This window comes from Schistocerca piceifrons, unplaced genomic scaffold, assembly GCF_021461385.2.
Source record: "Schistocerca piceifrons isolate TAMUIC-IGC-003096 unplaced genomic scaffold, iqSchPice1.1 HiC_scaffold_2341, whole genome shotgun sequence".
Lineage (NCBI taxonomy): Eukaryota > Metazoa > Arthropoda > Insecta > Orthoptera > Acrididae > Schistocerca > Schistocerca piceifrons.
In genome coordinates, this window is record NW_025728275.1 from 4,372,693 (window position 1) to 4,516,871 (window position 144,179).

Consider the following 144,179-nt stretch of genomic DNA (forward strand, 5'->3'; position numbering starts at 1 on the left):
ACCGCTCTACACTATTGCGGCTCTACCAGGCGTTAATCCAGTCCCATCTGGATTATGGGAGCCTGGCTTATGGCTCAGCATCCCCATCTGCGTTACGGGTGCTGGACCCGATTCTCCACAGCGGGATACGCCTTGCCACTGGTGCTTTCCGCACCAGCCCTGTGGACAGCGTACTAGTGGAGGCAGGTGTATCTCCACTGCGGTTCCGACGCCAACGTTTGCTGGCCGCTTATGCTGCCCATGTTCTAAGCTCGCCCGGGCATCCAAACTATCGTCTCCTGTTCCCGCGGTCGGTCGTCCGTATGCCAGAACGTCGGCCCCGGTCTGGTTGTACAATAGCGGTCCGCGTCAAGGAGCTTCTCTCTGGGCTCCAGGGTTTCACTGTTCCACCTCCTTTCCGGGCTACTTTGCATACACCCCCATGGTGTGTTCGTCGCCCTAGCCTTCGGCTCGACTTGGCACAGGGCCCTAAGGACTCAGTCCCTCAAGAGGCCTTCCGCCGCCGCTTTTATTCCATCCTGGCCACGTATCAGGGCTCTGGTGTTGTTTACACTGACGGTTCGATGGTTGCTGGTCGTGTCGGATATGCGCTCACTCTAGGGGACCTTTCCGAACAACGTTCCTTGCCGGATGGCTGCAGCGTTTACACTGCTGAACTGGTCGCCATCTTTCGTGCCCTAGAGTATATCCGCTCCTGCTCAGGTGAGTCCTTCGTTATCTGTAGCGATTCCCTGAGCGGTTTACGAGCTCTCGACCAGTGTTTCCCTCGTTCTCGTTTGGTGATGGCTATCCACGAGTCTCTGCATACTCTCGCCTGTTGCGGCCGCTCTGTGGTCTTTGTGTGGACCCCCGGTCATGTCGGTATCCCGGGTAACGAACATGTTGACCGCCTGGCGAAAGAGGCCACCCGTCAGCCATCTCTGGACGTTGGCCTCCCAGAGACTGATTTGCGGGCAGTCTTCCGCCGCAAAATCTTGGCGCTATGGGACGATGAATGGCGCGAACTGCCAATGCGCAATAAACTCCGTGCTGTCAAGGAGACGACGGCCGTGTGGGGGTCATCCCTGCGAGCCACTCGCAGGGACTCAGTAGTTCTTTGCCGGCTCCGCATTGGCCACTCCCGGCTGACACACAGTTATTTACTGCGCCGGGAGGACCCTCCTCTATGTCGCTGTGGGGCAGCTTTGACAGTGGCCCACATTTTGCTGGCCTGCCCCCTTTTAGCAGTGGTCAGGCAGACATTTGCGCTGCCTGCTACGCTCCCTGCCCTTTTAACACACGACTCCACTATGGCTGACTTAGTTTTACGTTTTATTCGGGCAGGGGGATTTTATCATTTACTCTGAGTGTTTCTGTTTTATTTTATTGTTTTGTGTTGACTCTGGCCTTTGGCCTATGATTTTCCACTGGTTTTTTAATGTGTTTCTAAGTGGTTGGCTTTTCCTTATTTATTTCTATGGTCGGCCAACCACCGTCACACTCTGTGTGGTTTTAGTTCGTTTTGTCTTGTCCATGTCTCCGTTTCTCTTGTTCTGTATCGTCTGTGATCTCTTCTGTTCCTTGTTTTTATTCTCTGTGGGTGTTCTTTGTGTTTGGAACAAGGGACCGATGACCGTAGCAGTCTGGTCCCTTTAATCCCCCAAACCAACCAATCTCAGATATATATTGTTGTGCTATCCGCTAGAAATGATACCCATGATTTGGAATCAGCTCTTTCCATTGAAGCACGTACATATGTTGGATCCTATTGACAATTCCTTTAATCATTACAACCACTACTCAGTCAGATTTCTGGCACTCCCATATCTCGAAATGAGTCACCATTCCTAAACCTACCTGCTTCAGTAAAATTCCAACACATCTCGCAACTGCTCCCATTTCTACAGCCTAGCGCATGTGATCGTTCCAGTTTAAGTCAGAACTGAGCAGAAGTCGGAGAAAGACATACCCACAAGCTTCTGCAACCCGTGTAGAAACATAACGACCTGAGTTAGTGGAACAGACTGTGTTTTGACCATTCGGTGGAAATGTGTGCAATGTGGTACATCTCCGAACTAGATACAGATACTACACACCGAAGCAGATCCGTGTCGATTCAAATGTACCAGCCCAACATGCTATCATCGTTATTCTCTACCCACAAACAGAGAAAAATTAAGAACTATAGAAGCTCCACTAACTTCATCCGATATAGAACTGATCTACTCACCTTTGCTCGTGCAATGACGCAAGGCTGTGGTGGGGCTCCAGCGTGGGGAGGGAGATTTCACAATGCTCCCCAGAATAGCGCAGCATGCAGCCTTCCAAGCATTCCTAACGGTATACACCGTCCCTCACCGAATAAAGACACTGCAGAGTCTACTTTAAAGTTTCATCACCTATACTCTAGGTGAATGATCGAATCCCACAGATTATACTAAGTCGCAAAAGACGCTCCCTCTGGTCATGTTTAGTTGTTTTAAACACTGTTTTCCAACACGCTTTTGTACATTGCCAAACATTTTGTTTTTCCGCCACGGCTTCGAAGCCTTTACAGAAAACTAGACATTGCACAGTGTAAATCATGTTGTTACAGCAGATACCATAACATGCCACACATCGGCTGATTTTAAATAAAAGACAGTTACAACATGAGGACTTAGGAAGAGAGTGTTTCCAGTGTGTAGAGTCTCCAAACTACAGTCAAAAGGTGATTCTCGAGCTCTACATTTAGATTCGTCTCTCACACTGACGGAATAGCTGATACCTCTACATTCCATTTCGACTGATTCCTCATATTGCAGACATGTACGTGATCACTGTTTCGGTTCTATCCACCCCAGATGGTATAGCCCAGCTGGCAAAACTCTCTCTCCATCTCAAACAAGCGATGTCAGTCAATCATTATGTGGTAACCAATAGTGTACCAGTGGAAAGATGGGATGGAAAAGACAACATCGATGTACTCTAATAATAAGCATCATAGTTGATAGTGTGAACAATTTTAGCAATTTCAACACCAATTTCAACACCAACCAATGATCCGACAGCACATTTCCCAATTTCAGTATCATAGCTAAAGCACCCTTTCTCCAGATTATGAGTATCACAGCAAATGTAGACAGATGACTGTGCAATACGTCCATTCAATGTTAATTCTCTAGCACATACATCATCAAAGTATATCAGAAAATGCTCTACATATTTCTAACACCCTGAGGATAGTGCACAATTTATGGTGATGTCACAGAGCATTCTCGTTGTGTTAGGGTAAAATCAGATTGTGAAAGACCCTCTCGCACTGTCGTTGACCAGCCCACCCTGCAGCACTTCTACTGATTTAATCTGCATCCTACCAGAAATAGGTCGCTACATTCCACATCTCAAGAATGAATGGAGCGTACCAAGTCCTCGCCAGGCCAAGTGCACAATATTTCTGGAGATGCACCCATGTCAAGGAGCTTAGCACTCCTTATCGATGTATAGTAACAGATTTCCAGAGGTCACGTTGTAATACTACACAGTTAAGAAGAACAAGAAACGAATGATTTTGATGCGCGATGGAGATCCAGATGGATGGAGTTCGATGCATTTTTACCTAAATAAACCAAGCTATCAACTCTAAAGCCAGTCGCAGTGGCCATAAGGTTCTAAGAGCTCCAGCCTGGAACCGTGCAGCTGCTGCGGTCGCAGGTTCGAATCCTGCCAGGGGCATGGATGTGTATTTCCTTAGGTTAGTTATGTTTAAGTAGTTCTAAGTTCTAGGGGACTGATGACCTCAGATATTAAGTCTTGTAGTGCTTAGAGCCATTTTTATCAACTCTAAACTAATGTGCTAGAGTCTAGTATCAGTTCCTGGAAGGTATCGGTAAGAGAGAACATAAACACATACACTCCTAAGGCTACAACGTTCTGCATTTAAAGTGGGCTATAATAACATTATAGCTTTAGCTATGATACTGAAATTGGGAAATGTGCTGTCAGATCATTGGTTGGTGTTGTAATTGCTGTAAAATTGCTAAAATTACTCACACTATCAACTGTGATGCTTATTATTAGAGTACCTCGCCTGCTTCTCCAGCCTATCAGTAGTATGGAATGTAGTGCTGTTAATACTCCAATGTAAGAAATATATTTCAAGCGGATGACATACATCTTTCTTCCCGGTTTCACTATAATAAACTACCACAATAGACATACAATATAATGCAGCCTCGATGGAAAAAATTGACTGCCTCCCTGATTCCCTTCATTTTGATGTTGACTTTTCTCAGATAATTCTTTTTTCCACATACTTGTTCCCATGTACAAATTGTTCTGTGCGAACCAGAAGAAACCCAAGTACTTCCTCAATTACCCCGCATTTCGGATTATATTCGGTAAATTTATACCTATTCGCTCGTTATTTTTCGCAATTCTATCGATTTTATGTCAGATCTATCCAAGCGATTATGACATAACCTCACAACTGCCAACACCTAGCCCAAATGCACTGATTGGGAGGCGTAGTAAAGCACTGTACTAGACTATGTACAGTCACCTCCACATTCAGAGTGGGTTTGCTCTGTTTTCTGTATGTCTGTGTAGATTCATGCCTCACAGACGGCCCCCAGGACCCAGCTTCCCCCTCTCCCCCCAAGGTTGTGGACCGAACTTCGAACATAGAATACGTGTCCAGACATAACACATGTTTGGTCCCTGTGAACTCTATCACAGATGTGATATGTGGTGGATCCGCCTCCGAACATAGGTGTGGATGTATATAGTCTGTGACAGATCCACACCCAAACGCAAACTTGGATGTGGAATATTGTGGATCTGCACCAAGACACCACTTCGTACATTCTGCGTGGCGACTCCACCCTCGAACCCTATCCCGTGCGACGCAAATTGTGGATCCGCATCTCAACATTGCTCTGGATATAATGTGTGGCAGATCCGCATTCAAACGCTAACTCGGGTCTACTTAGGGTCCTGGGAGCCTTTTGCGAGGCATGCATATACACAGACATACAGAAAACAGAGCAAACACTCTCCGAATGTGGAGGTGACTGGATACATTCGAGTACAGTGCTATATTACGCCTCCTTATCACTCTAAAAAAAATGTTCAAATGTGTGTGAAATCTTATGAGACTTAACTGCTAAGGTCATCAGTCCCTAAGATTACACACTACTTAACCTAAATTATCCTAAGGACAAACACACACCCATGCCCAAGGGAGCACTCGAATCTCCGCAACAGGTGGGGAGTAGGGTGACGCCTGCCTTGTTCCACCACACACACACACACACACACACACACACACACACACACACACACACACACACGCTGGATGATTTTGAATAAGACAGTCACAACAAAAGAAAACTGAAAGAGTTTTGCAGCATTGTGGATCCTTTCCAAACTGCTGTCCAAACGTGATTGACAGCCTCTACATTTAGTCATCTGGCACAGTGACAGAATAGATGATGGCTCAAAGTTCCATTTCGAATGATTCCTCATATTGCAGTCATTTGCGCGATCACTGAGCCTTACCCAGACGCAGTGGTTAGACACTGGACTCGCATTCGGGAGGACGACGGTTCAATCCCGCGTCCGGCCATCCTGATTTAGGTTTTCCGTGATTTCCCTAAATCAGTCCAGGCAAATGCCGGGATGGTTCCTCTGAAAGAGCACGGCCGACTTCCTTCCCCATCCTTCCCTAATCCGATGAGACCGATGACCACGCAGTCTGGTCTCCTTCCCCAAACCAACCAACCTTACCCAGAAGATGTTCCCCTCTACCAAGACGCTTACTCCATCTCAATCAAGTGATGTTAGTCAATCATTATGTGGTAATCAACAGTGTACCAGTAGACAGATTGGATGGAAGAGACACCGCCGATGTACTGTAATAGTAAGCACCACAGTTGATAGTACAAACAATTTTAGCAATTGAATAAAGTCAAAACCGACCAATGCTGCAAAATCATGCTTCCCAGTTTCACTATCATCGCTAAAGCACCCCTCCTCTACTTTGCGAGTACCATTGCGAATGTAGTATGGGTGATCAAAAAGTCAGTATAAATTTGAAAACTTAATAAACCACGGAATAATGTAGATAGGTAAAAATTGACACACATGCTTGGAATGACATGGGGTTTTATTAGAACCACCCCATATTGCTAGTTACGTGAAAGATCTCTAGCGCGCGTTGTTTGGTGGTGATCGTGTACTCAGCCGCCACCTACGTCATGCTTGGCCTCCCAGGTCCCCAGACCTCAGTCTGTGCGATTATTGGCTTTAGGGTTAAATGAAGTCGCTAGTGTATCGTGATCGACCGACATCTCTAGGGATGCTGAAAGACAACATCCGACGCCAATGCCTCGCCATAACTCCGGACATGCTTTACAGTGCTGTTCACAACATTATTCCTCGACTACAGCTATTGTTGAGGAATGATGGTGGCATATTGAGCATTTCCTGTAAAGAATATCATCTTTGCTTTGTCTTACTTTGTTATGCTAATTATTGCTATTCTGATCAGATGAAGCGCCATCTGTCGGATATTTTTTTAACTTTTGTATTTTTTTGGTTCTAATAAAACCCATGTAACTCCAAGCATGTGTGCCAACTTGTACCTCTCTATTTACATTATTCCGTGATTTATTCAGTTTTCAAATTTATACTGACTTTTTGATCACCCTGTAGGTGACTGTGGAGTACTTCCAGTCATTGTTAATTCTTGAATATATATATAATCAAAGTACACCAGACAGTGGTTTACATGTTTCTAGCACCTCGAGAATAGTGCGTAATTTACGATATTTTTCTGTGCGGATGGGAGTCACAGGAAATTCTCGCATTCTTGCGATAGAGAATGAAAAACCCCCTCGCACCGTCTTTGACCAACCCGCCCTGCAGCACCGTCACCGATTTAATCTGCAGCTGAGCAGAAGTAGGCCGTTGCGTTCTGCGTCTTGTGAATGTATGGAGCTTGCCGGGTCCGTAACTGGTGTTCCGCACTCGTCCAAGTGCACAAGATTTCTGCAGATGCTCGCATGTCGCGGACGTTAGCACTCCTTGTCGGTGTAGAGTAGTAGATTTGAAAGTGTTCTGATGTAATAGCAGACTGTTAAGAAGAACTAGAAGAAGGTGGCTTGTATGCACGAAAGATCTCCAGACGGATGTAGTTCAAAGAATTTTTATATAACTCAATTACGTTATCAATTCTGTTGTTCTAATGTTTGGAATCAGTACCAGGAAGGTACTGATAAGAGAGAACACGAACAAACGCACTCCTGAGGCATCATAGTTCTGCACTTAAAACAAGCTATAATGTTTGGTTGCTGCAGTTTCCGACTTATTAGTCGCATGGAAGGTAACGCTGTTATCATTCCAATGCAAGAAATTTATTTCCAGCCCATGACATATATGCTTCGTAAGACACTGCAAAATGAAAAAACTACTTCCTTAAAATATCGATTCCGTGTGATACATGCACAACGTAGCTTTCCAGAGATGTATAGCGTCCATTGTTCACATCCGATCACAGTTCAGAAATTATACTGTGCTCGTATCAGTCCTTTACGAAATGATTGTTAGTAACGGAGAATAGCTCTTACAAGGAAACATAATCGCATAGCAGCGGCTTCTGACATTTGAAATTACACGTCATGCAGCCACTAGCTCTGGAAACAGGATATCCGTCAAGCAGATGTATACGGAAAGATTGCAGAACCTCACAAATACCTGTCTCTAACTTAGTGTCACTACAGTTACGAAGCCGAAGTCTCGATTTTATGCCCAAGATGCGACAGGGGAATGGAGTACGTCAGAGAAATCGTAGTTCGTGTAGAGGTATGTGTCGAAACGGGATGATCACGTTTCATCCCACATGAGATGGAAGTGCTGTGATGACCGAGAGGTTCCATATTAACGATTGCAAGTAGACAGTGCTGTAAGTCACACACAGAACACGTGGTTGCATATTAGTCGAACGCACGCTGCATCACACGACTGATGCATCCTGTTAGAAAAACGAAAAAACGGTCAGATGACCTGCGGCACCATCTCCCTCCATCTCTAGAATGCATCATCAGTCGGCCATTAAATCGTACCTCGTTACAGCTCCATCTCTTCCGATCACTCCATCCAGTCTCTGACATCTTTTAATGCCTCTTTAACTGTCTCTTATTTAAAATCATCCAGTTTGTGAGTGTGTGTGTGTGTGTGTGTGTGTGTGTGTGTGTGTGTGTGTGTGTGTGTGTGTGTGTGTGAGTTTTGCTGTGGGAGTAGCAACATGATTTACGCCGTGTGATGTCTAGTTTTCTGTAAGATGCAATGGATCAGAAAGTGTTAATGTCAGTTTGGAGCGTGACACAGACTTTGAAGTCGTAGTGCAAAAAACAATATGTCTGATGACCAGTAGTTCAGTGTAATGCTCCTTCAGTTCACGCCTTCTGCAGGTATAATCTGCCTCAGACTCTTTAAGGAACTTATGTACTGGTCCTTGTGTTTTATTATTGTATTATTTATTACAATACCTGGTAATGTCTACATTAAAGGTTTTGTGTGTCCAGTCAATAGTTTCGATCGCCTTCTGGAATCAATCTAGCAGTGTAGTGTTCAGTGGATGTTAAGGGTTGTGTTACAAAGTTTACCATCATCTTATTTCACCCATTTGGTGATCAGTTGCTTGTTTTCTTTAATTAACCTCTGGTATTTTGTTTGCTGTTTTACAACAGGTTTAAAAATTTTTTATATTATTGCCGTTCCTGGCGTGTAAGGCCTTCAGCCGCGATTGTGATCACTTGCGTTAAAATTCTAATTTGGTAATTTGTATTTACGCAGTAAGCCTTTAAAACCTTATTTACTGCCATTCCTGGCGTCTGATGCCTTCTGGTGTGTTTGTGGCGACTTTCCTTTAATATTTCAATACCTGAAATTCGTAAGTTGCAGCGAGTTTTAAACAATTCTCAAATTATTGCCATTTCTGGCGTGTAAAGCTTTCTGCCCAGATCATAGTGGCTTGCTTTTAAAACATTACTTGCTGTATCTGTATTTGATGGTGATTTGCTAAATTGTAACTCACTGAAAACAGTATTATTTACATAGTTGTTTATTCGTTCATTAGTAACGTGTGGGATTATTATTTATTGTTGAGTCTGGAATTACCGGTTTAAAATAAATTGTGTATAACTGTGAAAGGCAACAACTAGCGACTGATCACGACCCCGTCCACAATCGTGACCGAATCCTGCCTTCCCCTGACTACCAGGTTTCAAGTACAGCTTTGTACACCACCATACCTTTTGTTTTTTCCACCATGACTCTGAAGTGTGTATCAGGTTCTAAACTGACATTAACGTGTTTCGATCCAGTGGCTCTCACAGAAAACTGGGCAGCATACGGTGTAAATCGCATGCTGCTGCGTCCACAACGCACACACTGCATGACTGAAATGAAAGAAAGTCACAACATTAGGAATCTGGAAGAGTTTTGTGGCACTGTGGAGCGTTTCCAAACACCAGCCTGAATGTGAATGATGACCTCTGCATTTAAACTCATGTTTCACAGTGACGGGGTGGCAGATGACTCAGTGTTCCATTTCGACTGCTTACTCATATTGTGGTCATGTACACAACCACTACTCCGGTGCTGGCCTTCCCCGGGAGGTGCTGCCCCTTCACCGAGACTCTTTCCTCATCTCAAACAAGTGTTGTCAGTCAATCATTATGTGGTAATCGACAGTGCACCAGTGGACGGATGGGATGCAAAAGACACCGTCGATGTACTGTAATAAGCGTCACAGTTGAAAGTTTGATCAGTTTATTCCATTTTACTAGTTTTTTTCCGTAATTTTAACGCCGACCAATGACACAGCAGCATGCTTTCCAGTTTCTGTATCATCGCTAAACGGCCCCTCCACTACTTTGTGCTTAGCACTGCGAATGTAGATAGATGACTGTGCAGTACGTCCATTAACTGTTAATTCTCTAATGTACACACTAAAGTATGCCATTCAGCCATTTACATATTTCTAGCACTTACAGCATAGGGCATAACTCACGATTACGATTGCCCCTCTTTCCCCAGGCAGATGGGAGTACAGAGCACTCTTGCATTCCTAGGAAGAAGTTAGAGATTGAAAGATCCCCTCGTATTGTCTTTGAGCAAGTCTCGCTGCAACACTGTCGCTGATTTAATTTCCAGCTGACCAGAAGTAGACCGCTACGTTTCACGTCTCGTGAAGGAACAGAGTCCGTAATGATGTTCAGCGAACACTATTCCGAATAAAATTTACTCGTGGCACCCTTTCATGTGCACAAGATCACTCCAGATGAGCGCATGTGTAGTAGGTTAGCACTCCCTACCGGTGAACAGTAGATACGGGAGTGTTGTGGTGATATAACAGATGGTTATGAATAAGAAGCGTGTGGTTTATGCAAGATCGGACTCCAGACGAACGTACTTTGAAGCATTACACGTAAATCAACTGCGCTATAGATTCAGAAATATTGTTCTAGTGTCTGAGCTCAGTACCAAGACGAGACTGGTAAGAGGGAAATTATTGTGGAACATAAACACATGCATCCCTAAGGCTACACGGTTCTGCACTGAAAACACGCTACAACGCTAGGGCGGTACAGCTTCCGACCTATTAGCCGAGCAGAATGCAACGCTCTTAATATTGCAATGTAAGAAGTATATCCCCAGTGCATGGGATACATTCTCCATGCAGTTTTCTCTACAATAAACTATGTCGACGATCTGTAAAGGGATAAAACGACTACCTTGCACACCAAAGAAAACAGCGATTCTTTGTAACACAAACCCTACATATGTGTCGAGAGGTGTATGACACGTACTGTTTACGAAGCTTACGTTCGGTTACGGTTCGAAAAATGATCCTCCACAGCCGACAGACAGCGGCAACCTACGAGGTAATAAACACTAACGCCCGTTGTCAGAGGAGATGTAAGTGCCTTACCACAGTTACCACCGCCACTGGTAAGCTTCCTCTTGCACACAGACTTCATGGTCCGATGTTAGGTTGTATTGCTCATTTGCGGGGTAATATTGCCGTTTGGCCTTGACGTCACGTCTCTAGATGGCCTTGACGTCACGTCTCTAGATGGCCTTGACGTCACGTCTCTAGATGGCCTTGACGTCACGTCTCTAGAATGTCGCCTCTCTTCACTATTAAAATGTGTATATGTAGCATCAATTTAATCTCCTCCTACAGAACACGCAGTCTTATTGATTTTACACAGGATTCTTTTCACGGTATTTGTCTCTAATTTTATGTATTCGCTGTCAATTTCCGAAACTTTATAACCGTGACGGTATAAATTCACGTCGAAATGTGACATTCCAACTATCATTTCATACATCACCGCTTCCAATTCTGACGTCAAATAATAATAGGTATGGATTGTTTAACGAAATTTCTCGTCAAAAACATAACACAGATGTTTATGCACGCAAACTAATGAGCTTTGTCGATCTTTTTTTTATTTCAAGTAGTTTTAAACTGTGTGGAGCAAACTGTTCAAACACCTATACTAACAATTTAATTAACATTTCCTGTGGCACGTCTTCTGAAGCAACATTTGTGACATGTTCAACATGAGATATTCTGCACTAGATTTAATAACTCCTGAAGCAGTTCGTGAAAATGGGCCAGGAAGGCCGAGGCAGCTTAGATCCCACGGAGGAATGAAATATCACATCCTAGTTCCTATGTCATCTGGAAAGAAAAACTGCAGCTCTGTCTCTCTCTTTGTGTGCACCGATATTTTTTTAAACTCTATTTCGAGTCAGCCTGCTACTGTTTTTGTGAGATCGTCAGTTTGTGTGTGTGATAGCAGATACCGCATCTGCCTTGTATCCCCTGCATCACGATCATGTGATCGAGATTTGATTGTTTATTAACTTGAGCAGATTTCTGTATAGATTGCCTGTCAGGTATTCGCCCTGGAAGGGCGTGCGCAGGTACTGGTAGACTGCGTCACGCGTGCAGACCACGTGAGGTGGCTGTGGACGCCGGCAGGAGGTGCGCTCAGAACCACTGCACGCCGCCGCCGCCGCCGCCGCCGCCGCCGCTTCGCAGGCTGTCGCCAGTGTTGAGCGGCCAGGCAGCCGACGCGACGCGGGCCCCGGGGTGAGCGGCTGGGGCAGCGTGCGGGGACGCGATGTGCGAGAAACTTCTTCAGATGTGTTTCAGCGATCTGTGACGGTGTAATTACGCGTTTTCCTCACACGATCGGAATGCAAAAAGCGACGGAATTATTTAAATATTAAAATGTTCAAATGTGTGTGAATTCCTAAGGGACCGAACTACTCAGGACATCGACCCCTAGACTTACACACTGATCAAACTAACTTACGCGAAGAACAACACATGCCCGAGGGAGTACTCGAACCTCCGACGGGAGTTTAAATATTCTACACACACTGCAATCGATTTCCTGACAAACTGTACTCATACACCACCTTGTATCCCGTAAATTTCTTTAAATAAACAATATTCCACATGCTGTCTAAATTGCTTACACAATATTTCATACACTGCAATAGATCCATCAATATTTACAGGAGGAGGACGGAGGCAAGGAAAATTGAAGGATATCGATTTAAGTAATTAATTAGTCAATCAAATTGGTTCAGTGGTATGGGAATCTATTTGAATAACCTGAAGCAGTTCGTGAATACCGAAAGTGACTCAACTGAACTATTTATCGCCAATTTTTCAATCAATTTAATTGGACTGTATGTTAACCGGGGACCTAGAAACGACGGAGAGGCTCCGTCCCCGCCGCAGCCGCAGTGGTCCACAACCCCACGACGACTACCGCAGTCCACTTCACCCCTCCGCCGCCCTACACCGAACCCAGGGTTACTGTGCGGTTCGGTCCCCCGTGGACGCCCCAGGGAACGTCTCACACTAGACGAGTGTAACCCCTATGTTTGCGTGGTAGAGTAATGGTGGTGTACGCGTACGTGGAGAACTTGATTGCACAGCAATCGCCGACATAGTGCAGCTGAGGCGGAATAAGGGGAACCAGACCGCATTCGCCAAGGCAGATGGAAAACCGCCTAAAAACCATCCGCGGACTGGCCGGTTCACCGGACCTCGACACAAATCCGCCGGGCGGATTGGTACCGGGGACCAGGCGATCCTTCCCGCCCGGAATGCCGTGCGTTTGACCGCACGGCCAACGGGGCAGGCATCAATTTAATTAATTAGTTAATTAAAATGAAGGGCAAGTATGTCGATGGTGGAATGTAATTCGTGGAAAGAAACCCAGCGCCACTTCTGATATCAAATTATGTTCCATGCGAAGAAGCAGATACGGGCAGTGTGATCACTTCTACATCTGCATGGCTACTCTGCAAGTCACACTTATGTGCCTGGCAGACAGCTCATTCAAACGACGTTCACATTCACTCTCTGTCACTCCCCTCTTGAACAGCTCCCACGGAAAGATATAGCGGTCCGGTTTTTCCTCGCGGATAAGGCATATAGAACAATTTAACAAGGTTTCCTGTCCCTACTACACTCATTAATCATTTCAATCTCCGAGATAAGTTGCAGTCACCAGCTAATACTAATTTCAGAACGCAGTTGCACAGGAGTAAATTAATAGTAAATTTACTTTCACCAGCTGTTGTGTAATAGATCCCTTGATATGGTGGTAATCACACCCACGTGACTTTTTTAGGTGAGCATTTTTACTAGGTGAGCATCAGTGATTTATTTCATGATAGTAAGCTTTCATTCAGCCTGACTCATTGTTTTATCCTGCTCATTAGAGATTTCATCATTGCATACCGAATGTCTAAGAATGAAATTCTGCATTTATATACAAGGCGTCTACATACTGAAACAAGCGATTGTCCTTTCAAATCTCAATTTCGGGGTCACAGGCAGAACAATAGTTACACAATATAAATCTGTGAAGACTGCCTTTGCTAGTTGTCCTCTGTACAAACACGTTATCGTTGTGTTTGGGTAGTAATATTCTGCGCTAATGCCTGATGTAAATAACTACGAAAATCTTTCTTAGTGGATAAAATAGAGCTCATAACAATATATGAACTCATTGAACCTGATCAACATTAAGAAAAAAAAGCATCAGGATACGGTGATATACGAAAGAGTATGCGTGATAAGCTAAAGAATAACATTAAAATTGACTTAATTGGCAATGGAACAGCATCTTCCAAGGAAACCCAAAAGAAATCACTCCAAGTGTTACTGGTTAAAGATCTTTCAGAGAGATTCGTAAGAGTTATGCAATGCACGACACAACACGATTGTATCAAAATCATTCGGGGTTGATGGAAATTGAAATAATACAGAGATTTAGATGACGATACTCCATACCAGCAACCACGTTTAATTTATGTGGCACGAAGAAACTGCACGTATTTCTTGTCAACACACTTTAAAATCTATTACACATCTATAGACTCCATGTTATTTGGAAGTGACCGAAGAGTTTTAGCTGGTACGCAATGAAGTCTACAACGTGAGCTGCATCTGTTACCGAAAGCGGAGCCTTATTGTAACGCCACAGTCGTGTAACTGCAGGAATGGCTACCACTTCACAGATGTCAGAAAACGGCAGTATCGCGATGCAAGAATGGTCACAGGGATTATCCGTAAGTCATCGACCAGGGAAAAGGATAAAGAGCTATTTGCGATACTACTAAATACAGTTTTGACCAGTGACAGAATGTTATTGGCATCTTGTCACGTCACCTCTCGTAGTACACTTAGAATTTAAATGCTCTATGCCGTTGTTCGACTTCACATTTTTGCTGAAGTTGAAATAAATCGTTTTGTCTGCGCAATGTGTTAGGAACAATAGTGTTCTGTGGTCAAAATAAAAATTTGTACCGCTGTGCAGCTTTCTTCGCTGTACTCGATTCGTCTTTTCTGTCTCGTACTAATAATCTACGACTGAAGACCGTATTTGTAACTGATATTGTCATCCACTTCTTAATATAAATCCTGTAATGAAAACTCCACCTTTCATCAACAGCCCAAAAGATTGCCAGACATTTGTTGTCGCGTTGAATACGTAGCCTGACGCACAGTCGCCTTCCTAATTACATCGCTGGTCGATATACGAGTAGACATACAGTATCTCAGCTCCCACTTTATGCCATTAAACGTCTGTCACACTTTGAGAACAATGCAATACACTATATATATACACCGTCAAATATTTAGTAAGCAGGTCACACAAATTAAAGCAACAAAGATTTTTAACTGTGTGACGAGATACCAAGAAGTGCTGCAATGTACAAAACGGACTTAAAAGTTTATCATATGAATTCCAGTTACCAATTAGGTGACCGGAACTTGCATCTGCATCCGAAAACAAACCTTTACTTTACCAATAGTAGCTTTCTATGCACATAGTCAAAGAGAAGCATCTACGTTGTGACGACTGCAAATACCGGGTGTCCATTGATCGTGACTGGGCCAAATATTTCACGAAATAAGCGTCAAACGAAAAAACTACGAAGAACGAAACTAATCTAGCTTGAAGGAGAAAAACAGATGGCGCTATGGTTGGCCCGCTAGATAGCGCTGCCATAGGTCAAACGGATATCAACTGCGCTTTTTAAAATAGGAACCCCCATTTTTATTACATATTCCTGTAATACGAAAAGAAATATGAATGTTTTAGTTGGACCACTTTTTCGCTTTGTGATAGATGGCACTGTAATAGCCACAAACGTATAAGTGCGTGGTATTACGTAATATTCAGCCAGCGCGGACGGTATTTGCTTCGTGATACGTTACCCGTGTTAAAATGGACCGTTTACCAATTGCGGAAAAGGTCTATATCGGGTTGATGTATGGCTATTGTGATCAAAATGCCCAACGGGCGTGTACTATGTGTACTGCTCGGTATCCTGGACGACATCATCCAAGTGTCCGGACCGTTCGCCGGATAGTTACGTTATTTAAGGAAACATGTGTTCAGCCACATGTGAAATGTCAACCACGACCTGCAACAAATGTTGATGCCCAAATAGGTGTTTTAGCTGTTGTCGCGGCTAATCTGCGCATCAGTAGCAGACAAACTGCGCGAGAATCGGGAATCTCAAAAACATCGGTTTTAAGAATGCTACATCAACATCGATTACACCCGTACCATATTACTGTGCACCAGGAATTGCATGGCGACGACTTTGAACGTCGTGTTCAGCTCTGTCACTAGGCACAAGAGAAATTACAGGACGAAGACAGATTTTTTGCTCGCCTTCTATTTAGCGACGAAGCGTCATTCACCAACAGCGGTAACGTAAACCGGCATAATATGCACTATTGGGCAACAAAAATCTACGATGGATGCGACAAGTGGAACATCAGCGACCTTGGCATGTTAATGTATGGTGCGGCGTTATGGGAGGAAGGATAATTGGCCACCATTATATCGATGGCATTCTAAATGGTGCAAATGTATGCTGATTTCCTTCGTAATGTTCTACCGATGTTAGTACAAGATGTTTCACTGCATGACAGAATGCCGATGTACTTCCAACATGATGGACGTCCGGCACATAGCTCGCCTGCGGTTGAAACGCTATTGAATAGCATATTTCATGACAGGTGGATTGGTCGTCGAAGCACCATACCATGTCCCGCACGTTCACCGGATCTGACGTCCCCGGATTTCTTTCTGTGGGGAAAGTTGAAGGATATTTGCTATCGTGATCTACCGACAACGCCTGACAACATGCGTCAGCGCATTGTCAATGCATGTGCGAACATTACGGAAGGCGAAGTACTCGCTGTCGAGGGGAATGTCGTTACACGTATTGCCAAATGCATTGAGGTTGACGGACATAATTTTGAGCATTTATTGCATTAATTTGGTGTTTACAGGTAATCACACTGTAACAACATGCGTTCTCAGAATTGATAGGTTCACAAAGGTACGTGTATCACATTTGATCAACAGAAATAAAATGTTCATACATACCTACGATCTGTATTTTAATTTAAACAACCTACCTGTTACCAACTATTTATCTACAATTGTGAGCTATATGTTTGTGACTATTACAGCGCCATTTATCACAAAGCGAAAAAAGTGGTCCAACTAAAACATTCATATTTCTTTACGTACTACACGAATATGTAATAATAATGGGGTTCCTATTTAAAAAAAAACGCAGTTTATATCCGTTTTACCTATGGCAGCGCCATCTAGGGGGCCGACCATAGCGCCATCTGGTTCCCCCCTTCAAGCTAGAAAAGTTCCGTTCTTTGTAGTTTTTTCGTTTGTCGCTTATTTCGTGAGATATTGGCCCAGGTCACGATCAATGGACCACCCTGCATATAACTCGTGTTGTAAGAAGAATAACAGGGTGACACCAAGCCTCTTGGGTCGTACCTGTTGTTGTTGTTGTTGTTGTAGTTGTTGTTGTTGTAGTTGTAGTTGTAGTTGTAGTCTTCAGTCCTGAGACTGGTTTGATGCAGCTCTCCATGCTACTCTATCCTGTGAAAGCTTCATCATCTCCCAGTACTAACTGCAAACATCCTTCTGAATCTGCTTAGTGTATTCATCTCTTGGTCTCCCTCTACGATTTTTACCCTCCACACTGCCCTGCAATGCTAAATTTGTGATCCCCTGATGCCTCAGAACATGTCCTACCAACCGATCCCTTCTTCTAGTCAAGTTGTGCCACAAACTCCTCTTCTCCCCAATTCTATTCAAACCTCCTCATTAGTTATGTGATCTACCCATCTAATCTTCAGAATTCTTCTGTAGCACCACATTTCGAAAGCTTCTATTCTCTTCTTGTCCAAACTATTTATCGTGCATGTTTCACTTCCATACATGGCTACATTCCATACAAAAGCTTTCAGAAATGACTTCCTGACACTTAAATCTATACTCGATGTTAACAAATTTCTCTTCTTCAGAAACGATTTCCTTGCCATTGCCAGTCTACATTTTATATCCTCTCTATTTCGACCATCATCAGTTAATTTTCTCCCCAAATAGCAAAACTCCTTTACCACTTTAAGTGTCTCATTTCCTAATCTAATTCCCGCAGCATCACCCGACTTAATTCGACTACATTCCCTTATCCTCGTTTTGCTTTTGTTGATGTTCATCTTTCACCCTCCTTTCAAGACACCTATTAGCACTGATGTGTCCCGCGCCCCAAAAGGTGGAGCTAAGACTTCCTGAAAAACTCACAAGCCCGAAAAGAGTTTTTAAGAGCGGCTCTCGTGCTGTGAGATAAGCTCTATCACTTCAGTGAGCAATATCGACAGCTTCTTCTCGGTGTCAGTGAGCGCACGATTTCGCACCGCCGCTGTTACAGCCTCTGCTGAAATCGCAGTATTGCTAATCAACGACACACTTCCCTTCCACCGACTGTGCATTGTTGCGAACTTTCCTAGGGATCGTCACCGCAGAAAAATTGTCCTAAGTTATACAGACCACACCGGAAGCTTTTATTACTGGTGACGTTATGCAGGAGTTTTGTATTCACGCCTGTTTATAAATGTATAACAGATAAGAAACCAGACTTCATTATGCACGAGGTGCTGATGACATCGGTCCTTAAATTACACGCTATAGACCGATCTGCATCATTAAAGGGAACGTGTTTCTGCATTAAAACTAGTTACAAGTGAACAAAGAAATTAACTAACCGAGTATTTCAAATATTTAAATACCGACAACATTTACCCTCGCATAGAACAGAGGGACAATAGTTAGTAGAAATTGTTGCGGCTGTAAAAAGATCGATTCCCGAAGCATACGCCAACTACCACCGTCATACCTTAGCAAAAGATCTTATCGAGAAACCGAGAAAAATCTGTTCATAAGTAAACTCGCTAAGCAGGTCTAACGCTTCTATCCAGTCACTCGTTGACCAGTTTGGTGGGGCTATAGAAGATAGCATAAGGAAAACCCGAGTTTTAAAATTCGCATCTAGGATATCGTCCAGGCAGGAGATTCGTACAAACATACCGCTGTTTGACCGTCTTGTAGTACGTACTAATGCGCATCCGCGGCGTGGCAAAGTATCTGGAAGAGTTGAAAGCAAATAAGTTGCCAAGTCCGGACGGATTGCCAGTCCGGTTGCACAGAGTACTCTACGGTAATGATTCCTTACTTAGCCTGCATTTATCGCGAATCTCTCGCCCAGCGAAGGAAAACAGAGCATGTTTTTCCCGTATATGAGAAGGGTAAAAGAACGGTCCTGCCAAATTACAGATCAATATTCTACCATCGGTTTTCTGCACAATTCTTGACATATTCTAAGTTCGAATATAATAAATTTGCTTGAGATGGAAAAGCATGTGTCCACGAATCAGTACGATTTTAAAGTGCTTCGCTCCTGCGAAACTCAGCGTGTCGTCTTCTCACGTGACATCCTGCGAACAATGGACGAAGGGCAACAGGCGGATTCGATGTTCCTAGCTTTCCGAAAAGCGTTCAACACGCTGCCCCGCTGCAGACTGTTAACGAAGGTACGAGCATACGGAATACGTTCCCAGAGACGTGAGTGGCTCGAAGCCTTATAGTGACAGAATCTATTACGTAGTTCTCTGGCAGCGGGCGTTCATCAGAGACGGGGATATCATCCGGAGTGTGGTAGGACCGCCGTCACTTTCTGTCTACTTAAACGATCTGGCGGACTGGATGGGCAGCAATCTGTAGCTGTTTGCTCATGACAATGTGGTGTACAGGTACGTGTCGTGGTTGAGTGACTGTGAGTCGACGCAAGATGACAGACAGAATTTCCGTTATGTGTGATGATGGCAGCTAGCTCTACATGTAAAGAAATAGAAGTTAATACAGATAAGTAGGAGAAACGAACCCGTAATGTTCGAATACAGCTCTAGTGGTGTGCTGCTTGACAGTCACGTCGATTAAAAACCTAACCATAACGTTGCAAAGCGATATGAAATCGAACGAGCGTGTAAGGATGGCATGGCCGACTTCAGTTTATTTGGAGAATTTTAGGAAAGGGTCGTTCGTCTGTAAAGGAGGGCGTATATATGGCTAGTTCAAATGGCTATGAGCACTATGGGACTTAATATCTGCGATCATCAGTCCCCTAGAACTTAGAACTACCTAAATCTAACTAACCTAAGGACATCACACACATCCATGCCCGGGGCAGGATTCGAACCTGCGACCGTAGTGGTCGCGTGGTTCCAGACTGAAGCACCTAGCACCGCTCGGCCACAGTGGCCGGCATGGCACTAGTCTGACTCATTCTTGAGTACTGCTAGCGTGCTTGGTATTGTCACCAGGTGGGACTGAAGGAAGACATCAAAGCAATTCAGAGGCGGGCTGCTGGGTTTGTTATCAGTGGGTTCAAACAACGCGTAAGTGCACTATGTGATCAAAAGCATCCGCACACCTCCAAAAACATACGTTTTTCGTATTAGGTGCATTGCGCTGCCACGTACTGCTAAGTACTCCATATCAGCGACCTCAGTAGTCATTAGACATCGTGAGAGAGCAGAATGGGGCGCTCCGCAGAACTGACGTACTTCGAACGTGGTTAGGTGATTGCGTGTCACTTATGTCATGCCTCTGTACACGAGATTTCTACCCTCCTAAAAATCCCTTCGTCCACTATTCCCGAGGTGATAGTGAACTGGAAACGTGAAAGGACACGTACAGCACAAAATCGTACAGGCCGATCTTGTTTGTTGACTGACAGTCCGCCGACGGTTGAAGAGGGTCGTAATGTGTAATACGCAGACATCTATCCAGACCATCACACAGGAATTCCAAACTGCATCAGGATCCACTGCAAGTACTATGACAATTAGGCGGGAGGTGAGAAATCTTGGATTTCATGGTCGAGCGGCTGCTCGTAAGCCACACATCACGCCAGTAAATGCCAAGCGACGGGTCGCTTGGTGTAAGGAGCGTAAACAATGGACGACTGAACAGTAGAAAAACGTTGTGTGGAGTGACGAGGAGGAGGAGGATATTAGTGTTTAACGTCCCGTCGACAACGAGGTCATTAGAGAGGGAGCACAAGCTCGGGTGAGGGAAGGATGGGGAAGGAAATCGGCCGTGCCCTTTCAAAGGAACCATCCCGGCATTTGCCTGAAGCGATTTAGGGAAATCACGGAAAACCTAAGTCAGGATGGCCGGAGACGGGATTGAACCGTCGTCCTCCCGAATGCGAGTCCAGTGTGCTAACCACTGCGCCACCTCGCTCGGTATAATCGTGGAGTGACGAATCACGTTACACAATGTGGCGATCCGATGACAGGGTGTGGGTATGGCGAATGCCCGGCGAGCGTCTTCTGCAAGCGTGTGTAGTGTGAACAGTAAAATTTGGAGACGGTGGTGTTATGGTGTGGTCGTGTTTTTCTGGGGCAGGGGGGGGGGGGGGCGCCTTGCAGACCTTTTTGTCCTACATTGATGTTTTAAGCACCTTCTTGCTTCCCACTGTTGAAGAGCAATTCGGCTATAGGGATTGCATCTTTCAAAACGATGGAGCACCTGCTCATAATGCACGGCATGTCGTGGAGTGGTCACACGACAGTAACATCCCTGTAGCCAGCTGCTGTGGCCGAACGGTTATAGGCGCTACAATCTACAACCACTCGACCGCTACAGTCGCAGGTTCGAATACTGCCTGGAGCATGGATATGTGTGACGCCCCTAGGTTGGTTAGGTTTAAGTAGTTCCAAGTTCTAGGGGACTAATGACCTCAGACATTACGTCCCATAGTGCTCAGAGCCATTTGAACCATCCCTATAATGGACTGGCCTGCACAGAGTCCTGACCTGAATCCTAGAGAACACCTTTGGGATATTTTGGAACGCATACTTCGTGCCATGCCTCATCGACCAATATCAATACCTCTCCTCAGTGCAGCACTCCGTCAAAAATGGGCTGCCATTCCCCAAGAAATCTTCCAACACCTGATTGAACGTATGCCTGCGAGAGTGGAAGCTCTCGTTTAGGCTAAGGGTGGGCCAACACCATATTGAATTCCAGCATTACCGATGGAGGGCGCCACGAACTTGTAAGTCATTTTCAGCCATGTGTCCGCATTCTTTAGATCACATAGTGTGTTACGAGAATGATTCGTGGACTCAAATGGGAATCGCTGGAGGCAAGATGGCATTCTTTCTTTCAAGGAACAGTATCGAGAAGGTTTAGAGAAGCGGCATCTGAAGCTGACTGTAGAACGATTCTTCTGCCGCCAACATACATTTCGCGTAAGGGTCACAAAAGTAAGAGAAATGACTGATCGTACAGAGACATTTAGACTATCATATTTCGCTCGCTATGTCTGCTAGTAGAACAGGACAGGAAATTAGTAGTGGTACAAGGCATCTCCCGCCACCCACTGTATGGTGGATTACGGAGTATCTATGTAGATGTAGGTGTTGATGTAGTATCTACGGGTGCGACGATGGAAGTGTGGTTATCCACAGCTATATATATATATATATATATATATATATATATATATATATATATATATATATATATACAATTTTTTTTCTTTACAAAAGCTATCCCAGAGAGAAAAGTCATAACTGAATACTGTTGCACTGGGGGATAGTGACCACAAAGGAATATCACGTGACAAGGAACGCTGGACAGAAGCAAAGCTAACATTGCATCGACAGTGAGCAACTGTTATAAGACCTCACATGCATTCAGGTCACGTGATTCGTTTCTCGGGGGACGCTGTTGCACACAAGCGATTGCATGCCTCCATGACTACCGCAATGTGTAAAATGGCGACGGAGATCTACAACTTGATTTTCTGAGACACTTATTCTGTAGTCGTTCACACCACGTAGGCATTGCAGGGTAACGTTACGAAACGAAGCTAAACACGATGAACATAATTAAGAAGTCTATTAATGGTTAGGAGTTGAAAGCCATGCCACTAATATTAGAATAGGAAATTTATCTATGCAAGTGCCGTCTCGTGGTGATATAGTGTTTGTCAAATTTGTACAAGAAAAACATTAGTTAGATACACTGAAGAGCCAAAGAAACTGGTTCACCTGCCTAATATCGTGTAGAGCCCCAGCGGGCGCGCAGAAATGCCGCAACACGACGTGGTATGGACTCGACTAATGTCTGAACTATTGCCGGAGGTAACTGGCACAATGTAGGGCTATCCATAAATCAGTATGAGTACGAGGCGGAGGAGATCTCTTCTGTTACGGGGTAGAGTTAAGCGCCGGCAAGCCAGTAGGGAACGACAAAGAAGAGACAGCTGTGAGAAGAGATAGCAGTTAGAAGAGGTCAGCTAGTAGCACACTGTCAGACCACTCTCCAGGACGACAACGCGACAGCAGCGGCCCCTATGCGAAGAGGACATAAGCGCCGCGCCCGACTGCTAGCGGCCCAGTTGAAGAGTAGCTTCAAGATTAGCGACTTCTATTGCTGCATCGACACTAGTTACTTTGTTTGTACGATCTATATAACACGGACTTGGGAACTGTTTATACTGAAGAACATTTCTTATTTTGCACGTCGCCCTTTTCTTGCGACACGTCTATGTAATTGACAAAGTTTGTATTGTAATCTTTTCTTTTTGTAATAAAACTCGTTAATATGATTTGTTTGAACGTTGTCTGGAGATCCGAGAAAGCAGGTTTGCTAGACACACCATATTTGACGACTAAAAAGAGCTAAACTCAGTCCGAACAGGCCACGAAGGCCCAACGGTATCGCCCGGCCGCTTTGCCATCCTCGGACAACAGGCGTCGCTCGATGCAGATATGGAGGGGCATGTGGTCAGCACACTGGTCTCCCGGCCGTATGTCAGTTGATGAGACCAGAGCCGCTACGTCTCAATCAAGTACTACTCCTCAGTTTGCCTCACAAGGGCTGAGTGCATCCCACTCACTCTGTCACCCATCCAAGTGTTAGCCCAGCCTGACAGCGCTTAACTTCGGTGATCTGTCTCCCCTGCGGGTCTGGGGGTTAGAATAGGCCCTAGGTATTCCTTCCTGTCGTACGAGGCGACTAAAAGGAGTTTCACATATTTCGGCCTTTATGTGACGGTCCCCTGTATGGTCTGACTTCCATTCTTCAAAATTTTCCCGAAGAGAAAGCCAACTGGGGAAGGGCGCCTTACAAGGTGCATTGTGTCCAATGTGCATTGAGATCTTTAGCCCACTTTCTCGTCGTCGAATTGCAGTCCTGCCCATTCTCCATCTCTTGGGCGAGGACACCTTCCTGTGTGCGTTTTCCACCAGGCACTATGCAGTGCCGATTTCTGGGTCGACGATGACCATGATATCCCGCACAGTAGCCAGTCCATTGTGTTGGGGCCACTATGTACCCTGTTGTCTGCGCCGTTAAATCCCCATGTATGACAAGGGATAGATGCCCTTCCTCCTGGAGCATCAGGACTCCCGGCAATGGCCATCCTGCCAGGTGGCCCTTTCTGTGGCTGGGTGGCGCCTGTGGGGAGGGCCCCTGGGCAGAATGGGTGGCATCAGGGCAGATGACATGCGAAGAAGCATAGTCCATCATCTCTTGCTGGTGGTGAAACACCAGCGGTCTCTAAGTGATCACGATCTCAATTCAATGCACAGAAGTACAACCCCAAATCGTTCCCCTCCCTGGCCACACCATGGGAGGAACGTCAGGCTAAGGACGGCAGCGGATCTTATTCACTGCGGTACCTTGTATGTTCGAGAGCTGATGGGGAATCTTTCATGACTAAGCTTGTCCAAAATGAGATCTGGGTCAGTCTCGATCAAAACAGCATCCTCCGCCCGGTCACGGGAGTTACACGCTTGTGACAAGCTGGGGGATATTCCTGTAACCATCACGCCCCATAAGAGCTTAAATATGGTCCAGGGTATTATGTTTCATAGAGACCTTCTTTTGAAGTGCGACGATGAGCAGCATGTCAGTTTAGAGTGGCGAGGTGTACATTCCACCCACTGTGTCCACTGGGGTCCGAAGGATAATCGGGTTGCCACCGGTGCCTTCATCTTGGCCTTTGAGGGCTATACATTGCCCGAGAAGGCCAAGGTGATGGTGTACCAGTGTGATGTAAAGCGATACATCCCTCCACCGATGCGGTGCTTTAAGTGCTGGAAGTTCGGCCACACATCTTCGCGCTGTACTTCCAGAGTCGCATGCCGAGATTGCGGACGCCCATCCCTTCCCAATACTCCATGTGTCATCTGTGGAGAGCACCATTCACCTTACTCGCCTGACTGCAGGATTCTCCAGAAAGGAAGGAAAAACATGGAGTACAAGACCCGGGAGAGACTGACCTACACTGAGGCTAAGAGAAAATTTGAACGCCTGAATCCTGTGCATATGACATCATCTTACGCCACCGCTGCAACTTTCTGGCACCATCAGCTTCACCAACCTCCCCCTGCGGGTCCGGGTAAGAATAGGCCCGAGGTATTCCTGCCTGTCGTAAGAGGCGACTAAAAGGAGTTTCAACCGTTTCAGCCTTCCATGTGATGGTCCCCCTTGGGGTTTGACCTCCATTTTTCAAAATTCTACAGAAGTATGAGCCTTTGGGGAAGGACGCCTTACGTGGTGTACCACTGGTCCTTAGTGCACTAAGACCTTGGCACTCAGCATTGTAGCGGCGTTGTAACCATACCCACTATTCCTCAAATTGGGCCTAAATGCCTGATGGGTTGTACAAGTTACGCCCACAGTGCGTACCCAACTGCACCTACGATCATGATGGACTTTCCATGGCACCCGAAATCCAGCACGGTAGCCAGCCCGTTGTGGTACGGTCGTCATGTACCCTCTAGGTTGTAGCCCCCTGACAACACAGGGATCGTACTGCAGATACCTGAGCTGCACCCTCCCCACGCTGGCCAAGGAGTAGATGCCCGTCTCCTTGGGGCATCAGGATTCCCGGCAACGGTCATCCTGCCAGGTGGCCCTTGCTGAGGCTGGGTGGCGCCCGTGGGGAGAGCCCCTGGTCGGAGTGGGTGGTATCGGGGCGGACGTTTCGCAGATGAAACGTCAACACGTATCAGGTCGCTCTGCGGCCGAGTCTTTTAAACGGAAAGGTACTGTCTATGGTTCTGGTTCTCCTGCCCTTTCCCCCTTGGCCACTCCCTGGGAGGAAGGACAGGCCCGCTGGCTTGGGGCGAAGTACTTCCCCAACTATTTGGTCGGTTCTCGAACTGATGGGGGGATGTTCGCCACCTCCAAGCCCATGTTCTTTGTTCAGCACGTCGAGGACATCTTCGGGGAAATCGAGGCTCTCAGTAAACTGCGTTTGGGGTCCGGTCTTATAAAGACAACCTCCGCCGCACAGTCGGCGGCGCTCCAGGCGTGCGACCAACTAGGGGACATCCCAGTGTCCATTGTCCCGCATCTGGCACTGAATAGGACGCAGGGGGTTATTTTTCATCGAGACCTCCTGCTGCAATCTGATGAGGAGCTCAGGGCCAACCTGGAGCGCCGAGGCGTGCATTTCGTCCGGCGAATCCAGTGCGGCCTCAAAGACCATCGCATCGACACCGGGGCCTTTATCCTCGCCTTCGAGGGGGACATTCTCCCGGAGAAGGTAAAGGTGATGTGCTACCAGTGCGACGTGCCACCTTACGTCCCACCTCCTATGCGCTGCTTTCGGTGTTTGCGCTTTGGGCACATGTCGTCACGGTGTGAGGCTGAGCCCCTTTGTGGCGATTGTGGACGTCCTCTTCATGAGGAACATACATGCACCCCACCACCTTGGTGCGTTAGTTGTCCTGGCCTCCACTCGCCTAGATCCTTAGACTGCCCCGCGTATCAGAAGGAGAAGAAGATTCAAGAACTCAAGACTTTGGATCATCTCTCTTTTTCTGAGGCCAGGAAGAAGTATGACCGCCTCCATCCCGTGACGTTGACCACTTTGTTTGCCTCCGTCGTGTCCACTCCTTCCATGGTATCCTCACTCCAATCCTGTCCCCCCTCCACCTCCTCCCCTCATCCGGGGTCTATGCCTCCGCCTCCCACATCCCTCCCTTCCAAATCCTCCTGCCCATGGCCCCCATTGGGGAGCTCTACAGCGGCATAAGCGGCACCCTTCCCTTGAGTAGCATGTAGCTTTTAAAGGCCTCCATTCCCGTGTTCGCTACCTTGTCAAACAACGGAAGGAGGAGTGTTGGGAGAGATACGTCTCCACCATTGGGTGCCACAAGTCACCTTCCCAAGTCTGGGCAAAGATCAAACGTCTTTTCGGATACCAGGCCCCAACAGCTGTCCCCAGTGTTACAATAAATGGCGTGTTATCTACTGACGCAAACGCGAAAACGTGATTGCCGAGCACTTTGCTCGAGCCTCTGCATCAGAGGACTACCCCACAGACTTTCGCATTCTCAGACAGCGACTGGAAGGGAAAGTCATCTCAATCACTACACGTCACAGTGTATCCTATAACGCCCCATTTACAGAGTGGGAACTCCTCAGTTCTGTTGCACATTTCCCCGACACAGCTCCTGGGTCTGATCGCTTCCAGAGCCAGATGATTAAACATTTCTCATCTGACTACAAGCGACACCTTCTCGTCATCTTCAACCGAATCTGGTGCGATGGCGTATTTCCATCGCAATGGCGGGAGAGCACCATCATTCCGGTGCTCAAACCCAGTAAAAACCCGCTTGATGTGGATATCTATCTGCCCATCAGCCTCACCAACGTTATTTGTAAGCTGCTGGAATATATGGTATGTCAGCAGTTGGGTTGGGTACTGGAGTCACGTGGCATGCTGGCTCCATGTCAGGGCGGCTTTTGCCAGGGTCGCTCTACCACTGATAATCTTGTGTCCATCGAGTCTGCCATCTGAACAGCCTTTTCCAGACGGCAACATCTGATTGCAGTCTTTTTTGGCTTACGTAAAGCATACGACACGACTTGGTGGCGTCATATCCTTGCCACATTGTATGAGTAGGGTCTCCGGGGACCACTCCCAATTTTTATCCAAAACTTCCTGTCTCTCCGTACTTTCCATGTCCAAGTTGGTGACTCCCATAGTTCCATCCATATGCAGGAGAATGGAGTCCCACAGGGCTCTATATTGTGTGTCTCTATATTTAGTGGCCATTAACGGTCTAGCAGCGGCTGTCGGGCCCACCATCTTGCCTTCTCTGTGTGCAGATAACTTCTGAATTTCATACTGTTGCTCCAGTACTGTTGTTGCTGAGCGGCGCCTCCAGGGAGCCATCCAGAAGGCGCAGTCATGGGCTCTAGCCCACGGCTTCGGGTTTTCAGCCGCAAAGTCGTGTGTCATACACTTCTGTCGGTGTCGCACTGTTCATCTGGAACCCACACTTTATCTTAATGACGACCCATTCTGTAGTGGAGACATATCAATTCCTAGGACTGGTTTTCGACGCTCAGTTAACTTGGCTCCCCAATCTTCGTCAGCTTAAGCAGAAATGCTGGCAGCACCTCATTGCTCTCCGTTGCCTGAGCAACACCAATTTTGGCGCAGATCGCTGTACGCTGCTGCAGCTCTACAGAGCCCTTGTCCGATCCCAAATTGGCTATGGGAATGTGGTTTATGATTCTGCAGCGCCTTCAGCATTTCATTTGCTCGACCCTGTGCACCACTGCGGGGTTCAATTGGCGACAGGAGCTTTTAGGACGAGTCTGGTGACAAGCGTACTGGTGGAGGCTGGTGACCCTCCACTGCAGATCAGACGTGCGCAACTGCTCGCCAGTTACGCAGCAAACATTCATAGTTCCCCTGAGCATTCGACTTACCGTCTCGTTTTCCAGCCCGCAGCAGTCCATCTCCCACATCGACGGCCGAGATTGGGGCTAACGATTGCGGTTCATCTGCAGACCCTTCTCTCCGAACTGGAGTCCTTCCCTTTACCACCTCTACTTGCCGTCCGTTCACGTACGCCTCCATGGAGTACGCCTCGGCCGCAGCTTTGCCTTGAACTTTTGCATGTCCCTAAGGACTCCGTTAATTCCGCCGCTCTCTGCTGTCACTTCCTCTCGATTCCTGACGTGTTCCGGGGCTCTGAAATGGTTTACACCTACGGCTCAATAGCTGATGGTCACGTAGGCTTCGCATATGTTCATGGAGGACATGTTGAGCAGCACTCCTTGCCAGTTGGCTGCCGTGTTTTCACTGCAGAGCTGGCGGCCATATATCGTGCTCTTGAGTACATCCGCTCATGCCCTGGAGAGTAATTTCTCCTGTGTACTGACTCATTGAGGAGCCTACAAGCTATCGACCTGTGCTAACCTCGCCACCCTGTGGTAGCGTCCATTCATGAGGCCATCTATGCCCTGGAACAGTCCCACCATTCTGCGGTGTTTGTGTGGACCCCAGGACACGTCGGAATCCCCGGCAACGAACTTGCCGACAGGCTGGCTAAACAGGCGACACGGAAACCGCTTCTGGAGATAGACATCTCCGAAGCTGACCTGCGTTCTGTCTTACACCGCAGGGTTTTCCGGCTTTGGGAGACGGAATGGCATAACAGCACGCACAAACAAAAGGTGTGTCATTAAGGAGACAATGAATATGTGGAAGTCTTCCATGCAGGCCTCTCGCAGGGAATCAGTTGTCCTCTGCCGGCTCCGCATTGGCCATACGTGGCTAACGCATGGTTACCTACTCCGTCACGAGGACCCACCTCAGTCTCGCTGTGGCTTCCAAATGACAGTCGTCCGTCTCTTGCTGGACCGCCCACTTTTAGCCGCTCTGCGGCAGACTTTTAATTTTCCCAGCATCTTGCCTTCGGGGTTAGGTGACAATGCCTTTACAGCAGCTGTAGTTTACGTTTTATTCGTGAGAGTTGGTTTTATACCTCTGTGTAGGTTTTAGCGCATGTCCTTTGTCCCTCGTCCCTCCGTGTCCTCGACCCTAGTGCTTTTATGGTGGAGGTTTTAATGTGTTGCAGAGTGACTGGCTTTCACTTTTTATTCACGTGGTTGGCCAGCCACTGTAATCTGCTTTCATGTTTTACTCCCTTCCGTTTCTATCGTCTCTCTCTTGTTTTCTTGTTCTCTTTAGTTCGTTTTAGTATTCGTTGCCTTCCCGTCGTTCTTGTGGCTTTTCCTTTCTTTCCGTTTTATGTTGTATGTTTCGGCCGTTTCATTCTCACCCTTGTGGCATTGTTTTATTAGGGAAAAGGGACCGATGATCTCGTAGTTTGGTACCTTCTCTCTTTAAACCTACCAACCAAGCAACCATCAGTGATCTGTCGGGAAGGCCGTTGGCATATTTGACGACTACGCTGGATTTAACATTTGGCGACGAGGCGTAAGAAGAACCCAGAGCCTGGCTGCCATGAATTTTCTTTTGTTGTGGGCTTCTGTGTTTTGCTGGCGCCTTAATTCTGCCTTGTCTTTTCTTTGCAGGGGTGTGTCTACATGTTTTAGGAGTATCTTGTAGTGATTTTGCTAATCCGTGTTTTCAGGCGGGCGTTGCAGAAATTTTCTGTGCTTGTGTGCTTCTTTTCCTTGCTTGCATTGTTTGTTTATTGCATTTGTCTATTCTAGTATGAACAATCCACCCCTCCCACCCCCTACTCAAGTGCCACAGCTGCAACCGGTAGACAATGTAGACCCAGCAGATCGCCACGCTGCTAAACGTGGTACAGCAGCTACTCACCAGTGAGGCCACCAGTACAATGCAACAGGCAACAACTGTGGCTCCGACGGTCATACCAGCTTTACACCAGTCTAACAAAAAATTCGAGGACTGGCTCGAGTGGTAGCAATAGTTCATAACGTACCAGGTACTGTGAAGCTACATTACTTTACGTACATGGTAGGAAGTGCAGTCTTCCGCCTCGTTCAGAATTTGTTCCCTAACGCCACTCCGAGTGAACTTTCCTATGATCAGGCTGAAGATGCGCTAACTAACTATTATGATCAACAAGTGAATGTGGTGCCAATTCTTTAATTGCAAGAAAAGGTCAGAACAATCTTATCGCGTTTGCACCTTACGACGAAGAAATGAAAATTGAGATGCGCTTGTCGTGCTTTATATTGAGGTGAAATGCCGCGTGATGTTATCATGTACAATGTAACTAATATCAGAGAACAGGTTTTGAAACAGCCAGACCCATCATTTCAGCACTTAGTACAAATTGTAGGTCAGTACGATTCAGGTGCCGCAGCGGCCGATACATTTGAGCAGCCACCAATTTGTCATCCCTTGCTTACGAACTGCATAGATAGCAACAGCCCCCCTGCACCACCCCGCGTAAACAGTTCCGTACACAGGCGAAGAGAATTAAGTCGTGCACACGGTACTATTCACGTCACAAACGCCAAGATCTCCCATCCAGGCAAGCACAGCGTTAAGCTTGTGGCAAGCAAGGTTACGTAAATCCGTATGTTTGCCACGGAACAAACAAGAATTCTACTCACTCACAAAAATTTCGTCACAAGGCCCATGTGATCAATGCAAGCATGCTACAGGCTTCAGCAAAACTAGCCAGCAAACAGTTTCATCAAAGCTACGCCAGTTCAACAAACCTTTTATTTGCATATTAGTGGAAGACGGGTGAAATTTCAGTTGGACACGGGTGCCTCTGTTACATTGCTGAATTGTGTAACACATATGAACTGTTAGGCTCCCCACAACTGTCTAAAACTAGCACGCAACTGACGGCTTAGAATGGACAAGACATTCCAGTTGTCGGAAAATGTACTTTGCCTGCCATGTATCGCTCGCACACGCGAATTGTGACTTTCATTGTGCTACAATCACGCGATTATGAGAATATATTTCGCCTTGATGCGTTTGATTTGTTGGGATTTCAAATTCAGGACAATGTGTTGTCAGTGACTGCACTCAATGCCAAAGACAGTGTAGCTCGCTTGCTGAAAGAGTTCCCTGAAGGTTTAGACAAGTCTGCAAGTTTCGTTGCACATACTAGTAAGAAAGACAATGAGCAGCCGAAATTTTGTCGGGCCAGAACTGTTCCCATTGCGTTACGGGATAAAGTCGCTGCTGAACTTAAAGAATTGCAAGACAGCGACGCTATAGCGCCTGTACAAGCTAGTCGATGGGCGAGTCCATTGGGTTTGTTCCCCAAACCTTCAGCTCGCATTAACCTCTGTGTTGACTGTAGACTTAGTCAACCCACAAACTGTCATTGATATTTATCCATTGCCATGCCCAGAGGATCTCATGGACAAATTAAGTGCTGGTCGCTACTTTTTAAAAATTGATTTGCGCGACGTGTCTTCAAATACCACTAGATGAAGAATCTCAAAAAAAGCGTGATTATTTCGGTATTTGCCTTTGCCTTTGACAGTACTTCCGCACCCGCCATTTTCCGACGGTATTTGGAACAGTTGACTGCCCAAGTGCCCAACTGTTCAAACTACTTGGACGATATTATCGTAGCAGGTCGTACACGTGAAGATCGTATTGCAAATTTACATGGTTCGTTTCGTTTGTTAGCTGCTACAGGACTAAATTGTAGACTGGATAAGTGTAGCAGTATCTTGCTGATGTCATAAACAGTCACGGTGTAAATTTTCTACAATCACACTTGTTAGCCATACGTGACCTGTCAGTTCCACGCAATGCCACAGAACTGCAGTTAGTCTTAGGAGAAATGAACTATAATATACGGTTCATACCGAATGCTGCACAAATCGCAGCTCCTTTGCATCGCTTGTGTAGAAAGAACATCCCCCTTTGTTTGGACCTATGAGTGCCAACACGCTTTCCAAAAACTGAAAGAAGCATTGCTCAGTGATCGACGCTTGGTTCACTTTGACTCTGATAAACCAGTTGTGTTGCAAGACGACGCTTCCTCTTACGGAATGGGTGCAGTGCTTTCGCACAGAATTGGTGACAAAGATAGGTCTATTACTTTCGCACCATAAGTGTTGTCCAATGCTCAGTGTAACTATTCACAAGTAGGGAAAGAAGCATTGGCCATCGTGTATGGCAGAAAATTCTGCTTAGTAACGGATCACAAGCCATTGCAGTTCTTGTTGCATCCAGCGCGAACCGCCCAAAAGCTGCAAAGATAGGCTTCGTTGTTGTCTCAATCCCAGTGCGAGATTGTGTATCGGACGACAGCTAAACATGGTAATGTGGGCGCACTTTCACGTCTTCCGATTAGCCCTGACACGGACTTTGACCGGCCCCTCGTTTCAGTCTGGAACCGCGCGACCGCTACGGTCGCAGGTTCGAACACTGCCTCGGGCATGGATGTGTGTGATATCCTTAGGTTAGTTAGGTTTATGTAGTTCAAAGTATAGGGGACTGATGACCTCACATGTTAAGTCCCAAAGTGCTCAGAGCCATTTGAGCCGGCTCCTCCCGCCGGAGGTTAGAGTCTTCCCTTGGATATAGGATTGTGTGTGTGTGTGTGTGTGTGTGTGTGTGTGTGTGTGTGTGTGTGTGTGTGTTTTGTTGTTAGCATAAGTGAGGTTAAGCTAGTTTAAGTAATGCGTAAGTCTAGGGACCGATGAACTCAGCAGTTTCGTCCCTTAGGAATTCACACACATTTTAACATCTTTGAACAGACTTTGACGCTTCTGAGTTGCTTGAATCCTTTCCTCTGAACTATAGGAAAATTGTAAAGGTTACGGAAGCTGATTCAGATCTGCACATTTTGCTAAAATACATTCGTACACCTTGCGCTCGCTCATTGCCTAGACGCTAGGATAAACAACTCCGTAGTGCGCCGATACTTTGCTCGTTGGCATAGCCTTGCTATACAGAAAGGAGTGATTCTTGTTCAGAATGGCAGTGGACAGTGACATGCGTTGATCCCAAAGCTTTGCAAAAAGAAGTGTTGCAGTTGCTTCGCCAAGGACACTGGGGGATTGTTCGTACGAAACAGCGCGTCGACACTGTGCTTGGCAGGGTGTGGGCACCCAAATAGAACACATGACGTCACAGTATCACACATGTGCGCAAAATCACTCCGCTCAGCCACAAAAATTCTCTGCTTGGCCTAAGTCGCAATCACCATGGCAACGTGGGAACATAGACTTTGCGGGACGTTTTTGAAACACTCTTACAGCAAGTTTCCTTTTGCTGTGGCAATGAACTCGACAAGGTCACGTAGCACAATTCAGGCGTTGCCCTCTATTTTTTACCTCGAAGGTTTGACTGAAATGACTGTGTTGAACAACGGCTGTAAGTGAAACGCCTTGTTAAATCCGCAGGACAGAAAAGGTAGTTGGAATTGTGGAAAGGGGCCAAAAATGAGCGGGTGTCAGTTACACTCTAACACACACAACTTTAGTTGTCCAAACATTACTGTGCAAATTTCCGAGGTTAACTATCGACTGTAAATGTCACACAGGGCACAACTTCTTTAATTTTTAAAACGGCTGAAGGCCCAAGATTTAAAAACACAACTACAATAAATTTTCAGTGGCAGAAGGCAGAAACCTTTAAGCTTAAATAATATTAAAAGAGGAGGCTGAAGGCCCAAACAATCTAAGACTTAATAAGTAAGGAATTTTAAATTTAACACGGATGGAAGTCCATGATTGAAAAACACAATTCAAAAGGCAGAAGGTCCATTATTTAAAACCCAACTAAAAGCATACAAACTTAAACCAACGGCTATGAGCCATTAAAATACACAAACACCAATGAGAAAAGTCAGTACAGCCAGCGGCACTGAGAAGTTTCGGGGGTCGGTCTGCACTTGAAATATTAACGTTCGCTTAGGAGAGACAGGTAGTCGGCCCAACTATATCCGATCTACTGGCAACCCAACCAAGAGACAGTCAACGGACCCACCGACAAGACGACTTCCTTTCTAACCGAGCAGTACACAAGGAACACCAAAGCCAGAACGTAAAAGGCGTAGCCGCCCACAACCAAGTATGCATAAGCTATCAAAACTACACATACATGTTGGACAGCGACAACACGGTGTGGAAAGTTTCAAATGGTTGAAATGGCTCTGAGCACTATGGGACTTAACATCTGTGGTCATCAGTCCCCTAGAACTTAGAACTACCTAAACCTAACTAACCTTAGGACATCACACACATCCATGCCCGAGGCAGGATTCGAACCTGCGACCGTAGCAGTCGCGCGGCTCCGGACTGGGCGCCTAGAGCCGCGAGACCACCGCGGCCGGCGGAAAGGACACTACCTGAATTTTATGCCAGCGGCCAGAACCGGTAACCGGAACGCTAACGGCCACAAGGCAGAAAATCCGGCTGGTGGACTTGGACTTCAAATAACGAAAATACAATTAAACTCCACCCGATAGTGGCCAAACTCTCACCAACTCGAACATTCGCTGTTGCTCACGGGAATATCCCCAACAGCCAACCATGAAAACCAACGGCACAATGTGAACCGACTGTCTACGGTAATTAAATAACCACTGAACTTTAATGTCCTGGGTCGGTGAGCCACGAACCTCGTAGCAATCGGAACAGCTCCCACACACTCCGACACTGCGTGTAGACCGCCAGTGGGCCCAGCCCACTGCGCCGCGCGGAGATTTCCTGGCTGATCCACACCAACCGACTGACTGCTCGCACACCAGCAGGGAGACAGCACTAAAATAACTGAGGAGTTGAGATCACAAGCTACACACAATATCACAAAGACTAAGACGAAGATCGCAACCAATGCTAAAAGCAGTGACCGAGCAATGACACGGCCGAACCACAAGTTGAGACACACACCGCCAACCCGTAAGCGACCAGCGAGCAAATACACGTCCTCTGGTAAGACGACCAACCGACGATCGACCGAGACCGTCCCCAGTTCAAGTCATGTGTGTCGGCGACGGTCGGGCGAGTCACGGCTATCCAAGCCTCACTACTGCTCCAATCCGACTGACTTCCGGGGCGTCCCAGCTCTACGGCTGCCAGGTCCGGACTGCACTGCAGGCACGTTCCTACTCGCAGCACGACAGACGTGAACCGGGAAGTAATAGCAGACAACAATGATAATGCGGCAGGGCTATATCGGTAAGCGCTGCTGCTGCCGCTCACGGGCAGGCAAAGCAACAACGCAGTGACAACAGAAATTGAAACTAACATACCGAGGTGGCGGTATTGTTAAAAAAAAAGAAAGAAAAGAAAAAAAAACAGGATGTAAAATACGAGGTGAAGCGAACACGAGCCGCCCACGGCTCACTCAGTTCACGTCAAATCAATTTGAAACATTCTGTGAACGCAACCCAATGGCATATAGCATCTAACTAGTGCACCGTCCCATCCACAGTCAAACGGCGAAGGGGAACGTTTTGTCAGAACCCTCAAGCTGCAGACTGCTAAGCTTCGCTCCACACGCACTAGGATCAAGCATTGCAACTGTTTCTCGCCTCTTATCGTTCGCATCCACGAGATGGACCCTCGCCGGCGGAATCGTGTCACAGCCGCCACGATCGGACACCGCTCTACCTGTTCCACCCTCCTCTGAGCCCGGCGCCGAAGGAAGGTCGCAAGTGCCGTTTCGTGCCGTGTGTTATTGTCTTTTACAGGGTTCTTAGCCGCAGCAGATGGTGGACGCGAGGCGAGACCCTTCGTCGACTTGGCGCATGCCACAGCAGCCGCCAGACGGTGTCATCACGACAACGCGGGACGTCCCCACGGAGACGGAGCCTTCGCCTCCTCCGCCTCCTCTCGTCCTACCGGTGGACCTGGAGCCGCCGGCGCCGCAGCAACCGACGCCTTCTACATCTTGCTATGGGCCTCAGGAGGTGGATGCGTACGCTTCTTGAGGTTTTACGGGCACGTTTCCACCAGAGCGAAAACCGGGTGGTGAGGCTCGGCTGGAGGTGACGTTCCCTGCAGCCACAGCTTCCAGCCCATCAGGACGTCAAGGCGTCCACGCTCCCGACTGGTCGCGGCCCAGTTGAAGAGTTCCAGATTAGCGAGTTCGATAGCAGCATTGACACTAGTTACTTTGCTTGTACAATCTATGTAACACAGACTTGGGAATCGTTTATACTGAACGACATTGCTTATTTTTCATGTCACCCTTTGCTTGCGACACTTCTGTGAAACTGACAAAGTGTTGTAATCTTTTCCTCTTGTAATAAAACTTATTAATACGATTTCTTTGAAAGTTGTCTAGCGATCCGATAATGAAGCTTTCCTAGACACCCATATTTGACGACGAGGTTGGATTTAACATCTTCTGAACAGCACGTTGCAAGGCATCCGAGATATTCTCAGTAATGTACGTGTCTGGGGAATTTGGCGGCCAGTGGAAGCGTTTAAACTCAGAAGAATGTTCCCGAAGCCACTATGAAGCAATTCTGGACGTGTGGGGTGTCGCATTGTCCTGCTGGAATTGCCCAAGACCGTCGGAACGCACAATGGACACGAATGGATGCAAGTGATCAGACAGAATGCTTACATATGTGTCACCTGTCAGAGCCGTATCTAGACGTATCATGGGTCCCATATCACTCCAACTTCACACGCCCCACACCATTACACACCCTCCACAAGGTTGAACACTGCCTTGCTGACATGCATGGTCGATGGATTCATGATGTTGTCTCCATATCCGTACATGTCTATCCGCTCGATACAATTTGAAACGAGACTCGTCCGACAAGGCAACATGTTTCCAATCATCAACAGTCCAATGTATGTGCTGACGGGCCCTAGCGAGGCGTAAAGTTTTGTGTCGTGCAGTCATCAAGGATAGACGAGTGGGCCTTCGGCTCCAATAGCCCATTTCAATGATATGGTGACCCGGCATTGAAATCTGCAGCAGTTTGCGGAAGGATTGCACTTCTGTCACGTGGAACGATTCTCTTCAGTCGTCGTTGGTTCCGTTCTTGCGGTATCTTCTTCTGGCCACAGTCATGTCGGAGATTTGATGTTTCATCGGATCCCTGATATTCACGGTACACTCGTGAAATGGTCGTACGGGAAAATCCCCACTTCATCACTACTTCGGAGATGCTATGTCCTATCACTTGTACGCCGACTATAACACTACGTTCAAACTAACTTAAACCTTGATAACCTGTCATTGTAGCAGCATTAACCGATCTAACAACTGTGCCAGACATTTGTTGCCTTATATAGGCGTTGCTGACCGCAGCGCAGTATTCTGCTGTTTATATATCTCTGTATTTGAAGACGCATCCCTATACCGGTTTCTTTGGTACTTCAGTGTACAAAAAACATAAATACACTCTAAGACCAAAAAACGACGCATCACGAAAGATTTATGCAAATTGGTTAAAAATTTATATGTATACACGTATCGACGGACAATGCAAAATTGTAAACTTTAGGGAAAAGCGCAATTTCAGGGCGCAGCTGACACGTACTGTAAACGGGGGACATGTCGATTCCACGGTATTAGGCCACTGCTAATTTCATTCCACGTACTCAGTTGCACAGTAACATCGATGACACCCGCGTTGATAATGTATGCTGATGTCAGTAAATGAGAGAAGTGCAGGTGGGCTCAATGAAGGCAATTAGAATAATCGGTGAACTTCTCGACGTTTGAATAGGAACAATGCCAGTAATGTGGATAAAATAGTAATTTTAAGCAGCGTAACCACAAAGAGAGCGCAAGAGACATAAAATGTGTTGGGTTATCCGCTAATGATGATATTGGGCTGAAATGGATTTCTCGAAACTAAAAATGGTGTTCCAGCGGTAGTTACAAAATTTGTCTGCAAACGCAAAAGTCCTTTGGTGAAGAGGGCTCGAATTACAGCAGGCGAAAGGCGGAAAATGTGAGAATCAAAAGATATCCAAACCGGCGAGGTAAATATTGTATGTGACAACGGCAACAGAGTTGTACCTTGCGGACGAAGAGTGTAGTGTGAAAACAATTGTGTATAAATAAGGGTCTTTCCATGTGCAGTTGTTAAGATTTTATGCTTTGCATAATGTAATGATGAATTGAAATTGTATGTGATAAAGTAGGGAGGCACAATTTAATAAAAGAAGGGAGTATATATTGGTTGTGCAATTCCTGGTGCGCGGAGGTCGGCAGACCAAAATTAATTTCATTATTTGTATAAGAGAGGAATCAACTGTTCTGTTCATAAGACCTACAGATGAAATTTCAAGGGGTGTCTTAAATGTGTTGCTTTTACTAGATCTAATTTTCTTGTGATAACTGTTCGCACAAAAACTGGTGTGAAGAGGTCATCAGACATCACTAAAATTTTAATAGTTTGTGAGAGTAGAACATGTAGTAGTAGTAGTAGTAGTAGTAGTAGTAGTAGATCATAGCCAGCGTCACCCCACTCTGAATTGCTGCCAAATTTATTCAAGATGGCGAATCCAAGACGACAGCCATAGCTGTGGCAACGTTGCACTGATGTGACGGGAAATTCAAATTTGGACGGGAAAATAGGACATTTGGGCTATCTGCACTATCCTAACGCACTTTCCCTCCCCTCCCCCTCCCCCTCCCCCTCCCCCTCCCCCTCCCCATCTCCCTCCACCTCTCATCCCCTCACCTGCCCTATCTTCCCTGCACCATCTGAAAATTGGCAGGAGGAGGACTCAGTCTGTGCTGGGCTGCTGGATAGCATGGACGTTAGCCTCTATTTTGCATGCATTGTTTATTTAAACAATTTGAGTTGTTACAGACAGTAGCTCCACCCAGTGTGTTCACCATGAGGTCCAGGTCCAATTGTCCAAGTTCACAGTATTACCACCAAAGGCCACTGTCGTCCCTCTCCCCTCCCATGACGTAATCAAAGATGGAGGTCTGGGGGAAAATGGTGAGAAAGGACTCACTCTGTGTCTAGCTGCTGGACTGGGAGGATGGACGTAACTGTTTACTGTGTTCAATGGACGAGATGCTGGAGATGGAGTATTATATTAGCATCTGAGGACTGTGTCGATAGCATTGATATTTGGTGAAGTCAAATACAGACTAAGTTACGCTTCGCAGCTCAAACTGATAAATGCGTGTGCTGTAAATGTAAAGTGTTTGCTAAAAGTCCAGCTGAATCACGAGAGGTGAGATGCTCTCCCACTCTGGCACATGCATCCATGTGAACAACTGAGGAAATGCTGACGATGAGCAGGGATGAATTTAATATGTGTACTACATGCAAGCCCACAGCTGAGGGCAGTATCCATAGCTTTGCCGTATTCCACATGAGCTATAGGTGTTCACCCTGAGGGTTGGAGACCGACTGAACTAGTTCACAACACAACCACCAGAGAGCAGTGTGCCTTCCCCCCCCCCCCCCCCTCCAACACCACCTCTCCCATGATGTAGTCCAAGAAAGCGGTCCAGAGAAAAAGGGCAAGAACCAATAGCAACCCTAAATCTGGTCGTGTGTTAGACTTCAGCCAGTAGGATGGTGGTATCTGGCGACGCCACTGGAGGGGGTATGGGGCAGGCTCAGCAGCTCTGTGACCCCAGCCTCGCTCAGTCAGCCAGCAGCAGCAGCAAAAGAGGATGAAGATTAAGGTTATCCATTATGGATATTTTAGAACCCATGACCATTACCTGAACGTAAATATATGAAACAGCACCCAGTCACTTTTTTAATAGGTTTTTATTATTGCGTGAACCGATTTTTGAACTTTTTCAGGTTCATCTTCAGATGGTTTTCTAGAAGTTACTTCACTATTTCTAGCATAATGCTGGTTGCAGGCTCTGTGACAAGAAGATGGAACACACTTTAAAGTATCGCCATGCATATTGTTCACCTGTCAATATGGATGCAAAATTTTGTTTCTTACTTGGACAGTGTGGTTCGCCTTTTCCGTTAGTGTCCATCAGTTGGCTTCCATTTTGTTGGCCACTTGGTACATCACTTCGCTTACTTTTACACAGTCTGTATTTATTTACGCTGTGGCAACGAAACTTGGCCAGCATCCAAGTGTTGCTTCTAGCAAAGATCTTGACAGAAAGATATGGAGTAGGTCCATTTTGCTCAGAGATGCAATTTGTTCTTGTTTAAACGTGTTAAGTCGATGTAATGGCAAATATTTAAATCAGACTGGCGATAACATGAGAGCACAAAATAAATAAATAAATAAATAAATATATATATATATATATATATATATATATATATATATATATATATATATATATATATATAAACTACAGGAGCAAACTTCAAGTGATCTGATGTCTTACAAGTCCAAGCTTGCAGGGGCGAGCGCCAACATGTCGATCTTTGCGGTGGCCAGACTTGTAGCAACCTCAGCTGCCATCTTGTCGAGACCTGCACCGACCTCTGAACCTGCGGCAGCAACAGCCTCCAGAACGTCAGACCCGTAGCGAGCACGTGGGATTCTGTAGCATACGTAGCCCATTTGCTGGAGCAGGGCAAGGAGCTGTTATTGTATGACCCACTCATCGATTTGTGTGATGAGGACGCGCAGTCTCGTCCCAACACATCGAACGCTGCTGGTGCTCCTAAACAACAGCAAGATACAGGACAGTACTGGTCACTGATACACGACCCATGCCAGCAGAACATCCCTTTGCTAGTGCCGGCACACAGGGCAGATGCTGTGGATAGGAAGGTATCGATTGTACCCATGCTTTTCAGTTCAACATACCGATTAACTCCCAGTGGAACAAAACGTGTAAACGTGAGTATAGAAGCACATCGTTACTGGGCCTTGCATGTGGGAATATAAATCGTAAACGCATCGATAACTTTATTTTTGAGTTTGGCTAGGACGAAATATGTCTTGCAGAGTGCTACATCAATCAGCAAATGACTTATCCAATTCATACCACCCCCGCCCCCCCCCCCCCCGCACCCCCGAATCCTCTCCCCGCCCCCTCCCCCGGACATTCGCCTTAGTAGTGTGACATTGTGACATTATCTGTTACAACAGCGTCACTCTGCACTACGTGTGAAATCGGCTGACAAGTGTGTCTATCTACGGCACGCCTCAGTTATGAAGTTACACGACCTGGATACTGCGCTACCCCTTGCATTGGAGAGCGTGAGTCATTGGTTGTCGAGCCTAGAATCCGCATACAATGATGTAAACTTCCCACGTCTGCATAGTGTACATTATGATGATTTGGAGCAGTAACTTTGTTTGCACATGAACGCAGAATCAAAACAGAACCTGCACAGGTGCGAAGAAGAAGAAGAAGAAGATAGAGAGTCTGATGATTTTTTTTTTTATACTGCACCTGATGTATGAAATTTAAATAAATAATGTATGTATATATAATCTCAAACAGTGTTCGTGTTTTATTTCATACCTCTCTCACCATAGTCCAAGTACTACACCTATTAATATCATTATTTTCAATTCTACACCTATATCATGCCCCCCTCTCTTCACCGTCATTGAATGAATGATGAAGTGACTCTTCACGGGCAAATTAAATAGCTCATTTCTCTACTAGCCAATGTAGCTAAGTTGGTTAAGTGATGCAGCTATAGTGGCTACACATACTATTGCCAGCCTTACAAGTTTATATATGCAAACTACATGTCAGTACCTGCCGCAGTGTCATGGCAGGGTGGGTGAAACATCATCACCACAAGGACTTTCTCATTGTAGGTCCATCCAAATGTGACAAGGCTTATGTCGTCATGGTGTCGGCCGTGCTGGCCGAGCGGTTCTAGGTGCTTCAGTCCGGAACCGCGCGACTGCTATGGTCGCAGGTTCGAATCCTGCCTCAGGCATGGATGTGTGTGTTGGCCTTAGGTTAGTTAGGTTTAAGTAGTTCTAAGTTCTAGGGGATTGATGGCCTCAGATGTTAAGTCCATTTGAACCATCTTATGTCATGACGCCGCTAACACATGTAGATGGAGTCCGATTTGAACATGTTTCCGTATTGTCAAAAAAGCATTTCAGCCCAAGTATGAGCCATTACAGGAGACATCGCGCGCTATAAAAGGTGTTACGTACACGACGTTCAGCGAAAGCAGTGATATCCTCCCACCTGACGATTTTCCTGTGGAAAACCAAGAGCAAACTCGAAAATATTTCTGTTGCAGTCGTCATATGGGTGCTGAAATATTTTATATAGGAAAAACATATTCCAGATTCCGGAAACCGTTGGTTAGGGATAATTAGAACCTCATCATTACCTTCAGAAAAGAAAATCTGAATTTAAAACACATTTACCATGCACATGTACGAACTGACATGTTGTTCAATGATTTTCTAAAAATATGTGCAGATTGCAGGAATCATTCACAGTATGGGTTTGTCGTTATTGATAAAACAAGAAAATTGAGTGATTGTTGGTACAGGAGAAACTTCCAAGAGTTTCTGTGTATATAACCTGGTAAGAGAGGTGAGTACATGATTATACGCTGCACCATGGACAAATTCTGGTACACGTCTAGCTCTCAACCCGAGAGGATGGGTGTGCGCAGACAGAACACTCGCTTGTACATGGATTCAAGCTATTGGGCATAAAGTTGGAGGTATGAGCAGGGAGCTAGAGACGTATTACCAGACTGTTCTGTGAATGGTCATTGAATTAAATGAGGTAATTAATGAAATCTGTAAGAAAGTAACAGACTTAACTGAAAAGATCGAGGCTATTGAGGAGAAATTAAATATAGAGGTCTTTGTTGTTGAGAAGGGGAGAAGGCAGATAACAAGAGGAACAAGAGCGGATGTGTAAAGTCTCAGGCTATAGAGACGTCTGAGTAGTATACACCGAGATGTCATCGAAGCAGAAAGTCATTCAAGCGCGGGAAGCCATTCGAGAGAAATTACGGTTATTAAGGTTAGGGCATATGGATCGACAGCAAACGCCAAGAGAGGCCTTTAAGCCGTTTACTGTATTTCACAGGCAGCTCTTGGCAAAAACAAAACCACGTGATAACGATGGAGTTGCATTGACGAATTCATTATCCGTCACGTCCCTGGTTAGATAGACAGAACATTTGGCGTTAGCAGGGGAAGACTGCACATGTTGGGCACGCAGCATATACACGTAACTGATGACACAACACAGATTGGTGATAACGGTTTGAGAGGACACCTGGGTTTATAAATATTATTTTCCTAAGACCCACCAAAAAGAACTATAAATTATTCAGGTACTGATGGGGAAATGTATCGAGAAATACTGCATTTGACTGATGTACATACGATCAGCAAAAATCTTGAGCAACAAGAAATATAAAACCATTATAAAACTAATACCTAATGACGAAAACAAAAACAAGAATAATAACAGTAACGGCGATGGTATTGACATTGTGCATAAAGTAGTGATGCCACAGTATATATATATGACGACCCCGACGAGAGAATAGATCGACTATGACTACTAATGGCATCAGCTGCAGCAGGCTATACAGCTCATTCGGATGAGGCCGTTTCAATAATTTATGAGCTTGGAGAGAGAGACATCATCGAATAAGTGTGGAGACAGTAGTTCGAGAACTTTACAAAGCAGCACTCAAAACATGCCCTCGTAAGCATGTTATGATTGAAGGTTTGGGTGACTTACGGCAGGCTGATCTTATATATATCAGGGAATATTCACATAAGATTAATGAATTAAAATATATTTAAATGTTTATTCATACAAACTCCTAACCTGCCTGGGCATTACCTGTTAAAACAAAAACGGGTAGAAATCTCGCGAATGTGTTTGAGTGCTTGCTGCATACAGGGACGAATCGATCCCCAGACAACCTCAAAACCGATCACGGTGGAGAGTTTTACAATAGGTTTTCCAAGACCGTGATGCAGCGGTATGGAATACGTTACAACATTCACCTACCTGAAAGCAAGTATCGTGGAGCGTCCGAAAAGAACAATAAAAGGTCAAATGTGAATGCGTTTTAATCTTCGCGTATCATACAAGTGGACAGATATCCTCCAAGAAATAATTGCTCAGTATAATCGAACCAAACATACCACAATAAAAATCAGACATCGATGTTCGTGATGCCGTGGACTATCACATTAAAATACCGGATTCATGCAAACAGAAATTTAATCTAGATCATTTGTTAGGTATCTCAAAATATAAGAAAACATATGAGAAATCATATCTACCGAAGTGGTCAACAGAGATATTTACAGTTTGCAAAGTGCAAAGAACGAATCCTAGAACTTACATCTTGAAGGATCGTAAAGGCGAGGAAACTGCAGGTTGCATATACACCGATGAGTTGCAGAAAAGCTCAGAACCGGATATGTTTCTTGTAGAGAGAGTCATACGACGTCGGGGAAATAGAGCACCAGTCAAATTGCATGGGTTTCCTGCAGCACAAAACAGATGGATTAATGCTAACGATTTGCAGATGCACAGTCCACAACCACCGCAGTAGCATAACATGCGTGCTATGAGACGCATTATAGGAGGAGTGGTATTCGAGACAAGGCAAACTGCCACTAGTATTACACATTCCGGGGTATAGCTACTGTGGACATGCAACAAAGATTCGGAAACGCTTGGCACGAGGTGATAAGTGGGTTAATCTGCTCGACGAAGCGTATATAGAACATGACATTGCATATGTAGCAAATAAAGATCTCTCAAGTCATCACATCGGAGATAGGATTTTAGCAGATAAGACTAAGGCGATACGGAAAAGAAAGGATATTGTTGTACATCACTGCATTGCAGCATTTGCAGTATAAGAGTGATGAACCTCAAGCGAGTTATGAATGCTGCACGTTGTGCAGTAAACAAGAAAAAGAAGAAGGGTGATAGCAGAGCTGTTTGAAGAACTGTATCCTGACAGCGAAGTATGAAGCTAAAACCGCTCTGAAAGGCGCGAGAAGAAGAAGAAGAAGAGGAGAAGGAGGATCCCTTAAAGCTCCTCTAATTCTACCAATACCCAAGACGTCTGGTGTTTTCTTGTTCCTCATCCCCGCACTCTCGGCGGTAGGTTCCCTCGCTGGTGGTGCTGCAACTATTGCTCGAACAGTCAAGAACGCGCAGAACTCCGAAGAGCAGTTAGAAGGGGCAAGAAGACATAACCACTTGATGGAAGCCAGAGCCATCGGGAAAGGACTATACTTGAAATCGTACGGGAAAGGGCTTGCTGTATCCATAAATTAAAGGAAAGTCCGTTAGCAGTTCTACAGGATCACAAATGCTGCTCTTCTCAAGTTTGTTAGAAAAAATTCAACATTCCGAGATTCCATGATGCGTTTATGCGGGATACATTACCGAAGACTATGTGGAAAACTGATGAATGTGCCATTGTAAATTTATATGTTGCTGAAGGTCCTGGCACTCACTGGGTGTCACACGCCATGATAAATGTGGATACGTCTACTATATAGGCTCATTTGGTGACCTGCAACCGCCAGAATGAATACAGCGATACTTCACCCACAGAAGACGTGCGCTCTACAATTATCGGAGCTATCAAGACTTTAATGCATACCTCTGTGGACATCTGTGCATCATGTTTCTCTTGACATTCACAAAGAAAAAGAAGCGTGCTACTATATAAGGAGGAGCTTAAAACATTCTTTCATCAGTTGAGGTTCAGATGTAATGTCGTACACTTTGACGTTAAAATAACGATCATCTATATTGCGTGCAAATTACTTCCCTCCAGTTGATTTGAGCATTGGTGTTTGAAGTATTGCATTGATTGGACTGGAGCCGTACAACGGTATCCCAAATATCACTGAGACTAACAACAAACTACATCTGGATATTAATGGTGAAAAAGGCATTGTGGAAATAGAACCGGGCGCATACGATATCGACGACTTAAACGAAGTCTTAAAACAGTCTGGAAAATTTATTGAGCTGATTTATTGAGTTGATTTGAGCATTGGTGTTTGAAGTATTGCATTGATTGGACTGGAGCCGTATAACGGTATCCCAAATACCACTGAGACTAACAACAAACTACATCTGGATATTAATGGTGAAAAAGGCATTGTGGAAATAGAACCGGGCGCATACGATATCGACGATTTAAACGAAGTCTTAAAATAGTCTGGAAAATTTATTGAGCTACATGCAAACATCAATACACTTAAATATGAAATAAGGACTGTAAATGCAACGATTGACTTTCACTAGAAAGGTTCAATAGGGCTTATGGGGTTTCACAAAATGACATGTTTTGAAGAAAGATCCAAGTAAATATTACAAGTCAGATCAGGCTGTGGATATACTGCCCGTCAGCACAATCGGAGTGTTACGTTGCAACGAACTCCTATCACAACGACCGTCTGATTCATATTATTTACGGATTCTTCCCCTGAGTTGCAACGAGGTACAAGACTGTTGAAACTCCTTCCATTGCAATATACCTTCCAGTGACAGTTCAGGCACTGGACTATTTGGAGTAGCGTATTGTGAACCAGAATAATCAACTTGTTGACTTTCGTGACGAGGAAATCATTGTACGATTACATCTAAGCCGAGATCGGCACACAGTACAAATCCACTGCACGCAATCCATCGCACGTCACTTCGGCGCCGAACCGCAAAGTGATAACACGTGCCAACTACGAGTTTCTTAAATCAGTTGGCTTGAAACCTCGCAATGATGACGTCACTCAGTATAACCAGTTCAGTAGAGAATGATGAGAGAATTATACTTCAGAAATACTTCTCACATAAACCTTACACTTCAACCACATTTAACAAGAATGGTGAAATTAGGATTGTCCTCCAGCACCAAGAAGCGCTGACGCTTCCATGCAAGTGTTTCATATATTTGGAGGGGTGATTCAATGAAACCGACGGCGGATACAGTGGGAGACAAGTTTACACGTAACGCCTTAGCATCCCTGTTTCAAGAGATACGCTATTAACTCAGTTGGTCTGAGATCGACCGTGCACACAATGTGGCATAACATCAACCCTTAAAGCATATGTCTCTACATCAACCACGGATTTCAATGCCTTAGAAAATGCGGGATGATTCATAGACGATCCGGAGGATAAAGCAGTTGCAGAGTACAAGCGATTTACTGCATGCATTCCTCTAAAAATGTTTATGGGTTACTTTTAGGACATGAGACAGATTGCTAGAAATGCTAAACAGGAACTCACTCTGGTGCGGAGTGCGACGGATAATAACTCATACATTAAAGGAGCTCAAGAGGAGAATATGATCACAATTAGCAAGATAATACGGAAAATACCCCACATCAGTGTATCAGACGAGGAGCGTTTGAAGCTTTTAAAAGACCTGAATTCCGGTACATTTCTATCACTAGGATTTCTCTCTTGGGAAGTTTTCGAGTAGCCAGTGTTACCGACTGCAAGCAGACAAACATGGGGTATTAAAACCTGTTCACATCTACAGACGTCTACATTCATCATACTTGATTTTCAGACTGACAAAAGCGGGAATATATCTAATGATTCCACTGCATTCGACAACTGCAAGTTAACTAACGCCAGAGTCTGCGTGAATTCAGAATTCTACCCATATGCAGTGTGCGATTTGTGCTTTTACCAGTGGGGGGATGTCTTAGGGGGTTAGTATAATTATATGTGTTACTAGCTTGGACCGTGGCGTTACCCATGGTTAAACAGTTATTTATAAATAGATGTTAATGCCGAAACTCACTGCTCACGCGTATGCACTATCAGAAAAGCCATCCCTTGTTATATCTTTAAAAGTACATTATAGGTAAAGCTTATTTACAAAATCATCTACATACAGGTATACGGGGGAATTCAAAAAGTAAAGGCACATTTGTGAAAAGCTGTACTTATTCTGGTGATAGAAAAACATGCATTATTTTTCTACTTAACCTCCCTGGACTTCAATGCAGTTTTTCCGACGTTTTACGAGTTTCTTTTTTATTTCATCAGAAAATACGTTTTTCGGTTGCATCGGTGACCAATTTTGCATCGCAGCAATGGCGTCTTCATCACTTTCAAATCTTCTTCCCTGCAGTGCTTTCCGTTAAGGGTCCAAACGTGTGAAAATTGCTTGGAGCCAGGTGTGGACTGTATGGTGGATGTTCCAGCACCTCGAATCTCAACTCTTTTATTGCGTTGGCTGTCCGTTTGGCAGAATGTGGGCCAGCGTTATCTTGCTGCAGGATGACAGCTATTCACAGTTTTCCACGACGTTTGGATCTGATTGCAGGTTTTAGTTTCGCACGCAACACATCACATCCACCATACAATACAGACCTGGCTCTAAAGCCTCGTCTACACTGGGGCGACGTCTTGCAACATTGTGGCATGCTACGGAAATGTGGCGTGCGTCGTCTTGTAGCATGCTACAGCAGGCAACATCTTACGGCGTATGTTGCATGCGGCAGGTTAATTTATACCAAAGCAGCAGAATTTGTGCCACACGTGTGTCGGTCTTGCAGTATAATGGATGATAAAGTGATCGCAGCGGCGGCCTACTTGGTACTTGCACATGCAGTTAACAACGGAAATAAAAACCAAAAGAAAAGAAAACGATGTTGGAAAAGGAGAGTATTTAAAGAAGGTCCACGAAATAGTATCCTAAGAACTAGAAGCAGAAGATGGTGCGTTATTTAGTAATTTCACGAGAATGTCGACTGAAGACTTTAATTACTTACTGCAGTTAACTACACCTCTTATTGTAAAGAAAGATAACAACTGCCAAGACAGTATTTCACCAAGAATTCTATGGGCCATCACATTACGATTTTTAACCACTGGCGATTTATACAAGTCACTAATGTACTTATTTAAAGTATCATATTCTGCTATTTCCCTCATAGTGTCAGAGGTATGTGAAGCTTTTTCATTAGTGTTGAAGAATTACATAAAGGTATGCACGCAACATTCAATACTGATTTCATTTAAGTGATGTTTTATTGGCATTCTTAAGCAAATTAAAATGGATATTAAAGAACTGTTAAAAACACTTCTTTCTAAAATCGAATTAATTTGAGCTGTTCTGTTTCTGTTTGAAAAAATTCGTCACAATTATTATTGTCCACATATACAATTTCACAGCTACGTTTAGCAACCAATGTTTCGATGCTCGCAGTTTGCTGTTCATACTCCCCTAAGGGCGCTTTAAAAAGAACATTTGAAAATATGTGCTTGACATATGTGGGAGGTACTTGTTCTTCAAGAGATACATTGCCGTCTTCTTTTGATACTGTGTCATCAGTCTGAAAAAAATAGGGAAAGTAATGAGTATGTTTTACTTTTCAGATTCCAAAGGATACTGAAAAATGGCAGAAGATAGCAAGATTTTTCGAAGTGAAGTGGAATTTCCCTCACTGCATAGGGGCCATACATGACAAACATGTGCAAATTATGTGTCCTCCGAATACTGGAAGTAAAGTGAATACATCAGCTACAAAAAAACATTCAGCATTGTCCTTATGGCAATTGTAGACGCAAATTACTGCTTTCAATATGTAAATGTTGGATGTCGCAGGGACAGAAAGAGAGGGAAGGAGGAGATTGACTTAGAGGGGGAGAGAAATTGACCTTAGCGAAGGGGAGAGTGACGGAGGTTGTAGGAGGTGATAGAGGAGAAAAGCAGATGGACAGAGAGAAGGGCAGAAGAAGATGGGGAGTGGGAAAAGAAGGAGATGGACATAAGGGGAAGGTAGAGACATCCGGGCAATGGAGAGTTTACTTACCTCATTTATAAAATTAATAAATCTTCATATGTAGTTAATTAACAACTTTGTAAATGATTCATGTAATATACGATACTCAAACTATACTAAAATATGAGATGAATAAAATGTAAAATAAAAATTTTGGTTTTGTTTTGTGCTTAACTTTAACACTCTGAAATTATAAGTGAATGTTAATTTGTTGAATCATCGTATTACGACAAAGCCACAGCAAAGTGTGGCCGGCTCAGCTAGTACTAAAGTGTATAATTGTCATTTTAACTTAAAGAGTTTAATTGAAGAGACGAGATGAATGAGACTGCTCCTGAAGATTCGAGGGTTTGCCTGTTGGTTTGTCAATGGCACTATGGTGCTGAGAAGCAAGGCTTCTTTTTCTTATCCACTTTGCTGCAAATTTTTCTACATCGAAGCAATGCAGTGGAGGTGCATTTATTGAAATGAGAAGTATATTTGAAAGTGTCGGAATTTGTAAGTGATTTCTCTGATCAGTCAGTGTTAAATTCATGGCACTAAATCCGCGTTCACATTCAGCCGTAGATATAGGTATAACTTCGACTGCTTTCAAAAGTTCCTTCACAGAATTGGGCATGTGTTGAGGATTTTCTCTATAGATTCGAATATCTTTAACTAGTAACTCACACGTGCATTCACGTAATTTAAAATCCACCTTATCACACAAGCGAGAAATTGACATGTCAACATAAAACACCATCATCTGAAGGCCATGTATCTGAATTTAATACGGCTACACCCGAAAAGAAATCCAAGTCCTCAAAGCGGTTTTTTATATTGTCTACCAAAGACTGAAAAAATTTCTTCCGAAATGTCTGAAATCTGTTATATTCATCACAAGTTGGTTATTTCATTAATACCCCTTTGAATGTGCGCTTTTCCTCCATCTCTTGTGCTATCATCCTAATTCGAGGCGTTTTCAGTGTTTCAAGAGTTCGTATAGCCACGTCAATTTCCTGTTTTGCTTTAAGGACTGAACAATTTCTCTTTTGCATAAAGAATGATAATACTTGCAGAACTTCTAGGGCCTCATAAAGCACAACTAATTCCATTACAAGCAACCATTTTGTGAGATGTTTTAGTAAACCTTCAAATTTAGATCTCTCCTGAGTTGATCATTAACCATCATGAAACTTCCTGGCAGATTAAAACTCTGTGCCCGACCGAGACTCGAACTCGGGACCTTTGCCTTTTAATGTGCCAGGAAGTTTCATATCAGCGCACACTCCGCTGCAGAGTGAAAATCTCATTCTGATTAACCATCATGTCTCAGTTTTTCAAAAAGATGGACAAGAGAACTGTGACTTTCAAGAAAAGCTCGAACAGCATTAAATGAGGAAGCAACCTAACGTACGCGAAAAATACGGCCTAGTTTTAATAGCTGCGAGGACAATTCTTGTGAAACACTTTGTAGTAGTCTCTGATTTTTAAGACTTCGAAAAAACACAGAATATAAGGAATCTAGAAAAACCTGTATATGGTATACATGCAGGGATGGCTAGAGGACAAATGTAAGGATGTAGAGACTTATCTCACTAGGGGTAAGATAGTTACTGCCTACAGGAAAATTAAAGAGACCTTTGGAGATAAGAGAAAGACTTGTATGAACATCAAGAGCTCAGATGGAAACCCAGTTCTAACCAGAGAAGGGAAAGCCGAAAGGTGGAAGGAGTATGTAGAGGGTCTATACAAGGGCGATGTACTTGAGGACAATATTATGGAAATGGAAGAGGATGTAGATGAAGATGAAATGTGAGATACGATACTGCGTGAAGAGTTTGACAGAGCACTGAAAGATCTGAGTCGAAACAAGGCCCCCTGAGTAGACGACATTCCATTGGAACTACTGACGGCCTTGGGAGAGCCAGTCCTGGCAAAACTCTACCATCTGGTGAGCAAGATGTATGAAACAGGCGAAACACCCTCAGACTTCAAGAAGAATTTAATAATTCCAATCCCAAAGAAAGCAGGTGTCGACAGATGTGAAAATTACCGAACAATCAGGTTAATAAGCCACAGCTGCAAAATACTAACACGAATTCTTTACAGACGAATGGAAAAACTAGTAGAAGCCGACCTCGGGGAAGATCAGTTGGGATTCCGTAGAAATACTGGAACACGTGAGGCAATACCGACCTTATGACTTATCTTAGAAGAAAGATGAAGGAAAGGCAAACCTACGATTCTAGCATTTGTAGACTTAGAGAAAGCTTTTGACAATGTTGACTGGAATACTCTCTTTCAAATTCTAAAGATGGCAGGGGTAAAATACAGGGAGCGAAAGGCTATTTACAATTTGTACAGAAACCAGATGGCAGTTATAAGAGGCGAGGGACATGAAAGGGAAGCAGTGGTTGGGAAGGGAGAAAGACAGGGTTGTAGCCTCTCCCCGATGTTATTCAATCTGTATATTGAGCAAGCAGTAAAGGAAACAAAAGAAAAATTCGGAGTAGGTATTAAAATCCATGGAGAAGAAATAAAAACTTTGAGGTTCGCCGATGACATTGTAATTCTGTCAGAGACAGCAAAGGACTTGGAAGAGCAGTTGAACGGAATGGATGGTGTCTTGAAGGGAGGATATAAGATGAACATCAACAAAAGCAAAACGAGGATAATGGAATGTAGTCGAATTAAGTCGGGTGATGTTGAGGGTATTAGATTAGGAAATGAGACGCTTAAAGTAGTAAAGGAGTATTGCTATTTGGGGAGCAAAATAACTGATGATGGTCGAAGTAGAGAGGATATAAAATGTAGACTGGCAATGGCAAGGAAATCGTTTCTGAAGAAGAGAATATTTGTTAACATCGAGTATTGCTTCAAGTGTCAGGAAGTCATTTCTGAAAGTATTTGTATGGAATGTAGCCATGTATGGAAGTGAAACATGGATGGTTAATAGTTTGGACCAGAAGAGAATAGAAGCTTTCGAAATGTGGTGCTACAGAAGAATACTGAAAATTAGATGGGTAGATCACATAACTAATGAGGAAGTATTGAATAGGATTGGGGAGAAGAGAAGTTTGTGGCACAACTTGACCAGAAGAAGGGATCGGTTGGTAGGACATGTTCTGAGGCATCAAGGGATCACCAATTTAGTATTGGAGGGCAGCATGGAGGGTAAAAATCGTAGGGGGAGACCAAGAGATGAATACACTAAGCAGATTCAGAAGGATGTAGGTTGCAGTAGGTACCGGGAGATGAAGATGCTCGCACAGGATAGAGTAGCATGGAGAGCTGCATCTAACCAGTCTCGGGACTGAAGACCACCACAAGAACAACATGGTATACATCTGCTACATCATTCATAACATCGTGGACAGCTAATTCCATTTTGTGGTTCATACAATGAACGACAGTTAAATCCTTATGTGAATGACTATGCAGTAGAGCGGCTACGCCTTTGTAAGGGGCAAGTATTGTTGAGGCACCATCTGGTGTGATACCTACAAGGTGTTTCCTTATTACATAATTTGTAATGCCATACTTATCAAGAGCTGCCAACAGTGTGCTGAAAATGCATTCTCCTGTCCTACTTTCTAATTCAACAATGTCAAAAAAATAATTGCAAGCAATTTCCTTAAAGGACAAACGTAAATATATTATTAAACAAGTTTTATTGGAAACCGTTGTACTTTCGTCCATCATGATACTGAAGTTTGTACCCGATTCTACAAGGAAGTGAGCAAGATTCTTTTTCATTTCTTTTCCTACGAACATAATGATATTTCGGCATGCATGGTCAGAATGAAGCATATTACCGACTGATAAACGATTAAGCTTTTGTAGTTCGATTACTGCAGGATACGATTTGAATAATAATTTCTGTTTAGCTGTTACAAATGCAGATCTGAACAACGAAGCAGTTGCGATTACTTTTTCTTGATGCTGCTTTCCCCACAACTTTGCATTTCAGTGACGCATTTTTGTAAACTTTTCTTCTCTTTTATACTCGTGTTTTCCACGCACTTCGTGTGTGATTTACACTTTGCATGATCCCCGATTTTATCATTTATTTTTTTGGCGTTGTTAGCAGAAACACCAGCTAAAAACGCGTTATCGATACGCACACGTTCACTGCTTTCCACCTTAAGTTCACAAACTTGTAAACACACTGCATATTACTAAGTTTTTGTCATTTACGGGCAGCCACGCATTAGTCTTTTGGCAGTTTTGAAAACGTGATAAGGTAACACAATTTCCTACTATAATTCCAAGAGAACTGTTACTTCCATTCCTACCTTGAGACGTGTCACAGTTTTCAGTCACCGGAGATTCAGTCTCTTCCCCTGTATTAGCACCATCATTACCGTTTTCTTTTTTACATTCACTGTCTATTTTAACTCTTTTTAGCACCACTGTTAGTATCCTGACTGTCACGGTTTGTACACGTATCAGGTAATGCACTGCTCTTAAGGAAATCAGAAATTTTTCTTTGTTTGAATGACATCCTGAAATTCCGTAGTTTTTACAGGCCCGGACGCACTCAACTCACTAATGAAGCTACTGAAGCGGGAACGTGTGAAGATCGCCGTGTGGCGGACGCGCGGCAAAGAACGAACGGCACCAATTAATTTGGAGTACGCGATGCTGGGGAGCCTGTGTTATGCTCCACCCACGTGGTTCGCGGCTAGCGAAGTCAGACTGTCCGATCCCGTCTGACCTGTACCGTTGCTCACTTCGCACCACTTTGTGCTTTCGTCCCTGTTAATCCGCGTCATACCGTTTCCAAAAGGTGGCCTAATTGTAAATGTTCGCACAGGTACCGGGCCGGTCGCCACCCTGTGTCAGGGCCCGGGGTGGGAATTTCAGCCCCCCAGCTCACCCAACTCTGCGGTACGACTGATACGGTATCACTGCCACACTACTTCCCTCGCAAGCTCGCAAGTAAACGGATGACGCACCTTAGACGAAAGCAACAATGACAACATGTTAATGATGATTTAGTTCTAAATGTTTTGAAATGCTTAACTACTACATAACACTTTTTCAAAATTAATAAGCAAAAATATTAATGTTATTAATAGTAAGACTGTATTAAAAACTTTCAGTGTTCGGCTCCACAAATTTAAATTATATTTAAAGTTTTACTCCAGTTCATGGGAAATAAACATCCCAGGTTTGGATGCATAAACTAAAACCAGAGGAGGGGATGGTCTGATGCAGATTGGGGGAAATCCCCGCCCCCCATACCTCTCCCCCCCCCCATCCCCCCCCCCCCCCGCCCCCCTGCAAATCGCACACTGCCCATATGACAATTTACACCTGCAGTGGGATGAAATTTGTAGTCTAGCACATGACATGTATGCTAGGTATCATGCTTCTTACTATGAAAGTGCTGAAGAAGGGGTTGTCTACTCAGTCCACAGAAGCCATCACCGATCATCGTAATAGGCCGCTCGAAACACAACGAGATAATTACATCTGCACCAGATGTACTTATTGAATTTAAATCTTCTGCAAATTTCCTGGAACACACTGCCATGTATGCTCTAGTTCCACATGACTGTGTGATCAACTACCGCTCGCTCACAGGCGTTGTACAACGAGCTGTATAAATGAACAGGTGCTGTGCCATACCTAGAGCATTCCACAATGGCATCTCAAGGTGTAAACATCATTGCAGACGCTCAGGGATTCTATGATGGTGAGCGTAGACAGTTCATATTTAAAGATGTTGCATTCGTAGTGTACATAGAAGATGCCGTAATAATAGAGACATTCTCAGCAAACAAAGCGTCACCGAGGTCTTTTAAGCATGTGAAGTGCGTTGGAATTCACTGAGATGATACTGGCATACCATATAACGATATGGTGATGTCGCTCTACTATTCAACCACACAGATACCATTATCTACGTGAAGGGGTAGGAGAAGATCTCGTGAATGCATCGAATCCTCATGTTTGTTGCTGTTCAAGACTTGTAATTCTACGGGTGCCCTGCTCTCCATTGACTCAAGAAGAAGAAGAAGAAGAAGAAGAAGATGTAAATTTACTTTTAGGCTGGGTAAAAAATAAATAATTTTTTACTTTACAACCTCTGTGTTCTTTTTTCAACCCTGTTCCAGCTTTGACAGTGTTCATTTTTAACCAGATACTACGTCTGTGAGTTTCTTCAAGCACCAGAGGTATAATTTTAGACATGTGTGCTGTATGTCTTTGGAAGTGGACACTGTCACATGCCTCCTGCTCCCATAACCCAATTCGGGCTGCACGATAGGGATAATTCCACGCAGCCATTCTGTATATTTTGCTATCATCCATCTTAAACTTGATCTCCTTTATAGCACTCACTGTTCAGCAAAACTAATGTCATTTATGAACAGACAGCCTTATATATATATATATATATATATATATATATATATATATATATATATATATATATATATATATATACAGGGTGAGTCACCTAACGTTACCGCTCGATGTATTTCGTAAACCACATCAAATACTGACGAACCGATTTCAAATACCGAACGTGAGGAGAGGGGCTAGTGTAATTGTTTAATACAAACCATAGAAAAATGCACGGAAGTATGTTTTTTAACACTAACCTACGTTTTTTTAAATGGAACCGCGATAGTTTTGTTAGCACATCTGAACATATAAACAAATACGTAATCAGTGCCGTTTGTTGCATTGTAAAATGTTAATTACACCCGGAGATATTGTAACCTAAAGTTGACGCTTGAAACATCCGACGTTCAGTTGCGTGTTGTAACAAACACGGGCCACGGTCGGCGAGCAGCATCTGCAGGGACATGTTTACGATGACGACCGTGTTTACGAGTGTGGCTGTAGTGCACTGTTGTGATTTGGTCTAGCTGTCGCAGTGTCCGCATGTAGCGCTTGCTGCTATTGTTATTCTGCATTCGTCTCCGCACGCAGACCAACTGTAGTACACCGTGTTACCAGACGTCTGTGATAGTGTAGTGTTGTAGGAACTGTGACCATGGTGTATTCGAACTCTGAAAAGGCGGAGATGATACTCATCTATGGCGAGTGTCGACGAAATGCAGCTGAAGCCTGCAGGGTGTATGCAGAACGGTACCCGGACAGAGAGCATCCAACGTGCCGCACATTGCAAAACATCTACCGCCAACTGTATGCAACAGGTATGGTCGTAGCACGCAAACGGGTCCGTAACAGGCCCGTCACAGGAGAAGCGGGTGCAGTTGGTGTGTTAGCTGCTGTTGCCATGAACCCATACATGAGTACACGGGACATTGCGAGAGCCGGTGGACTGAGTCAAAGTAGTGTCATGCGCATACTGCATCGTCACCGCTTTCACACGTTTCATGCGTCGCTACATCAGCAATTACATGGTGATGACTTTAATCATCGAGTGCAATTCTGTCAATGGGCATTAACAGAGAATGCGTTGCAGTTCTACCTTTTTACCGATGAAGCGGGTTTCACAAACCACGGGGCAGTGAATCTACGGAACATGCATTACTGGTCCGTGGACAATCCTCGCTGGCTCAGACAGGTAGAGCGACAGCGACCGTGGACTATAAATGAATGGTGCGGAATCATTGGCAACCACCTCATTGGTCCTCACTTCATTGCAGGGGCCCAAACAGCTGCAACATACATCGCGTTTCTACAGAATGACCGGCCAACGTTGCTCGAAAATGTCCCACTGGAAACGCGTCAACGTATGTGGTATCAGCATGATGGTGCACCTGCACATTCCGCAATTAACACTAGGCTGACCCTTGACAGGATGTTCGACGGGCGTTTCATAGGACGTGGAGGACGCATAAATTGGTCAGAACTTTCTCCTGATCTTACACCTCTGGACTTCTTTCTGTGGGTTACGTTAAAGGAGAATGTGTACCGTGATGTGCCTACAACCCCAGAGAATATGAAACAACGTATTGTGGCAGCCTGCAGTGACATTACACCAGATGTACTGCGGCGTGTACGACATTCATTACGCCAGAGATTGCAATTGTGTGCAGCAAATGATGGCCACCACATTGAACATCTATTGGCCTGACATGTCGGGACACACTCTATTCCACTCCGTAATTGAAAACGGAAACCACGTGTGTACGTGTACCTCACCCCTCATGGTAATGTACATGTGCGTCAGTGAAAAAGACCAATAAAAAAGTGTTATCATGTGGACGTAATGTGCTGTTCCAGTCTCTTCTGTGCCTAATGTCCATCACCGTTCCCTTTGGATCCGTACGTAATTCGGTGCTCTCCGATACACACGATCGAACAGCGGAGGAGTGGTACTCAAGCGTCAACTTTAGGTTACAAAATCTCCGGATGTAATTAACATTTTACAATGCAACAAACGGCACTGATTACGTATTTGTTTATATGTTCAAATGTGCTAACAAAACTAACGGGGTTCCATTTAAAAAATCGTAGGTTTGTGTTAAAAAACATGCTTCCGTCCATTTTTTTAATGGTTTGTATTAACCAATTACACTAGCCCCTCTCCTCACGTTCGGTCTGTGGAATCGATTCGTCAGTATTTGATGTGGTTTTCGAAATATATCCAGCGGTAATGTTAGGTGACTCACCCTGTATATATATATATATATATATATATATATATATATATATATATATATATATATATTATTATTATTATTAGCGAATGTCCCCATGGGAGAACGATAAGCAGGTGATTAACATTTCTTAATGTTCTTCTTATTTTCCCAGTATTTCTTCATTGCCTCCCCAAAGGCCTTCTTCCTTTCTTCGGTCCACTTTGGTCGGAAAGGTTTAGATTCCGTCTCTGGAGTAAACTTCCACTTGTCGATTTTTCTTCTGAATGTATCCCGGTCTGATGTGTTTGTTATGTCAATTTTTGCCTTTTTCAAATCCTTCTTAACTTCAGTTACCCAGGGTATTGTTGCCTTAAGTGATGTCATATAGTCCAATAGACGTTTAGTTAACCTGTTTCCAGGTAATCTGTCTATATGTCCATAAAACTTCATCCGCCTCTTCCTGATATCTGCCTCGATGTTTGATATTTTTTCGGTTGTCTCGGTAGTCTGCAGCCTGTATCCATCTTGTGTGTATCGTGGTCCTAGGATTTTTCTAATAATTTTTCTCTCTACTTTCTTAATTTCGTGTAAATCTAATTTTCTATTCAGGGTGAGTGTTTCACTTGCATATGTGACTGTTGGTTTGATGACTGTGTTGTAGTGTCTGATTTTAGTGCCTTTTGATAGACATTTCTTGTTATATATATTTTGAATAAGTCCGAATGCTTTCTTGATTTTCTGTAATCGGTTTTTTTGTGCTATTTTCTCAAGTCCTGTTGGTTCAATAACTTCACCGAGATACTTAAAGTGCTTGACTCTAGTTATTTCACCATACTTTGTTTTTAGTTTCGAAATATCTAATTTTGAGCAGATGAATTCTGTCTTCTCAAAGGAGATTTGCAGGCCAACCTTCTCAGCACATTCTTTAAGTGTCTCAATTTGTTTTACTGCTGTTTCTTCACTGTCAGTTATAATTGCCAAGTCATCTGCAAACGCTAAATAAGGGATGTTCAATTTTCCTTTACCTCTTCCTAGTTCAATTGGCTTCCAAAAGCTTTGTTTCCTTAGTGTTACTTCCCACTCTTTCATAACTTTGTCCAAAACTATATTGAATAATAGTGGTGAGATCCCATCTCCTTGTCTTACTCCTGTTTTAATTGAGAATGGTTCCGAAATTTCCCCTCTGAATTTAATTTTTGATTTGGTTTCTGTTAGTGTTTGTTCAATTAGTTTTCGGGTTTTAGTGTCTAGGCCTCGTTCTTCGAGAATGTGACATAGAGACTGTCTGTCTATGGAATCGTATGCCTTTTTGAAATCAACGAATGTGCAGATTATTGGTTTTGACCTGATTGCTTTAATCTTTAAAATAGTTTTAAGGTTGAATATCTGTTCCGGGCATGATCTATTAGGACGAAAGCCTGCTTGGTAGTCTGAAATTGTATGTTCTAGTTGTTCTTGTGCCCTCTTTAGGAGACATGCAGATAGAATTTTGTAGGTAACTGGTAAAAGTGAAATGCCTCTGTAGTTGTTTACGTCTGATCTCTCTCCCTTTTTGTGCAATGGGTGAATTAGTGCACACTTCCACTCCTCTGGGATATTTTCTGTCTGCCAAATTTCTTGGATGATGCTAGTGATCTCTTTTAACGAATTTGGACCAAGGTTTTTCAGTAGTTCAGCTACAATTCCATCTTCTCCCGATGATTTATTATTTTTGAGTTTTCTAATGTGACTATAAATTTCTTCTTGAGATGGTGGTAGTGAAGTCTCATTCGTGTGTTCTGGTTGTAATCTGGGGAATCTTGTACTTGGTTGTGGGCAATTTAGGAGTTGTGAGAAATATTTAGCTAGTTCTTGGCAATTTTCTTTGTTAGTTAGTGCCAATTTTCCATTCTGTTTCCGGAAGCAGAGATTTTGTGGAGTGTATCCTTTGATTTGATTTGCGAATATTTTATAAAAATCTTGAGTGTTGTGGTTCTTAAAGTTTTCTTCAATTGTGTTTAGCTGTTCATTAAGGTATTTTCTTTTAGTTTGTCTAAGTATTTTAGCTGTTTGTTTTCTCACTTTGAAAAATGTTTGTTGTGTGGTTTCTGATTTGTCACAATTGTAATTTAAAAAGGCTTGTTGTCTCTCTTCTAATGCGTTATCACAATTCGAATTCCACCATGGATGCTTGGATATTTTCTTTAACGGAATCAAATCTCTTGCTTTCTGTATAATTTTCGTTCGGAAATCTTTCCAGTTGTTTGTTGGTTGTTTATCCCATGCTTCAGTAATTTCTGATTCCTTGATATTTTTCAAGTCAAATTTGGGAATTAGTGGTGATTTCCTTTGGCGTTTCCTTTTTGGAGTGAATTTAATTTTAACTCTGGTAAGGTAGTGGTCAGAATCTATATTTGCCCCTCTGCGGACTTGAACGTCGTGTATTTCTTTCTGGAAGTCATAGGAGATCGCAACATGGTCTATTTGAAATTCACCAAGCTGAAGGTTTGGTGATCTCCATGTTTTTTGTTTCTTGGGGTCTTTTCGAAGTGATGTTGTCACGATTTTTAGGTTGTTTTGCTGACATAACTCGATGAGTCTCATGCCGTTCTTGTTTGTGAATTTGTGTGCAGGGTAATTACCGACTGTTTTTTTATATTTCCTCTCTTTGCCAATTTGCGCGTTGAAATCCCCTAGAAGAATTTTTACATCCTCCTCTGGAATTTTGGACATTTCAGTTTCGAGTTTTTCCCAAAATTTTTCTGTCTTCTCCGGTTCTTTTTTGTTGGCAATGTTGGTAGGTGCATGAACATTAATAAATGTATATATTTTGTTAGTGTGCTTGATTCGCATGGTCATTAGTCTGTTACTGATTTGATTCATGTCTATAACAGAGTCAAGGGTGTCCTCATTTACAATAAAAGCCATGCCAAATATTGCAGCTCCTTTGCCAATTTTCTTGTCTGTTTTACTTTTAAAGATACGGTAATTGTTGTAGTCTATTGTTTCTGAATCAGTGAATCTGGTCTCTTGGAGAGCAAGGATTTGAATTTTCTGTTTGTTGAGTTCTGTTGTAAGATTATGAAGTTTGCCTGTCTGAATTAGTGTCTGAATGTTAAAAGTGCCAATAAATGTATGGGACTTTCGTGGACGTTTACTAGAGAACTCCGACTTTCTCTGTCGTACGAGCCCAAGCTCCCCAGAATCCGATAGCTTGGTTGTCGCCACAGGGCGAGTGGATTGGCCACCTGGGGTAATATTAATTTTACTTGTACGAATCATACTGCTTGTAATTAAGTTCCAGCTAATGCTGGGTAGTTAGAACCAGGGATTGTTAGTTCCTGGAGCTTGGTGTTCAGCCGCACCTCACATGGTGAACAGACGCTGGCCAGAGTACCGGTGGTTGCCACACAGACGTGTCTGGGCTTTTCAATATGCTTTATCTTGTTGATAATGCTTGCCTCTTCCGCCAGTTCCGCCGTACCGATGATCTTCATCTCCGTCTTCACTACCGTTGAGGTCTTCGCCGTATCCCTGGCAAGGGACCCTCACAAGGTACTATCACCGGGGCCAGGTGAACCAAGGTTTTTTTACGAGGTGTTACTCCTCCCCCTCCTCCTTTTACAACCGGGCTTGGGACCGGCTTAGGCGGAGTTATATATATATATATATATATATATATATATATATATATATATATATATATAACGCTATTGGGGACAGGATTCATGTAAATACTGACGACAAAGACGTATAGTGACAAATTTTTTTCGTTTATTCAGTTGACACAAATATAACATACTTCTTGAGGTACAATATAATTCTTGAGGCACAATGTAGTTTTTGAGGTACGATATAGTATTCTTGAGGTACAATTTCACTCTTATATTCCAGTTCAGATACTTTTACCTTACATATTACAAAATCAAGAATATTTTTTTACAGTTTTTTTCTCCAATAACACTGGAAATTTTTTTTAAATCTACGCTAAAAACTAATGTGGAGATACTTTCTTTACAACAGCTAAATTCCACAGTCCCAGTAGCATAGCTTTTACAGTAATTCTGGTCGACTGTGCTCACTTAGAATCTAAATTGAACTGCCCCAATAGTAAAGATTTTTACAATAACAATTCTTATGGACTCTGAGCTACATAGATACACTCCTGGAAATGGAAAAATGAACACATTGACACCGGTGTGTCAGACCCACCATACTTGCTCCGGACACTGCGAGAGGGCTGTACAAGCAATGATCACACGCACGGCACAGCGGACACATCAGGAACCGCGGTGTTGGCCGTCGAATGGCGCTAGCTGCGCAGCATTTGTGCACCGCCGCCGTCAGTGTCAGCCAGTTTGCCGTGGCATACGGAGCTCCATCGCAGTCTTTAACACTGGTAGCATGCCGCGACAGCGTGGACGTGAACCGTATTTGCAGTTCAGTGGGTTTCCGGTAAACTGAATGCCCTAGAGAACCATCATTCTTCCTTCGAACCAGGACATCCAAGAAAGGGAAACAACCATCTTTCTCTATTTCCATGGTGAACAGGATGTTGCTATGAATGGAGTTGAGGTGATGTAGAAACTCCATTAATTTATCTTCTCCATGAGGCCACACTATGAAAGTGTCATCCACATACCGCCAGAAAACTGTTGGCTTCAGGGCACTGATTCAAGCCCTCTCTCTTCAAAGTCCTCCATAAAAAGGCAGCCAAGCAAGTCCGCTATTGCTGAACATTGTATTTCTACTGGACATTCAGTGGAGTATGAGAAAATAATGATTTTGTCTACAGCAACGTCTTTCTGGGACTCCATTATTAAAGAATTCGTAGAAATACGACTGGCGGAAAATCTGTTAAACCGTGACAGCGGCTACCAGCTGGACAGTGCATGGAATCCCATCATCTCCACGATTTGCTCAAATCGAGGACGACAGAGTGCGTCGATGGCCGTGGCAAACAGCAACGCAGAGGGCGACTGAGTTCCGCTATTCCACCAGCGAGGGCGCTGCCGGCGGTCAGTGTTGGTTCAACAACAAGTTTTCGACGCATGCGCAGAATAGTTACAGTACGCTATATATTGCGGAGTGGAGAACTTTATCGCCAGTCTGCGACGGCTCACCTGAAGATGACTGGCAGGTGCCCAGTTGAAATATCGTGCGAAGTATTGAACGACGACCGGCTGCAAGCCCGAAATTTGTTTGAACAATTCTTTATTTAATCATTTTCATGTAGTAGGGCCATCCAGTGTGTTCACCACGAGACCTAGTGTACATGGTCACCACCAGAGGTTGCTCCCATCTGTCATGTAATCCAAGATGACGGCAAACAGTGCGTTCACCAAGAGCTCCAGACTCTAACTGACATAGTACACAGTACCAGCACCAGAGGGCGCTGTTGTATGTGACGTCATCTGATGATGCCACTATCGTTATTCAATATGGCGACATACATTGTGGTCACCACGAGGCCTAGTACATATTGACACCATCAGAGAGTGCTACTGTGGAGTTAAAAATGATGTTTCGCAAATGCCACACCCACCTACACTTGGAAGGAAATACCATTATCCTCAACCAACCACCACGTCCCCTTACCAACCAATGTTTTTGGGCTAATGTAACGTATACTAATGTGTACTAAAGTGTACTAATGTGCACTAACTTGTACTAATGTGTCTATGATGGACATAAGTTTTTATTTTGAAAGCAATGACTCCACCACGAGACCTTGGCTCCAACTGACCTAGTACACATTACTGCCACCAATGGGTACTGTCATCCCTCCTGTGACCTAATCCCAGATGGTGGCCTGTATGGGTAAAATGGTGCTAAAATAACTCAGGTTGTGCTGGGCTGCTGAGGAGACTTAGGAAGCAGCGCACTCTATTTATTTTGGAAAATTTTATTTAGCGATGTAATATATTTGTCACACTGACACAAAACACTCGCCCTTACATGCTTGGGGTACACAGTCTGCAGACACGCAAATAACTCCTAATTTTCCCGAATAATTTCAGTACAGACCTGAAAACTGTTGTTAAATAATTCTGCACAGTGATGTGTAGAAACACTCAGTACTCATAAACTGTCCAAATAACGGATATCACAGCCTACAGACCTGCTCACAAATTAATGCAATCAATGTGGGCAGGCACCTGCTGCCACCCCCTGTAAAGTAGAGTGCAGAGGAGATTAGCCGCAACCCTCGCTAAGTGACGCAGCTGTCAGCTGTCAAACCACACACAGCTACCCTCAAGCATGAGGTGGCCACATCCCTTACACACTTGACACCTGACAAATTCCTATCCACATAAGTGTTCACCTGGACACTGGTGCAGACGCCTCCGGGGCGCGCACAGCCGCGAATCGACGCCAGACGCATGTGAAAGTTCCCCCTAACGGAACATATGAGGTGTGTTCAGCCGCGCGTACCCACGAAATGTCTGCATGGCGACTCGCCATCTAAAATTTGCTCAATGTTATTCTTATGTCACATGGCTTTATAAAAAATAACAGCCAGGTCGACCTCTCAGCAATTGTAAACTGTCCCAGAAACAGTTAACGCTCGCTTTCTTCATGTCTCAGCTTGTATGTACAGAAATTCTTGCACTAACAGAACCTGTTCTTGAAAATAATGCCTAATGCACTCTTCCCAGCGCTCCAAACGTGATTCCCTTCTTGCTCTCAACATATGCAAATTTTCTCACCGCTATGTAGAGGTTCCTATATCCCAATACAAAGGATGTGAATGAATAGAGCATTATGATATACTCTTATCGAATTTACCTGTAGAATTACTGATGCCACCGTTATCGAAGCTCCTCAGCCTTTTTTTCCTTCTGCGGACGAGACATTCAGTGGTTATTTTACACAGATCATCATATTACAACGACAACTAAACGTCGCAAAGCGCCATACATATCGCCAAACACGTGAAGACTCTTACTCAATCACACTGCTCCCTCACCGAGGACAGGAGCTTGAATATTAGAACGTGAAACCGACCTACGACCCATCAATATATCACTCCGTAGCCTACATAACGTCAAATACGTGAAGAATCCTACTCAGTTACTGTGCTCCCCCACCCAGGACAGGAGCTTGAATATTCGTGCGCAAAACCGAGCTCCAACTCAGCAATATATCACCGTGTACTGTGTCGATGTTGTAAACGTTCAGTTCATATTCTCTGCCAAACAAAATCATCCCTTTTACATCATAGCACCCTCAGTGGACCAAAGTCACACTCAGAACTGTTCTACAAATTCGCGATCGTTATCCCTCGACACAAATGCGTTACTGTTTCTAATCCGAACCTGCTTCCCTGCTTCCTTGCTTTTCTACTCACATCTCCAGACTCGGGGATTACAAGGATATGCCCATTTTCACCATAATATCATACCATCTGGTGATCATCCCTCCGGAATTACAGCTTCGGGTGCTCAGTTTGTCACACTGCAGGTACTGGTGTATGTACCGTATTAAAGTTTTGGCTCACTGGCATGTGTATTGGCCCAGCATCGATGGCGATGTTGAGCGCCTTGTCCATGGGTACACTGTTTGTGCGCATCACCAGGCAAGCAAGTACCCCTCAGTCGTTTACACCCTGGCCTGTGCCTCGCCGGCCCTGGGATCGCATCCTTGTGGACTTTGCGGGCCGTTTTTGGGGTCCATGTGGTTACTCATCGTCGGTGACTACTCCAAACACCCACATGTTGTCCGCATGAGATCCACCACCACGGAGGCTCTGGCCCAGGTTCTCGCCACTGATGGCCACCCACACATGTCGGTCTCCAAAATGGTCCCCAATTCACGGCGTCCTCCTTCCACGACCTCTGTGAGGCCAATGGTATCAAACATATCCGTAGCCCCCCTTTCCACCCTTCGTCCAATGGCGAGGCAGAGAGGCCAACCATGTCGGCCCTCACCCCGTTTTTGAGAACCTATCGCACTACGCCAATTGACGGATGCAGTCCGGCAGAGCTCCTCCGTGGGCGACAGCCGCGGCCCCTGCTCCATTTGCTGCTGCCGCCCTCCTCCCGCCCCCACTCCCGGCCCTCGCAGCGGTAGACCCCTGGCACGGCCGTGTGGCCCCGCGAGTACGGGCGCAAGGCGGATTGGACACCCGCCACGGTCGTCGCGGCCCGTGGGCGGCGTGTTAAGTCAGTGCAGACGTCGAAATGGTTGGAGCGCCGCCATCATAATCAGCTCCGCCCTCGTGCTGCCACGGACTCGGGCCGCCGCCTCCTTCCCTACCTCCTTTGGGTACGGACAGAGACCTCGGGTCACCGTCCCAGCCCCCGGTTGCCGTCTCTCCGCGGGCCTGCCGCCGGCCCTCTCAGCCTCCAGCTGGATCGGGGGCTCCATCCCCCGCCCTGGACTCGGGATCGGCTGTCACGGATACCTCGGGGGTCCCTTCCTCCACGCCAATTGCGGTTGATACGCCCAGTTCCTCTTGCCACTGCCGCCCACCTCGGCACCGTCCGCGGCGTTTCCGCCCCCACGCGCAAGTTTCAGGGGGGAGGGATCTGGCACCGCGCGCCGCGGAATTTGAATCCGCGCCAGACGTCGTGGACGTCCAAGACACGTAGAGGTCTCTGCACCGACGCGCCGTAAGCTGTGGCGGCGCTCGCCTCCTGGCCCGCTTTTAGTGTGAGGGCGCCACAGTGGAACATGTGATTCCAGCGGCCAAAAGCGGCGCCCCCGATAGCGTACTTAAGCGCTTGCCTTTCGCTGAGCCAAGAAGTCTAATCTCGAGTACGTCTGTTGACACATCGCCTCTTGTTAGGCAGCTTACTGACTTGATCTGTGTACGACTGGACGTGTTTGTTAGGTTTTCTTGTGAATCTGTTGTTCGATCTTATGGTTATTTGTTCTGTCCTTCGTTGGTCGTGTCCCTCCTCTCCCGTTGTGCTGTTGTCCGCGGGTCACGCCGCGCTTTACGTCATTTCTACCCCGCGACCGTCCCGGTCGCAGTTACAACAGCTGCGGTCACCGCAAGGAGCTCTCTTGGGAGTCCAGTAGTTTGTATCCGATGCACCAGTGTTTACTGTAACTCTCGATAACTCCCAGTAAGAAAGCGAAAGAGAAATTTCGTCGCAATTGAGGAAAACAAGATCCATTCGGTCTTTTTCCGAAAAGAAAAACTCGGCTGATTTCGCCGTATTAAACCACTCCTGGAAATCCATATAGTTTGTAGTTGAAACAGCGTGCGTCTGCCTGTGACACTCGAACTATCTCAGTAAGGATGGGACATAGAAATTGTGTCGCGACTAAAAACTACAGGCCACATGCAGGCCTTTCTCAGGGAGACTAATACGGCTACTATCACCCCATGGAGCACTGTTGGGAGTCCAGTAGTTTGTATCCGATGCTCCACTGCCCACTTACTGTAACCCTCGAACACTCCCAGCAAGCACGCGACACAGAAATTTCGCCGCAATGGAAACGAACGTGCTACACGCCTGCTGCACTCGCTGTATTGCACCTCTCCTGGGAGTCCAACAGTTTGTAGCTGATGCAGCACTGCTGCTCACTGTAACCCTCAAACCATCCCAGTAAGGATGCGACATAGAAATTGCGTCGCGATTCAAAACTACAGGCTCCATGCCGACTTTTACCAAGAGACTAAGGCGGGTGCAGTCACCGCATGGAGCCTCTTTTGGAAGTTCAGTAGTTTGTATCCGACGCACCACTGCCCGTTTACTGTAACCCTCGAACACGGCCAGTAATGATGCGACATAGAAATTGCGTCGCAATTGAAAACAACAGGATGCATGCCGTCTTTTTCCGAAGGGAAAAACGCGGCAGCGATTGCCGTATTGAACGACTTCTGGGAGTCCAATTGTTTGTAGCTGCTGCATGCACTGCTGCTCACTGTGTATGTAAGCTGTATGAACAAAATATTAATCACATTAACTAACAGCAAACACTCAAAAGATGACGTAAATGTATTTTAGAAATGGTTTGTCTTCTGTAATGCTGATGCTGCTGGTCACGGTCAGTTTTGCCCAATACTATGTGCTCTGGCCATGCTGCACCTGCTGCTATCTTCCTGACATTAGAAAATGGCAACAGTGAGCATCTGTAAGTAGTGATTCTATGCATGTTATGCCTCATTGTTTCAGTTTTTGCCGCTCGGTGGCACCATAGTTGGGCCGCAGTAGTCGCGTTTGGAGAGAAATTTAAAAATGTCCAAGTTGGCTGGCAGTAGCAAATACAAAAGTTAGAAGGAGATTCAAAACAAACCTGCTTCTCGGCGTACTATAATGCAGAAAATTTAGAAGTCAAAGTTTGCAGATGGCAGTAAATTCAAGTAAATTAAAGATTTCAGTGTTGGGAAATTTAAAAAGAAGTGCTGGGAAATTAAAAAATCCAACTAGCTGAGTTAAGTATTATACCGCAGCCCCCCTCCTTTCATTTCCCAACTAACCACAGCGAATTATTGAAAGAAGGCATACTGTCAATGTAGTTTTTAAAATACTCACCCCTCCCCTCTCCCCTCTTCACTTCCCCCACACCTCCACCCACCTCTCTGCCCTCCTCTTCTCATCTTCACCAAAGTGCAGTACAGTGCTGCTCATCTCCAGTGCAATATTAAAATACCAAGATGACGAAAACAGAGTAATTATCTGGCTTATACCCTCTCCTCCCTTTCCTCTTTCCAAGCAATCAGAGTGTAATATTAACAAATAGCCCAGCTGTGATAACGGTAAATTTAAAACACTTTTCCCCTCCCCTTTTTCTGTATTTCCATACAATCATATCACCTTATTAAAAGTCCAAAATGATCTAAGAAGACCAATTGTGTGGTTTATAATCAGACTCCATTTATTCTCAACCACTCATAGTGCAATATTAACAACCCAAGATGATGAAAATAGACCACCTGTGAGCCTTATACCCCACATCTCCTTCAGTAAAAGCTAGAGTGTACATTAAACATAATAGTAAACGGGGAACGCTATACGACGACACACTAAACACTAAACGGTAGATGCTAAGTAGTGAACACTAAATGGTAAATACTAAACGCTAAATAGCAAACTTTAAATTCTAAACGGTGAATGCTCAACAGTTGACAGTCAACGTCAACCACCCAATGGTGAAAGCTAAACACCACACACTGAACGCAAAATGGTGAATGCCATAGAGTAAGCACTGACTGCCTAAAGGTAGTTGATAACAATAAATGTTGATAACAATATAATGTATACATTTGGCCTTGGAGACATTTTGATCTTTAACGAGAAGTAAATAATATATAACTTTGACATTTGTGGTATCGACAGTTCCGATGCCACAGTGTAGGTTGGCACTACGAGAGCGGACGATCTACACGGACGACGGCGCCATCTAGGAGACGCTGTGCAGCTCCTCGAGCGCCGCTCCACTTTCACCCAGTTCATGAAGAGCAGACGGCCGAGAACCATCGGTTCAGCTTAGCTTACTATGGAGATTTTCTTATCCGGACTTTGGCTTCGCACCTACGTGTTCATTTGTACCAAAGATACATATTCACTTGTATATTTTCATGCACCAGTGAAAACTTCTTTTACTTTACTTGCAGTACCGACGTACTTTACCACCCCTGCTCCTACTCGCTTCCTTTCATTCGACCTCTTTGTCAGTTTTAAGGAGTAGAGCCATGCGCCGCCTTCCAAGCGGGATACAAAAACAATGACATCACATTAATATTATGTCACAGATATAACTGCATGTGTAAATAATGTAACATGGCACCACTTTTATGACGGAAATGATGAGTATTATGGACTCTGAAAGGATATGGTGAAAATCTTTATCTTTCAACACTAAACTGTGGCTGAATGTATGTAGGGAGGACAGTAGAAGGAAGTGTACTCATACGTCGGAAATATTATAATTTGACACCATTTTAAAATTGTTTAAATACTATGCTCCCATCCCTTGTTCGTCTGCAATATATTAAAAAATAAAGTAATTTTGATGTTGTTGTGTGTGAGAAAAGAAATTATTACTTTCAAAGAGAGACAACGGTAAAGTGTACAGCACTTAATGATGTGAGAAATACAGAGATATGTTTGTATGTCAATGATGCATAATGTAGTCCTTGGAATCACTTTTTAACATTATACCGGAGGTCTACTTGGATTGACAATTATATTTCACTCTTCATACACTGATTCAGCTAAACAATATCTTTATCCGTCACAAATTTTCGTAGACATTTGTAATATATTTGCATATTGCACTTGAGATTAGCATTCACCATTAACCATCTCGAGTTTACCATTTAGCATTTCCCTTTTAGCGTTTCCCATTAGACTCTTAGCGTTCATCATATAGCATTTATGGTTTACTGTTAAGTGGTTAATATTTACCATTCACCATAAAGAATTGGGCTCTTGTAGTTTATCAGTTGCTGTTAGGCGATTAGCATTAGACATTTAGCGTTTATTGTTATCAACTACCTTTAGGCAGTCAGTGCTTACTCTATGGCATTCACCATTTTGCGTTCAGTGTGTGGTGTTTAGCTTTCACCATTGGGTGGAAAATTTATTGCCACTTCTGTAAAACCAACCAGAACTTATTACTGATCACATGTGTGTTTAAGGAGCCTAGTTGTGTTTGATATATGAAGTACCAACATATGTGTGAGCAAGAAGGAGGCAGAGGGAGGGAAAGAGAAATGATTACCAGAGGTCGCAGCATTTGACATACTAAACACAGAGATATATGTATGCATATATATATATATATATATGCGACCTCTGGTAATCATTTCTCTTTCCCTCCCTCTGCCTCCTTCTTGCTCACACATATCTTGGTACTTCATATATCAAACACAACTAGGCTCCTTAAACACACATGTGATCAGTAATAAGTTCTGGTTGGTTTTACAGAAGTTGCAATAAATTTTCCATGAAGTTACCCTCTGCACTACATTGTAATTTAATTTCCTCATTAAATCAATTCTCTTACATAGCTTGTGTGCATCTGTCTCATCATTAAATATCATCTCTAGATATCTTTTTTTTCTGCAAAACAATATAAATGCTAGACCTCTGAAACATTGTGCTCATCAGCAAGCCACATTACACGTGTTACTTACTGTCAGTTCAGCTCTTCGCCCGCCACTGCCACACAGCGATAGCAACACAGCCCACACTGAGGTACCTCTGCACGTCTCACCTATCCTGATAAGATACAGTCCAGCTGAGAGGCAGAGACAGTCACTAACGTTTAATGGGAACAGTGCATAGAACGAAGAGTGTTGCTCACCGTACTCAATTCATGGATGCGTGTATAAATTTTTGTAGCTATTACCTGACGCAAACACCAGAGAATCAGATCTGGCTCACACTGCGAGTCACAATCAGACTCTAGGGGACACAAGGAGTGCACTGTTGCAGTAGGCAGAGCACTCTTCATAGTACATCTGCACACCGAGCCTTGTCGTAATAAAGAGGTGCAGACAGCATCTAACGGCTCATTCTGTGCGCCTTGCGCCGTGTAGCCATAACACGTAAGCTGTATGCTCAGCTGCTCCTTGACATCCGAGCACTGAGTGAAATTTCGAATGCAACGCTAACTGAGAATAACTGAGGCAGCATGGCTGGGAAAAATTCACTGACACCTCTAGAGAAAGTGGGAAAACGGTGGTCTCTCCTGGTTGGATGAGGCTATGTCCAGCTTAAATACGAATCTTTCCAAACCAACAGTCTCAGTGCTTATATTCAATATATTCTCTTTCATGATTTGTTTTACGTGACACTGAGGTGACAAAATTCATTGGATACTTCCTAACATTCTGTCGGACGTCCTTTTTCCCAGTGGAATGCAGCCACTCGACGTGGCTTGGACTCAAGTAGTCGCTGGGAGTCGCCTGCTGAAATATATTCATCCGTGCTGCTTCTGTAGGAGTCCATAACTGTGAAAGTGTAGGGCTTCGTGTGCGAACTGACCTCTAGACTATGTCCCATAACTATTCAATGTGATTCACGTCGGGTGATGTGGGTGGCCAAATCATTCGCTCAAATAGTCCATAATGTTCTTCAAACAAGTCACTAACAATTGCGGCCCAGTGACATGTTTGGGAACATGTAGCCATTAATGTCAGAAACTGGTCTCCAAGAAGCCAAACATAACCATTTCCAGTCAATTATCGGTTCAATTCGATCAGAGGACCCAATCGATTCCATGTAAACACAGTCCACCGTAATGGAGCCACCATCATCTTGCACAGCAGTGCCTTGTTGACAACTTGTATCCGTGGCATCATAGGGTCTCCACGACACACAAAACCTACCATCAATTCTTACCAACTGAAATCAGGACTCATCTGACCAGGCTACAGTGTCCCACTGTAGTGTCCTACCAGTATGGCCATGAACACAGGAGAGGCGCTACACGTGCTGTCGTGCTGTTAGCAAAGGAGTTCGTGTTGGTCGTCTAATGCAAAGCCCATTAATGCCAAGTTTGCGGCACTGCACTAATGGATACGTTCGTCGTACGTCCCACACTGATTTCTGCAGGTATTTCACTCAGCATTGCTTGTCTGTTAGCACTGACAACTCTGCTCAAACGCCGCTGATCTCGGACGTTAAGTGAAGGCCATCGGCGACTCCATCGTCTGTGGTGAGAGGTAATGCGACAAGAAACTGTTTGGGATCTTTGAACCCATCATGGTTGACCGTTATGCCAATAAATATTCGATTTTTGAAAACTGAAATCCTGCAAACACATTCTAGACAGTAATCTCTGGTATCAATACGCCTTATGTATGGGTTACCCATTATTTATAGTTATATACTTCTTTCTTAGGTCTGATACTAAGAACGGCGGTCATGATAATGATGACGATGTCCAAAAAATTTCAAGTGTTCTTCTGCTATTGCAGCTTCTCATGCTGTTGCTGCTCGATAATTAATATTACATTAAATGACGAAACACACATGAGTGATTAGTAATACTGTTAATAGTGAAATACGTATTAAATAAAAATAAAAACAGGTATGAGTTATCAGGATATATAGGTTGTTCAAAAAATGTCGATTACTTCGAGAGGTCGTCGTATTCACCGAAAGAAGAATACTAAGTCCGATAAACATGGCTCCAGAAATACATACTTTCCGACATAAACACGTTGTTATAGGAAGGGCTGCATGTCGGTTGGTTGCTGATATTAGCACAGTTCTTGTATTGGCACTCCATCAAAAGCGTCGGCAAGGTATTATGATGTCTTACTCACAGTATCCTACCTACCATTAGGTGGTCTGCTGTCAGTTGTGCGGTTCGAGTCGTGTTGTCGGCTACGCTAGTTTTCGTCGTGTTTCTGTGCCATATTGTACACTACTGTCAACCGTGGGTAGGTATCATGGCGTTTTATCTTCTTCACTTATTGTTTACTGTCACTGTACGTACAAATGGTGTAGTATATTTACATTTTCTCTCTTCCACCACTTCTTACCAACGGAAGCCTACTACTCGACAAATGAAATGGCGGATGTGATATTCTGCTATGGTTTAGCAAATGGACGTAGAGTGCGAGCCTGTGCCATCTACGCTAAAGAAATAATAATAAAAAAAATCCATAGTACAGAGTGCTCTCTGAAACTCTGTTCAGCAGACTCTGTTCATCAGACATTTCAAACGTCTGAGGGACTCAGGTACCCTTGCACATCGGAAGACTCATAGTGGAAGGCGCTGCACAGTACAAACGCCTTATATCTTGTTATGGAGGAATGTGTGCTGTGTTTGGTGAAAAACAAAAAAGCACCATATTATCGGCGTGTGACGATTGACAACAGCAGAAGGCGAGTTTCACTCTCCTATCTGTGGGGTAATTCATGAATAATTGCTATGCTCTTATCATCTACAGCGTGTTCGGGACCTAAGGCCACAGGATCATCATAGTAGACGGTGGTTCTGTAAATGGCTTTGCAGAAGTGTGCCACAGATCCCCTGTCCACATCCAATATTTTATTTACCAATGAGAAACAGTTCGTAAGAGATGGTGTTTTGAATTTTCATAACCGTCGCATATGTGCAGATGTAAATCCGCAAGCATTTCAGGAAAGAGGACATGAACACTGATTCTCAAACAATGTATGGGCTCAAATAGTTGGCGATAGATTAATGTGCGACCACGAAAGTTAACTGGGGCACATTATCTAGAACCTTTCATTAATGTATTGTCTACCTTGTTGGAAGCTGTACCAGTGCAGTAACGATTATGAGTGTGCTTCATGCATGGTGCCGCACCAACACACTTTAGTCACAATGAGCACAGACATCTGACGCAGACATTCCAGAACCGCTGGATTGGTCAGGGGAGCCCCACACCATGGCCTGCTTGTCCCCCACATCACCACCCCCTAGACGTTTGGTTGCGGGAAAACTTGACGTACGAACATTAGAGTGTCGCATTTTCAATGCATGTGAGTAAGTAGAACAACAACTGGGTGTACTTCAAAGGATGTGTCATTCCTTGCAGAGGGCAGAGGAGTAAACTGTCATGAATGGACACACACACACACACACACACACACACACACACACACAGATATATAATGTCTATGTTTAAGTTGCACGAGTTCATTTAAAATGGCTCCATCTTTGTAAGTACAATGTTTAAAATTCCTCTAATTCATCTACTACATGAAGCCTATAACCTCTACCTCCTTTGTGCAAAAGTTTTAAGTCTTCTAGTTTCTGTGTAGTGTTTTACAGAAGACTCCCACTGTCATTAACGTAACAAAGAAGTAGCTTGAGCTTGCTTAGGACTAATGGATATATCATTTTCCCCGTCAGTTAAGGCTAGTGGCACTGTGTTTCTTCGTCGTTATGATGTAAATATATTTCTAGAGGTTTGTTGTTCACAGTTTTTCAGCTATGTTATTTTTGTGTGTTATACTCGTTTTACCATCTTCACCACCCTATCACTATCCCTCCCCCCTTCCTTTTCCTTTCCCCCACTCAACATCTAACTTTCCCACCTTCCCTCTCTTCCCCTCATTACGACCATGGTCTTTTCGCTATTGCTTCTATTTGCAATATCTCACAGTCTACGTAATTCGTTTTTAACACAGTGACCTTTTTAGATGGTAACTTATTATCTGTTTCCTAAAAACACTCAACAGCCCAAACCATATAAAACAGCGCTTTATGTAAGGCAATCGGTTCCGACGGACGTTGCTATCATTTACAGGTCTGTGTGAAAGAGCATATACACGGAAAAAGTCTCATAATATGATTTAAGAGACAACATTTGTGATAAACGTTTGAGTTTGGCATTACATAAACGGGAGTGGAACTGTAAATTTACATATCTTAAATTTTTTTGTTTAGAAACGTGCTTATTTTAAGTTGCGTGTCACGCGAAGTAGTCATGTTTATAAAAATCAGCACATTATAAAAGGCTTGCCATAACTAAAATATTAAAAAAAAACATAGAGCATCTTTAACAAATGGCCATGTTGCCATTACTTATATATATATATATATATATATATATATATATATATATATATATATATATATATATATATATATATATAATGGCAACATGGGCTTTTTTCACTGTTTAGATTACGTCAAGCTTACTTAAATAATGAACTGCTGTGTTCTGCGTTCATGTGATCTAACAAATATATTACATCACATGAACGCAGAACACAGCAGCACATTATTTAAGTAAGCTTGACGTAATCTAAACAGTGAAAATCCGCTAGAAACGGTGTATAAGGTACACCTGACCGGTAACATTGCAAAAGATAACATTTGTAAAGCGTCCTACAATCGCTAAGTGACTCTTACATCAGCACCGTGTAAGAGACTGTAAATAATATTCTTTTCACATTTAGATTTAACTTTAATGAGTGACCTTTACGAATAATAACAGTTACAAAACTGCACTTTACTTACAACTGAATCACATTTTTATTCATATTTTCCAATTCGCACGTTATTACTACTGCATGCATAATAGAAAAATTAAGGTATTTACTTTGCAACAGTTTACTTCTTTTTTTTTGTTGTCGCGCATCCATACCGCAAAGCAACAGTCGCGAAAGCGCACAGGTCCATTGCTGCAGGTGATGGTGAGGGAGTGGGGCGAGAGTGGGTTTGGTAGGATACATCCTGAACAATGATAGAGTAGCACTTGCAGTGCACAGGTTCAGTAAATACCCTCAAACTACAAAATACGTACAAATCTTTCCAACTAGTTTATTGTGACCTTCAAGTATAATTATTCACATACAGCTATGTGTAAAAGCGTAGAATACCAATATTGTAAGCCTGGTGAGACTAGAAACAACCACAGTTCAAGCATGCCACATAGATAATCGTCCTTTAGATGGACAGAGTTTTTCTTCACAAAAGTTGCTATAGACAGGCGCCAGTCATATTTTGCTATGTGGGGCTGTGCATACTTAGGTGTTGTACTGCAATGTAGGAAAATGTATATGGATACGTATGACAGAGAAATTATCACATAAACAGCAGTATGTGACCAACCATGACAAAAAGTAATAGTACCTGTTATTTATGTTATGCAGGTAGCAACATGGCTGCTTTCCTATTTCTGTGTTTGGAGTACAATATTTCTAAGAATAATGATCTTAGCATAGTGACAACTTGGGGTGCATATCATTTCTGCGGTGGGTAACTGCAGAAGGGTAATTAAAGGTATAACTAAGAAGTGCCATTATATTTGTGCAAAAAGTCTCAAACATTAAAAACATAAGATTACACTCATTTAAGATAAAGAGTCTTGGTAGATCTTTACATTGTGAGAAATGTGGTGTACTCATAATATCAATGTACATATAGTAACATTATGGATACTAGGAGATGGTGTAATCTAACAGCTGACATAGCTTGTCTCCATATGTGCAGTCAAATTTTCTTTTAATTTTTTTAGAACATGGCAAATTACTGACATAAATATACAATAATAACACCTTACGTTATGGGATCCTTCCTTACATCCCGCTGTTGCAAATGGATGTTACACCACGAGACGTACACAAATTTGAATACAGCGAATACAGAGAACAAAATTGTGCTGATGGAGGTTTGAACACAGTCCAACCCTTGAACACTTAACCACGACGCCGCAGCTATAAATATTAGCTGAATATTGAACTTGTTAAGCTTGGACAGCTCATTGTTTCTACTTCGCTTTTTCTTAACAGTTCAGTATACCTTCTTCTTATTTTAATGCTTGATCTGGGTTCAGATTTTGACAGACTTTTCACTGGACCATCTTATCACTAAAACTGAGGGGGATGTCAGAGGGAGATTCCGTTGTTAGGTGAAGCTAGTACATAGGCTAAAAATTATTTCGATATATCTTGCTTCTCACTGGTTCACACAGTAGAATGATTTTACAGCAATTGTAAATTAGTTACATAGATGACTTCAAGATGTAAAATATTTGTAAGGAGAGACCATATCAAAGAAATTCGTGTGAAACTGTTACTGAACATAATAGTGCGTTGTGGTGGGTGGTGGACAGAAAACACAATTAACATTTCAAGGTAAAGGCTAAAAATGTGAAAGTGCAACATATTTTATAGGCGCTAGAAGTATTTAATATTATTTAGATATGTTATATATAGTTTAAGTAGTGTGCAACATACAGCATGCCTGTATTACAGCATAGTTTTAAAAGTCTGTACTTACGTTATGCTATGTTTCTGTGTACCATGTGACATGAATAAAATAAAAGATAAGGGTTTTTCCAACATATGGAAGATGGTAGAGCAATCATTATCGAAAGTGCTGACGAATATTATCATATAATGTAAAGTCGCTTTCAGGTTAGTCATTTATATCATACTCTGTTACTAATTTCTCATATAAGAAAAGGCATAAAACTGCTGGTGTTAAAGGGAAGTATTAGAATACATGATTATACAGGATGAAGAAATTGTTATCTACAAATTCGAACTGCTCATTAAGAACATCACTTGCTTGTCTTTTTCCTCGGCTATATACTTGTAATTTTAAAATAATGTCTAATTTTCCAGCTTTAGGGGAATAGCGTAAAATTTTCATGTCATGCTCTATATTAACTATACTGGGCTTGGACTCTCTTACGCGCTCACTGAAGCTAGTGGTATTATAATTTCCACTGTGCTCCGCAAACTTGTGTAAAATATCAAAGACACAAAATCTTTTGCATTTACCACATTTTAATTTATAGCCACCTATGCAGTTATACTTATTCTCATGGTCTTCTATTTTATGCCTAAGTTTGACTCCTAACTTGCTGAGGTGTTGATTTTTATCCACATAACAACTTGGCGTAAGGTCCAATGTAAAATGAAAACGTTGCACAACAAAAAGAGTTTTAGGTATGTAAATGTACAGTTCAACTTCTGTTTTCTGTAATGCCAAACTAAATCTTTTATGTCAAATATTATGTCACAACTCATGTTATGAAACATATTCCATGTATGTGTGTTTTCTTACAGACCTGAAGATGACAGCAAGTCTGTCGAAACTGGTCGTCGTAAATAAAGAAGTGTTTTACGAGATCTAAGATGTTGAATGCTTTTAGCAAGTATAACAGATCACTCCTTCAGGATTCTCAAAGCAGGAAAATTCAATCAAGTTATGCCCCATCACGCACTGTAGGAAACCTATATATTACAGGATACGAAACAGAAAATAAAGGAGTGTATCCTACACATTATTTTTAACAAGGTATGTACTAAACACAACGTAACGACGAATTAAACAAGAATTTACCTTAAAAGTACGTTTCACTCTGCGGAAAAGGTGAAAAGTAAATTAGAATTAATTTGGGTCAGATTGCTAAAAACAAATCTTTACAAAAATCGTCTTCTGACTGAAGAAGTAACTAGAACAGAAAATAGTTTCAAAACCATATTACCGAGAAACAGTTTAAAGGAGTCCCACGAATAATGCAGAACAAAATTAAACAGTTATCTGATCACATTACTGCCACGCATAACAAAAGGTTAGAATGGCTTTTACCTACTCTACCAAAGCATTATGATGCTCAAATAGGAACCTTTCCAACATTTGCAAGTAGAAAAGAAATATTAAAGTCAGTGGATTTTAGAGACACCGAAAAAATACTTTCAGAGAAAGTTTTTCAACACAGATTATAGAATCAATGGCAAAGCAAATGAAAGAATAATAGCTGGCAAAAATACCACTTAAACTGGGCTGGATAGAAAAAAGAGGTTATTACCACATTTATAAAAAGAGCACAACCATTAAATAACGAAAAAATTATAACTCGCTAAAAACACTCGATATTTAATTTTAAAAATAATAAAAAACTAAATGATACCTGCATATCCACATACCTCTCCAATAGGCATTATGAGTTATTTAAAGAATAATTATTAAGACATTCCGTATGTGAATGGAATGGGAACGAACAGTAATAAATGTTGCAATAGGACGTATTCTCTACCATGCATTTGAAAGTGGTTCACAGACAGATTACAGGTGTGGATTTAGATTGGATAATGTGTGAGAGGTCATATTTGCTTCTTCAAATGAACTGAAAATGTTAATCAAATAATTGAGTCAGGGTTACGTTTACATTGTACAGGGCAAGATATGTGAGCAAGAAGAGGTTACAGTCATTGTAAGAGATTACGCCGCAGAATTATCAGCCACATGGCTGCAGTGAATGCTGAGTAGGATCACATTACCATCGAACCTATGACACGTGCATTGCCACTTCAATTTTTATGGCGTACTCATTAAAAATATGCTTTGCAGCAATACCTTTGTTAACAATAGGTTTTGTTTTGGACCATCAAAATCCGCCTGCTTAACTAGGTTTCCCTTCCAACACACACACACACACACACACACACACACACACACACAGAGAGAGAGAGAGAGAGAGAGAGAGAGAGAGAGAGAGAGAGAGAGACTCCGTCTCCGGGAATGGTACAGGGAGACAATTATCGAACTGTATGAAAGAAACGTAAATTAGCTACAAGCTACGGCAGATACACACTTTATTCAACATGTAAACGTCACTACAGGTATTTGGATATACCAGCAGATTATGACATTCGATATGCCTACCATCATTCGCGATGATGTGTCATAGACATGACCCACTGAAGTGCCGGAACATCGATGCTATCGACGACCTCCTCAAAGGCTGTTTTCAACTCAGCAATGGTATTAGGGTTGTTGCTGTACACCTTGTCTTTAATATAGCACCGCAAAAAGGAGTCGCATGTGCTGAAATCCGAAGGATATGGCGGCCAATCGAGGCCCATCGCAGTGGCCTCTGGGTACCCCAGAGGCAGAGCGCGGTCCCCAAGGTGCTCCTCCAGGACATCAGACGCTCTCCTACTTCGGTGGGGTCGAGTTCCCTCTTGCGTGAAACACATCTCGTCGAAATCATGGTCACTTTATGTAATGGGGATGAAATCATCTGCCAAAACCTTCACGTAGCTTTCGGCAGTTACCGCACGATCAAGGAATATCGCACTGACTACTCCGTGACAGGAAATTGCACACCACACAGCCACCCGTTGAGCGTGACGAGATTTCTCGATCGCGAAATGCGGATTCTCAGTTCCTCAAATGCGCCAACTTTTGCTTATTGACGAACCCATCGAAATGAAAGCGGACTTTGTCACTAAACCAAACCATACAGCGCATACTAATTCCAATCATGGCTCGCTGCCAACCGTGCAGTTTTAACGTCCTAACACAAACAGTTCGGAAGCTATGGCAACGTTATTTGATATCGTGATTAACTGACTGATTAATGCCTCTTACTCACATACTTTTCATGCTGATTCAGGAGGAGGGCGTAAGATAAATGCGGGAAAAATTCGTTAGGAAGTTTTCATCTGATGCTGAACCTTCCTGCTACTAATAAGAATTTATACGCTTTGCTAGTCGACTACTTATCGTAATACATGAAAACAGGGGTAACACATTACAAAACAGGAAGTGTCTGAGGAGTGCGGTATGCCCTATCGGCATTGGAGAAGGAGCGGGGCCATCCAATAGTGAGCACAGAACATGTTTCCCACAAATTTGGAGCAACGGTGCTGGTTCATCTTAAGGATTGCAAGGTGTATCTGCCATCAAAATTTTCGATCATCAGTCTCACTAAACTATACTTTCTCAACAGTGGTAGACTGTGCATAATATATCGTAGAAGAGACAAAAACACAGGCACTGTCGATTTAGAAAATTTTATTAGGTAATTTTTTATCAGAAAATATCAGTTTCTATTCACAAAGTACTACTCTCTATAAGACATGTTAATATTAGATCTCTGATAAGACTGACGTGACTCCTTGCTATATTCAAGAGGCTGTCTCACAGAAAAGGTCATTGGTGAGTTAAAAGCCCTTATAGTAGTCACTGAGCACATAAGACAGTCGCTTCAGGGGCAGTGGTTTACTGATTCCAAGTACGGCGCTGTTCTAGAAGACTACGATGTTACAAACGACAGTAAAGTTTCTGTTCCAGTACAAGTAGCCAGCAGATACCGATATTTGAAATATGTTATTTGTAATGTGCACAGATTGCACGCAAAATACCATTCAGTACTGTTTCGATTTCGTTAACGTAGATCCAGCAGTGAAATTCTGGATGCCTACTCGAGTTAATTCAAATACGATCTCAGACCGAAAGAAATTGCTGCTTACCATAGACAATACGAAAAAAGTGTGGAAAACGATTAATAATGTGCATGAAATTCCTATATTTCAACATTATAGATTGTAACAGTTCTCTGAGAAAATTTTTATCTAAAAAAATTCTTAGCTCTTCAGTATATTGTTTGTCTTTCCCTTTCGTCCTCAGTAATCTGTTATTAAATAATAAAGTAATTATGATACAGTATTGTTCCTATCTCTCTCTCTCTCTCTCTCTCTCTCTCTCTCTCTCTCTGTTTCTCTGTCTCTCACTTTGTGTGTGTGTGTGTGTGTGTGTGTGAGACAGAGAGAGAGAGAGAGAGGGAGAGAGAGAGAGAGAGAGAGAGAGAGAGAGAGGAGGGGGGGGGGGAGAGAGAGAGAGATGAGGAGAGAGCCAGTCGGAGAAAGACATGAAATTATTACTTTGCAATAGTGGCAACACAAGAGTATAGCATTTTTTATATAAGAGATACAGATATATGTGTGTATATAAATATGCATAACTTTGATCTTCGAGTCACTTTTTAATATTATTCCAGAGGTGTGTTAATGTACACATACAGCACTGACTTCATAGAAATAATTTAAACACAATTTTTACGCATGATAAATTTCGTAGAGGTCTGTACTTACACTCGGATATTTCAACAGAGTTTAACGTTTACCACTAAGCATTTAATGTTCACCATTTAAAGTTCACCATTTATTGTCCATCATTTAGGATTTACTGTTGGGCATTTACCGTTTAGTGTTTACAATTAAGCGTTGTGTGTTTACCGTTAGGTGTTCAAGGTTTACTGTTTACCATACAGCATTTACAATTTAGTGTCTACCACTTAGCAGTCAGAGTTAAGGGTTTAGTATTTACCGTCTAGCATTTAGTATGTACCATTAGCATTCAGTGTTCACTGTTTGACGTTTACCACTTAGTATTTATTGCACAGTTTGTGCTGTGTAGCATTTACTGTTTGCCATAATATGCTTAATGTCTACCGTTTAGCATTTACTGTACGTTGTGTGGGGCATAAAACATAAAACTCATCAATTTCAATCATTTTGGAATTTTATTACTTCCCTGGGATTGGTAGAAAAACACAAGGAGGTATATTATAAAATACACAATCATTCTGTACGTTAGTTGTGTAATTTGACACAATTTTTTTGCTGGAAATAATGCACATCTTTGACTTCGTAGTAAACAATGAATATTTTTCACGTTCAAGTGTACGTTCCACAGATTTTACTACATCTCTGGTACAGCATTTAAACACTACACTGATGAGTTAGAAACATGAATGGTATTCGCGGGAGGGGGGTTTCAGGCACACAATCGATGTGCTTCCGTCATTACAATTGAGTGGAGATTAGGAGAGGAAGAGGCTTTAATTTTTACTTGATGAATGCATCAGAAATAACGTAATTTGCCACCGTCTTTATAGTATGGTTATTTATTGAAAGAGAGGAGGGTCATGCGGTATAAACCACGCAATTGATCTCTTCCCGTCATAACGGACTTTTAATCCTGTGTTATGATTCATTAGAAATATGGACTTGGGAGGATTCGGGGAAAGGATGGGGAGATATTTTTAATTTCCCATTCATGCAAATAGGCTATGTTCTCATACTACACTGTGACGAACTGGAAAGACTAGAGAAATGAGGGGGAGTAAAATACGCACTTGTCTGTTTCCATCACCATAGACTTTTAATATAGTGATCGACATAAAGAGTACTTTGCTCTGAATGGTTGAAGATACGGAGGGGAGGGAAGAGGTGAGGAGGACAGTCTTTCTAAGTTTCCATTACAGGATGCCTTGATTTAATACTTTCCTACGATTTCTTGGGAAATAAGTTGGGGAAGGGGGGTTGGGGAATGAAGCACAGCCGGGCTGCTCACCACACTCTGGGCCACACTGTGCTGCAGTGTTAGCGGTCCCGTGTGCCTCAGCCGTGACAGGTGCCGCAAAGCTCATCCGTTCGCAGTGTCAACAATACTGCCCTGTAGCTTACTTCTTTAGCACACCGGCTGTGCTCATCGCTACTAACTGACTACGGCTGGGTGAAACTTAAAAAAAAAACTATATTTCCCACACAAAACTTTTTCGAGGCGCAGCGATATGTAGTTTCATTTCTCCCATTCAGAATTTCGTGCTACACAGTCATTGATTAGCTTTGTAAATCATTTGGCCCAGCAAGCACTAACCTTTCTACCGAGAGTTCGCAGATCCTGTTCTGAGTCCTTAAGAAACGCTATTCGGCCGCTGTGATCGCTAAAATTGCCACAGAAATACTGGGGCAGTTGACTTTGCGTTTTGTGAACGAACGACAAAAGATGGTACATCGTAAATATATAAAAAATTAAACTGTGATGGAACAGGAAGATTATATGATTAAAGGCGACTGTCATTTATTAGCCTTCCACTATATTAAGAATGAATCTGGAGCCGCTTATTGATTCCAGCTCCACGATGAAACAGAAAACAACAACCATTAGTGTGATGTACCAGAATTCTATATGTCATTCCATCATATACTTTATCTATATTCATGTAGTGAGTCTCGTACGCACATTTACTCAAAGGCTTTTATACCAGTGTATTATTTTACAGTTGGACACTGTCTTTCGTAACATAATGTAGACAAACAAATATTGCGCCGTGTCTTCGCCTAGGTCGTGGTCACCGCGTAAACATAATTGCAGTAGAAACTACAAATGGCATCGTTTATGAGATAAAGAAGACATCAAGAAGCCTTGTTGATTACAGACGGTACGTCAATGGCAATTTGCAAACTTGAAGCGTGTGGTTGGCTGAGTTTAGAAGTTAAACAACAAGTTTATTTCAACGCCTCACCTCATGCACACACAGTCTGTGGTGGTTCATAATGAAGCTAATAAATCTCTCCTACTTGGCGTCTCGGTTGAATACGAGATGTGGTCCTGCAGCAAGGCATATTTATCGCTCCAGGTGACCACATACCAACACGGCAGCGATGTTCCTGCGCTTATGACGGTCCACTAAGCACAGGAGGCAGAGTTACACGTTGTTCGCTGCGGCTTCCTTTCTCCAAAAGTATGATGTGGTTCCGGAAGGCGCCTGAAAGAATCCGGTTTGTGTTGTCCATCACTGAATTACCGAGTGACTTTTTGCACACTACTTGATTTACAGGTAGCCACAATCCACAAAATTCGGTAGCGATCTTTGTCATCAGCATGCTCTAGACAGCGATCTCTATGATATATCAGCGACCCACAGTCCGGCCGCCATGAAAAGGGCAGGTCTGGACCGTGCAGTCCATCCTTCTTCGACGGCTGGTAAAAGGTGTGACGTCAGACCGGTCACTTACTGCGCCGCACTGTTTCATCGCCCTCCAGTACAGCACTGCCTTTAATGTACGGTGACCACACGTCCCGTATTTCACGGGATCGTCCCCTGTTTAGCTTGAGAGTCCCTTTGGCGCCACAAAATACATATGGGACTCATGTTGTCCCGTTTTTCATTAACCGTCCCGTACATTTTGAAATACTGTGTTATTACGAAATGAGCAGCATAACCAAATGGAGAACAAATGTGGTCATACCCAAGGGACGAAGAAAATGAACTCCTTGATTAAAATAAACTGGAGGAGGTCTCTCATCTTCAACTTCCTTGCATCTCAACAGGAGTTTCCAGCTCTTTACTGAATTTCTGCTAGCCCTACCTGGCACTAACGCTACTACATAAACGGTGTTCTCGATCGCAAACACTTGACGAACCGGACAAAAGAAGAGGCTTAGTGTGGAAACTGTCAAGAAAATAACTATAAGTAAGACAGTTCCATAAAAACACGGGAGAACTGTCGGATATCAGTAACGTCCTGCCACGATACTTCGGCACAGAGTCTTCTGGTCATCTTCAGGTGAGTACCACTGTAGTAGTACTGCCGAGTACGCGCTGAGCTCGTCTACTTAAAGCCATACTGAGGTGACATTGCGCATGCGCTGTTCAGCGTGCGCGTTCATAACAACTCCGTGCGCTGCGCCTCGCGCCCTCCACGGTGAAAGCTTGGCGTGTCGATATCAGATCGATTTTCATATTTATGCAGATAACTACGTCGACTGCGAAGTATCTCTATAACAGGATTCCAGGCAGAGTTTAGCTGATAACCACTATCTCGATTGATGAGAGTCTCGTTGTCAGACAATCTTATTTCCACAGATTCACTGATAATCGAGCTCCAAAAGTTTGATGTATAAGCCAAAACTTTTGTGTCATTGTAATTCGTGGAATAGTCTGTGGAAGTACAGTGTTCGGCGATTGCAGACTTGGTGGTTTAGAGAAGGCGAGTATGCCGTTGGTGTTCCACAATGTGTACCTGCACAGTTCGTGTGGTTTGCCGCATTCACACGGAATTTTGTAAACATCTGATTTACGCAGACCCTGGTGGTCATTAACGGATCCCACCAGTGATGAAATTTTGGAAGGAGGGCGAAGATAAATCTCACTTGATACTTTCGCAATATTCTGCCTATATGTGAAGAAATATTCGCAATAAATGGCAGATAAGCAATCGACCTGAAAGCCTCTGCCTCTTCCTTGTTCCGTCCTTTGTAGGTCTTCATCACTCTGCACGGCTTTAAATAGCGGAGCTCAGCGCGTATTCGCCAGTACTATTACAGTGGTACTCACCTGAAGATGGCCAGAAGACTTTGCGCCGAAATATCGTGGTAGGACGTTACTGATATCCGGCAGTTCTCCCGTGTTTTTATGGAATAATCAGTACGCTGGGAAAGCTTTAAACATCACAGAAGTAAGATACATTTTCAGGATTATTCATGTGCTGATTTTTATAAATTTCTGCTTGAAAATGTATAAAATTCATGAATGACATACATCATCATCATCATTAGCATCATTGCTTAAGACTAATTATGCCTTTCAGCGTTTAGTTTGGAGCATAACCCCCTTATAAAATTCCTCCATGATCCCCTATTCAGTGCTAACATTGGTGCCTCTTCTGATGTTAAACCTATTACTTCAAAATCATTCTTAACTGAATCCAGGTACCTTCTCCTTGGTCTGCCCCGACTCCTCCTACCCTCTACTGCTGAACCCATGAGTCTCTTGGGTAACCTTGCTTCTCCCATGCGCGTAACATGACCCCACCATCTAAGCCTGTTCGCCCTGACTGCTACATCTATAGAGTTCATTCCCAGTTTTTCTTTGATTTCCTCATTGCGGACACCCTCCTGCCATTGTTCCCATCTACTAGTACCTGCAATCATCCTAGCTACTTTCATAATAACATACATTCCTCTACAAAATATAAGAAAGAAACATTTTCAGAAACTATCTACTGAAGATCTTCCAGACCAATTGCGAGGACAAAATAAGTATCCTATGTAGTTAATTTTCTACCCTAGTCAAGGACTTAGTTATATTAAAGTGATATACTGTGTTTGCATGTCGCAACAATAAAACAGTAAAGTATTTACTCGATTAGTAATGCAAGGTATTTTGTTCGATGATCTGTGTAGTTGTTCCGTAAACCAAGTAGTTTGACAAAAATCTAATATACGCAAAATGTCCATTCATTTCAGCTTTTAAGCTGTGTCCAGTATATTGATTTTGGAAATCTGGTCAGCCTGTTTTGATGGTCCATCAGTGTAAGTGAGCGAGGCTGCACAGCGGTTAGCGCACTAGGTTCGGAGTCGGGAGGACCAAGGTCAAAATCTTCGTCTGAGCATCTCTGTGACTTTCCTAAATTACTTAAGACACACGCTGCGATGTTACTTCTGAAAGGCCGTGGCCGTTTTTGTTCCCCTGTCCTGTCCTAGTACGACCTCGCACCACATCTCCGATGACTCCATTAAACACCAATCTTCCTTGCTCGTACGATCATGAGGAAGAGAAATAACAAGTAAACCATTTAAAGTAACATATTTTTATTTCTAGATGAGTCGCTAACATTTGTTAATAGCAAACAGTGGTTATGTCCCAGATTAAGAATGTAGCCCAGTTCGACAGCCAAATTCATCCACGATAGGCAGGATTGTACTAGAGATAAAAGTTTTGAAAACATCATCGGTGAAATCAGCGAACAAAATATAATCGTTGGAATAAATCCTAACAGTCTAGATCGCAAGGCACGTTTATTAGAAGTTGACCAGTCTAGATCATCACGTGATCGTCTTCATACCTACAGCCATATTGATGGGCAATCTCCTTGTGGAGCAGGAAGCACTGACTGACGATAGGCAATTGCTGATTGTCGTCATTCAGCGGGTCTTGCTCCACACACAGGAATCGTCCATCAATATGGCTGTGGGTCTGAAAATGGTCGTGTGATGATCGAAACTGGTCACCTTCTAATAAACGTGCCTGTCACGGTTTATTACGAAGCGCTAGTTATAGCTCTACTGGTGCCGAAACTTCTCATGCGGCATTCGACTACCTCCGTCTCTATGCTCATCTTCAGCCTCCAACATGTGTTTGTGTCCCATTGATAAACTCTGTCCTTCAAGTAGCCACATAGTCAGAAATCACAAGTGTACAAACCTGGTTATCTTGTGGTCACACAATTTGGAACGATCAGCCAATGATTTTGTTTGCTCCAGATGTGTTGCTGTGCAAGCGATTGACCTCATGACCAGTGTGAGGTGGAGCTCCACCATCCACCAAAACAGTGGATTCCAAAGCACCTCTCTCTGTAGAGTGGGGATCACATGTGACTTCGTATGTCAGTAACTAGACAGAAATCTGATTTATACAGAATATAGTAATTTGCTAAGGCTTCTGTTAACTCTTCTTAGTGGATCATACAATCAGTCGTTTATATCCATAGCGCATTTTTGTTTGAAAGAGCTAGTAAGTTTGAACTATTCAAAAACTTATCACATACAAATCTACTGAAATACTAGAATAAAGCCAAGGGTGTTTCAAGTTGCATCTTAATACTTGGATACGGAAAATTGTTGGTGGCATTGATTTTTATCACAGTCAGGTGTAATTCCAGTTGAGGTAATAACATCACCAAGAAATTTAATCTTTTCGCTGACAAATTCTGATATTTGTAACTTAGCTTTTACTTCTGCCTTTGAAAACTTGTGTTTTGTCTTTTCGGGTGACTGTGTATCTTCTTCTCCCGTCTGTGTATGGTCAAGTAGTTCAGGATCCAATATTGTGCGCAGTGCAGTTACGATTACTTCTGCGCTTACATGTAAGCCAAGTGGCAGCACACACAACTGATAGCTTCTAGCAACGTAAATAATGGCCGTGTGTTTCCTGTATTCTTAGGTTGGTCTTATCTTCTTGTAGGAACTTGGGGAACCAGTACCAGTGACGAATGTAATTCCAAAAAATTGTGTAATTCCTCTTCCAGTATCTATGATTTTGTACAGGAAAGATAGTTTCGTTAATTGGCCTCACATCCTAAAACAAACGAACATTGCCCTCAGGTTTCGCAACTCTAACAACGGACTCTGTGGTGCAATTGGTGGCTCCGTTATGTACCACACAGCATGTGTTTCATTCCATTACTAGTTGCTGTTTTCTTTGACAATGGAATGGAATATGTACTGTAGCAACAAATCTCTTCCGAATGGACACTGATGCGATATCGGTAAGTGGTTTTGAAACCAGGTCACTCACTAAATATGTGTACATGTTTCAGCACTAAGCTTACTAACTCAATGCGTGAGGCAACAGTGATAGAGTGAATTACTTTATTGACTCCCTGTACCATCTACTTGACCACTGTGTGAAGACGTGGTGCTCTTTTGGGTTAAATTAATTCAACTTTTATCTCTTGGCAGTACTTACGAGGGTTTACTTTTGCCTTTTTCAAGATCTGTTGGATTCTTAGGTTGTCGACGTTCAAATGGCATTTACCCATGGAGAAGGTTATTACCGCGTTCTTCGCATGTAAAACGTCTGGGACCGAAATAAACTTGACTATTAGTCCATATGTGATTAAGAACAGGCATAATATTACTCAATTTCCTAACGTTACTTCTAGTTGTGCCTAGATGCTGAAATACTGTGACTTAACCCCAATAGCATCCAGAAGTCGATAGTTCTTGAGAGGGTTATTACTCAAACTGATGGAGCTAATAATTACCATTGTCCCTGTATCAGCTGCAATATTTCCTACTAGCGCATGTGCATTAACCAGTGCAATTTCTTTGCTTTGCACATGACTTTTAAAGTGACTGATTACTAATTCTTCCCTGATATCATTATCGTCATTATAATGTAGCAGCTTAAGTGTATTTCCTACGATGCCTCCAGAACCAACCCATGGTCTGCATTTGAAGGCTTAATGTAACCTTGTCTAGGTTGTTGACCCAGTGTCTGAGAAATGTGGTTCGTTTGCACTACAATTATGTTTACAGTCAGATGTCTATTCCGCCAGTCTCCTTTAACGGTAAATATATGTTCCACCATTGACTCCTACACCTCGTGTCTATCATATTTATCGAGTATTTAGTGTTGCTCATCAATTCCTGTAGCGGAAATACACCTAGGGTTGTTTCCATTGTTGTCAAGGTTATTATGATAATTCAGCCGGTCCACAGTTCCATACCCATAATAAGCCAGAGAGCATCGAGTGTCACATCGTTTTCTTTTACTATTCCTTGGCGGGCCTGTACCTGTTTACAGCGAATTTTGCATATGAGACGGCCACGACTGTGCCACTCAATGTACTGTGTTGTCTGTGGTGACGCAACTGTGTCTACGATGGCGAAGCTTGAGCCGCACCATCGTTCCGGTGGCTGTCCGCTCTTGACTCTTCTTGTATCAGGCCAAGGAAATCCATAAACGTCGTCCCAGTACCTGGTCTTGTTTATATAATTTTCGGAATATTTATGGAGTCTGCCCTGTTTGCTGTTAAAGGGCTCTGTGCTAAAGACATTCGTAAGTCTCTCTTGCACAGAAATAGACAAATATTTTGCTAGAAATGCCTGCTCAAAATGAGCATAATCTTGCCAATTGTCAGGTGTTGTTGTGGCCCAAGGGATGTCTTCCTCCAGTATGAAACCTGTAAGGTAATGTATGTTCTGTTTGTCCGTAAATGACCTGGGCAGTACACATTGAAAATCCTTAATCTATACAACAGCATAAACACTTTTTCTCAGGAATGAATGTTTGAAACTGCCTATGTTTGATTAAGCCTTCATCCAGTAGGACAGACGATAATTATGGCGTTATCCGCATACCATACAACACATCGATGGGAGACATACCACTATGATTTAGCTCATGCCCACAAGGCACAAGGCTAGAGCTGCCGTCTGCTCTAGTTCTAATATGCGACAAACTATTTACATATTGCTTGACGTTGGGTATTTCCTGTTGCATTTCTTGGACTTGTGACCTGTAATTCTCTCGCCACTGTGGGAAGTCTCTATCCGCTAAGACCTTTAATTGTTTACTTTCTCAGTTAAGGACCTTGGCTGGACTGCCTCCTTGTGGCAATCGCTCATTCACATACTGCCGAACTACGTGTGACAGTTCAGAATCTAAACGTCCATTTACAAACTTATCTTTGTTTGGATGCCACTCAGAATTACCTTTATCATAGCTGAGTAGCTGTGATTGTAATAGCAGTTTAACATTATCCTGTTGTTCACTAGTAAATTTTTCTACTTTAAGATTTAATTTACGCACAGTCTTACCATTACGTTTGATCTCTTCAGACAATCGTTTCATTTATCAGACAATCACTGATTACATCTTTCAGTGTAGTTACTTCAGCATTCACTTCATTTTGTCAGAACAACATATCGTTTGTTGCAGCGATAAATTTGTAACATCGGTTATCGGGGTATTACACTTTAATCTTAATTCTGATACGCCCGCCGATAAATCCACTATTTGTGTAAAAATATCATTACAAGACCCTTCATCCTTTGTGGAAATTTCGCCAATAATTTAGTGGACAATTGATCACATTTAGTTCATATGTCAGCAGAAAACTTGGTAGAAATCTCTCCAACATTTTATTACGTATTTTAGATGTCAGTTTAGTTATTATTTGAAAACATAATTGATCATATATTTCTTTTACCACATCCACTAAACTGGTCGTAGGTTGTGTTCCAAAAATGAACAGCATAGAGACAAAGTGATAACACTTTCTACAGGACTTGACATCATTTTGCACGACAATGCTAAAGCACATACAATGAAAGCTGGTACTGATTTGTTTGACTAATGGTGCTGCTAAGTGCTATACCACCTACTGCACTCCCCTGACTTAAGCCCTCGTAAGTTCAACTCGATTTCTGAACTGAAGAAAACACTTCAAGGCATTCGCTTCAGAACTGCTACAAATTCGTCGGGCAACAGGCCGCGCCGCTCGAACTGTCAACACAACTGGCACTGCTAAGAGTATCCTACGACTTCCACATCGCTGTCAACGGCTTATATACAACGGTGGTGACCATTTTGAAGGTGAGTAAAACTTTGAAACACGCATCTATTTTGTACGAGTTGTAAACAAATACTTGCCACTATGAATGTTCCAACCCTCGTATCTATGACGTTTCGCTGCCATACGATAATTACAGTTCACAGTGGGCGTCTGTAGGTAGCTGGACTTTAATTATACACCACCTGTTATTTTTGTCTTCCATTCAATATTTCCAGTGTGAGTCAAAACCATACAATAACACAAAGAAAGTTTCTACAACTTATTATAGTCCTGCTCTGAGGGAACTATTGTAATATAATTAAATTACTTGAATACTTTTGAACTGATTATTAGTAACACGATTACTTCTTCTTTCAAACATAGGCTTTTAATTTTTTTCTTCTTTGTCTCTGCGGTTGCCGATTTATTTACGTGGATTACACTCCGTGTCACAAGTTCGCTGAACTGACCATTAACATTGTTATTCACTTATTTTGCTTCGTACGATGAATTCGAACAAATATTCCGAAGATTGCAAACTCCAGCGTACGTGTCCGTCTACTTCTAAGCAACTACTTTAATCCACTAAACATGTGTAATAATATTCGGAAATATAGGGGTTCTGTACCTACAAGAACAACAATTTCTGCGAAAAGATCACACAGCATGTGCCCCTTTTATTTAATGCAATGCATATTTTAAAATGTGCCGTTGCTGTGACGGTACTTTCTTTTTTCACTCGATCTTTAAACTTCATTTTAAGTTGGTCTCGGTTAATGAACAGTAATTTATATATTCTGCAATATACTCGAGTGGAAAACTATTTTAGTCGTGCATTTTAATTCTAACGATACACAATTTCTCATGACAGTGATTCTTTATTTTTTTCTATACTGCTTGTTAAATACTGACGCAATAACTGATACACACTCCTGTTCTCACGATGTTAATAGAGTCCATTGAGTACACACTAAGAGGAATGTTACATTAACATGTGGCCAAGTGCAGTTCCATTGCTTATTGCTAAACTAAACTACTGTCCTGTTCTTTTCTGGTGCCATTATTTGTGTGTAGATAAATCATTATTTATGAAGCCTGACGTATTAATAGGTTCGGTTGATTTCATGAAACCATGGTTTTGGGAAAGAGAACTGAAGTAATAAATGTGTACTGCGATATTTTATGCTTTCTACTTGTGTTCGTTTGCTTTAGTGCAAGAGGAACTTGTAGCTATACTGAGTGGTCAAATGAGAGAAAATAGTATTTCAGGAAAGATACAAGGCTGATGAACTGGCTACTGCTGTAGCCCAGCTGCCTGTCAGTGGTAAGCAGAGCTCCGATAGCCCAGTGTAATCCAGTGTTTGTGGCTGAGCTCACAGCGTGTTAGGTGGAGCTGGTGGATGCACTTGCTGACCACACAGTACATGTAAAACCAAGATTGAGAGATGAATCTATGTTAGAATTATTTAAATTAAGTGTACAATAGGAGTTAGGGGTCATTATGGTAGTGGAAGAATGTGATGAACTTGGCACAGAGCCTGTCATGGGCCTTGTTGAAGGGAAACTATTACAAGGCCAACGAAAACTTTTTTTGAAAAACTGCTTTTTACTTTGATAGCTGCTCTTGATAAATTTTTATGAGCTGAATCGATATACAGCCTTAGTTTTTTCTGTATCACCTATAGTTTTCGAGCAATATACTTTTTATTATATAGTACAAAAATTCGAAGTTACATGGTAAATGGGGAAATTTGGTAAAGCCACCTTGCTGACCAAGGAACATGCGTATTACTTTTAGATCGCCTGTTATCATCCAACCATGAGCAGAATATCCTGTCTGATTTAGCACTATTTCTAGGTTTTCATAGCTTTCTTTCATATGTATAGAATCTCCAACAGGTACAGATGCATACATGTTACCAATGTGTAATAAAATAGACTTTAAACTAGTTCGAGATGAATACAGCCTTCAGTCTTCATTTTTGTATTCAATACCAAACTCGTTCATTAAACCGGGAATGTCTGAGCAGTACTCTAATTCACATTCTTGTTAAAAAAAATTGGAAAATTGCTGCTCTCTCTATATATACATGTATATGCTGGTTCCAACTGTCAATAAGTTCTTTTCATTTAATCAAGAGCCAAGCAATACAGCTTTTTCTTTCATTAAGCACAGATCCCTAACCAAATTGTTAAGCTCGGTCTGAGTGAACAATTTGGGCTGTAGATTTTCTGTATTACAATGAAATTCATCATCACCTGTTTCATCTAAATCAGATTGTTCATGAGAAAATACTTCTGTTGGAATAAAATTTAAATCATACGGTGGTGCAGGAACTGGCAAATCTGCACCATGCCCTATTTGTTGGATGGCATACAGAAGGTTAGGATAGCTTAATACCTTCTTGTTTTTCGAATTATGACCAGTAATATCAACACTGCAAAAGTAGCAATCATCGGAATCATTTCTTTGCTCCCTCCACATCATGGGAAAAGCAAATATAAAGGCTTCTTTCTCCTTTTTGTGCCATTTTCTCTGATCTTCAACACACAGATAACATACCTTGTACAGCACCCAAGATTTGTCTTCATCCCCAAGTTTATATCCAAAGAATGATAGATAAACCTTTCTCACAAAGTCTGTAATGTTTCTTCTGTGTTTTTTGATCAAAATTCACCATGAATATAACAACAACTGTCAGCAGAGCTTTTACAAGCGCAATTAGATATTGCACTGAGCACATGAACAGGAAACAGTAAAGTGAGGTTAGGTTGACAGTAAACAAAACACCATCTGTTAATATAAAAATAGAATCGGTCTTTTTTTCCCACAAAATGTTTTTCGGCAGTGTTATCAACTTCATCTACATACATTACACCTCATTTTTAAATTATTTTAACTATATAAAAGCTGTCAAATTCTTTAAAAATCGCTTTGCTTTATAAATTTAACTGTAAAGGATGAAGAAATGGTAGGGGATACAGTTTTTTTGTCAGTATCTCCAGCCTTCTTCAATGTATACAACTGACAGGTTTCAAATAGATTATATAATGGTAAGACAGAGATTTACGAACCAGGTTTTAAATTGTAAGGCATTTCCAGGGGGCAGATGTGGACTGTGACCACAATCTATTGGTAATGAACTGTAGATTAAAACTGAAGAAACTGAAAAAAGGTGAGAATCTAAGGAGATGGGACCTGGATAAACTGACTAAACCACAGGTTGTACAAAGTTTCAGGGAGAGCATAAGGGAACAATTGACAAGAATGGGGGAAAGAAATACAGTAAAAGAAGAATGGGTAGCTTTGACGGATGAAGTAGTGAAGGCAGCAGAGGATCAAGTAGGTAAAAAGACGAGGGCTAGTAGAAATCCTTGGATGACAGAAGAAATATTGAATTTAATTGATGATAGGAGAAAATATAAAAATGCAGTAAATGAAGCAGGCAAAAAGGAATACAAACGACTCAAAAATGAGATCGACAGGAAGTGCAAAACGGCTAAGCAGCGATGGCTAGAAGACAAATGTAAGGATGTAGAGGCTTATCTCACTGGGGGTAAGATAGATACTGCCTACAGGAAAACTAAATAGACCTTTGGAGAAAAGAGAACCACTTGTATGAATATCAAGAGCTCAAACGGAAACCCAGTTCTAAGCAAAGAAGGGAAGGCAGAAAGGTGAAAGGAGTATATAGAGGGTCTATACCAGGGTGATGTACCCCAGGGCAATGTTATAGAAAGGGAAGAGGATGTAGATGAAGATGAAATGGGAGATTCGATACTGCGTGAAGAGTTTGATAGAGCACTTGAAAGACCTAAGTCGAAACAAGGCCACAGGAATAGACAACAATCCAGTAGAACTACTGACGGCCTTGAGAGAGCCAGTCCTGACAAAACTCGGTTGGTAGGACATGTTCTGAGGCATCAAGGGTTCATCAATATAGTATTGGAGGGCAGCGTGGAGGGTAAAAATCGTACAGGGAGACCAAGAGATGAATACACTAAGCAGATTCAGAAGGATGCAGGTTCAAATGCCTAAAGGCACTATGGGACTTAACATCTAAGGTCATCAGTCCCCTAGACTCAGAACTACTTAAACCTAACTAACCTAAGGACATCACACACATCCATGCCCGAGGCAGGATTCGAACCTGCGACCGTAGGAGCAGCGCGGTTCTTGACGGAAGCGCCTGGAAGGATGTAGGCTGCAGTACATACTGGAAGATGAAGAAGCTTGCACAGGATAGAGTAGCATGGAGAGCTGCATCAAATCAGTCTCAGGACTGATGACCACAACAACATCAACAACAACAACAACAGTTTCTTTAAGTATATTATTAAGATTTCCCACCCTAAAAGCATAAGAATAAGGTATTTTCAGCAAAAAAGATTTTTCCATCATTGGCCTGTGTTATTAAATAATGAGATAGCAAACTGAAGTTTAAAGAGAAGTTACTTCACACCTACAGTGGTTTTGTGAATGCTGCCCCAACAAAGGATATAAACAACAAAACATGAATTTTTTTTTCCTGAAATGTAGCACATACTTCTTTCTGTTACTGGATAACTATCTCTAATGACCTCAGTATCAATCAGAAGCTAAACAATAGTCTTAGAGCAAATAGGAACATATAAAATTGATATATTGTCAAGTCGGAATCTTACTTTGTGATAGTGTGAAGCCATATTTTCTGATGTTAAGGTATCTAGTGTAAAATGTCTAGTGTTTTACTTATGTGCGAGTTAAGTTTCTTTTATTATCGAGACCATTCCACGTGTTCTCTTTTCAGTATATTTTCACGTTTCATAGATTTTTTATTCATGACTGAGGCATTAGCCTGATGTATAGATAATTTCTTCTGTATGAGTGGTGATATAGCCAATGAGCTTGCCACATTGGATCTCGCAGATTAAAAAAAGTTAAAAAATGTCAGGCTTGGTTAATACTTGGATGGATTATCTTCTGGATATTCCAGGTGCCATCGGATTTGAGAGATTTGCTGTTGCGCAGTATGACTATTATTATTATCGTGGAACATGTGATGAGCAATTTAATGTTCTTGAGGAGTACTATTGATGAGACAATTTATAGTGCTTTTCTTGATTATGGGGACGAGTGAGGCAGTGTGAAGTGCTCTTACACATGATGATTTAATTGGAGATGTGATTACCATGTCTCACATAGATACATAACACCTTCTTATTTTTGTTTTATTCATTAATGATGAAATTTTCTGCATGCACTGTGCAGTTTCTTGTTGGAGTGTCAGATCTGCACTTGATTAACGTCCATTTTCATCATATCATTGTTATGAACATTTTGATGTAGTGATATTGGGTTTATCAGAATAATGTGTGATATAATGAGATGATACTACTTAGGAATTTTCGTTTGTTTGTTGTGTGTCTGAAACTGTGACGTGTGATTGTAAGTGGATATTATCTATCTAGTGAGGTTCAGTACACACTGTGCATGATATAATGGTGGATTTATGACAGTTGTGTTTAGCCTTTACTAGATATTTTCCTTGATGATAGTTACCTTGAATGAGTAACATTCGTCTTTGATAGAGAGCAATTCGTATGCAAGACAAGTGTGGGCACAATCTGATATGTTGTGGATATTTATATTTTGCGGACGTTTGTGATATGGCTTTATGATTCTACTGTGTTCCAAATGACGAGACGATTCTGTCCTAGTATACTGAAAAGTGAGTTATGATTTGCAATTGTTGTGTCCTGGTCTGTAAAGATGAGTATATGATGTGACAGATGTTTCGTTTGTTCGATATTTGAGCCAGAGTGGGTACACTGTGAGCATTAAAGTGAATATAATGTGTAGTGAGGTTACCATCTTAGTGCTCAGCGGCTTGTACTGACCGTGTCTGTGATGACTGTAGAAAGTTCAAAGTCTTTCCTGCCAAGGCAGTGCATATTTTGTCTTTCATGCTATATGTTGTTTTCTACTCTTGTTCTGCACCGTGTCTGTGTTTGTAGATCTGTTACTATCGATGGAATTGGTGTGAGAGTTATTTGAAGAACTTGGCCAGCTGAAAGAAAATATGTATGTCCATATGGTGTAAAAGAAAAATGATTCACTCCGTTTGCTTCAGACATATCTGATTGTGTCAAGGCAAGTAATAACTGTGATTAAGATCGCGATATGGATTCCGTTTCATTGATGCTTGATTACGTTTTATGATGGTTTCTCGAGACTGTCGTGGTGTTCAAGGCTGTAGTGCCGCGATTTCGCTTTGCAACAATGCAAGTAGCAGTTACGTTAACGTCCGAGATTAAGGCTAGTGTAACTTTTGATGCGGTACGTTTTTTCAGCTGCAATAAATCATGTTTGACGTCCAACTGCATAAAGTGATGAAACACCGTTAACGTTCACCCGCGTCAGCTAATGTTTCTGGTCTTCTTCTGTTGTCGCGTCCTGTTGTTAGTAACTGTGGCTCCGTGTCGCATCTGAACCTCTTTGTCAACCTTCCGCCTCCTTCTGAGGAACACAGCTTCTGTCCCCACTAAAATATTCCAGTTGTTGTTCCTGAACATTTCTCTTTCTTTTACGGGAAATAACTTCACGTGTGTTCCAAGAATTACAAATTCGTGCGATTTATAATTTTAAGTAATTCATTTCTCTCGTGCTATTAATAATTACCAATTGTGTGAAAATGTAATGCAGTGTGGAAACTGCAGCAGTTTTGTTCCCTGTTTCAATCGATGGGAGATTTCCTGTTGGTTTTGAGCGAAACTAGACACTGTAACTAGATACACTGCACAATAGAGTTGAACACGTCCATCTTCGCACCCCTTCGCTGTGCTATACTAGTATAATGCTAAACAAGGAAACACTTTGAAGAAGAATGGTCTCATCTGTTAAAATGCTGCAGACTCTTAATAGCTCTTAATCATAGAAACACAGTTATAGAATTTAAGTGCAGAAGAGTCCCTGTTCACCAATAGTGCTGTAACAATATTTACCAGGCTGTCCTTTTTTTCAGAACGCTTCCCAGAAAGTTAACAGAATCACAGTACAAGTTGTAAAGAAAGACAAGGAGGCAATCAACATCTGCAAATCCAAGGAAACGACGCCGTAAAGTTGATGAGTGGGACTCTGGCTGCAGACCAGGCGACAGAAGTGGCGCAGCTCTGACGTTTCTGAGCTGCGGAGAGTCGAACCCAGGAGTATGGTTCAAATGACTCTGAGCGCTATGGGACTTAACATCTATGGTCATCAGTCCCCTAGAACTTAGAACTACTTAAACGTAACTAACCTAAGGACATCACACAACACCCAGTCATCACGAGGCAGAGAAAATCCCTGACCCCGCCGGGAATCGAACCCGGGAACCCGGGCGCGGGAAGCGAGAACGCCACCACACGACCACGAGCTGCGGACAACCCAGGAGTAGCCGACAGAGGACAGGAGCTGTCTGCGCCGCCTCCCTGGACAGCGGTTGCGAGGCTACTGTCAACATTAACACCAGTGACGACTGCCACGACAGAAACAACATGTGTATCGCCACTAGCTGTTTCTGCTAACGTGTTAAGACTGCGGCAACTACATTCCAAGATATACTGCACAGTGCAGTCACCATTAAGACTATCTCGTGGGCTGAAAGAACCTCCTGGGACAGGTGGCACAGTGCGGAGTAGACTCTCCTCGCGGTAGCGGTCTGCTAGTGGTCGCCGCTGGCATCTCACTTGGGCTGTAGCTCTCAGACACTGGTTGACCTGGCGCGAGTCACTCCTCACAAGAAGAACGAGCCCCACATACCTGCAAACAGCTGTAGGTAGAATACCACTAGAGAACAATGATAACGTATACGTCCATTTCGTCCCTTCCATCAGATATACTGACGTCACAGCAGCTACACGTAGCGCGAGAGAGCCTGCGTACAGCACTTTGCAGCAGATCCTCACCGCCGTGCTGGAGAAATGGCGACACTGCGACTTACCGCTGTCCCGGTAAGACAATAGAGTGAGTATTCTCAGGTACTTGTGGGTATTTCGAAACAGGTCTACGGCGACCGCCGCCACCGTGTTGACGTGGGATGCCATCACATAGGCCACAGACCACACAAACGTGATGGAATCATTTTTCATCGCGTTCATTGCTTGCATCCAGTTTATCATAATCGCTGCTAATATCAGGCTCATGACGAGAACAGCCGCTGTGTACAGTGTACCAGCACGTGTCCTCCGTACCGTGGTGGCCGTGCGGTTCTAGGCGCTCCAGTCCGGAGCCGCGCTGCTGCTACGGTCGCAGGTTCGAATCCTGCCTCGGGCATGGATGTGTGTGGTGTCCTTAGGTTAGTTAGGTTTAAGTAATTCTAAGTTCTAGGGGACTGATGAGCACAGCAGTTGAGTCCCATAGTGCTCAGAGCCATTTGAACCATTTTGTCCTCCGTAGCTCATACCTCTCAGTGTCCACTGTGAACGGCGTCAGCCCGAAAACCCTGCAGATGGCGTGGTATCGTGATACAGATCTTAAGAAGTCCCTTCTATTCGCCATTTCAATATCGGATAGCACTACAGGACAGCATCAGTACCTGTGATAAAAGAAAACATGTCCCCAGTTACAATAATAAAGTTGCTTGCATTACATAGAAAACAATTCTTAAATTATCGACATAGAAATGATTAACAGACTAAACTCAGCCCAGAGATAGCACATTCACGACAAATGAGTTTTCCTTAACGTATGTTTTCAAAAACCATTACGACAAAAATGGAGTAACCACAGGGATGATCATTATTTTTCGACATGTCAAATAGGTAAACAAAACATAAACTTGCAGTCCAGTATAGTTATCGCTTCCCTACAAACCGCAAATAGTGAAAACTAAGACAATTCGAATCATTCATAAGTTGTTGAGTATGAGGAGTAGGTAAGTTCTGTTTGTTTGACCGTATACGTTCTTATGTTCTCTTAACAGAACGAATAAGACTGACTTCCCTGTAATATGTTTATTAATTACTACAAGTGCTACTATTGTTTCGTAAAAAACACCCATCAAGCACATTGCAAAATCTACTGTTATGAGTGTCTTTAGTGAGTCTTCGTTACACCACATACAGAGCCTGAAACATTTAAATAATTCTGAGTAAAGTAAGTAAGTAAATGAAAATAAATAAGACTGAAAAGAAGGAACGTCAAGAGGCAATATTTTATCATAACCGGGAACAATGTCGACGGAACACTAAATCAGTTCGAGATGGAAGTGGCGATTTCGACTTGAAGGAGTACTGTCGGCAATCTTCAAGATAAGCCAAGAAAACCTAATTCATGTGGAAACATCGTAATTCATACTCCATTTCTCTCATATACATGTTTAGCAACTTATATTTGATCTGAAATTTCTTGCCAGTGTGCTTTGGCAGTGAAATGGGCTATTTTTGTTATGTTTTCTTGTTAGCGTAATGCTGTCCTTAATTTTGTTTCCATTTACGTGTAGCTTCTTAATACAATTTTTGTTGGTTAACATGGGATCGTAGCCATCGTTTTCTGCTAATACTTTGCTATTTGAGTTATATCGAGAAAGTTTAATTTATCGTGGTGTTCATGTTCGATTATAAATATATTATTGTGTGAAATCAAGTACTGGAATAACAGCAATGTGGGACGAGTGTATTGACGCTCACCACATAAAGGAATCATTGAGTTGCAGACAGGCACAATGAAAAAACAGGCTAAATACTGAGCTTTAAGACAGTGCTTCTTCAGAAAAGAAAACAAACAGATATTCCCACAAGAAAAACTCACACAGACCTGGTCACTGCCGGTGGGCACTGGAGCCTGGCTCATGATAAGTCGGGCTCCAGCGTCCAGAAACAGTGGCCATTTTTATGAGAGTTGTGCTCGATTGAATGTTTGTGTGTGTGTTTTCTATTTCCGAAGAGGAATATTGTTATACTGCTCAATACTTCAGCTGTCTTTTTGATTGAGCCTCTTAGTGACTCAACGCCTCCTCAAGTGATGAGTATCAATCTATTCTTTCCGTACTGATTATATTTTTATGTAATTTATTCCATTCTGAGGAACATCTCTATTTACGTTTCTGATCGGTCTTGTAACAGTAGTGTGTCATCTACCTATTTGTAGAGGTAACGGATCATATTAATCCATTTAGGATGGCTATAAGGGAACTGGTTCTCAGTGTGGTGTAGTGAAATATTAGCGAGTATTCCAGCAAGCTGGTTTCCCATTACTAAACTGATTCTAGTACATATATTTGGTTACTGAACTTGGAATGGTTGTAGGAAAGTTACCGTTTTAGTAATGTAATAAAATTCCCCCACAAATACTGCGTTCGACGTACGACGTGTAGGAACCTTCTTTTCGGCAATTTCAATGGTCTCATTAACTATTGAGTTGGTGTACATGTTGATTTTGTCTGACAAAACATGTTTTAAATCGGATGGGATATCGATGTCTGTAATTTGTTGTATCACTCCACTAGAACTATTCACTGTACACTGATTTCCATATGTACAGTCCTGAGCAAGTATACAAATTACCTTTGTTTTAGTCAGAATAAATAACTACTTTGCAGTTTATTACTGGATTGATAGGGTTCCTCTCTTTATGAATTTTTGGCAGTGACTACAGTTTATTGGCAGATGGGTTCACCATGTTGCAATATGTTTCTTTCTCTTTTGTCAAGTAAAATTTTTAATTTGGACAGAAATCAAGTAGCTGGATGTCCTTTTGTACAAATCACGTTATTTTTGTTGGACACTCGATTCTTTTTATGCAGACTATTTTGAACACGCCTCCTACAGTATTCCATTCATCGGTTACTATTACACTGTTAGTGTTTCTTTCACAGAAAGTACGATGATTTTCCTATTGAGGAGATTATCAAATGATATCAAACGCTCAATTGAAATGTCCAAGCTGAGAATAAACATCAGAACACACACCAGAACACGAAGTTGTCATTCCATGGAATAATGCTATAAATTCACTCACTGGGGAGTCTATAAGTTAAAGAGGCATAGCCTTGAGATAACATACATGGGAAAGGTACGAAGAAATGAAAACAATATCCGTAGAAGATGTGAACGCCACTGACAGAAACCTATCTCACTGTTCACCCTCTTCTCCGCTCATAGGAAGCACACCGCGTCTGGTACACGCGGTGATCGGGGACCACAGCACAGCTACGACACCTGAGGATGGGCTCTTAACAGTCCGAAACTGGTCGAGTGAAAATAAAGTAATTTACAACTGAAGCGGTATTTTCAACCTCTGCTTTCTTTATTTAGTTTACATCTAAAGACACAAAAACATTCAGCTAGTGACATAAAACAATGCCTGGTAGTCCCAGCAACTGATGGAAAACGTACCAAACTAACTACTTTAGATAAAACACGAAGTTTCACACTCTTGACAAAAGATCCTGTCATTGTTTCCAACGAAGAGACAGCGTTAAACAACAAAAAACAGTCGAAAATTTCACCCATGTTGTTGTGTCTGTTGTTGCAATACATTCTTTTGTATGATATTATGTTAACAAAAATAATGTAATATATAAACGAATTTGTATAGTCTGAGATCAGTCCAGTTAATCATTACCTTTGGATGTAAATTACATCAAATTTGACAATTAAACATTAACAATATGTACAGTGCGATTCAAAATAATATGAACAATCTTAATTTACCGTTTTTTATTTCATGTTGTTGATACTCACAGATGAAAGAGATTTGAACAGGGAAGAATGGAGATAGCTCAAGGAACGTTGTGCAGTCGGCGACAGAAGTGTGACGAAGGTTTGTAGAATGATTTCCTTACAGATGGCCGCCAACTCTTTTAACAATGTATCGCATTTACCAGAACGTTTGTATCAACTCGATTAGCAGCAGACAATTATCACAAAACTGTACTGTTGCACGTTGATTTGAGTGCATCAATCGTGTTGGTTGTCAGGTTGAGACTCCATATAATGACAGCCCTGAGTAAATAATTTCTGTCAAACAGTGTGCACGAATTATGACTCAACTGTATGTGCTGAATATCACTGGTATATGCTGAGGTAATAATGGGTAAATTATTGGCAAAAATCGTTCGCAAATCCTAAAAGCAGTACACGTAGCTTGTACGTTGAACTATAAAAAAACTGATATGGAACACTCTTCACCTGAGGTAAATGTACTCTGTAGCGCAAGTACCGCTGATGATGGGTACATGTCCCAATTCTGTGTTGCTTGAGGCTTTCCCGACGGACATGTTGAATATATGGTTCTCGGGCGAGACGTCGGATGTCATAGTGAAAACTCCACAATATTTCGTCAGCGCAACTGGCCGCCATCTTCAGGGGCGACGAACACACTGCTAAGACAGGACCAGAGCCCTCTATTTATGCCAGTCTACGTACCACTTTCCAACAAAATGGATACTCCGAACGGGAGATTCGCCGTGCCTTGCAACCGAAGCGGGTTACCCAACGTGAGGAAGTGGAAGAAGGCGAAGAACAAAGGGGAATGGTCGTGTTGCCATACACCGGCGGAGTCTCTTCAAAAATAGGAAGATTATGGAAGAGTCATAAAGTTAAATGTGTCTTTCGTCCGCCGGCAAAACTCAGAGCTCTCTTGGGCTCATCTAAGGACAGCCTTGGCCTAAGAAGACCCGGTGTTTACGAGATTCCTTGTAGCTGTGGCATGTCGTACGTCGGACAAACTTGTCGCACTGTAGAAGAGAGATGCACTGAACACAGACGCTACACTCGTCTGGAGCAACCAGAAACGTCTGCAGCGGCCGAGCATTGTCTCAGTACAGGCCATTCTATGAATGATCAACATACCAAAATTCTCGCATCGACGAGTTCGTACTGGGACAGTGTTATTAAGGAAGCAGTGGAAGTACGTAGCTCGACGAATCTTGTAAACAGAGACACGGGCTTTCAGCTTAGTACAGCTTGGGATCCAGCACTGGCCATATTGAAGTCGCTTCGAGCAGAGAGGAGTGCTATTGGTCATAAAACGGATGACGATTCGCCCGCAACATAAATATTCTGTTGACAACGGGAGGATAATCAAGGCGCCTACGTGGACGCGCATTTTTGCTTGCGGCTTCCGACAGAGGTCGCTGGGGCGGCCGATGGCAGCGCAGAGCAGCGGCGGCAGCCTCCGCGCGTGCGCCGAAGTCTTTGGTTCTTCATCCTGTAGGTGGCGCTGCTGTCCTTCCAGCTATCGGTTGATATCGTCGCTATTGGCCATCGAATTTGGCGCCTCCATGCATGCGCACTTCCTGCCCAAGACTGGCATAAATAAGGGGCTCTGGTCCTGCCTTAGCAGTGTGTTCGTCGCACCTGAAGATGTCGGCCAGTTGCGCTGACGAAATATTGTGGAGTTTTCACTATGACATCAGAAGCCTCGCCCGAGAACCATATATACAACATGTCTCAATTCTACTCCGTATAGAAATAAATAAGAATTTAATCTAGAGGATAATTTGTCAGTCAGCCTTATTCTACCACCAATCCTTTCCCGCTCTGATCTGTTGCATATGTTATATCAGCACTTTCCACCTACCTTTTGTATTTCAACGCTTAACAACTTTTTTCCAGTTCCCTTTCAACAATCTCCACGTCACAAGGCATAAAGTAATTCCAGAGAGCAAACCATCTTATTGGCTCTAATGTAGCACCCTCGTCCCATCAGAAGTGAAGGCCCCAGCTCATTCCCTTCCCACAGAAGTACTATGTATCACCTGGTTCTTCTCCTTCATTTTTGCTTTTACTAGTTTCCTACGTACGTATTGTTGTATGGGTTAAAGTAATGATAGTGACTGCTAGCGACCGGATTCCCTCCCTAACGCCATCGCTCCGCGTGGGACAGAGTCTGTGCAGCAGATCTGTCTGCTTGTAGTGTACTGTTCATGTTTGAGTGCGATAACTTTCTTCCAAACATTTTTGTAGTGCTATCTGACGTGGGACAGAAGTTACAGCCCAGTATTTACCTAGATGTCTGTGGAAAACCGCGTAAAAACCACCTATAGGATGACTGGCTAACGAGCGCTTGTCGTTAATCCACTAGGGGGATTCAATCTGAGGCAGGTTCACCTCCTCGAATCCCTGAAGTGGTGCATTAACGCGGTCGGATATTTGGGGAAGTTTGTAGCTTCTAGTTACTAAATGCCAGATACCAATTATTACCAGCATAAATATCGCACATTTTTCTCCAAGCAACAGTCTTCCCAGCTGTTTCCTCATCGTGATTCCTGGCCCACAGGTCCCAGCAGTCCCGACTGTCACCAGACCGTTATGCAAGTTTTCAGGAATACGTGGAAGAAAATTAGGCGGCGCGAAAATCGACGAATCTTAAGTGCGAAACCGATCCTGTTCGATAGATTTACCACTTCTGAATTCCATCAGTTTCATGCCCTAAGGAAAATTGTGATTAGGTTTGTGAATGTGGGTTTTTCATAGAATGTTATGTATTCATTTGGAGGAATAGATTGCACTCTTAATGTTACTGTCCCTGCTTTTAGTTTCAGCGAAGGCTGTTCCGACTTTCTTATATGCTGAGCCAGTCCTTCCGACAATCATTTCGTTTTCGGTTTCTTCACATTTTTCGTGCAGCCATTTCGTCTTAGCTTTCCTGCACTTCCTATTTATTCCGTTCCTAAGAGATTTGTGTTTCTGTATTCCTAAATTTCCCTGAATATTTTTGCACTTCCTTCTTTCATCGATAAACTGATCAGCCGAAGTGTTTCTACTATCAGCCACGGTTTCTTCTCAGTTATCTTCATTGTACCGTCAGTTTCCTTTCTAACTTCTATAATGGCCGTTTTTGGAGACAGCCATTCCTCTTCAACTGAACTGCCTACTGAACGTTTCCTTATAGCAGTATCTACACTCTGAGAACTTCAAGCGTGTCTCTTTATTCCTTAGTTCTTCTGTATCCATCTTCTTTGAGCGTTGATTCTTCCTGACTAGGCTCATTAAACTTCTTCATCGCTGCTAAATTGTGATTCGAGTGTATATCTGATCCTGGATATGTCATTCAATCAGTTATCTGATTTCGGAATCTCTGTCTGCCCATGATATAATATAACTGAAATTTTCCTGTATCTCCAGGTCTTTTGCAAGTATACGTCATCCTCTTGTGTTTCCTGAACATATTATTCTCTGTTGGTAGCTGTAATTTATCGCAGAACTCAATTTAAGCTTTCTTCCTCATTCCTATTACCAAGCCCACATTCTCCTATAACCGTTTCTTCTACTCCTTACCCTACAACCGCATTCTAGTCCCCCATGACTATTAGATTTTCATTTCTCTTTACATGCTGACTTACCCGTTCAATATCCGCATACACGTTCTTCATCTCTTTATATTCGACTTGCGACGTCAGCATGTATTCCTGAGCTGTTGTTGCCGGTGATGGTTTATTGTCGATTCTCTTTCCTTGTAAAAGGTATCATACGACAAAGGCAATATTCGGAAGCATTGATAAGAAAACCCCATGCCGGATTAAACACAAATATTTAAGTTAGTAGATTGTACGGGCGAATGCATCGTCTCGTAGCCACGCTCAACAGCGTATACATTTATAAATGATATACACTGATGAGCCAGGACATTGTGATCACCAGCCTACTGTCGATATAAACGACTCAAGAAGACACCAGCGTCAACTGGCTAGGAATGAGTGGTAGTCAGAGACACGCACGGCGCACGTAGTATATGTGGGCGTGCTGTCCGCGTGTGGAATGGGGAGGCCGCGCGACCTGTGTGAGTTTGATCGAGGGCAGATTGTGATGGCCGGCCCTGAGGCTCAGCAGGAGCGTTTCGGAAACTCCACGACTTGTCGGATGTTCGGGGAGTGCTGCGGTGGGTGTCTTCAACAAGTGGCGGAACTAAAATGAAACCACGTCCAAACGTCGTGGGGGTGTGCGGCCACATCTCATTACGGATGTTGGACGTCGTGGGCTGTGCAGACTTGTAAGACAGGACAGTCGGCGAACTGCAGCGGAAGTAACATCAGACTTTAAAGCCAGGCAGATTACAAGTGTGTCTGAACACACAGAGAACTGAACACTCCTAACTGTGGGCCTCCACAGCCGACGACCCATGCATGTGCCAATTTCAACTCCACGACATCGGCAGCTACGACTGAAATTGGCACGTAACCGTCGGCACTGGACGTTGGTGCAGTGCCGGCCGGAGTGGCCGTGCGGTTCTAGGCGCAACAGTCAGGAGCCGAGCGACCGCTACGGTCGCAGGTTCGAATCCTGCCTCGGGCATGGATGTGTGTGATGTCCTTATGTTAGTTAGGTTTAATTAGTTCTAAGTTCTAGGCGACTGATGACCTCAGAAGTTAAGTCGCATAGTGCTCAGAGCCACTTGACCCACTTGAACCGTTGGTGCAGTGGCAGAGCGTTGCACGGTCTGATGAATCCCGATACCATCTTCATCGTGCCGATGAGAAGGCGCGAATCCATCGTCTTCCAGGGGACCACCTCTTTGACACCTGTACTGCAGGACGGCGGTAAGTTGGCGGCGGCTCCTTTACGCGCTGTGGAACGTTCTCGTGGGCATCCGTGGATCCAGTGCAGCTCTAGCAAGGCGCCATGACGCGCCAAGGAGTATCGCACACCTCCTCATGACGATCGTGTTTCCCGACGCCAGTGACATTTTTAAGTACGATAATGCACCATGTGACAAGATCAGGAGTGATGCGGAGTGGTTCGCGCGGCGGTTCGGCCTGAGCCAGTGAGGCGCGCGCATCGGTGCCGCTGCGGGCTACGCTTTCTCGGCCGAGGACAGCTCCAGATTCACTTATGTGCTGTGGGCGCCGCGAAAAGCAAATTGTCGTTTGTGTAGTTCTCACAACGCCAGCAAATTGTCTTGTCTTGCGCCCCACAGCATGGGAAAGACGTACGCGCAGAGGAAACCTGCTGCCACTAGGGGGCCTTCGGTTTTGCGTATCACTCAGTCTGCCGATCAAGCAAGGAAGACCCGAGAAGACGAGTCGCAGCCTGTTCCCCCTTCGTATGTCAAGTGCAAAGACGGGTTTACGGCGCTGTTCGACTTAATGACGAATTGCGCCAAGAACGAGGTGGTTTACGGGCCTGTCGCCACAGACTCGCTGATCTGCGTTCGGGCAGCACACCTGGCCGACCACAGGGCGATCAGAAGTGCTGTGGCCGCCCACACTATCGACGCGCCGCCGACGCGTGAAAAGGCGCCTTCCGATGGAAGGAAGAAGACGACCGAGCCACTCCTAAGGGGGCTGCCTTGCTGCTGTGACGAAGCAACGGTTCGGGAAGGGCTGCTGCGAGCAGGTTTCGCTAACACAACCGCAAGGCTACACAACCAGACCAATAAGGAGAGAGCGCCGCCCTGTGCCGTGACCGTCCAAACGGCCAACAACGAGGGTGACCGACTTGCGGAAGCTGCTGGGTTTACCGGTTACGACGGAGGCTCTCCCCACCGCCACAGACCCCCAGCGCCAGTGCGGCCATGTCGCGAAGTACTGCCGCAACGCGGCGCGGTGCGTCAAGTGCTCTGGAGAGCACGACAGCCGCGCCTGCGACCGCGGTAGAGAAGCTTCGCCGACTTGCGCCCGGTGTGACGGCCCGCAAGTCGCCAGCTGGCTCGGCTGCCCGGCTTTTTCAGTCCGCAGTCGCGCCGAAGACGGCGAGACGACCGCGGCCGCACCGACGCAGCGGAAGAGACGACGACGTCGGCGACGACGGCGGGTGCAGACCAGCCGTGCTCAGCCGAGGGCAGCTCCTCCGGCCAAAATCGGGGACGACCTGCCGGAGGCAGACGTTCGAATGGCAGCCCGCGCCCCTGTGAAGAGCAGCGGCGTCGACATCAGCACCGCCGTGGAGACGGCCACAGCAGTCCTCAAAGCCGCTTTGGCTGCAGAGAAGGAAGGGGCCTTGACGCAGCTGCGTGCAGTTCTCGCCCGAGGCCTCCGTGCAGCAGAAGTTCGAACCCGTGCGAACGCTCCTGCAGCCTCGCAGAAGGGCGTTCTGGTGCCTCCCCCGCCGGCCGCCCCAGCAGCGCCGCAGGGGAAGGATGCCGTGAAGACGAACGCCGCCCCAACGGTAGCGGCGGCGACGCCGACCGCCGTGGGGCAGACCCGCTAGGGACCGAGAAGCCAAAAGGGCAGCCTACGTCGCGCATGCGCGAGAGAACGGCCTGCAGCTCTCCGGTGATACCGCGGCGCAGTCCGCCGAGCAAGCAGAGCTGCCGGAGGAGCGGCTGCGGCAGAACTTCGCCACGCAGCAGCAGGGGGCGCCGGCCGACAGCGAGCTGCAGCTGTTCAGCACCAGCCCGGTGATGCTGTGCCAGGTCACTGACGAAGCGGCGCAGCAGAGGGCTCGAGGCAACGCACTGCGCTGCCGCACCGGTCTCCTTTAATTATAACGACCACGGCACTGACACGGTATCTTCGTGCACGATATTTCGAAAAATCTACCCTTGCATGAACTGTCGCAGTCAGCAAGGCATCCGCTAATGCTCTTACTACCCGACCTAACTATCACACTTTTTTGCCTCTGCCCTTCAAACCACTACCCTTCGTTCGACTTTCGACCCAATCTATCTCCAGATGAGCACCTATAAATGGTTAACCTTAACCAGACGTACGCAAACATCGCAGTACCCACATCCTGCGACACCTCACTTTAGTGATCACTAACCCTTATGCACAGATGGTGATAGACCTTTCGAGTTGGCCACCCTGCCGGTGTGGGCGTGGAGGGGCTCCACCTCCACTCCATCAAATATGAAATTGGTGGGTTCCTATGATTTACGCATGACACCGAATAACCGCTTTACATTGCCATACCTTGTTGAAGACGAACATGTAAACCATGTAGGTCTTTCTGTCTTGACTGCTGGAAAAGCTTTGACATCCTTGTACATTTTCTTCTTTGTGTCACGTTTCTTCGTCAATACTCACTTACTTAATATGTTTCCATATCCACTGACCTGTAATTTTTTGGTAACCAACTGTATTTTTTGACATCGAGAAGGCCTACGATACCACTTGGAGGTGTCTCATTCTGGAGCAGCTTCACGAATGGGGTTTTCGTGGTTCTCTATCTATTTCATTCAGTGTTTCCTCTCGTGACGATATTTTAGATTCCGAATTGGTGACGTCCTGTCTGACCGCTTTGAGCAGGAGAACGGTGTCCCTCAGAGTATCGTTTTAAGTGTGACTGTTTTTGTCATAGCTATTAATATCACTACCTCTATAGTGCAAAGTCCTGTCCAGTGGTGCTTGTTTGTGAATGTTTTCTCTTTGTTTTGTTTTTCTTCAAGCCTTCCAACGACAACGCATCAGTTGCAACTTACTCTCAGACGTTTGGATGACTGGGCGCAGAAGAGTGGTTTTAAGTTTTCCACCGAGAAGTCCGTTTGTGTTCATTTTCACCGTTCTCGTTCGATTTTAACCATCCCTGAGTTGAGGATGAGGGACACTGTCCTTACTTTTAAAGACACGGTGAGATTTCTGGGTCTCGTTTTTGACTCGAAGCTTACGTGGTTACCTCATCTTAAAGACCTGAAACGACGGTCACATCACGCTTTAAGTATTTTAAAATGTCTTAGCCACAGTACATGGGGAGCCGACAGGACTTGTCTGCTCCAGTTTTACAGGCCGTTTGTGCGACCTCGGCTCGATTATGGGTGCACGGTGTATGGGTCTGCGAGGCCTTCACACTTAAACATGTTGGACGTTGTGCACCATGAAGGGCTTCGGTAGGCCACTGGGGCATTCAGAACTAGTCCCATACCAAGCCTGTGTGCAGAGGCTGGTGAACCGCCACTTCATATGCGGCGACGGCTACTTACGGTGCGCCAGGCGTATAAAACTTTGTCCACACCTGACACACCAGCATATCATACCGTTGCTCAGCTTCCTCTGGCACGGCTATTTCATAACCGGCAACGAGCGACGCAGCCCTATGGGATTCGCGCACAGGATTGCCTCTCTGCGATGGATATGGCTGGTCTTCAGGTTTTCCGTCGTGGTTGGAGCAAATTTCCCCCTTGGCTACTCCGGAGACACACTTATTTTAGATTTGACTAATTTTAAGAATGATAGTACACCAGATTTTACATTCCAGTCTCAGTTTTTTAACATTTTAGATGCGCATCACGGTTTCACCGTCGTTTACACTGATGGCTACAAACAGGAGAATTTCCTTGGCTGTTCTGTAGTGTTCCCTGGTCATGTTACCCGGATTCGCCTCCCTGATGAATATACTGTTTTCGCAGCGGAACTCCACGGGATCCTGAAGGCACTGGAACGGATGAATCCTGTTCGGGCAATCGATTGCTCCGATTCCCTTAGTGCCTTACAATCATTACAGAATCTGTACCCAACTGAGGAGTTGGTCCAGCTGATATATGACCAACTGTACTTGCTCCAGCGGCGGGGTAAGGAGATGCCCTCCTGCTGGGTGACTGGTCATGTAGGAATATGGGGCAATGGACAGGCTGATCGGGCTGCAGAGAGCAGGATGTGGTCCAGTGTATTATTCCCTTGCAGTCTGTCATTTCTGCACTCCACAAGAAGTGCATGGAGTTGTGGGAGGAAGAATGGCTGGCGGTGACGGCCAATAAATTGCGGTTGGTGAACTCAACAACTCGGCCATGGCGTTCCTCCTGTCGGTTGCTCAGGCGGGAAGAAGTGACCCTCACGCGTCTTCGGATCGGACACTGTCCTCACACATAGCTTTCTATTACGGCGGGAGGATCCCCCGTTTTGTGATGCTTGTTGTGTGCAGATCTCTGTCCGCCCCATTTTAACAGACTGCATTTTATACCGTGATGCAAGGGCAGAAGCACAAGTTGATGGGGATCTGCCCTGTGTTTTAGCTAATGATAAGACGTGTGTGTCTAGGTTTCTAAAGTTTTGTGATGCGTCTGGACTCTGGCTTAAACTTTTAGGCTGGAGGCTCTATTGTACTGCAAAGTGGCTGGCTCCTCCCTTTTTTCCTTGCGGTCAGCCGGCCACTTCCATCTGATATATTGTTTTAGATCCCTCTACCACTTTCGTCTTGTGTTGTCCATGTTTTACTGTCGACGGCATGCTCCGTCCCACGTTTCGATGTGGGTAGGCCCATATTTTTCCAACCTTGTTACCTGTGTTTTACCTTCTGTTCTGAGTCCTTTGATGACACCCGTCTCAATCTGTTAATGATCGAGCGCTGAAGACCTTGCCGTCGTGCGCCCGTACAACCCTCTTCATCCAACCGTCCATGACCGGCCTTTTGTGTGTATCTATCAACCCTTTTTATATTACAGCAAAAGGTTACTGATGTCAAAGATTTGGCTAAGAATAACAATACTCACTTGTCATGTATCCCTCTCCGCCTTTTAAATGTGCCATGCTAGTGGGTGAACGTTACTGGTACTGATAAAATCTTCTCTAGTTCCAGTCCTGGCGGCTGCGTCGAAATTCCGTGACGTTTCGATGAGTGTCACTCTCATCCCCTTCAGGTGAAGTATCGAGATTGCGCAGGTGTCCCAGACACGTCAATATATTAGATTTTACAAAAAAAAAAACTTAGTTTACACAACAGTCCACGTCTTATCACAAGAAAATGCTTCATTTTTTGTATAGAAAACTGTGAAGAAGCACAAAAGTGAAGTAGATCTTACTGCACATAAAAAAGTGTGGTTTCAGATGCGTGAGACTGCAGTTGTGTGTGGGAGTTGCCTTTGCATGAGTGTGTGTGTGTGCGTATGTGTGTCTAGTGTTGACGAAGATCTTAATGGCTGAAAGCTTTATTTGTGAGAGTCTTTTTTTGTGCCTATCTGCGACTCAGCATCTCCACCATACGGTGAGTGGCAGCATTAACTTCTCAAAATATTGTTAAAAACAGGTTTGTTTGCCTTGATGCACACTTGTAGCCCGTGTTGACCTCTGCTGCTCAATAATGGCAGCACAGCGTCTCGGCATACCTCGAATCAGCTTTCGAATGAAATCCTGTGGTGTTCCTTGCCACTCCACTAGTAAGGCTCCCTGCAACCGCTGCAGCGGTTCAGGAGGATTTGCACGCGTCCTGACTCTTTCTTCAGTAAATCCCATACGTGTCCTATGGTGTTTACCTCGGGACTACATGCTGGCCACTCTAGAACACTGATATTGTGTCGCCGAAGAAAATTTTGCGCTGGAGCTGCAACATGGTCACGAGCGTTGTCGTGCATTAGAAGAAATCTTTACCCAACATCTTGTGCCGAAGGTTGTACAAAGGATCAAGCATTTCGTTGACATACTTCTCCCCTATTACACGTGTGTTATGCCTCCTGTGGACCATAACCAATTCTGTTCCAGTGTACGCGGTAATTCCTTACCACAGCTTTATAGAGTACCGTCCATAATTGACTGTTGGAGACACTGCAGCTTCCTTATTACGTTCCTCACGAGTTCTCCATACCCCGGTACGAACATAAATACCACGGAAGTTCACTCTGCTTTCGTCGCAGAACAGCGCATTAGCGACCGATGCCTGTGGTCTTCGGCAAAGTGCAGTCTCCTTTTTCTACGTAAGTTTATTTCGCCGTCGATACCTAAACTGATTCTCGTGTAGTCTGTTATGGATTCTTTGGTGTATTTTTCACTGATAGTGGAAGTGCTACAACCAGTAAAGTTTACTCTTGTGCAAAAGATCTCGATAGTAACAACAATTTAGTTTTTTCTCCTTTCTGATTCGTGTATTATACCTTAGCGGCGGTTGTCTCTCCATAGAAGAGTGGCGTGGAGTGGTGGGGAGGGGGGGAGGGGGAGCAGCTGGCGACTTGTCGTAGTGGCGGAGGGCGGGGGCCGTACGTGGAGCGAGGGCGAGTTCCCGCAGTGACAGATGAGCAAGCGACTGCCTGTGGCAGAGGCAGTCGGCACGCACGTAATGATCAGCTGGTGTCCGCGGCAGCTGCTCGGAGGCGGCGCTGCGAGAAACTCGGGCTGCAGCTGAGGCGCTCACGCGTGGGGCTGCTCGATCCTCCAAGTAGAGGAAGGGAAATCGGAAAAGTGTAGTATGGAAGGCCTGCAATGAAAACTGAAAGTATGACAAGCACACATTTAATGAATTCATTATTTCATCATGACAGTGTTTTTACTTCTGCTTTGGTGCTTTTATTAATCATACGCAATTTATGAAATTGTTTCATGACTTCTTTGAGTATTCCTAAAAGTATGACATACGAACAACTCGTCGCATGCTACTTTGGCGCTTAATGTCACCCTCATAACCAGAAGCATCCCTTTGACCCACATTCAGAAATTAAAAACGGCACGAATAAACATTTATAATGACAAATAGAGGCCCTAAGCTTTTACCTAGCCTCTTTAAAACAATAAAGCAATATTTTCGAAAGTAGAGAGCAATCAAAAAAGGAGAAATGAAATTTTTTGTGATGGTCGTACCCTTACTGGAGCCAAGCTGAAATTATTTGGACAGTTGACTCGGTATGTAAGAAGATGTCATCTAGTGACGACGTGCACCACCTGACGGACAGCAGATGTACTGACAATGGTTTAAACGTCGTCCGCCGACATACAGTGCAGTGACACAGCTACCACAGAGCCATCTGTGTCTACCCTCTGATAGGAGCAAGGAGGCTCAGTTTGGTGCGTAGGTAGGGATCACGCAGCAACCTGCACGTGCTTCCTGCAGCCAAATGGGCGAGTCTGAAAGGGGACAGATTGTGGCCTTCCGGGTGGTGGGATGGTGCTTTCGGAGAATTTCCACACAGGATGAGTGTGCTGCGTCAGCTGCGTAACCGTGCCAGTATCAGTGGTCACACGAATATTCTCATACGTGCAGATAAGGTTCTGGATGTCCACATAACGCAGACACCCGTCAAGATCGTCGTGGCAGCTGTGAAAGATGTACAGCACTTGTATTTTCCTAGCTGTAAGAGACCCAGTACAAGTTATATAGTGTTGTGGGTTGGCAGGAGAGCCAACACCGGGTTACAAGAGGAAGCCGAAAGGCACGCGTTTTAGCTCACGCAGGCTGGCGTGAGGTCTGGAACAGGACAGGGAAATTAAACTTTAGAGAAACGGACGTAGCTGGTGGAATACTTAACTTTAATCCATTAATGGTGAACGTCGGTCTGACGGTACATGAATCACAAGATCAATAGCAACTGATAAAGGCGCCTTGCTAGGTCGTAGCAAATGACGTAGCTGAAGGCTATGCTAACTATCGTCTCGGCAAATGAGAGCGTATCTTGTCAGTGAACCATCGCTAGCAAAGTCGGCTGTACAACTGGGGCTAGTGGTAGGAAGTCTCTCTAGACCTGCCGTGTGGCGACGCTCGGTCTGCAATCACTGATAGTGGTGACACGCGGGTCCGACGTATACTAACGGACCGAGGCCGATTTAAAGGCTACCACCTAGCAAGTGTGGTGCCTGTCGGTGACACCACATATAGAACCTTAACATAAGCAGGCAATGAGGATGACGTTACTAATCGCCTGTTTACCTGCTCAAGGTATAATTGGCAAGCAGAGTACGCCACAATGTTTTTGCTGAGAAACGACACGGAACAAGGACGGACGTTGTGAACTAGCGGGCCATTCCGTGCTGCGTGTCACGGATAGATCAGCGTTTCTGGGCTGCCTGAGGGCCTGCGTCGCTGGGGCGGCCACATTCCGGAGTCAGTGGCACAGCAGGGGGTGCGGGCCCGACGGCTCAAAGCCGTCTCTCAGCAGTACACGTCTGTAGGGGCTCGGGCCGTTGAGACTCTACAGAAGGAGGAGTGGAAAGTGAAGCCCGGTGCTGCAAAGCAGGTCCAGCCCAGCCGCAGTCCAGCGGCCACAGCTTGGATTTGGAGAAACCAACAGCTTTTGGCTCTTCTGAAAAACTAGGCAGGAGTAGGAGTTTAGCTCGAAATTTCCACTGAACTGCTACGTCGAGTAGCACGTGTTGGCGGAAGGCTGTATGACTCGAAGTAGGAAGGGGGCGCTCGTTTAGAGGCAAGTTCAGTGCAATTAACACCAGGCCATACTGAGGGACATTTTTAAGGACATAGGACATTCCTATCAATCGAAAATTTAATTTACTAATGAAAAATCGATTTTGACAATAAATTTTGTACATATACGGCCAAAAATTCGTTATCCTTTTTTATTATTTATCATCCCCTTCCAACACCACAACATCGACGTGCAAGACCCGACTGGTGACGTCAGAGGATCACCTGGAAGGTGGAATGACGCAGCTGCTCTTCAGCGATGAAAGCAGATTCTGCCTGCATGCAAGCGATGGTCGTTCGTGCTTATGGCGCTGACCTGCTGACCTCTGTTTCGTAGAGCGCATACGTCCAAGACGCACTGGCCTAATTCGAGGCCCCATGGTCTGGGGTGCGATAAGCTACTACTTTCATTCACCTTTTGTTCTTCTGGAGGAGATGCTTATGTAGAGTGTTGTTAACACGTTCTTTCGACGTTCTTGCAATGGCAGGGCGATGTGTTGTTGCAAAAGGAAAATGCTCGCTAACACAATGCCCGTGAAAGTCGACGTGCTGTGAATGCCCCGCAGCAACTTCCCTGGCCAGCACGATCAGCAGACCCGTCAGCAGTCGAGTACCTGTGCGCTGTGACGTGGCGAGAAGTGACTCGTGCGACTCGTCAACCGACAACTCTCACAGAGCTGCGTGAACAGGTCGACCAGGCGAGGCACGGCGTATCCCAGGACAGTACACGCCACCTGCACGATCGACTGCATGCCAGGGTCAGCGCAACGCTGCCGCCTGTGGGCGCTGCACTACGAAGTAATACGGGTGTCACACCAACGGTCGATGCCTGGTACCTTAGAACGACTTATGCTTCCTGCTACTGATCTGTAAGTGTAATCATTTTTTGTACTTAATATGCACTGTTGCAGTAATAAATCGAAAGTGAACAGGAAACCTCTAGACGGGTGTACTTCTTTTCTGGCAGTGTACTTCAGCCGGCTTTTGACGGAAAGGTATCTGGAGCCAAGGCATAAAGAACATGACATGGGCTTCATGATGGATGATATTAGGTTTAATAAGTTTGGGAAGTTATTTCCCCTGTTTCACGGAATTTATTCTTTTGATTTTATATCGGAATATCAGCACGAGAATCTAGAAGGGTCAGATGTAGTATATGAAGCAGTTGTGGGCAATGCCAGAGGACATGCTACCTCAGAGTGAGTAGACCTACGGAATGCTCATTACAAGAAATTATTATAATAATTTTTGTTCGAATCTTCATATCTTATACTATTCTCGTACACTGATATTTACCATAAAATGAAAAATTATTTACAATATTAGTAACTGCTAGAGAAAAGTGCTCTGCATGATTTTTGAGTTGTTGTGAGAACGTGCGAATGTATCTGCAAGTTGGATGGTCTGCATGAAAAGGATACATCCTTACTTCTTCTCCTCCCTCGTTGTCAATAGCTGCATTTTTTATGTGAACAAACCAGTACTACGCAGTTATACGATGTATGGAATACAAGAGGGTATTGTGAAAAATGATGCCTAGGAATTTTTTATGTGCGATATCAAAACCCTTTAAATAAAGTTTATTAACATTGATCATTTTTATTCTTCACGTGAAAATATTTATTACTCAACTGGCGACGAACACATTTCTCGTGAGGAGAGCGGAATTCATTGATTCCGTCGCAGTGTTTAACGTTGTTGACAGAGCGACAATATCGCCACTGCTTGTACCGCTTCACCACTATCAAAGTGAAGTCATCAACAGTGTTTGGAAGTAAATGTTTTCGAAACAGACGAAAATCAGGGGGGAGGGGGGGGAGGCGGATCGAGGTGGGGCAGCATAGATGATGATCAGTGACAGCGAAGGCATCGCGTCGGATTGCTGCAGATGCCGCAGGGCTCATGTGTGTTCTAGCGTAGTCACGTTGAAGGAGAAGATGCTCCATGTATGGACGACCTCTTCGAATTCGTGCTTTCAGTTTCCTATGGGTCTCGCAGTCCGTTCCAGAGCTAGTGGTGGTGCCATTGGAAGTGAATACCAAACGCACCGGAACTTGAACATCTTACAGTACTATGTGTTTCTTTCCCTCCTGGCAGCATGGCTGGTGATCTTTTGTAGTGGAACTCGATTAATACTCTCTTGTTTTCGGAGTCAAAATGGTGAATGTAGCTTTCGGCACCTGTCACAATACTGCTAAGGAGCCAATCAGTCTCACGCTCAAAAAGAAATGTTGTGCCAGACCTGGACTTGAGCCCGTATTTCCAGTTTACGAAAGTGCCTTAACTGATTTGGCTATGTGATCGTGCATCCAGGGCCGATCTGCATTTCAGGCAATCATCATGCAAACTCGATTACGGGCACTGTTTCTCACACACCGAGACAGTTACATTACACAGCACCATGTTACACAGTAGAATTCGGATCACTGTAGCGGCAAAGGCTTAGAGCCTTCGTCAGTTAAGGTCGAACTGGACTGAGTAACATGAAAAGCGTGTAATATATGAAGCGATAATCAGAACCGAGCAAGAAATTTGGTGGCATTGTCTTTTTGCATCCCGTTGCAGTTATTGCTTCCCACCCTGAATCCAACAGCCTTGCCACAGTGGTGACACGTGTTGCTGTCAGATCACGGAAGCTAAGTGACGTCGGGCTTAGCTAGCACTTGTCTGCACTGGTCTGCCAGGCGCTGCTAGCGAGCAGTGTGCGGTCAGCCCTTGTGAGGCCAATTGATGAGCTGCTTCATTGGGAAGTAGCGCCTCCAGTCATGAAAACTGACAACGGACACGAAAGCGGTGCGTTGACCACATGCCACTCCATATCCGCATCAAGTGATGCCTATGAGCTGAGAATGAAACGGCAGCCGGTCGGTACCGTTGGACCATCAAGGCCTGTTTGGATGGAGTTTAGCTTTTAGTTTACCTCGCACACTGAAATTAATGCACTCACCTAGAGGTGTGTACAGATGCAATGTAATAGGTCCCAGTGAGAAGCGAGGCACTCTCCGGGCGGGCAGGGAGGTGCGATGTGACAGCAGCGGTCAGCGGGCTCCCAGCAGCAGGGCTGCGGCATGACGTACCCTGAACCAGTCTTACAAGTCCAGTCGGAACCTGCAGGCTCAGTTTGCCAGGTGTCAGGAGCCCGATCGTGCTACACTGCACCTCGTATTCCACAGACCTTGATAACGGTGAGGACGCGACAAGACAGTGACGAACTTAACAAGCGAGTCTGAAGGCGAAGATGGCGACTGCATGTAGTCTGTAAGGTATGCTCGATCATAATGAATCACTTTGGAGAAAACGATTTATTGACACATAGCCAACATGCAGTAAGAGTTGTTCTGAAACGCAGCTTGGTTCTTATTCACATGAAGTAATGAGTGTTATCGAGAGGGGCAATTACATTGATTCCAAATTGTCTGACAAGATTCTCGATTTCCTCTCACGAAAGTCACACCTCCTAATATCTGCTGGAACTTCATCGAGTAATAGAGAAGTAATATCTGGCGTTCCCCAAGGAAGTGTTATTGGCCCTTTTTTGTTTCTGGACTACGTAAGGGAATTAGGAGACAATCTGAGCAGTCTTCAAAGATTTTTTGCTGATGATGCGATCGTTTGCCGTCATATAATGCCATGAAATGATCAAAAGGAATAGCAAAACGATTTACACACGATATTTATATGGTGAAACAAGTGACAATTGACTCGAGTTCATGAAAATTGTGATGTCATGCACATGAACTTTAAAAATAGTCGGCTAAGTTCCAGTTAAACGATAAATCACACATATCTTAAGGCTGTAAACTCAAATAAATACTTTGGAGCTACAACTATGAATAACATAAAAGGGAACGATCATGCAGACCAAGGACTGCGATTCATTGGTAAAACACTTAAGATATAACAGGTAATGTAAGCAGGTGGCGCAATGGTTAGCACACTGGACTCGCATTCGGGAGGACGACGGTTCAATCCCGCGTCCGGCCATCCTGATTTAGGTTTTCCGTCATTTCCCCAAATCGCTCCAGGAAAATTCCGCGATGCTTCCTTTGAAAAGGCACGGCCGATCTCCCAACCCATCCTTCCCTAATCCGATGAGACCAATGAACACGCTGTTTGGCCGCGCCGGGTTAGCCGAGAGGTCTAGGGCGCTGCAGTCATGGACTGTGCGGCTGGTCCCGGCGGAGGTTCGAGTCCTCCCTCGGGCATGAGTGTGTGTGTTTGCCCTTAGGATAATTTACGTTAAGTAGTGTGTAAGCTTAGGGACTGATGACCTTAGCAGTTAAGTCCCATAAGATTTCACACATATTTGAACATTTTTTGAACCACGCTGTTTGGTCTCTTCCCCCAAACAACCAACCCAATCTAAAGCGACTACTTACGCTACAGTTGTCCGCCTCTTCTGGAGCACTGCTCCGTGGTGTAGTATCCACATCAAATACACTACTGGCCATTAAAATTGCTACACCAAGAAGAAATGTAGATGATAAACGGGTATTCATTGGACAAATTTATTATACTAGAAGTGACTAGAAATGTGATTACATTTTCACGCAATTTGGGTGCACAGATCCTGAGAAATCAGTACCCAGAACAACCACCTGTGGCCGTAATAACGGCCTTGATACGCCTGGGCATTGAGTCAAACAGAGATTGGATGGAGTGTACAGGTACTGCCCATGCAGCTTCAACACGATACCACAGTTCATCAAGAGTAGTGACTGCCGTATTGTGATGAGCCAGTTGCTCGGCCACCATTGACGAGACGTTTTCAATTGCTGAGAGATCTGGAGAATGTGCTGGCCAGGGCAGCAGTCGAACATTTTCTGTATCCAGAAAGGCCCGTACAGGACCTGTAACATGCGGTCGTGCATTATCCTGCTGAAATGTAGGGTTTCGCAGGGATCTACTGAAGGGTAGAGCCACGGGTCGTAACAAATGTGAAATGTAACGTCCACTGTTCAAAGTGCCGACAATGCGAGCAAGAGGTGACCGAGACGTGTAACCAATGGCACCCCATACCATCACGCCGGGTGATGCGCCAGTATCGCGATAACGAATACACGCTTCCAATGCGCGTTCAACGCGATGTCGCCAAACACGGATGCGATCATCATGATGCTGTAAACTGAACTGAAAAAATGACGTTTTGCCATTCGTGCACCCAGGTTCGTCGTTGAGTACACCATCGCAGGCGCTCCTTTCTGTGATGCAGCGTCAAGGGTAACAGCAGCCATGGTCTCCGAGCTGATAGTTCATGCTGCTGCAAACGTCGTCGAACTGTTCGTGCAAATGGTTGGATTCATCCGAAAAAATTATGTTCTGCCATTCGTGCACCCAGGTTCGTCGTTGAGTACACCATCGCAGGCGCTCCTGTCTGTGATGGAGCGTCAAGGGTAACCGCAGTCATGGTCTCCGAATTGATAGTCCATGCTGCTGCAAACGTCGTCGAACTGTTCGTGCAGATGGTTGTTGTCTTGCAAACGTCCCCATCTGTTGACTCAGGGATAGAGACGTGGCTGAACGATCCGTTACAGCCATGCGTATAAAATGCCTGTCATCTCGACTGCTAGTGATACGAGGCCGTTGGGATCCAGCACGGCGTTCCGTATTACGCTCCTGAACCCACCGACTCCATATTCTGCTAACAGTCATTGGATCTCGACCAACGCGAGCAGCAATGTCGCGATACGATAAACCGCAATCGCGATAGGCTACAATCCGACCTTTATCAAAGTCGGAAACGTGATGGTACGGATTTCTCCTCCTTACACGAGGCATCACAACAACGTTTCACCAGGCAACGCTGGTCAACTGCTGTTTGTGTATGAGAAATCGGTTGGGAACTTTCCTCATGTCAGTACGTTGTAGGTGTCGCCACCGGCTCCAACCTTGTGTGAATGCTCTGAAAAGCTAATAATTTGCATATCACAGCATCTTCTTTCTGTCGGTTCAATTTGGCGTCTGTAGCACGTCTCTTCATGGTGTAGCAGTTTTAATGGCAAGTAGTGTAGGATTGAAGGAAGATATCGAAAAAGTTCAAAGAAGGGCAGCTCGTTTCGTATTATCGCCGAATATTGAAGGGAGTGTCACGGATATGATACACGAATTCTGGTGGTGGTCATTAAAAGGAAGATATCTTTCGCTGAGCCAGCACCTTCTCACGACATTTCAATCACCAACTTTCTCCTGTTCTCTGTCACGTAAATTATATGCAGAAATTCCGTTCATTTTATGTGCATGGTGTAGGAAAACGTTACATTTTAAGCCTTTATTTATAAAATATCATTAATGAAATGATTTGTAACATAATAATGAATTACTTATTATTTTCAAATAACAAAATATGCATACATAAAAGAGTAAACTAAGAAACAAAGGAAAGAATGTAAAATGTAAAATATCAGTTTAATACATGAAACAAATACTATTAAAATAAATAAAATCACTAATAGAGAATGTTTCGTTATGTTAATGAGGAACATAGAAACTACTCTGTCAGCATGTTGTGTATAGGTAATTTTGCACAAATGGTATTTCGGATCCAAGCTTTATTATATAGGGACATATGTCGCTTGAAAGCTTCTTTAATTGAATTCTGTAAGAAAAGTTTTCATTTCTCAAAATACATTAATGGTGTTGGTATATTTTGCGAAAAGTACAGTTATTACAAAAATCAGTTTCATGAACACTAATTGTATGTGAACTTTTATATGAGAAATATTTCTATATAAATATTCCACATCACTCTTCGGGATGTGTTTTAGCGCTCGAAAGTGACGCTACACAGAAACAAAAGCAATACATACTGCATTATTTTGCCTCCTCTACACACACCAAGTTTTATTAGGCTCGTTTATTGATACTTGAGAATGTCCCCTTGTCACTGATGTGCATAGGTCACATTATATATGTTTTTTTTTTTATATGCATTTCACCTTTATTATCTGCAAGGCATCTTCAGTGGCCTGGAATGTATGTGGATTTACGTTTAAGCTGTTTTGATTTACATTCTGGACATTGTGCACTGAGGTTATAAACAGTTCCAGCACTTTCTTCTTATCTATGATATAGTGAAGTATAAATTTCTGGTTACAAATTCCGTACGTGGTAGTCAACATTCATTCTTTCTCCTCTTTTACACCTGTTCTTCTGTTTTCTGCCATACGATATTTCGTTTTCGCAAGCTAGGAAACGAACATCTGTTTACTTGATGTTTCGAATGCTGTCTCCTCCTGTTGAATGTTATTACGAACTGTTGAATACCTCTTTGTGTTATCAGTGAACCATCCCTGTGTCGCAATGCATGCGTTTTTTAACATGGTAGTATGTACTGTTTTAACATGGTTGTGTACATTTCGGGTTGGTTGGTTGGTTAGAGGGAATGGGACCAAACAGGGAAGTGATAGGTCCCATTGGATGAAGGAAGGATGGGGAAGAAAGCCGGCCGTGCCCTTTCAGAGGAACCATCCCGGCATTGCTTCAAGCGATTTAGAGAAATTACGGTAAACCTAACCACTCCGCCACCTCGGTGGCTACCATTTTAGGATTTTTATATTTACAATTTCATTTCTTCTAGTAAGTTTAGCAGGCTGTTTGTGCCGATGTGTGTCTAGTCCCTTAAATGTTTTTCTTCTCTCCTGAGGCTTTCTGAATATTATGCTGTTCTTGTGTTTGTTGTGGACATTTGCTATAATTATTTTCATATCGCGTTCTAAGTTGGTTGGATAAAGGGTATGGTGTTTTAAGTGTTCCTCAAGTGGAATATTTAGTTTGATTTTTCCAACTCCTGATGAATTCTTGGTACTGTGTTTTAAAATTCCTGCACCGTCTTGTTTCTGAAGTGCAGAAGCACAGATTCTGTGAAATTTATTTTTGTTAACTATTTAGAGGATTGTGGACTCTAGCAAGACAAACGTCCATCAAATTATTGTAGCCCTAGGCGTTTCGCGATGCAGAAACTGGTTACTTGAGATAACGTCCAATAGGATATAGCCTGGTGGAAAAGTACCTGCACGTAGACACGTCAGATGTTTCGTGCGGCCTTCTTTCTTTGCTCCGGTGGACCGGCATCCCCCTGGCCATTCCCGTAGGTCCGCTGAACAATCCATCTTCACTGGCAAAACTTCAGCCTCAGTCTGACAACAGCCTTCTACAGCCTCTCTTCCGCCACTCTGCTACCAGCAATATACCTTCTGTTTTTTGTTACTGTTAACCTAGCAGCAGTTTTACTTTGCCTCCTATGTTTTAGAGTGATATTTATTATTTTACTTTTTTATTTTATTTTCAATTTATTCATTTGTTAAGCTTGATCTGATGACGACTGTCAAACCCTCTGTTATATTTCGAGTGATATTTATTCATTTATTTTACTTTTATTTTCTATTTATTAATTTTTTAGGTTGATCTGATAACGACCGTGAATCCCTCTGTTACATCACACCAGGGTTTCAAACACTCAGTGCCTTCTCTACATCTCTGTCACCTAGTAAATAACAGTTTTAATAAGACAAATAATATTAAGATAATATGAATGTCTGTTGTGGCATTGTGAGGAAATAGTACTGATAATGAACTAGTAAAGTGAATACTGGCAGCACGTTACTACTGTAACTGCTACTAATACTCCTAGTAATAATAACAATAATAATGATAATAATAGTAATAGTAATAATAACAATAATAATGATGGTCAGATAGAGCTATATGACTTCAGAGACTTTCCCAAGTCTCAGGCATCTATGATGTATTCATGCAGACTAAAGCGACAAACTAAAATTCCAGCCCAAGTCCCCTGCTCGCCAGGCAGACGCGCCAACCACTGCGCCACCCTGGCACAGTGGCTTCGTAATTCTGCGCGGGCTACCCTAGGGCACTTCCCTCCTCTGTCCAAAATCCACCCTCAGACCTCACGCTATTGCCCCTAGACACTAACAACAGCACTGCAGAGGCTGTCCGACTGTACTGGAATACCACCTCAGCATTGAACTAAACCAAGGCATAAGTTCTTTAATCAAATGAAAGTGTATGGTTCCAGATACCATTTCAAGTGTCAAACATCTACGGCGTATATATGTAGGCTGAATCTGAAGTGGGCTGAGGCCTGTATGGAATTTTGGAGGCCTGCTAGGATAGTTCATGCAGTCGTGCAATGCCAGTATTCTAGGGTGGCGTAGCAGTTAGCGGATCTGCCTAGTGAGTAAGAGGTCTCTGTACGAATCCTGGTCTTAGTACGAATTTTCACTCGTCGCTTCAGTCTGCACGTATAACATCACAATAATAACAGTGGGAGATATTTAACAAACTATAGGTGTGCAAAATATACGTGCTCTGAGATAGCGAGTTCTTAGGAAAGGAAATTTAAGGAGACTGGACCATCGAAGAATACTTGGAAATGAGAGAGATCTGGTTCGAATGAAGTATGTGCAAGGTAACGTTTATGTACAGGGACAATAGTAATAATCAGTATTGCTTTTAGATATGTCATTAACTGTCTTCTTAAACTGGAGATATTGTTCAGTTCTCTAATATGACGTGAGACGTTATTCCACAGTTGCGTCACTGCTACTAAGAATGACACAAGAAAATGGCCGAACGGTGGAGTGAGACCAAAAGGATTTTGCTCTAACGGGAACGCGTGTTACTGTTACTTTTTTCAAAAAAACAGTGTTAAAGCTTAGGAGAGTTATGAGGGACAGTGTTCGTTCATATAACAGCAGAGAAAACAAATGGTATGGAAATCTCTGCGCTTGTCTGCATCCAGCTGTGTATTTACACATACGATGGTGAAATCTGATCAGAGACTCGAACATCGACATATAACGAACAGAGGCGTTCATAACCACTTCCAAGAGCATAAGATTTCCTGAGAATTCCCTTGCAGTATAATATCAATGTAATCAGTAAATGGAAGTATTTGTGCAGGGCACATGGAAGTTACTGGCTGAGTCCACTTTAGATTTTCATCTATTACTATCAGACTCTTTGCCGAAGGAGAGAAGCTCATACGTTCCCATACAGGGTTAAAGATGGTAGCGATTCCCGATATTTCGGGCTAATGAGCCTAGAATGATCTACTAGTATGGCTTGTGTTTTGTTTGGGTTGAGTTTAATCCTATATCCTGCGACCACTTTGATAATGCGCAGAGATGGATATTGAGATTCCCGATAGCTGTTTTCAGGGCTATTCGTTTTGCACTTAGATGCAGCTGGATGTCATCAGCGTACACGTGGTGTTTGCAGGAAGACAAAACCAATGACACATCACAGTAAAAAGAGTATACTGCCTAATACCGAACTCTGGGGCACACGTGATACAACCTGCCTCCATTATCAATGTATGGTGCCAGATATGACGCATTGCTGTCGAGATGTCAGGTGTGAGGGAAACCGTTGCACTGTGCTTGACGAGAGAGGATGCTAAGTTTCACAAGCAAAACGTCAAAGTCGACAGTGTCAAAAGTTAGCTGGACTATAAGAAGAACATAAGAGTCGCACTGTTGGTGGCTTAACTAGTCCTTGTTTCGAGGCATCTGAGAGAACACTTGTTGCTGAGGAGTGGCCGAAGACATGTGTTGTGTCAGTTATTAGCTTCATCATTTGTGCCGTGATGCCATTGTGTCCACTAGATGCTGATCTGATACCTGGGAGAACAACAGTTGTTGAGGAGTGCTTGAAGACATCTGTTGTAGTGGCCACTAGTGGGTCACTTACGTGCTTCATCGTTTGTGTCGTGATACCATCGTGTCCAGTAATAGCTGATCTGATATGCACGATGGCCTATTTGACGGTATTGAAAGTAACATGCTTTAAAAAGAATTTTTCGTGGCTACAGTAGCTTACCCGACATGAAGATAACAATGAGACTCTATTTTGTTTGTGGATCAGTTGTGTTTGAGGGTAATGTGAAGAATCGGTTCAGTTGTTCGGTTGGGACATGGTGGTCAGCAGTAGCATTCACTTTTTCTATACCAAAAACGCGCATGCTTTTCGATGGGAGAGGTCACCTACTTCTGGTGTCGGTTAATGTACGTGGATGCGTGAATTTTGCATTTCTCGCACCATGACTGACTCTATTCCGCTTGTAAGCACTATGGCTTTTCGATTTGGGGAGCATTTCGTACACCAGAGGCCCACCGTCTCTGAGACTCATGAGCTGCTCTAGTTCTTCAGTTAGCGAAGATGAATGTTAGGTATTGGTTTTCAATGAAACTCATACCACCATTTCTGGCTATTTTACGCAAAAGACTTGAATACGTCTCCTTCCTACCCTGTAGCTACTGTGTGCAATGTTAAGTAAGGATATTACTTTGAAAAATAATGACCTCATCACAGCAGAATCGTTATAGTATTAAAACTCAGTTTTAACAGTTTCTAACATAGAGTTCAACAAAACCTAACGTTCTAATTACACAGAATGGCCATAAGATTAGTGAGACTGAACAGTTCAGATTACTAGACGTTTAGGTAGATACTAAACTATCGTGGAAAGCCGATGTTCAAGATCTTCTTAAAAGACTTAATGCTGCTAGTATCTGAAGTAAGTGACAGATCGACCGAAAATTGGCTACTTTGCTTATTTCCATTTGCTTATGATGTATAATATTAAGTTTTTGAGTAGCTCTTCTCATTCGCAAAGGGCATTTTTGACTCAGAAACGGGCGGTTCTGGCAATAAGTGGCATATGTTCGAGAACCTATTGTCTACCTCTGTTCGTTAGTCTCGATGTTCTGGTATTGGCCTCTCAAGGAATAAATCGGGACAGAGATGAGATACGGCAAAATGTTTTAGATAGAAGTCGTAGGTGGCAAAGAGGTTCATGTATTGCTACTAATTACCGTGACCTGAAAGCGATTTTCTTGGTGGTTTGGAGGTTAACGTGAGTTTTTCAGCAGTGTAACACTAATTTTTGCTTCAGGATTTGAAAAGAGCGAAAAATTTCACATATAAAATGATACGTTATTCATGGTCAAGGTAAGGTTCAGTTAAGATGAAATAAGCAAATACTTTTATAATTCTAGTAGCGATTAACTCGGAATAGAGGAGGGATACAGTAAATTACGTTGTTAGATACAGACTGGAAGGGGTGCAAGGGGTCAGGTATCATTACCATAACAATAATTTTAAAGGCAGTTATCGAAGGTTGAGTTGGTATCATTACCATAACAATAATTTTAAAGGCAGTTATCGAAGGTTGAGTTTTGTTTCACCGAAACTGCTGTTTGTGTTGTTGCAATTGGAAAGAGCAAACATAGATTTGGTCTTCAAGATTTAATTAATAAATTTATTGGTAAAAATAAAGGTATCACAGTGTCTAGGTTTTATTGGGGCATTTGCAAAACAGAATAAACATAAATAAAACGTAGATCATTGATTTACAAGTCGTTTAATGAGTCCCCTCCTCTCATTGGTCGGGATGCTCCTTCCAGTTGGTATCGAACGTTATATTTTGCTGTGCCCTTCTCTATTTTATGTGAATAATCTCTACTAGAACAAAAAACATATTTGCTTATTTACCGTCACTGAGCTAGCCATGATCTTGAATAATGTATCATTTTGTGCGTGTAATTTACACCTAAAACAATTTGCTGTATCTCATCTCTATCCCGCATTATTCACATTTATAGATTAAAATGGTCCACCCAGCACGACTTTTAATCTCGTTTCTGTTTAAAAATGGCAGCCTTGTCCCAAGAGTTGGCAGTTTTCACTCAGTTAATACCAGGCAGAAAGCCAATCTGCATTTGGATTGTACCGCCTTCACTCTTCTGCAGAATGGGGTGCAGTATTGCGCAGCACGACAAAAATCCAAAAATCTTAGAAGTAATCCACGCGTTTTCAAATCCAAGCTGAAGAGTTTCCTCATGCGTCACACCTTTTATTCAGCAGAGAAGTTCCTTGCAAAATAAACTAATTCCTGTGTTACATTATTGATTACGTTTATATAAACTCATACTCTGTCGTATTTTTGGGATTCACAAATATTTTCTTTTCTCTGATACTCCTTTTCTACTGTAATATCATGAACTGAGGTATTCCATGACCACAGAGATCTGTTTTTCAAAATTGTCGAACGGAACTAGACGTGTAACATAAATAAATTAAATAGTGTCCTACACTTCAAGTACAAGTTAATATAACATATGATATATTCTATTAAACCGTAGTCATAGCATCACTGTTTTAGCAATACTGCTCTTATTAATTCTTAGAACTAGTGATTCTTCAGAATACTGCCTAGAAAGTCGACAGTATGACAATACAGATTGTGATGAAGGACAAGGACGTCACCAACATCCGCAGATCCAACGGAGTGACGCCGTACAGCTGATGAGCGGGACTTTGGCTGCGTGCCAGGCGCCAGAAGCGACGCAGCTCCACCGCTTCTGTGCTGCTGAGATTCGAACCCAGCAGTAGCCGGCACAGGACAGGAGCTGTCTGCGCAGATTCCCTGGACAGCGCGTGCGAGGCCGACGTTACCATTAACACCTGTGACGACTGCCACGAAAAAAACAAAATACATATCACGTGTGTCCATCTAACCCGCTCTAATAAAATTATTGCAACAATGTTCCAGGAAATGCTGCACAGTGCTGTCGCCATGCAAGAAATTAAGAATGGCTCGTGCGCCGACAGAACCTCCTGCGACATGTGGCACAGTGCCGAGTAGACTCTCCTCAGTTTCCGGTACCGATCTGCAAGTGGTCGGCGCTGGCTGATCATTTGCTCCGAAGCTCCCAGACACTGGTTGAGTTGTCGTATGTCACCCCTCACCAGAAGAACAAGTGCCACGTACTTGGAAACAGCAGTTGGTACAATACTATTTGCGAAGAGTATGGGGATAAGTTCCCAGCTCATGCCGTTCCTCGAACAATCCAATGTAACAAGAGCAACGAGCAGAGCTAGTGACATGGCGTAAGCTGCCACATAGGAGGTCTTTGCTGCCCCATTGGAGAAACGATGAGAATCCAAGACGCCGCCGTCCCGATATGACAACAGTGTGAAGATCTTCTGATATCTGCGGGTGTTTCGAAATAGGTCTGTAGCGACCGCCGTAATCATGGTGACGTAGAGGGCCGCAGCATAGGCAACCAGCCACACAAAGTTTAAGGAATCCTTTCTTCTGACGTGCAAAGTTTGCACCCAGTACCATACAAGTGTTGATGATACCAGGGTCATAAGGAGAACAACCGCTGCGTACAGTGTACCAGCACGTGTCCTCCGTAGCTCACACCTCTCAGTGTCCACTGTGAACGGCGTCAGCCCGAAAACCTTGCAGAAGGCGTGGTATGGTGCTACTGATCTTAAGAGGTCTCTCCTACTCTCCATTTCAGCATCGGCTAGCACTGCAGGAATCTCCAGTACCTGTGATGGAAGAAAACAGATCTTCAATTATAGAATACTCGATATGTAACTGATTAACAGTGTTAACACAGCCATGAGGTAGCATTTACTTGACGCATGTGTTTTTCTTAGCACATGTTGCCACAAACCACTATGAGCGTAATGGATCATGATTAATAACGCAGCTGTAATCATAACTATAGAACAACGAACGCCGGTATGAAAATATGACCATTTAAATCAAATCAGAAACTCGCCTATCCGTATATGCCGCTGGATCTCTTCACAACACAAATGAAGAAAACTGAGGTAAGTCTAATGAGACACAAATTATTGCGTATGAGAGTATGTAATCTTGTGTGTAAGTAGCTATACTCATTCCACGCAATTAATAGCACTGACGTTACCATTATACAGTGATCAACTGCGAGAATTATTATTATTCTTTCGTAAAAGACATTGACTTAACACTTCCCAACGTTCAGTACAATGAGTATCACAGTGGAAGCCTTGATAGATGAGAGAGAGAGAGCCTGAGAGCTCTAAACATTATGAGGAGAGTAAATGAAGGTAAGGAGCATAGCAAAAAAGAAGACATGAGAAGTCATACACACTCACGGTCGGGAGCAACACAGATGGCGCGCTAAATCTCTTGGAGAACGAAATGGCGGTTGCCTGTTGCAGGAGTAATTTCGACAGTCTTCTAGATAAACTAAACAAACCTAAATCATCGGGAGAAACGGAAACTCTTGCCCCATTTCGCCTACACACGTGTTCAGAGACTAAAGTACTCCCTCTCGCAATTTACTATCAACTTTGCTGCTTTTCTATTACAATTACACTGTATTTTCTAGTGTGTGCATGCTTGAAATTACGGACGTGGTTTACCTGAATTGAAACGACGTATTACATCGACATCAAATAAGTGAAAACACTCATTTACAGAATTGGGGTAGGTTTGAGAATCATTATCTCTCCCCGTAACTCTGCCGTAATGAACGTCATAGAATTTTCAGTTGAGCTACGTATGTTAATCCCAAGTTGAATAACGCACCTGATTCAGTTATTTGTATTGAACCCTTTCCATCACTTTATTTTCACACACTGAGTTCATAAAAAGTAATAGCATTAACCATACAGCATATTTAGTTAAACTAAAATTAATAACGACACTGCAAACATGAAGGAAGAAGGGGGGGGGAGGCGGACATGGATAGATGCACATGCTGCGGAGTGTGAGAGAGAGGCAACCTTTGGTCACTGTCGTAGATGTTCTTATGTCGAATCCAGAACATTCTATGTTCTCGTTTGCGCATATGAACCAAGTAGCCAAATCAGGATAAATGTGGTTATCTTTTGTTCTGCTATTATGTGGCCTAATACCCTTTCATGATAGAATACGTCTGACTTACTATTCTAGCGATCTGTATTTTGCGTGACAACTGATACACTGTATTACAATACTGCTGAGCTACTTGCCGCTAAATTTGATGAATTTCGCACGATAACAAGCGTAGCTTTATATTTAAATGTGAACATCAGCTGAGTAATACAAAAACACCTATGGGCCTCTCACAAAGACCAACAACGAGATAGCTAACTCGTCATGCACATTACAGCCGCAGATTTATCATCCCACTCAGTCTTTTTCGTTGTCATACCACAAATATAAATTTTTTATTGTTTTTAATTATAATTTATTCATTTAAATATTGTAGTTCTGTATTGATATTTTATGTTACGCGGTAAATAAAAAATATTACTGGTGACCATTCTTTCATTCCTCAATAAAGGAGAAGAAGAAAGAAAGGAATTTTCCTCTCTCCATTCCAAAACACCACTTTATTTCTTGTATATGGAATTTCTAAACACAAGGTATTTACTTCCACATTCAACATTTACAACAACGCTGCTGGAATTTTCAATAAATGTCTCTACGTTTTAAGTCGGTCTTTTCGTTCTAAATATGTCAGGGTGATTCCTCATAATTTTGAAACTCTATACTTATTCTAAAAAATTTTGCAAACTACCTTTTTCGGCGGCTGTGAGGACTGACAGACATCATATTGTGTCATTTTCTGAGGTTTAGGTGTGAGCAAAATGAAGACAGTTTGATGTCTGTGTGATTCAGAACTTCTGTGAATACTGCTTCGAAATTTCTTCCTCTCTGTCCTGTACATATTTTCTCTAGGCTACCGCATTTTAACTTAGAAACAATGGAATGGGTAAATTTGTGGGATTGTTCTAGTTTGTGAGAAATACGTGGTAGCATTCTGTTTTGCTTTGACACTTATTGGCAAGTTGATTGTATGACGTGCGTTTTTTATTTTATCCCAAAATTTTCCCAAATATTTTGTGACATTTACAGAACTTTCGAAAGCACTGCCAAATAGACTGGAGAAGCAAACAGACCTCCTGATTGGCGAATACCAGGCTGGGTTTCGTAAAGACATGTCGTGCGCTGAACAGATATGGAACCTTGAGGTGATACTGCAACACAAACGGAACATAATCATCACCTCCGTCGACTTCAAGAAGGCGTACGACTCAATAGACAGAGAAACCCTCTTTAAAATACTGAAAGAATACAGAGTAGATAAGAAGACACTAACCACAATTCAGCAAACACTAACAAACGCGACATCTAAAGTGAAGTTCTGTTGAGAGCTCTCAGAACAATTCGAAGTCAGAAAAGGACTCAGGCCTCTCGCCATTGCTGTTCAACATAGTACTGGACAAAATAGTGGAAGAATGGGAAAGGACACAGAAAGGAGTCCTGTTAGGAAAAGTAAGAGTCAAGTGCCTGGTGTTCGCAGACGATTTAGCCATCGCAACGGTACGAGAAACAGAGACAATATGAGCCATAGAGGAACTACACGAAATCGAAGCCAAGGCCGGACTACAGGTATCATACCAGAAAAGTTAGCTAATGAGCACCCAAAAACACTCATCACGACGCACAAAATACGAGACAATACACAGAACAGAAAACTTCAAGACCTAGGAGAAACAATACACATTACAGGAAGAAATGACGTATCTAATGAAGAGAGAAGAGTGAAACGAAGACTACAGTTTTACGGACACCTCAGCAGAATAGCATCGCATAGGATAACGAGACGGATCTTTAACTGGGTTAGCACAAGGAAAAACAACAAATGGATGAATGAAGTAGGAAATGGGATGGAGAAACTCAACATCACACAGGAAACAATACAAAACAAAACACTCCTTAGGAACTTGATCAGAAAAAACAAATTACAAGAGACAGTACACAACAAACGAACACAATGGACTGAACAGAGACGACAGGAACACAGTCAAGGGATGAAGGAACACTGGGCGAACAGGAAAAAAGAGAAGCCGAAGAGAACACAAGACCTAAAATGGCCCGAAGAACAGAAGCAGAAACACAGCATACGAATAAGGGAAATTTGGGCAGAATGTAAAATGTAAAGAGAAAACAATATATATATATATATATATATATATATATATATATATATATATATATACACCAAGTAAAATTAGTATGTCATCCACATATCCGTGAAATAACGAATTTCACTAACCCATTCGTAATGGTTATAAAAAGAAATAGTTCTGAGCATTGTGTTGTAAAATATTAGCAAGTGTACGAGCAAGGTAATATCCCATGCTTATAGATACTGAAGTAAACCCCGGGAGGAATGTGGTGGCTTCAGTGGGAGAAGGTGTGTGGTGCAGGGTTGTGGCGAAGTTGCAGGTGGGTGGCAACTCAGAAAAAATGGAAATGAGCGTTTGGGGTCAATGGCCGGGAGGCCCCTTACGGGGCAGGTCCGGCATCCTTGGTGCAGGTCTTATTATATTCGACGCCACATTGAGCGAACTACGCGCCGAATGGGGATGAAATGATGATGGAGACAACACAACACCTAGTCCATTAGCGGAGAAAATCCTCGCCCCAGCCGGGAACCGAACGGCAACTCAGAGAAACACAGCTATGAAAAAATAAAAAAAAACGATTTATTTCACTCAGAACCTGGGGTGCGTTGCGTGGCCGGCGTGGAGGCAGCTGGCTGGCTGTGAGACGTGTACCCAGGACTGATGACGCCTGTGCCTACTGCACCGTTACGTGAGTTATGACGTAGTCACACTGCCTCCGCTGCGCTCGCTGACAGATGGCATACTCCCAGCAATAGCCATTTCCTCAACAGGCGGCTATGTCCTCGTGGATGATGGTGGGCGCCGCGGCCACTCCCCTTAAGACAGTGCCCAAAGCGGCTGCCATTGTTGAGCCCTGGGCGGGCACCAATCCCAAAGACGAAATGAGCCTGGGATAGCCCCACCCCGCCGTGGCAGCAAGGTATATATATATATATATATATATATATATATATATAGAGAGAGAGAGAGAGAGAGAGAGAGAGAGAGAGAGACCCCAACTTGTGGCTGCTGCTGACGGCTCCATATCGTCCCCTCAGAGGGTGAAGCCTGCGTGTTCTGCTGGCTTCAAAACGACAGCTAGTGCTACAGGCCAGCAGTGCGCCTGTCATGCACAATGCGCCGTTTTCATTCGCTTTCTGGACACCACTGAAGCCTGACAGTGGAGGAAATTCCTTGCCAATATGCAGGAACCTTATGTTACGGTTGTGCTGGCAGATATTTCAGCGCCAAGCCTGGTCCGTCTCAAGTTGGATAAACAGATAAACAGCCCTGTCACTGTAAATGAAACGCCGAAACCACGCACATGCCAGCAGCAATCATTTGCAGCAAAGCTTTGCCACCAGACTCCCATAGATTTGCCCTCAAAATAGTAATGGCACTACACTTCCCATTCCAATGGTCAGACATAGCTTCTGGGCCCGCATTTGGAAGAGATTTACATCTAAGATTACGACATCGAGTGAATACCATATCACATTTTACAGAAAAAAAATCCCATCACAAGAGTATCTGGTGGCTTATACGATACGGTTTAGAGACTGCATTTAACATGTTATCATAACTCATCATATTTCTTCTTAGACTATTTATTTACTTCTTGACTTAACAGGCCACTGGATCTCTTGGAACGCATATCACATTCTACTTTTATTATCCTGCTTTTCTTGTGCCCTTGGCAATTCTTTCACCTTAGCACACAGCATGCTCAGGGCCTTCTATCCTAACACATTTCTCATGAACACACACGGTACAATATTTCCCATGCACTCACCTTCGAGTCCCAGGGATCCATTCTACGAGAATGTATACTACCAGTGGATCACACTTATGGGTGGGTTTACAGATAGGAAGATGAAGTCTACAAACAGTAGCGTCATAATCACAACAGTACCAGGTATCTTATGCGCATGGTCGCAGTTTGGTCGTTCCTCTGCCCCATTCTCCTGCACATGCTACATCAACAGCTCTTCTAAAATCCGTCCTTCTTACATAGCTGTGAGTCGTTTCGGGAATGGATACGTTCTGAAATCAGTGTGTTACTGAAGGAGGCTGAAATTCGCATCGGAAGATCCTCTAGCGGTTACTCTAGCCGCTACAACTGCGCCTTTCTTACATTCAGCTTGGTTGTCCCCATGAGCATAGCTGGTAGATGGAATATTTTCCCTGTTATGCCATATGCCTTCCCATTAATCAACAACGCACCTTTCAGTTCCAGTCGCCTTGTCCCTGAGATCTGTAATCAGCCCCAAGTCTGGCGGAAGTTACCCTCGCACCTTTCGTAGCTCCAAAACTATTGCTCTGATGATAACACAAATGGACTCAGCTGCCCATGTGACATCTGCTGAAAAGCTTCCTACAAGCTCGTCATCACCACCCACGTGTCCCAAATGCAGTCCACTAGTGATTACAACAGCCATTTCACTCTCACAGCCAATACATCCACTAGCGCTTGTATGATTCCCCTATCGCTAGTTATGGCCGCCCCTGATATCTTTGGATATTCCATCACTTCGCTCTGCACCTTCCGTAACATACGCGTATTGCTGAAGAAGTCACGTTCCTAGCGTGTTATCTGCGTGGTGTGCCACTCGACCAATGACGTGCTACCCGCTGCCAATTTCTTCACTGCCTCTACACTCCCGTTGAACTCTTAGAGGTCAGTGGTGTTTTCCATATCGAAAACACTCTTCAAAATTCTCCAACAAGCAAATAGCCAACCTTTATTTCATCGACATCGCGAATGCTGTATAACTTTGACTGGCTGCTGCATGTGTTCCCGTAATCGTTCATAAGGTTTCTGTAGCTTTTCGCATTTCCCTGAAACTTTTCCGAGCACACCCCTGGTCTTGGCTCCTCGTTGAAGACATGAAACACTTCCTCCAGCCTCCTCACGTCATTTCTCAGTTCCCAAGTCTTGGTAACTAATCTCAGCGTGCATTGACGGCTGATCACCACCACAAGCTCTCCCCTGCAGACAGAACTCCTCCCTCCAGGTGCTGATCTCGTGGCGCCTCCATTTCGCTCCAAGCGAAGAGATGCAGTGCGGCCGCGACGGGCACCTCCTCCATCCTCACAGCAACTTGAGCACAGGGACTACTATCACCCTGCCACACACCTCAGAAGGACCGCTGTCATTGGTCAGCTTCCTCAAGCAAAGTAAATTAAAATGAATCCTTACATTAACCATTATTACGCACGGAACTCACTCCTTACCTACAATTCATTACAATCCGTCACTCCACTCATAAGACTGTAAGCAATTTTAATAAACGCAAAAAATAGCTAAACTCAACGCAGACGGTAAGTTCCAGATGTATCCATCCACGTTCTCATGTCCACACCTATGCTTCTGCCTTTTCGCAAACGTGACAGAAGTGCTACCCTTTCGCAAAATGCTGCAGATTTCAATGTTGAGGCATCAACAAGTGTCAGCCTGCCATGAAACATCGCCGATATGGGCTTTCGGAGCTGAATATCGAACCGTGTACTCTTGATAACTGCTTTAGGCCTCGCCTGGGCCCGTCAATACCGACATTGGACTATTGATGGCTGAGAGTCTCGTTTCAAATTGTATCGAGAGGATGGACTTGTATGGGCTTGGAGACAACCTCATAAATTCATGTACCCTGCATGTCAGCAGGGGACTTCTCAAGCTGGTGGAGGCTCTGTAATGGTGTGGGGCACGTGCGTTTGGAGTGGTATGGGACCCCTGATGCGTCTAGATACGTCTAGATACGACCAAATGCTAGAATACTGTGGTTAACTGCAAGGCCAATGTGATGCCAATTAAATATAGTGCTGCGTTCCACGTTATTTAGCTACTATCAGTCTGCTAATTAAGTGGACTATTTGCTGAAGTTCTGCAGTGTGTTGGCTCACTAGGGGTGTCTGGAGGAAAGTTGTCTTTGATAATTTGGAACCCATAGACTAAAGAAATTCAATGAGCGGCATTTTTTAGGGGTATGAGCGATGAGCGGATCTTTAGGGGATTCTTTTGAGAGTGCCCATACGGTAATGATGGCGCTCTGCTTAGAAATTTTGAAGAAAAGGCAGTACTTAATGTTTCGGAAGGAATGCGCCGGAAACCGGGTCACACACGTTTGATAGTTTAGATAAAATGGTTACGGAGATTGGGAATATGCGATTTAATGACGAAAAGTGGGTTGCTTTTCGGGGGAGGAGGTGGGAAGGCTACGTACTACAGCCGTTTCTACTGCCACAACTGAATGCAGGACTAGTCCTGGAGTACGTTTTTTGACTGTGATAAGTTCGGTGATTTCTCTGAGCATTGTGAGCAGTCGCAGCCGAGGAAGTGACGCAGCTGAGACGTTTTGAGGTACTTCAGTGGCAACTCGCCTCCGAATGGCTGACGTAAGGTACACGCCGTTGACAGAGAGCGTCTCCTTGCTGCAGAACTAGCTTGTGCTTTCCTCGATTCCAGCAGTAATGTTTCTCTAATTGAACACGGCCGGTATTGTATGTATCACCACACAGTTAACAGTCCCAAAGCGCAAACCATTTGCAGGAACTAGTATCCCATTTTAGGTGAAGGTGTACGGCAGGCCTAACGGTAAACAGTAAACTCTAAACGGTTAACGGTAAACGCTAAATGCTAAATGGTGAACGCTGAGTGCTTAACAGTAAACGCGATATGGGAAATCCTAAACGATAAACAATAAATGATTAAGGGCAAACGCTAAACGGTATGGAAACATGGAAGTATAATTACTGTTGTCTACGAATGGTTATGATGCACATAAATATTGTCTAGTTCAATCACTTCTATGAGAACTCAAAGATGATTGTGTATTCAAACATAATACAAGTATAATATTAAAAAATTATTTCAAGGACAAAGTTAAGTATCATTTATACGTAAACATCAAATCTATAAATATCTTATACATGTCCATTGTCCCTTTTGCAAAGTAATAATTTCTTGTCTCACACACAACCGCATCAAAACGGTTTCTTATTTTAATAAATTACTGAGAAATAATCAATCAGAGTGTAGTATTTACATGATTTTTTAAAAATAGTGTCAAATTACATTATTTCCAAAGCACACTTCCTTTTTATATAATAAAAATTTCGTGACTTCCACTTGATAGTCAAAGGTTTTCATAACATACTTGAGAGTCAGAGATATTCATTATTCCCATCATAAAAATGGTGTCATATTGCATTATTTACATACACAGAAATAATATTAAAGCGCTAACAATCTCAAAGTTAAGCTTTATTTACCTGCTCATACACAAATCTGGCTTCATACTAAATTGACTCCAAGGTCAAAGATAAGCATTAAATACATACATAAATGACTGTATTTAAAGTGTGAAATGCTGCGATTTATAGTAATAATTTATGTCCCCCCCCCCCCCTCACTCATCTTCTTGCTCACACATACCTCAGTATTTCTAACATTAAGCCCAATGACCCTCCTTCAGCACACATGCGATCAATAATCAGCTCCGGTCGGTTATCCCAGCAGCTGCAATAAATTTTGCATGAAATTATCCTCTGTATGCTCTTGTCATTTAATGTCCTCATTAAATCTGATTTCTCACATGGTTTGTGCACATCTGTCTCGTCACTATATGTCACATCACAATTTCTTTTATTGCAAAGAAATATAAATACTAGAGCTCTTAAACTTTTTTTTTTCATCGGTTACTTTGTGTCAGTTCAGCTTTTCACCTGTCACTGCCAGACAGAGGGAGCAACCCAGCCCAGACTGAGGTACCGCTGCCCCTCTTACCTGTATTGATGAGACACAGCCGAGCTCAGAGACAGACACATTCCCTAATGTTGTATGGGAAAAGTCAATGGAGTGAATATTGGTGCACGTCAAATTAAGTTCCTCGGTGCGTCTGTAACTTTTTGATGTTATTACTTGGCGTTGGTACCAAGGAACCAGATCTGGCTCATGCTGTGAGTTACAAGAAAATCTGGGGCAAGGAAGGAGTGCAAAGTTGCAGAGGAAAACTTTTCCACACTGAGCCGAGCTGTAATCAAGAAGTGCAGACTCCACCTAATGGCTCATTCTGCGAGTCTTGCACTACAGGACCACAACCTCTGAGTTCAGCTGCTCCACGGCGTGGTGGCACTGATGGAAATTCCGAAGCCATGGGGAACTGACAATAACTGAGTCAGCACGACCGTGAGAAGTCCACTGACATCTTTAGATACAGAGGACAAACGACTGCATCGTTGGCTGCGATGACGCTATATCCTGCCTAAATACGACTGTTTCCGAGCTCACAGTCTCAGTGTTTGGTCCTCTTGTCTGCCCCTCTGGTTCTGGAGCAATGGCAGTCTCGCTACTTACAGTGCACAATGAGGTGCCGAAAGTCATGGGAAACCTCCTAATATGGCGTAGGACCTCCTTTTTTCCCAGCGTAGAGCAGCAGCACGATGTGTAATCTATTCAGCTAGTCATTGGTAGTCCCCTGCAAAAGAATATAGGCAAGCAGCCTCTGTAGTCGTCCATTATTGCCAAGGTGTTGTCGATGCAGAAGTTTCTCCCGAACTGATCTCTAGATTATATCGCAAAATGTGCCATGGGATTCACATGAGGCGATGTGGGTGGCCCAGTCATTCGCTCCAATTGTGCAGATTGTTCTTGAAACAAGTCACGCACACTTGTTTCTCCGTAACATGTCGCACTGTCATCCATAAAAGTACCATTGTTGTTTGGGAACATGAAGGCTACGAATAACAGCAAATGGTCTCTGAGTAGCCGAACTTAACCATTTGCAGGCAATGATCGGTTCAATTGGACCAGAGGACGCACACAGTCCACTTCATGTAAGTATCGACTACGAGGCCATTATGCAGCCAACACCAGCTTGCACAGTGTCTTGTTGACGACTTGCTGTACATTGCTTCGTGATGTCTGCGCACACTCGAACAATATCAACATCTCTTACCGCTGAAATCGGGACTCATCTGACCAGGCCACATTTTTACCGTCGTCTGGGGTCCAACCGATATTTTCACGAGCCCAGGAGGGGCGCTGTGGATGACGTCGTCGTGTTTGAAAAGGCACTCGCGTCGGATGTCTGCTGCCACAGCCCATTAACACCAAATGTCACTGCCCTATTCTAACAGATAGCTTCGCCGTGCAGCCCACATTGGTTTCTACGGTTATTTGACGCACTGTCGCTTGTCTGTTACCACCGACAACAATACGCAAACGCAGCTGCCTCGGTCGTTAAGTGGACGCCGTCAGCAACTGCACTGCCCATGGTGAGAGTCAATCCTTCAAATCTGGTATTCTCGGCACACTTTTGACACTGTGGGTCTCGGAATAATGAATTTCCTAACAATTTTCCATGCGTCAAACTCCAACTACTATTCCGTATTCAAAATCTGTTAATTCTAGTCGGGCGGCCATAATCATATCAGAAATCTTCTCACATGATTTACTTGCACAAAAATAACAGCTCCACCAAGTCACTTCAGTGGAACCCAGGCGTGTGGTTCGGAAGCTAACGGTTGGAAACCATTCTCTCAAATGACACTTTCTTTAAATCGATCACTGAGAAATACAATAAATTCTTTGAAAGGAGGTTGCAAACTCAAATTAAAATCTAAAATTGTACATTCGTCACACATACATTTTTTCTCAGCTACTTATGGATATGACTTTTCCTCGGAATAAAAACACCACAGGCAGCGTTAGAATATTACTATATAATGATGACAGGAAGTAGTGCTAGTTTTTGCACAGGTCTACAGGTTGTTTATGTAACTCAAATGACATGTATCTATGTTATCAGTATTCAGCAACATTAACAGACAACAAGTTTCGCGCGACGGTGTTTTGTAATATGTACCCCGATCTCTGTGTTTTTTCGTTTATCTACTACAATTATCGTATCATAATTTGAGTGCTGGATGCGATAGACAGTTATAAGCACGTCTTTAGACTATTGTTCGAACATGTTTCAACTCCATAAAGAATAGTTAGTTGGCCAAGTTTAATTTATCTGCATATACGATACGTTTAGAGACACGATGTGCATCTTGTCTTATAGGTTATAATCCTGCTGGAATGGGCATCTTAAATCATGAATTATCATTTGACTGGATGTATGATTGTTTGCTATTACCTTCGGCAGTTTAGTGTGTACTCCTGCGTAAAACCCTTATTTTCACTGATGTTAACGTCCAGTAGAATAACTTTCTTCCGTGCCCAGGCTGAATGACGAACGTTGAAAGTCTCCTTTTTTTCAAAAGTCACACTGAGACACTGGATGAGTACCATTCACTAATGTCATCAAAAACCAATAGAGGTGTGCTCTTCGTGTTCAGATTACATTTCCGTAATGTCATCTGTCTTGGGCAGCAGGAGTTTACAGAGTAATGTGACGTTCATCTTCAATTATCGATTCGGCTCTTGAACTCTGACAATGAAAATCTGGGGACATCCGACAAGAAACTGTTTCGGATCTTTGAACCCATCATGACTGAGTATTACGGCAGTTAGTACTCGATTTTTGGAAGGCGAATGCTCA